The 128,503-nt window shown below is 41.9% G+C and overlaps 10 protein-coding genes and 1 long non-coding RNA gene across 25 annotated transcripts; 7 read left to right on the forward strand and 4 right to left on the reverse strand.

The window, feature by feature from the left end:
- The first annotated feature begins 29,521 nt into the window (after nucleotides 1-29,521).
- Nucleotides 29,522-39,065, forward strand: pecam1a (platelet and endothelial cell adhesion molecule 1a). Of its 7 annotated transcripts, none has more exons than XM_067477199.1 (15): nucleotides 29,529-29,824; nucleotides 29,921-29,944; nucleotides 31,450-31,743; nucleotides 33,111-33,407; nucleotides 33,498-33,764; nucleotides 33,854-34,135; nucleotides 34,313-34,618; nucleotides 34,696-34,977; nucleotides 35,125-35,257; nucleotides 35,366-35,433; nucleotides 35,957-36,010; nucleotides 37,170-37,250; nucleotides 37,349-37,408; nucleotides 38,028-38,050; nucleotides 38,665-39,065. In XM_067477199.1, exons 1-15 carry the CDS (start codon nucleotides 29,770-29,772, stop codon nucleotides 38,866-38,868), a joined length of 2,430 nt encoding a protein of 809 aa, XP_067333300.1. In that variant the 5' UTR covers nucleotides 29,529-29,769; the 3' UTR covers nucleotides 38,869-39,065. The 7 variants fall into 7 exon arrangements, 6 of the variants coding, with proteins under 6 accessions (XP_067333305.1, XP_067333304.1, XP_067333300.1 ...); XM_067477201.1 differs by having other exon boundaries at nucleotides 29,531-29,824; nucleotides 37,352-37,408; XM_067477200.1 differs by having other exon boundaries at nucleotides 29,532-29,824; nucleotides 38,668-39,065.
- A 9,760-nt stretch (nucleotides 39,066-48,825) lies between these two features.
- Nucleotides 48,826-51,040, forward strand: ppp1r27a (protein phosphatase 1, regulatory subunit 27a). Its single transcript, XM_067476914.1, has 3 exons — nucleotides 48,826-49,644; nucleotides 49,798-49,948; nucleotides 50,195-51,040. The coding sequence occupies exons 1-3, from the start codon at nucleotides 49,233-49,235 to the stop codon at nucleotides 50,313-50,315; spliced, it is 684 nt and encodes a 227-aa protein (XP_067333015.1). The 5' UTR covers nucleotides 48,826-49,232; the 3' UTR covers nucleotides 50,316-51,040.
- Nucleotides 51,041-51,679: 639 nt separating this feature from the next.
- mcrip1 (MAPK regulated corepressor interacting protein 1) lies at nucleotides 51,680-56,441 on the forward strand. 2 transcript variants are annotated; one of them, XM_067476915.1, is made up of 5 exons: nucleotides 51,680-51,784; nucleotides 53,269-53,357; nucleotides 54,040-54,158; nucleotides 55,491-55,595; nucleotides 55,698-56,441. In XM_067476915.1, the coding sequence occupies exons 2-5, from the start codon at nucleotides 53,350-53,352 to the stop codon at nucleotides 55,760-55,762; spliced, it is 297 nt and encodes a 98-aa protein (XP_067333016.1). In that variant the 5' UTR covers nucleotides 51,680-51,784; nucleotides 53,269-53,349; the 3' UTR covers nucleotides 55,763-56,441. The 2 variants fall into 2 exon arrangements, with proteins under 2 accessions (XP_067333016.1, XP_067333017.1); XM_067476916.1 differs by lacking the exon at nucleotides 51,680-51,784 and adding an exon at nucleotides 51,898-51,920.
- Nucleotides 56,442-57,392: 951 nt separating this feature from the next.
- Nucleotides 57,393-60,444, forward strand: alyref (Aly/REF export factor). Its single transcript, XM_067476913.1, has 6 exons — nucleotides 57,393-57,751; nucleotides 59,154-59,312; nucleotides 59,425-59,572; nucleotides 59,726-59,789; nucleotides 59,869-60,064; nucleotides 60,145-60,444. The coding sequence occupies exons 1-6, from the start codon at nucleotides 57,512-57,514 to the stop codon at nucleotides 60,157-60,159; spliced, it is 822 nt and encodes a 273-aa protein (XP_067333014.1). The 5' UTR covers nucleotides 57,393-57,511; the 3' UTR covers nucleotides 60,160-60,444.
- Nucleotides 60,445-62,062: 1,618 nt separating this feature from the next.
- arhgdia (Rho GDP dissociation inhibitor (GDI) alpha) lies at nucleotides 62,063-72,564 on the forward strand. The gene is made up of 6 exons (XM_067478393.1): nucleotides 62,063-62,197; nucleotides 68,479-68,687; nucleotides 69,357-69,440; nucleotides 69,740-69,816; nucleotides 69,919-69,982; nucleotides 70,649-72,564. The coding sequence occupies exons 2-6, from the start codon at nucleotides 68,495-68,497 to the stop codon at nucleotides 70,849-70,851; spliced, it is 621 nt and encodes a 206-aa protein (XP_067334494.1). The 5' UTR covers nucleotides 62,063-62,197; nucleotides 68,479-68,494; the 3' UTR covers nucleotides 70,852-72,564.
- On the reverse strand, nucleotides 70,937-78,316 carry cdr2l (cerebellar degeneration-related protein 2-like). Of its 2 annotated transcripts, none has more exons than XM_067478391.1 (5): nucleotides 77,828-78,316; nucleotides 75,815-75,927; nucleotides 75,305-75,453; nucleotides 74,882-75,046; nucleotides 70,937-74,288 (listed from the first exon to the last, which is right to left on the reverse strand). In XM_067478391.1, the coding sequence occupies exons 1-5, from the start codon at nucleotides 77,904-77,906 to the stop codon at nucleotides 73,352-73,354; spliced, it is 1,443 nt and encodes a 480-aa protein (XP_067334492.1). In that variant the 5' UTR covers nucleotides 77,907-78,316; the 3' UTR covers nucleotides 70,937-73,351. The 2 variants fall into 2 exon arrangements, with proteins under 2 accessions (XP_067334492.1, XP_067334490.1); XM_067478389.1 differs by having other exon boundaries at nucleotides 75,815-76,008.
- A 637-nt stretch (nucleotides 78,317-78,953) lies between these two features.
- recql5 (RecQ helicase-like 5) lies at nucleotides 78,954-91,989 on the reverse strand. Of its 2 annotated transcripts, XM_067478388.1 has the most exons (19): nucleotides 91,758-91,988; nucleotides 91,466-91,587; nucleotides 90,843-91,364; nucleotides 90,214-90,310; nucleotides 89,993-90,104; nucleotides 89,725-89,887; nucleotides 89,549-89,631; nucleotides 84,145-84,363; nucleotides 83,961-84,057; nucleotides 83,248-83,284; nucleotides 83,109-83,167; nucleotides 82,608-82,678; nucleotides 82,409-82,502; nucleotides 82,174-82,341; nucleotides 81,386-82,059; nucleotides 81,264-81,309; nucleotides 80,628-80,834; nucleotides 80,450-80,522; nucleotides 78,954-80,371 (listed from the first exon to the last, which is right to left on the reverse strand). In XM_067478388.1, exons 1-19 carry the CDS (start codon nucleotides 91,921-91,923, stop codon nucleotides 80,247-80,249), a joined length of 3,135 nt encoding a protein of 1,044 aa, XP_067334489.1. In that variant the 5' UTR covers nucleotides 91,924-91,988; the 3' UTR covers nucleotides 78,954-80,246. The 2 variants fall into 2 exon arrangements, with proteins under 2 accessions (XP_067334489.1, XP_067334488.1); XM_067478387.1 differs by having other exon boundaries at nucleotides 80,450-80,834; nucleotides 91,758-91,989.
- On the forward strand, nucleotides 86,099-89,633 carry LOC137100524 (uncharacterized). Of its 2 annotated transcripts, XR_010910924.1 has the most exons (4): nucleotides 86,228-86,782; nucleotides 88,461-88,579; nucleotides 88,667-89,432; nucleotides 89,619-89,633. It is a non-coding gene; the product is annotated as an uncharacterized lncRNA (long non-coding RNA). The 2 variants fall into 2 exon arrangements; XR_010910923.1 differs by lacking the exon at nucleotides 89,619-89,633 and having other exon boundaries at nucleotides 86,099-86,782; nucleotides 88,667-89,528.
- A 1,525-nt stretch (nucleotides 91,990-93,514) lies between the features above and the next one.
- Nucleotides 93,515-97,953, reverse strand: si:ch211-120g10.1 (butyrophilin subfamily 3 member A3). Its single transcript, XM_067478392.1, has 10 exons — nucleotides 97,794-97,953; nucleotides 96,479-96,555; nucleotides 96,004-96,102; nucleotides 95,778-95,879; nucleotides 95,562-95,696; nucleotides 95,330-95,467; nucleotides 95,187-95,238; nucleotides 95,073-95,099; nucleotides 94,485-94,511; nucleotides 93,515-94,396 (listed from the first exon to the last, which is right to left on the reverse strand). Exons 2-10 carry the CDS (start codon nucleotides 96,536-96,538, stop codon nucleotides 93,837-93,839), a joined length of 1,200 nt encoding a protein of 399 aa, XP_067334493.1. The 5' UTR covers nucleotides 96,539-96,555; nucleotides 97,794-97,953; the 3' UTR covers nucleotides 93,515-93,836.
- A 1,984-nt stretch (nucleotides 97,954-99,937) lies between these two features.
- LOC137100482 (uncharacterized) lies at nucleotides 99,938-106,981 on the reverse strand. Of its 3 annotated transcripts, none has more exons than XM_067478330.1 (5): nucleotides 106,644-106,972; nucleotides 106,205-106,314; nucleotides 103,946-104,056; nucleotides 103,543-103,716; nucleotides 99,940-101,497 (listed from the first exon to the last, which is right to left on the reverse strand). In XM_067478330.1, the coding sequence occupies exons 1-5, from the start codon at nucleotides 106,843-106,845 to the stop codon at nucleotides 101,318-101,320; spliced, it is 777 nt and encodes a 258-aa protein (XP_067334431.1). In that variant the 5' UTR covers nucleotides 106,846-106,972; the 3' UTR covers nucleotides 99,940-101,317. The 3 variants fall into 3 exon arrangements, with proteins under 3 accessions (XP_067334430.1, XP_067334431.1, XP_067334429.1); XM_067478328.1 differs by having other exon boundaries at nucleotides 99,942-101,497; nucleotides 103,543-103,713; nucleotides 106,644-106,973; XM_067478329.1 differs by lacking the exon at nucleotides 103,946-104,056 and having other exon boundaries at nucleotides 99,938-101,497; nucleotides 106,644-106,981.
- Nucleotides 106,982-108,931: 1,950 nt separating this feature from the next.
- On the forward strand, nucleotides 108,932-121,501 carry xylt2 (xylosyltransferase II). Of its 3 annotated transcripts, none has more exons than XM_067478526.1 (11): nucleotides 108,932-109,089; nucleotides 112,921-113,416; nucleotides 114,307-114,482; nucleotides 115,753-115,955; nucleotides 116,560-116,640; nucleotides 117,458-117,674; nucleotides 118,048-118,224; nucleotides 118,327-118,583; nucleotides 118,686-118,881; nucleotides 119,171-119,504; nucleotides 119,716-121,501. In XM_067478526.1, the coding sequence occupies exons 1-11, from the start codon at nucleotides 108,958-108,960 to the stop codon at nucleotides 120,036-120,038; spliced, it is 2,592 nt and encodes an 863-aa protein (XP_067334627.1). In that variant the 5' UTR covers nucleotides 108,932-108,957; the 3' UTR covers nucleotides 120,039-121,501. The 3 variants fall into 3 exon arrangements, with proteins under 3 accessions (XP_067334627.1, XP_067334628.1, XP_067334629.1); XM_067478527.1 differs by having other exon boundaries at nucleotides 119,719-121,501; XM_067478528.1 differs by lacking the exon at nucleotides 108,932-109,089 and adding an exon at nucleotides 112,233-112,823.
- Nucleotides 121,502-128,503: the final 7,002 nt, after the last annotated feature.

Raw genomic sequence — 128,503 nt, forward strand, 5'->3', positions numbered from 1 at the left:
ACACTTTCACCACTTTTCTGTCAGCGGGGTTGGACGACTGGTTCAAATGATGTACTGTAAATATTCCCGCCTTTCTCCTTCAGATCTGGAGTGTTTCTTGATTCAGTTCTCTTGTCAGGCTTGTTCCAGTCCTCACTCAGCAGGTGGCTGTTTCAGGTGCAAATTTTCTGATAATCTCACTTCAGATTATTAAACTAACATCCTAAAGTTGGATTATGCATCTTTAAGTTCAACCAGATCTTAAATTTAGTAAAATTTTAAATCTATAGCATTCAGAGCCACGTCGCACCTTTATTGGCCCTATTTGCAGAGATAAGAATGAGGTTGTGGATAGTAATTCTCCCTCTAGCTGCCTTTTTGTTATTGCAAAGCTAAACACAGAGTGAATTTCAGCCTTAGAATTGTTTAATGGCCACAAAAACAACTCCAGCCTCGTGATAATGTTGCTCCATGTTTGCTTTGTGTCTCATCAAGCACCTGTTTGCTCGCACACCCACCATGTTGTGTTGTTGCTGTGCCGCCTCTAAGTAACCAAGAACTATAACCACATGTGTTGACAGGTACAGGTACATTGTTTTTAAGGTGGTTTTTGACCTTCTTGCATTATACCACATTTTCCAGCGGATGAAACAGGATAACAGCGATTCACTCTTTTGTCATTGTATAATTAGATTTGATTTGGATTTTATCTCTTTTTACATCTTTTAAGTCAAAATAAAAAAAAGGCAAATAGACTTAAATTTTAAATAAAAACCAAGAATAAAGAACTGTACTTGTAAGTCTTATGTATTTCTGGCAGATATAATAGAAGAACATCCCTCTTGTGAATTCCATTCACACTTTGACCAATGTTACTTGATGCAATGTCTAAACCCCGGTCCTCCCATGTCAAAAGGAGTCATCTCATTTTTAGCGGTAACCTTTATCCAGCTGGTTACTGTGTTCGTTCATAACATAGTCATAAATCACACATGACGCCTGTCACACAGGGCAGAGATGCTGCTTCGGCTCTGCTAATAACGCTGTGTGGATTTCCGCCCCAGCAGATCCAGGTCTCATCAAATATCATTCAAGATGACAATCCCAGTGGTGGTGGTGGAGCGGAGTCTGTGCAAATGTGGGAGCTTTGCCGTGTATCTCCTCTCGTCTGGGTCGTGTATGTGTGTGTGGGCGCTCGGGGCTTTGGCCCAGAAGAGCAAAGTTCACTTTAACACCCATTTTTTGGATTTGGTTGTGTTTGTCATAATTCCTGTTTCATTAGTTAAATTACAGTTAAATCAGGCAGAATTGTAATATACAATGACATTTATTCTGGTTTGGATTGAATTGATGTGTGTTTAATTAAAGTAATAAATAACCAGTTATTTATAGGTCATTATCAGCACAGGCACTAAGAGAAACTGTAAAGTGTTGCCAAGATAAAACTTTCCAGGCCGTAAAAACGGTTTAGTCTTATTTGTGTAAAGGACTCCCACGCAGGCATTCTAAGTTCTTTATTAAAATATATTTTGAATATGCTGCCATACAAATACTGTATTTATTGTATTTATGAACAAACTCATGATTGCCCCAGAATTTGCTTGTCATTCCGCATTCTTATTTTTTTCCTGTGATCTCTCTCTATTGTTTTCTGCTTAATAAAAGCAGAAAAGAAAATAGAAATCAATTTTTCAATGTATTTATTCTGCTAAAATATGGCAAAATACATTTCCATGAGTCATTGACTATAATTTGGAAGTGGTCACTCTGTGTCAGGCTGGCAAAATTAGTTTAGTTCATATCTTATCACGCTACCATGGACTTGGTTATATTTATCTTTTTTATTTTTTTTTACTCCCATTCTCAGCTTTATCTGATTGGAAAAAAAAAATGTGTTTGGATATTCCCGTCAGGATTCTCATTAAATAAACTCAAAGCAGATAAGCTCTCTCAGAACAGTGAATCCACTTTCCAGAAGTGTCTGCAGCTCAGTGACGAATAAAACTCCGAGGGATTAAGAGCTCGTCAGAGCAGCACGTGAGCAAGAGGTAGATGATCTATAATCCGTGGAGAGTCAACAATTAAAAAAAAAAAAAGAACAAAATGGGGGTGGGAATGAAGGAGGAGGAGGTGATATTTGCATCATGCAACTGTGACTTTCCATCCTGACATCTGGAAAAAGGGAAAGGCAGGTGGATGTACTAATCCTTTCTCCCCAGCTGCTACCACCCAAGGCTCTCTGTTCTCTGTGAATTGGTGTGCACTACATCAGCCCCAACATATGGCCACAAGTGCCACTGCACTCTGCACAGTGAATACACATCATCATGAAATGTGGCTGTTTCCACTGTGTGGCACCGATTAGAGCTCAGCAAAGAAAATAATTCTTCCACCTATTGGTTTCTGCACATGCAAAAGAAAGAAATTAGCTCTGACAAACACTGATGGCCAGTTGTGGAGCAGCAGCAGCAGCTGTGATTTCATGTGCAGCTTCTTGACTAAGTGCAGTTTGTGTTTACCACTTGCTGCTGTCTTGTCAGCTGTTTTAGGCCAGAAGACGTGGTTTTTATACTAATCAGTGAACACTCTTGGGTTGCACTGGGTTTCCTGCCAGTAAATCAAACATTGCTTCTTTTATGGAGCGACCATTCTCAAACTCGCTGTGATGTGGGTCACTATACTATACTCATAAAACCTGAGGTTATAATATGTAACCAACATTTTCACGTGCACACACCAAAAATAGATATAAAGCGTAAAAGTACATTTTCAGCCACACTTACATCAGTGCATTTGAAGCGACACGCAGGCCTTTTTGTGTGGACACAGCATCATTGTAGCATCATCACTGTGACCACACTGATGGGGAAACTGGATACATGTCACTTTTAAGCATGAACGCGAACCCCTACCATATTGCTTCTGTGATCTGGCGTAATAAACATATTTACACATATTCAATGGTCCAAATCTTGATGCGAATGTCGGTTTTCGTGCTCGTTGTGAGTGAAAAGCTCAGATTTCAGTTTTCCCTACTGGCTTAGGCACAAAAGGCATAGACCACAAGCTAAATTGTTTTGATCCCTGAAGAAGAAGTTACTCTAAGGTGGGAGTAATCAGCCCTGCTTGTCACTGCCTTGTCGGAGCTTGCTGTAATTTTGGGATTTATTGTGAAAAGCTGGTTAAATGTTTGATAAATTTATGGCCTTTACTGCAACAAAACCATCTTAGCAAATCATAGTGTCATATTCAAATTCGGGGCTATAGGTCTAAAAGATCTTGGTCCTCATTTCATTTAAAGGAGTCAAGTAGTGTAGTGTCAAGTAGCCGAGACGTTTCGGTACAATTACTTTAACTGCTTAGCAGTTTTTTGATGACAGATTAAATGTTTGAGGCCCTGAGAAACACCGTAGCCATGTCCAGGTCGTACCCCACTATTCGGAAGAGACTGTCCTTCAATAAAACACGAACAGCAATTCAGTTCAGCGAAATGTGCTTATTTGATTTCATGCTGAGAATTAAATGAGAAGGCAACTTACGGTTTTATTATTTCTTGGCCATGTGAAGGAAAGAGAGTCGAGAGTCTCCACTGGCTGCTTTTCAACTCCCAGCACAGAAACCCAACCCCGACACAAAGCAATAGTATCAAATTTACAAATTGTTATATGGATGAAACAAATGTCATGTGTTGATTTTGCAGACATTAAATGGGATCAGCGGTAACTAGGAAACAGGCACCAACTGACACATATGTTTCAGAGATCTCTTCTGTTAGTAACCTCTAAAGTTGTCCCTGCAGCAGAGAGAATGGGACAAAGTCCTCTCTAAGATGCCTCCGTCCCTTGGCACCTTACAGGATTGACTATTGAAGACAATGCAATGCGCTCCAGAGTACATCAGGTGCCTCTTTATATATTTCTGGCCCTGCCTCTCAGATAGCCTCACTCCACCACTGCTAATGCATGTCATGGTGGTTCATTTATGTATTAAGTGTGATCAGATTGGCCCTGCACCTTTGACCTTCCAAAGGCTGAGGCTGAGCAACCGGAGGTGGAGAGGGAAAAGAGAAATCCCCAGGAAGGTGTAAAGATCAAAGATAACTCTGCAGGATTCTCAGAATACTGCTAAATTCACGTAGAAGCAGAATGTTGCCAGGTTCTTATTAACCTCATGCAACAGCATATTATATCAGTATGTGTCCATCATAGATACCAGCACGGAATAAGTCGTGACTGACACTGCTTTTCCACCACTGTATTCAAATGCCTTCACATGCAACTGTAGGTATGTGAATGTTCTTCTGCATATAGCTAGAGACTATGAGAGGCTAGAGATGCCGAAGAGTTTCTTGTCAAATGGCTTTCAAGCACACATCCATCATCTCCCCAGAGAGTGTCAAATTAGCAGCAAGCTAAACAGGTGGCTCGCAGCAGATGCCAAAGAGCTAGCGGGAGAGAGATTGAGGTCATGTTTGTTTAATTGCCTCAGGGGTCAAATACCAGATGGATTTGACTTCTTATTCGTGTGATGCAAGAGGGAGAGATTTGTGTAACAGTGATATGTGTTGTAGTCTTAATGGGCAATTAGAGCAAAGTATAAAAATGGGGTTGTGTTAAAATTGGATGTTACTGCTCACACTCGCACCTTTAGGCATGTTGACTTTCTGTTAGGGAGTTTGGATAATGTTAGTATGCTGTAGCTCTGTGTAGTGAGCACAGCTGGTGAAGATCTGAAGCTCTATGCGATTGCAAGTAATTGAATTATCCACTAAAGAAAACGTTTACATTAGAAGAAGTAAAAGAGCATGTGCAAGGCGGGTTTCTAGTTTAGTAAATCTAGTGTAGCTAGTGTAAGAGGCCACAGCCATCAGGGAATACGGTGCATGGTGTCAGACGATGCTCAGGCAGGTGGTCCAAGTCAAAACAACATCCACATCCATAGTGCATCCTGGTGCCATGTGTTTCCCGGCTGAGCAATGCACACGCACAAGCCTGGGCACCCTCACTGGTCTGCAGCTATGCTGCCCCATACGCAACAAACCGGCGATGCACCGTGTGTTCTGACAGCTGTCTGTCAGAACCAGCATTAACGTCTTCAGCAATTTGAGATACGGTAGCTCGTCTGTTGGATCGGACCACATGGGCCAGCTTTCGCTCCCCACATCCATCAGTTGCATTTACTGTGCGTTCCCTCAGAAACGTACTGGTCTGTGCAGTTGCGTTGTGTAAAAATGTGATTTCTAGGAAACAGGGATGTGATGACTCAGTTGCCATTGCTTCAATAATTATGTGTCAGATGTCAAAAATTCTCCTAAAGACCTTGTGTGTGGCAGTTAATCGGTTTGTTTTTCCATTGGTTTTTGCATAAGGCTCGCTATATGATGTATTTCAATTATCACGTGTTAGACAAAATAAAGATTTTCATGTTAGAATATGATGGCACACACTTCAAAGTTGTCTTTCGTTTCCTCCATTTAATGTTGTGTTGGATGCAAACATAATGTCCAGAGGTTACAGCACAACGGCGTTCTGAGTCTCATCGCTCCTGTTTTTTCACAGCGTGTAAATTAGATCCAGTGATGGCCTCAGCCGGCAAATGAAATGATTTAGATAGTAATTTGCGAAAGACAATTTTCAGGTCAATGGAGTCCACTCATTCATTTGCATCTATTTGTGTTGTGCCAAACAAGGGTTGTTTTTTTTTCTCACAGTCAGATCCTATTAAAGAGAGTGTTAGAAGGAGCTGCTTCACAGCCTTTAACAGTGACTTCACTGCTGATGGCAGAAACCGCGTTCATTTTATCTTCCTTTTTTTGGAACCCGATTCAGCTGCAGGACGTCATTACGAGCCTTTGCCTAATTTAAATTCTAAAGTCCCACATTTCGGGAAATGTGCCAAATAAAACCGATTCTGAACAGGTGAGGGTAGCTGCGGATGGCTCGTCAGTATTATCTTAGTAAGAGGTGAATTTATGGATTTAAATGTGTGGACAAAGGTATTTCTGAAAACATGAAGTGATGATTTTAATATGAGCGAGTCAGCCACAGTGTGGAGACCTCGCTACTGAGCGAACTGTTACATTAGACCATTCTACTTGTGTTTCTTACCTTTATCCATAACGGTTGTTAGTTAATGTGTAGTTTGATGCCGCAGTGTTTTGTTTGGCTTCGTTTAATCGATTGCCCTTGCTAATGACTCTCTAAAGGGTTTTTCCCCTTCAATCACTAAGCCAGTGAACCAAGTCCAGGCCTGTGGCCTTAACATCACAGAGTGTGTTTCCACCACGACTCCCTGCAGCCTCCTGTTCACAGTCACCATTAATGACTCTGTTAAATCACCGGGCAGCTCCGTAGTTGTAGTGTCAGACCCTGCTTCATCTGCAGGACAGGGCAGCTCTGCAGCTGCTGTCAGTTGTGTGTTAAAAGACGACTCGACAAACAGCAGAGTAAATAAACTGATCTGTGCCAACAACGACTGCGCGGATGAACTTTCTTAATGTGTATATGATGGACTTGAACAACATCTTGTACATGACTTTCTCGGTGGGTTGATCGTTCTGATTTCGACTGGTTTCGGGCCTGTTGCCAAGCTCCTAGCATAACTCTGAGTAACATTTACTGCCCTGTTTCATAAACTAAAGAGATGACAGCATACAGGCAGCGCTGATAAGAGGCCTCTAATTAGTGATAATGATAGTGATAAAGGATCCGAGTGGCTCTCTACTCTCGCAACCTTAATATGAGCCTTGCCGTCTGTATTTATGTCCAACGCAGCCCACAGTGCACAGGTGAGAGGAACAACCAGACGATGTTTATCCAGATCACACCGTTTTCCTGAGCTGCATCACTCTGCTGGGACTTTGGTGATTTTATCAACATGTGCAAACTAAGTTCTAAATGAAACAAACAATGGTTAATGAATTAAGATTATATCATGAATTATTTTGACAGCAGAAATTTGATGTGTGTGGGATTGAAAATATACCACAAATCATGCAAAGAAATATCATAATTCCAGATTTTATAATGATTAAATTCCAATCTGTGTTTATATTGAGCCATGCAGGGTCAAATTCTTTACTGTAATGTTTTGTCTGGATGCCCATTTAGCGGTAATGCTTCTTGTGACTCGCGCAAATATTTTATAGTTGGGTTAAACTGAGTGCATTTTTAGTTTGAAGCAGCTTTTTGTAATTGTTGTGAATCTTTTGAAGCCCCTGCTTTGAGCTCCAGGCAGCTCCCTTTTATCCATCCAGCAGGACGTGCCATTTCTGGAGAAAGGCTCCAAGAAAATCTGAGCACAAACACTGCAGTTTATTTCATTCATCAGACTTTAGATTATTATTATTATTATTCAGCTCTGTCTGCATCTTAATGCTATGATAAAAACATCTTCAAAAAGTTACTGTCACATTTAGTTTTGTGTTTAATCCCTAATGCAGGATAGCTTCCTCTAAACACAATCTAACTGTAATATATTCATTTTGATTAAGAGATAAATAGTTTGCAGGTTTTATTTTGTTCTTAATAGAATTCAGCCCCACACATATAAACTGAGAATCCCTGATTGGGCTCATTGAGCCGTTAGAGGTTTCTCTGCAATTTGTTTGTGGAAAAGAGCAGTGGTTTGTGCTGGCACAGCATTAGTGGATATGAAGAGTCATGATGTACTCAGAGTAATCTCCTATCCTAAAGACATGCTGGTGTTTTTCCGCAGGCTCATGTACTGTACTCCGAATCCATTTTGCCCACACTTTTGTTTTTAAGGTGCTGTGGTAATTGTTTCCATGGGTTTGAGTTGGTGTAAATCTGGCATCTTCTGGATGCAAGTGCAAGGAAGAAGTAAAAGGGCAGCCTGTGTGTTTATCCTTCATCGATCTGACTCTGCGGGAAACACACTGTTATGTAACTACAATATTCACTGAGGAATCCCGAAGATGCCAACATCTATAAGTTGCAGACACCTGAAACTCAAAACTTGGGCTAGCTCAACCCCGCCTGCGGTGTTGGATGATATGGAGCCATAGCAGTAGACTGAGTCTGTCCCCTGAGCACTGAAGAGAGTTTAGGTATTGTCCAAAAGACTAGCAGCCTAGAAAAAAAGCATGTGCCCAGAAAAGTGCCCCCACAGTAGAACAAATGCAATGAGGCATCATCTAAGGAGCCCCCATAATAGAGCCAACACAATAAAATGTAAGCAGCCTCAACATGCATGGTTCTCTGCTGATATCTTCTTCCCTTTGGATTCTTTCACCCCTGCCCCTTTAGATACCAGTCTGCCACTGACCATTAACCACATTCCACAATAAATGTAGCAACCATCCACAATTTCCTGGATCAGTAAAGTAAAATATTTATTAATAAGACAACTGGACTCGTCTGTCTTTGGAAAAGTTGTGGGTTCACATCCCCGTGCTTTGCAGGGGTTTCTCTGTGTTGGACCCAAGAGAGACTGGTGACCTATCCAGGTTGTAACCAGCCTCTTGCCCAGTGACAGTACCAGCCCTCCACGCAACACAACATGTGGCAAGACTGTTTCTTGGCTAAAGGCACCATCGAGAAATTATTTTATAAATAACACCAAGATAATTAGTCATATTTAAAGGTGCCAGGGGCTGCTGGCTATATCTTCATACAGAGGCAGACTAGCGTGTAATGTCAAACCGCTCTTTAGGAGAGAAAGATAATACATTTTTGTTATTGCAGTACTGACTGTGTCACAACGCTGTCCTTGTGTTTAGTTTGTCCCAGTTTTTCCCAGCGTTATTTCCTGTCCTTAGCTTTTATTTTGTTGCTCCTCCTGTGTCACTTCCTGTTACTCTGTTTGCTGTCTTAACCTACCTCGTTCGTCCTGAATGGTTTCACCTGTTCCCTTGTCCTTTTAAACCTGTCTTTCCCCTCAGTCTATTGCCAGTTCGTCTTGTCCTGCTTTTCTGTTCCCTGTTGGTTTGGACACCAGGTTCCTGTTTTTTGGTTATTCTTTTGTCACACTTTTTTCTTTAGTTTGTCCTCCATTTTTGGTGTTTGTGTTTGGATTTATGTTGTTGGTTTACACTGTTTGCAATACTTGTTTCTCCTTATGGAGAGATTTTTAGTCGTGGTCCCCTTCACTCTCTTATTTAAAATAAATACACCTTTACGTTGAACCTTGCAGTCTCCTCTCTTGGGTCCTAAAACCGAAACACCTGTTCTTTTACAGACTGTCAGCCTGCTAATCACCACATATTAACAGATGTGTAGATTAGGATGCGGACTATTAAATTGAATTGAGTTGAATCTGCTTTAGGTTCCATTTACCTGTTTAGCTCTTAACACATCACTGCAGCAAGGAAGCACACTTGGAAAACAGTGGACATCTTTTTTTTACTGTAATAAAAGAAATAACAAAAGCCAAGATAGATGTTACTTTTGTTACCTTCATTGTGTGACAACTTTTGAGTTCTTTTAAGAGGATTTGTTTCATTTTCCTTTCCCTTACCGGTCTTTTCTTACCCATCCTCAGCTCACACTAAAGCTCTGCAGACCTTGAAACAACAACGCCTGACTGTTTTCCTGATCAGACATTGTAGTGTGTGTGCATCCACATATACCTATTCTTAGTCACAGCACATGCCATGTTCCCGTACCATGATGAGTGGGCTGATGATGAGCTCCAAAGCTTTCAAGATTCAACAAGATTTAAGAGCTCGTTTTTCCCCTTGATGATTGTGTGTCATCCTGTTGTGTACTCACCGATATTTGTTACGTGTATCTGCAGCATCCCACGGAAACGGAAATCTTTTTATGCACCAATATCCCTTATCAGCTCCAACCATTTTACTAACAATCTTCCTCCTGCTTCTTCATTCCCATGACTCCAGTGCTACAGGGAGTGAAAGATGAGCAGAGGGAGGAGAAGATTGAATCTTTCCCCAGGGTTTGGACTCTGAAGACTCCACACAAAAATCCCATAATGTATCATACAGATGGGGATGCCTGTGCTGCTTTCAAGTTGACATGGCAAAAGAAAAAGGAAATAGTGCTGTTTAACAGCAGATTCATGCAATGGCAGCTTAAACTATTCACTATATCGTACGCTAAAGCCAGTAGATGTGATTTTGTCACCTGGGCTGAGTTGAATGTCTAATCTGCCATTGACTCACACTCTGCTTCGTGTCAGCTTCAGAGCAGGACCACAGGGATTTTTGGATCTGTTGATTTGTCCTTATGTGCCTTAGCAAAACGCTATTTTGCATTTCCTGCGTGGAAAAATGTTCACGAATTATCCAACAATTATCATTTCATCTCACAACAACACACCGATTAGGGAAGGTTCATGAAGCTGAGAATTTAACAGGGTCCTGACAAAAAGCAGTGAAGGAACCATGCAGACAAAATTATGGCTTCATTTACTAATAAGTCTCTCTACGAATTTGTGATTTTTGCAGAACAATTAACGGAAACAAATAAAGACATGAATTATGTGTGACCTGGCAATTTTATCCAATCACCTCAACCTTTCCGCAAATTTGACCTACACTCTTTACTGACCCTGAACGCCTCACACATACAACGCAAAAGAGATATTGATGACAGCTTCCTAATGCTACAGGGTGGATGCATGTCACTCAGGCTGCACATGCATAAACACAACTCTGAGTGTTTTGTTCTTTTTACTCTTCAAGTCGATTTAAATTGTAAGAATATTGCAAATTAAGGGCAGATTCATTCTAAAAGAAAGACTATGAAATCGTAGAAGAACTGACTAATCATCAAAGCATAGTGCTGATGCTTTTATAAACGGTAAAGTGTTTTGATCTAAACAGGCTAAGACGGGAAACTCTCCTTTCTCCTCAAAAAGTAGTGCTGTTTTAAGACTTTGAGATTGAAAGGAAAAAGAGAACAAAAGCTTGAAAGGCAGAACAAAGTTTTGAAACTCAACATCTCACTTGATGGGAGTCCTGTCAGGGTGTGTCCCAGAGGAAGGTGCATGTCAGGACAAGGCAGATTGTTGCCACTCTTCGTCACGTTGCTCCATGCCTCTCTGCACTGGGCCGACCGAGGCAGGGCCCGCTCCTTTCTCAAAGCGTGCTGGAACACTCTTTTTCTTTTGGAAATCACTCTTGAGCTGGAGCCAGCAGGTGCTCGCCTGCTGTGGTATGTAGAACACGCTTCTCAGTTCAGTTCCTGGCTGGAGCCGTGCCACTCCAGGTGAGGTGGGGGAATAAGCGTCCACCTCCATCCTTGTTTCACATTGACTCACATAACAACATGCATTTTAAGTTTTGAATCAGAGACGGGGGAGGGAAAAACACCAGGCTGTTTACAGAATTCTCTCACATACTTAAGTAAATCCTCCACTTCAAAGTCAAGAGGAATTCTCACCGACAGCTCACACCACCACATAAATCTTGAGTCTGTGAGCAGCACAGAGGGGGACTGAGAAGTAATGTCAGTGCAGCTGCCAAAGGGCTTCAGAGTTTGGAAGATTTTCCAAAGGGATGATGATATTATTCCTGTTATTACATTTTCATGACCTTTCAACACTTTCAACGCAACTCTCTGTAGATTATGAAAGAAACAAATACACCATATCTATGTCAAAAAACAATAATTCTCATCTCGAGTTCTTTCTGTTTACCCGAGATCTTGAGAATACCCACTGAAAAAGACTCGCTTGGTTGTATTAAACTCTATATTACGCTTGATAGCTAAAATATGAGATAGATAGATCACCAAGAGACTGAATGCATGTGTCACAGCTAACACAGAAAGTGCACTTTCTTATTTCACTGGGGATTGTGGGACCGTTTTAATGTTGTTACACTCATGCTCAGACTTCAGCAGAAATCCTAAATACACATTTTAATCCACGCCCAAAAATATTCCATCGTGTTACAAAAAGGTTAGGTCTAATGTAAGAATTTCATGACCACAATGCAAAAACTGAAGAGTAAACACATCCACAAGTCGTTAATTATGTTCAGTACTAAAAGGTAAATGTTAAAGTGGGAAGTAGCGTATCCTTTAGGGAGGTGGAGAAAAATGGCAGCATTAAACTAGAAAATAACTTTTCTTCTTCTCTATCTGAAGAAAAATCCGAAGGCACTTAAATAATGATTGGTATCGAAAGCCAAACAGGTCATGATTCATCTGACCCTTGGTGTTTATTGCTTATTTTAATCAGGTTTTATATCATCAGTCCATGATTATAAATGCTGTTGCAAACAGCACTCAGCATTATTGCTGGCGGATGATATAAAACTTAATTAAAACAGGTATTAAACACCAAGCGGCAGGGAAAAGAGAAATCGTGACCTGGTTGGCACATGCCCATTTTCCTCCAAGCCAGTCCAGGGCTGGTTCAGAGCCCAAGCCGCCATTAGAATCAGTTCTTGACTAAGAAGTTGAAAGTTGTTAGGTAGCATTCATTACACAACCACAAAGAGCAGTGCGAATGCATTTAGGTTCACAAAGCCCAGAGCAACTTGTGGCAAGTGATGGTGTAGTGATGTGCTTGTTGAGGTGCCAGGTTCCTGTTCACGAGGCGTCAAAACGCTCCACTTTGTCCAGACCCTTTTGTGTTACATGCAGAAGTTTGTGTCGGTGATCGATTCTCCAAGCTTTCACTTTAGTACCATGGACACCCTAACACATGATGTAGTAAATAAAGTCCAAAAGTTTAATCAACAGGTGGTAGATTGGTACAACTAGACACGGGGTTCGACTCTAGTGCGAGACGCTGTGCGGTTTAATGATTTAATGATGGTCGTAACACAACGTGGCGCAGGTGGTTACTATAGTGAGGAAGGACGTGTGTGACGATGTCACTCTTTGTAGCGGGTTGATTTTATGTCATTTATCTTGGTGCTTAGGCTTAGCTTTGGTATGAAAAGTCACATAAATTGTTGGACACAGACCCCTTGGTTGCATCATTGGAAGGTGAATGGGAGGGGGGGTTTGGGGTTCTACTCAGCAGTTTGGGCAAAGTATAAAACCAGCTTAACATGATAGAAATTTTGGTGGATAGTTCTCGAATGTTCTCGTGGATTAAAACTGTCACGGTGCTTTACAGTGTGATACATCAGAATTACAGCTAAACAAAGGGGTACTGTTTTTAGGGTCCTGGCAACACAGCAGACCCCCTATTGGGCCCTGATCCCTGATCTTTGGAAGAAACGTCCTTTTTATTAATAATTCAGCAAGGAGACGCTTCAATATCAGAGGGTTTGTCTCCTGAGTGAGTGAGCGCCTCTACTTAAACCCTCAATCTTTGTTCTAGAGCATAAATATCAAATCAGGGACAGAGAATGGGAGATGTCAGCCTGGTATGCATATGATTTATAGTTATGTCTGCGTGAAGATTTGTGAGCTTTTTTTCTATAGATCCAGTTTTTTTTATTGAATTTGTTTGTGTTTTGTGTGATGATGCTACTAAAACAAAAGAGAAAAGCTCTTTCCTGCAGAGTTAATGATTTTCTAAAATGCAGGAGCTGATATTATTTTACACAAGAATATAACTCAATTTAGCCTGATTTCACAGAGTGTTTTAATGCCACGTGCCTCAGCACAATCAACACGATCCTACACAGCCCCCACTTAAATTATACCTCACAACACTTCTGATTTTCTCCTCTGTTCAACACTGTTTTGACTTGTGATCACTAGGGTGGAATTGGCTGCATATCATGAATTATTCTCGCAATAAATTCCGCTAAATGAAAGTGTGATCAAAAGACACCAAAATCCACAGCGCCAAGTGATGCATTGGTCTGTCAGACTGAGTAGGGTTTGGAAAATGTTGCTGTAGCCCAATCAGACTACTGACGGTGCCCTTTTCTTTAGCAGAACAACCTTGGGAGATTACTAGATGCAAAAATATGACATGAAAAGACAACAGACGCCTAAAGCATGAAGGAACACAATGCCACCACCTTCACCGCGTGTTGTACATGTGCATACGTGTTCAGTATATACAGTAGAATGTCTGAAGGAAAAGAGGTTTATTTTTCCCTTGAGTCATTTTGTATACATGAATTTGGCTTGATACCAAACAGCAGACACGAATAACGTGTTTTTAGCTGCCGCTATAATTAAATTCCACAATTTAAACCTTGAAGGGTTTTATGTTTCTTCGTTCTGTGCTCCAATCACCACCCGCTCATTTACCCCAGTGACTGTGACTGTCATACTCTTTTCAGTGTGCAGACTGTTAAGATGTGCCTTGCTCAGTCCCCAGCCCCTCTAAGTGTGTGTGTGTGTGTGTGTGTGTGTGTGTGTGTGTGTGTGTGTGTGTGTGTGTGCGTGTGTGCGGGGGGGTTAAGCCATGCACACTTTGCACAGTATCTCACACAGTAATTACAAGCTGCACAGCCAGAGGTTTGTGCTCCTTGAACATCACAGAAGTATATGTGTCAGCTTGTTTCCCCTCGGCTGAATGAAATTTTTTTCAATATTTTCAACACAATTTCATCTTTCTTTTTTTTTTTTTTGGAGGGGGGGGGGCTCCATAAAGCACCGCGGTATCACAAATAATAAGGCTTTGTGGCAACGGCCGTAACTACGCCTGTAAAGTCCAGCTGAAATATTGAGTGTGGATGAGTGCACATCAGCTTTTTATCCATGTCATTATGTTCACGCATCAGTCTGCAGGTTGAGAGCACACTCACACACACACACACACACACACACACAGCCTTTTCAGCCTGCCATCATCAAAGATGTTTTCAGATATGCCGCTGTCTGTGCATTCTTATCACACATCCACACACCTACATGCAGCTGTTTATTGTACCTCTTAGGTCAGGTAGAGGGCAGGTAAATAAAAGGAAGCCAGAGCTGTGTGTTCCTCTGCCTCATGTGCATGATCTGCATAACAACTAGCCACCAAAACTTACAAACATAATTTGATGAACAACCACAGCCATTGACCCCACGTGCTTCCTCCCCCCCCTTAACAAAAACCTTCTTTATTGCCTCCAAGATCATATTCATTATTTTTTTGCATATCCTTTCTCTAGGAAAGCTGGGGTACATGTTGTATGTTTGTGCATGCTGAACAGTAAGTTTAGTTTTTAATTAGAAGCAGGGAGTGTTGTAATATTTGCTAAAGTTCATGTTTTCTGCTACTAGAAGGATGATTTATGTTGAACAGAGGAGGTTGGCTCAAAGCAGGTGCAGCAAGTCCACTCCCCAAAGCCCCAAACCTTTAAAAGAACTGCCTCAATCCCTCACACACACACACACACACACACACACACACACACACACACACACACACACACACAACTGTTGCAGCCCTGGATTAGACCAAAGTGGACAAGGATGGGAGAAGATGAGTTTGAAGGAGTTTGTAAAGCCCTTACACTTAAGTGGAAATGTTTGTTTTGCCTTATAGTTGATGATTAGCATGAATGATGGGGGGGTAGGGAGGGGGCTATGCAAAACTGGAATCTATTTGCTTCCAGACGAAAAAGCTTTGCTCCACCCTGCTTTTTTGTGTGTCTACAGCTAAAATTAGATCCATCATGAATATCAGTTCTACCTATTTTTCCACTCACCGTAGCTTCCTGCAATGTGTTGTTTACATGCCCGAATCGAAAAGAGATAAAAGTAAAAGCACGAGTATCACGTCGTCCCTGTTTTGACTCGATGTCGGGTTTGTTAGAGGTCATTTTTAAGATCATACTTACACATTTGCACTGCTTGGCCTGGTGTTATCTCCCTTTTCCAACGGTCATTCAGAATATTAAGGTTCAGAGCATCTAGGTCCCCTGTAAACTGTAACTGTCCTCCTGTAAAATCCAGTCCAGTGTCAAACAATTGTTAATTAAAATGTGGGTGACTGTGGCTCAGTTGGTAAGGCAGTCGTCCACAGAGCACAGAGTCAGTGGTTTGATTCCCGGTGCCTTCTGGCTTCGTGTCGATGTGACCTTGGGTGAGACCCTGAACACCAAGTTGCTCACAGTGGGTCAGGTGAGCATCTTGCATGGCAGCCGTCGCCATCGGTGTGTGTGTGTGTGTGTATGGGTGAATAAGAAGCAGAGCATTTCCCATTTGTAATTTACCACATGATTCTACACACCTGAGACTACACAGGTTGCACGTGAATATAGCATTGCTTTTAAGCCCAAACCACCAACATTTTTACTAAATCTTACCAGATTTATTTAGTTTCTAAACCCAAACGTACGTATGTGTCGGTCTGACTAAACCCAACCAAAAGACCCTTATGTTTGCACTGTTGTAATTCACAATTTGTCGCTGTCTAGGGCAAAAAATGTTTCCTGCAGATGAGTGTGGCCAGAGTGTGTGTCCTCACATGTTGTATGTACATACTGCACAGTAGCAATCATACACACAGATTTATGTGAAGGAGGTTTGAATGGGTGATTAAAATTCATATTAAAACTCTCAACCAACTGTCAATCATCTATGAACACATTCATAGATGAGTAGCATGTGCAAAATGACTTCATGTAAAACAAAATCTTTACTTTCTGACATTTTTATCATCTATGTTCAGCAGATTCGATAACAAAAACAGCCTGAAACTTCTCCTTTTGTTAATTATTTGTAGGTAGCAGTTCCCCATTCAGGTTCCCTGGAAACTATTTCATGTTGCTTTCTAAAAAATGTACAGAGTTAATGGACAATGCAGGAAAAAGAGCAACAAGATGATGTTTAACTTTGAAATTCATCAGCCATGGTTGCTGCGAGCCACAAATCATGATTTAATGGTAATTTAAAAATGCCAAAAAGCATCTTCATGTAATTATATTACCACACTGTATGTGTGTGTGTGGCGATGACTCAAGAGAGAATTATGCCTGTGTGATACAGTCTCTCAGACACACACACACAGACACCAGCTATAAAAAGAATAAGATGAAACCATAATGTGTGTTGGGGGTGGGGGGTGGGGGGTGGGGGGTTGCTTTAGGATGGCATAGAGGGAAGTGTCAGTGATTTAAAACAATGAGATTTTTTAAGTTAATTGGAAGCCGACGCAGCGTGTCCCTGCTTTGTTCTGCCTCCCTCCCACATGGTCTCCGGTGCCACCAGGCCTCTTTGTGAGGACCAAATGTGAGCAGCATGCTGGAGTTGAAAGACCCCGAGTGAAGCTCTTCCCCGGGCCCCCTTAGGGAAGTCAGCATGGGTTTTCATATGGTGTATGTGAGAAATTATTATTTTTTTGTTTTACATTTGCTCAAATTTCGGGTAAGTTCCTCCTCCAGGGCCAGATACATCAAAATACATGAATATACTAAAATGGCACATAAGTGTAGTTATAACTGCACTGTGTAAATCATTGTGATGCAGAATCATTATGGCCACAGACATTATTACATTCATATTTGTTTCTGGAAAAGCTAAAGTAGATTTCAGTTTAATGCAGAATTACTTTAGATCACTGTTACCAGACCCAAACATACAGTTGTGTGTATGATAAAACCCTTTTCCTTCATTCTTTCTGCTTCTCATAGTGTTAATATTAGCAGCTAGAAGGTTGAGGGTTCGCGCCCCAGCCAGCCGTGGCCTTTCTGTGTGGGTTTCTTCCGGGAACTCCGTGTTCCTCCCGCAGTCCAAAAACATGAATGTTGGGTTAATTGGTAGGTGTGAATGGCTGTCAGTCTGTGTACGTCTCTCTGTGGCCCCTGCAATAGACTGGCGATCTGTCCAGGGTGTACCCCGCCTCCCGCCCGATAACAGTTGGGGTAGCCTCCAGTCCCCCGTGACCCACATAGGATAAGCAGTGAGATAATGGCTGGATGGATAGTGTGAATATTATCGTGTTTATTGTGCACCTGAAAATGTTTGTGTAAAACCTAGATAAAAACTGAATGCAATGATTTCCAAATCTCATCAACCCGTATTTTATTCGCAATAGAACGTAAACAACATATCAGATGGTGAAACTGATACATTTTACCATTTCCTGGAAAATATTATCTCATTTTGAATTTGATGGCAGCAACACATCTCAAAAAAGGAATGTTGTCCCATTCTTGTCTGATGGAGGATTCTTCTGTTTTAAGATGTACTAAATGTTTTCTATTGGTGAACGGTCTGGAGTGTAGGGAGGCCAGTTCAGCACCTGGACTCTTCTCCTGTGAAGCCCTGCTGTTGTGATGGATGCAGTATGTGGTTAGCATTGTTTTGTTGAAATATGCAAGACCTTGTCTGAAAGATACATTGTCTGGATGGGAGCATAGTCCTTTGTGTATTTTTCAGCATTGTTGGTGTCTTTACAGATGTGAAAGCTGCCCACACCATAGGCACTAATGTCCCCCTAACACCATCAGAGATGCAGGCTTTTGAACTGTCTCCTAATGACAAGCTGGATGGTCCCTCTCCTCTTTGGTCCAGAGGAAACGACATCTATCTTTTACAAAAAGAATTTCCAATTTTGATTCATCTGACCACACAACAGTTTGCCATTTTGCCTCAGACCATCTTAAATGAGCTTTGGCCAAGAAACATTCTGTTTCTCCTTCAAATCTGGCTCAAGTGTTACGGGCTAATATGCTGCCTTCAGGCTTGAATAATTGAATTGGATGGAATTGGAGCAATTCTCATCCAGCTAAAGGGATTCTTTGAACACAGATAGAGGAAAGAAAATCTTACTTTAATTTTGCAATAAAAGTAACCTGAGCTGAGAGTTAAAGGCCTGGTTTGCATCAACTCTGTGAAACATCATACAGGCCGCTCTAAAAGTAACAGTGAGTAATTCGTTTTTGCTGTAAACGGAAGAAATTTGGGATATGAGATGAAAGTTTAGAACTTGAGCTTTTATTTCCTGGTATTTACATCATGATATATTAAACAACATGGATCAGATTGTAGCACCTTCTTTATCACATCACCCAGTATCCAAACTTATGTTGCCTCATCGTTTAGAACGAGTTAACTCAGTTGGACCATACTAATAAAAACTGACATACACAGAACTTTTATGTGTGTTTTAAGTGCAAATCTGAGTGCAAAGGTCAGTTACATATGTTAAAAAGGCTCATGGCATCGCTGTAACATAATTTAAGGACCACTCTGACTCCCTGTTGTTTTCCTGTCAGGCAGCCAGCTTCCACAGAATGAATGATTATACAGATAAGAACATTACATTTACTTGCAACACACTGATTTATGTTATATTTATATCTTCGAAGTTAGACATCTCATATAACCAAGTTCAGTCATACAGGGGACTGTAAGGTGATTGAGAGTGGTTTCTTCTGTTTAAGTCAGTGCAAACCTTCCTCCTCACTCACTAACAGGAGTGATGTTCAGCCTCCCTGTGCTCACTGCTAGGAAGAAGATGTATGTCTTGAGCAGTAATAATGTCGTTTACGTCAGCTTCTGGCCTCCAGGGGTGAACAATTCTTCCTCAAAACACCAGCTTTTATCAAAGACAATGCAAACGGATGTGACATAGTGAGGCATGATGTTGCCCGTTGCACTTGCATCAGAGCAGGATTGCAACCAAAAGTTGCAGCTACTAACCAGCAACTGATCAGCGGATGTTATGTTTCACATTGCCAAGTTGTATCCAACTTGGATAGGAATGTTAAGGCGCCATATCTTGATCCAGTATTCACTTCTGAGAGGAAGAGCTGGGTGGAGCAGAGTGGGGTCTTCTTTAGTCCCATGCTTTGTATTATTAGTCCAACTCTTATGCCACAGCAGTTCTGTCTGTTTGGAGAAATGACTCTTTATTGTGTCAGCAGAAGCTCCAAAAGCCTGGAGTACCCATGTCAGTCAACACCCACACAGCCGACATTAAAGGCTTCTGTAAGCCCTAAGATCTTATTAACGAAGGAATAACATCCAGAATTACAGTAGACTTATTTAAGGACCCAAATTAAGCTTTTGGGACTATAAAGTCTCCAAGAAATTAGTATTAATTGAGACGCTCTCACTTTCCGCCTTCAGCTCTAATATTTGGTGCAACTTGTTCTACAACTTTTCTTTTCTTTTTCTTTATTTAATTCCTTCACGTTGGCATGAAGGTTGAAGCTCTAGTGGGTTTCCAGGCTAATGAGGCAGATTGGTTGATAATGCTATTTTTTGATCCGAACACTACGCTGACATGCAAACTTTGCCGATCACGAACCAACCAATACGCTGTGTCTGCGTTTGCTGAAGAGTCTGAGGGTGTAATGCACCCTCGTGCACCTGCAGCAACCCCTAACCCACCCCCCACCCCCCAACTGTCAGCTTTTCCTTTGGACTCCATGTGACGTAATGCCTCCTTTTCCTCTGGTTCGTCCTCTGAAATCAAAGGAATTCGTTCCCGTCATTTCATCCTGCTGTCATTCACAAACAAAGGCAGGCAGGCCTTCTGACAGCTTCCTCGTTATTAGTAGAGTCGTCACCAGGGTTACAGTTTCATTATATTCTCGCCAAAATGTTTCCCCCAGTCATTCTTCAACAGAAATCCCTGGCATTTTCCAAATAGTTCTTGCCTGGGTGCACCATAAAGCAACACCAAGGTCACTTTGCACACATTGCACTGTCTGGGTTTCGTTACTGTGAAGGTTCCTGGCAGAGAGATAAACACACAGAATGCACCATGTCTCACTGAAGACTCATCTGAATGGCTGGAATAATGCTGCAAAAGTAAGAGGTTACATAACACGTTTTATGCTTGAACACTGACACTGCACAAGCCTGGAGGATTCCTGTTGTACGGAATGACACGGAGACTTGTTTGTGGTGTCTGCGCTCACGTCTGTTTGTTTCCTCTGATCCGTAATTATTTTGTCCGATGAAAAAGGTCAGTGTCAGGAACAGAAATGCCATCATCATTGAGCCATTTCTTTTTCACACACTCTTCATCTTTCTCCAGCATCAATTTTTTCCCCATCTGTCCAATCCGTCTACATCCTCTGTTGTGTCTCATTTCCATGTAAGAGCTGAGAGACGTTCGCCTCCACTTAGCACCACAATCAATCTCCTCAGACTGAACAGTCAAGGGCTGCAGTCCATGTGTTTTCTCTCTACCTCTCACCTATCTTATTTGTTCTCCTCCTTCCATTTAGTTCTTCCTCCCAGTGAGTCCTTTCTGTATTGACAATAGAATAAGGCTTTGCAGTCACATTAGTTGGATTCTAAAATTATTTTTTTTCCTTTATCTACGTCTTATATCTTAATTATATATGATTAAGACATTATTTTGTAAGTGTGTGTTGTGTCCTGATGAGCTTTTATGTCTTTTATCTGAGCAGGAATTTCAGTTCAGCGCATTCACTCTAGCTTTTTACACACAGGTGATGAAATAAGAAGTAAAACATGATGAAAATGAAACACATATTCTTAACAAAGGTATCCAGTGAGATATATAACTGTTAAATCAAGTCTAATCCTATTCATGCATGGTCTCTTGTGGACAATTGCAACACTGCTGCAGGGGCTTCACCAAGAAAAAATCCACATAAAGAGATAGAGATCAAGTGTCTCCTGGCTCAGATAACCTGATCATTTTCTACCAACTTAAAAACTAAATGGTCTGCTCCTCTATACCATTAATTAAGGATCATTAGTTAATCTGACGTGTGAAAATTATGTGTTGAATGTGACAAGTTACTGCATAACGTAACATTATTATAATTGGATTTAATATTACCGTGGTACTCTGGACAGAAAGTTATTGGATGCATTTAGTAAGTCAGTAAGTTGTAAGATGATATCAAATGTCCCTTTGAATTGAATTGCCTGCTATTTGGAGCAAAGCGAGCCTCACATTAGTGTAAACGCCAGCATGGCCAGTGTCAGAGCCAAACCATCACCATCATATTAAAACGTAGTCACTAAGGAGCACAAGCAGGAAGTTACCAGCAGTAACTTTATGTTCGTTTAATGCGCTCGGTATCCAGTGGATCAGGATGCAAGCGTTCTAACAGGCACACATCAGTAAATGCAATAGGCATGCAATTAAATTTAGAAGCAAACATAATATACACATCATGATTATGTTCTGATGCAACTTTGTTTTTATGAAGTTCTACCATAGATAATACCACAAACTGAGTCACATGTGAGTAGTTGGTCTGGATGGGGGGCAAACAAAAAAATGTGTCTCATCCCACAGTCCCAAGTTTGACTCCACAGTCAACTGAAGCACTTTGGTTAAAGTTAGAGTCAGAATATATTTGTAATTTGAATTAAGTATTTTTTTTTTTTTTTTTGGAAAGGACATTTTCCTCATTACAATACAATATTGTCAAAGCTATAATTATTTTAATTTGCCTAAATACAATTTGTAAATGTTTTAGAATACAAAGACAAGTGCGGGATGGGTTTCATCAGGACCAATAATTTCTTTTCCGTGGATCGTGAGTCCATTACACCATTGCTGTGTCCAAAATCATCCTCTGCTCACTGTGTAGTGTGTTCGCCATTTTCTAATAGTGTCCGAATTGTTAGTGTGCAAATATAACCAATATATAATGCACTCAAAGTATCCCACAATGCCTTCTTTCTCACAGCTATCCCACAATGCAATGCTTTTCATTTCAGAGATGAGGCCCTCGAGCCACAGCTGTTAGTGATGACGCACCATGACAACGGTTACTAAGTGTGGAAAATGTCGATTGTCTGCACACTAATTAGTGAGCTACTTATTGTACATTATAAAAAAAGGGGGGCATGAGTGAATTCTGATAGGACATTAATAACTTGTAGTGATGCAAGGACTGACTATTTAAGTGGCCTCCTCACTTTTGGGTACATTTGTAGGATTAAATGATAAACTTCAATTGATGTTTTTGTGAGAAAACCCACTGAAAAACAATATATACATATATATTTAAATACATTTTCAGCACACTGTTAGCAAATAGGTGCCAGAGAGCAACTTGGTGCCTAAAACATTGATTTTAATTTAATTTTGTCACAATTGTTTTCAGTTAATTAGTGAGTTTCCCTAATGAGACTCATTGTTATGCTATAAAGGCCAATGCCAGCAAATGCTGGGAGTTGTGTAATGTTAACTCACTGTAACAAATGGCCTGCTCCCCACTTCCCTTTTTACTTTTAAGGCACTTCTCTCCCACTGCTGCTCTCTTGTGAGCTGGTATTTTCCTTTTTAAAAGAATTGGCTGGTTATTGACATTTACTCAGAAAATAAGCAGAAATGTCAAGCCTCATGCTTCTAACTGTATTTCTGTCTGTATTTGCAGAGCAGTGTCACGTTTCGACGGTGGAACATGGCTTGAAAGTTTCCGAATTTTCACATGTCTCACAGCCTGGAGCATTTCTGTATTCTTGGTGCCAGTCACGGCAGACAGACAGCACCGCTTTGGAAAGCCCTGTGTCACTTTGAGACATTTAGTGGTTGGCAGGTGTGGAGGAACAGATCGCTCTTTATGCTGTCACATACACAATTACAGTTTCTATAACACTAAATGAGTCTTGGGCAGAGCTGCAGGAGTCGCGTCTGCACAGAGGAGCTGGTCTTTTGTCATTATTCCGTGAATGAACCTAACGCTCGTATTGATTGTGAGTGGATTCTCTCAGATGCCTTTCCACTGTGAGAAGTGGTTTTAACTGAGCTAAGCATTAGGGTTGAATGCATGCTTTAATCAGAGCCATCGCGATTAACTTAGGCAGCCCTGCTCCCTGAGGGGTCGATAACTTTTTTCACTGGCTGACAAGGCATCTGATGGTGGGAGTAGCACTTCAGGTCAAACAGTGTGTGGGCACCCCTCTCAAACCGGCGACTGAAAGTTCATTCGCGATGTTAAAAACGATGAACATCTAACCACTGTGGGTAAATTTGGATGTGGATGCTTTCTTGTGGCAGCCTGTGAGGTTAGAACACTGACAACAGGCCTGTGACAGATCACAAGTGCTCTCCTCCGCCTTTTCTCAGCAGACTCTTCTTGACATTATTGTGTCAGCACTTTACTCTGAAGATGAACCAGAACCGTCCTCCTGCTGTACGAGAACCCAGAGTCATTCCTCTCTGGAAAGCCTCAGTTGTGAGGAGGTTATTAAGAGCTTCCTCAGACTGTTACCGCCCGAGGCTTCTTGTCTGCACTCTTGCCGTTTGATTCTACAAGGTTTTCCAAACAAAACTCTCCAAGTTTTGGTTTGGATTGTGGCACTTTTAGTAGTTGTGAGTGGACTGACAGGCGGATTTGTGCTTTCAAAACAGTCGTCCAGTCATAGTGTACTAGCATGTTGTGGTGAAATATGAGTTGACAACCTTTCACTTTGTCATTTAGTCCCAACTATGGTCACTATGGTGAGAACACAAACAGAAAATTCAGTTTCTTCTGTCATGGGCCAGACGGATATGGACTCCTTCACGTTGAAAGGTAGAATTGGCTTGTTTGCTTGAATGCAGATGTGATTATCCTCGTACTGCACTTGTTATGCTAACACCAGTGTGAACACACAGCATTTTCCTTCATCTGCTCTTGTGCATTTTCAATTGTTGAATTACATTTTGAATTAAAATAATAGAACGTAATATAAAAGTATTGAAAGTCTATTTAAAAAAAAGTCTATAAAAGTGTATAATATTAAAAAAGTGTTGTATGCTTGGTGGTGGTGGACATCACCAGCTTTTCCACCTCCCCCTATAAATGCAGGAGACAAAAACATTAGACTGGAACTGCTGTCAGGTCAGTGCAGTGATCACATTTTTCACAGTTTTACCTTTGACTTCTCTGGCACCTGACTGCAGAATCAATGTCATCTACTGTTTGCTACACTAAACTTGTTTCCATCCAAATGGACATTAATTCAAATAAATGTAATGTATTGTAAATTAAATTTTGTGCTACATTTGGATGGAAACATGACCATTACGTTAAAGAACCTTTTCTTTTTGTGATCAGATTTTCCAGAGAAAAACAAGCTGTTTCTGAAGAACCCATTGAGTTACAGGGCTGTTGCCTGCATAACAGATTTTGAGAGTCACACAGATGTGATCCTCCGTCTTTCTCCCTGTGCTTGTCTCTGTCTCACCGGAATCTGCACCCAAACTAAGACACTAGAGTGTCTTGCTCAAGGACACTTCAGCATGGTGAAAAAACCGGGAGCCAACTCCAAAAAAGAGGGAGAGAGAAAATGATTTAGGCTCATGTTCAAACCAGCATGTGAACTGTAGGAGGCGTTGGGTCCAGGTTTTTGTGGGGCGTGAGCACACAGTGGGCATCTTGCAGCAACAGCCCCCCCTGTGGTGTTTCAAATGGAGCTGTCCACATACTACACAACATAGAGACATGTGCTGTGTACAGGAGCAGACATGTGGAGGTTTGAAGACTGGCTGTGGGGTGACGCTCACATCCGTGAAAGCTCGCTGTAAATGTACTTCAGCCCAAAACAGTGGCCGCGGCTTTTCTCCACATCACCTCTGCTTCAGTGTCATTGCAAACCGGCAGCTGTACCAGGATCTGGGACTCTTGTATTATTCTCCACCCCAAGTACTCCTGAGACATGGATGAAGACAGCTTGTCACAGTTAAGCCTCTCGAATTATTTATCACTGATTTTGAGGTGGGTGGAGCTAGGTAGGTCATTTGTGATTCCCCAAAAATAAAACAAAAACGTGCACGAGAAAGGATTTGCACATAAGAGAGATGAAAATTGGGAATCTAACGTGATTAAGCTGGTGAAACGGAAGTGTCTTGCCTCTTCAACCACACGGTTGGTAAATTAAGGATGGAGCTGAGTCCCCTCGAAGCTTTCTCCTTGTAGCAACACAGTCCCTGCCTCCTGCTGGCTGTTGTGCCCAAGGCAAAAACATCTCAACGTCACCCCCCTCCCATCAACAGTGTCCCCAGTCCTGGGTCACCTGGATCCCATGTGGGATCCAACTGGCTGCAAAGACACATCATGCCAGGAAGGAGAAGGTAGGTGGCACAGTCAGTCTCATTGACCTGCATAATGTTACACTTTTCTTCTTCTTCATTGTATTAAACCATCTTTCCCTCAGTTTGTGTCCCGCGGAGCCATGATAGCATGAGTGTACTGTACATGCTATTTCCGTCAAGGTTCCAGTTGATTGCCTTTAATTAGACCATGAAGAGTGTTTTTCTTCCAAGTGGAACTTTATTTCCCACCCCATGTCTTTCAAATAAGGTGTTTCATTATCCTGCAACATTTCTTATAGGCCCAAATAAAGCAGATGACATCATGTCTTCATTTTGTTGCCTTCCTCGGACTAACATGTCAGGCTAATGCAGAGAAACAATTTATTATGTTAAATTTGAAATTCCTGAAGAACATTTTTTACACACATAAAATCCTAATGTGATTCATGAACCCCCGTAACTTACCACCTCTGGCAGAGGCAATTTCCTCTGTGTTTGACACGAGCTGGAAAAAAAATGGTATCATGCGTTTGCAGTACATGTACTTAATCACAATAAATGCACAATAAATTGAGCGAGGCTGCTCTGAAACCTGTGTGCTGTTAATGTTTGAGGAATGTGTGCTGATTTTCTCTCTGAAAATGAGCATTTTACGCATGAGATGCATCACTGCAGTGGTTCAATCTTAACTCACTAGGATCCATATTACAGCAGATCCAGGAGCTGCTTGTCCGCCTAAGAGAAGTGCTGGCAGTATGGAGCCCAGGGCGAAGACATAAATCACAATCCAGTCCTGGACCCACCGAGAACCGATAGTGTCAATGGTACTACAGTGGCCGCCATCAATCACGCGCTTTAATGCAACACACACCTCACAGTCATGACTGTACAGTAAATGCATGCAAGCACTTTTGTACACTGCAACAGAACAACTCTGTTTTTAGAGGTGAGTGGCATTTAAAGGGAAACAAAACTGAAATGTCAAGTTGACAAAATGATTGCAGGTTGAAATGTCAAGTTATCATGTCAAACCTTTGGTACACAGCCCAACAGATTTGATGCAACCGGTGAGAGGATGGTAGAAAGAGGTACATGTGTGCAACAATGGAAAGCAATGGAACAATAGTGTGTGTGTGTGTGTGTGTGTGTGTGTGTGTGTGTGTGTGTGTGTGTGTCCACAACACTTAAACAAATGCTAATTTAGTGGTTACAGGAAGGTGCCTTAGCAGAGCTGCTCAGATTTTACCTGGAGCAGCAAAGGTTAGGCCATTTCTACAGTGGGCTATTTGTAGACGCTTTCCACGGACACACTGGTGGAGGATGAGACGCTCCTTACGAGCTCCCGGGTGTGTCTGCATGGTCTGCACCTCGACGTGATCGTTCGGTTTTCCAAGTTGGTTTTGCGCTCGGGTACATTAGCTTCACATCTTCATACAGCAAAACAAATCTCCATAGGTCATCCATCCAAAAACATAAAGGTCACATGTAAGAGCGGATAACGGTAAGTAACATGGTAATAAATGTGTAAATAAGAAAACACGGGCCACAGTGCTTGTTTCAATGTGCAGCATTTAGCTTGGTCCATATGGAAAAGTCATTAGAGCCCAGAGCTCTGGGGGGTTGTGGGGGGGCTGGTGTGTGTGATATGTGGACATGGTGACACACAAAAACTGTGTGTGTGTGTTTGTGTTTAAATGAACTGGGAAATAATGACTTTTAATTTGGAAGAGCCGGCTTTAGGTCTTCAGGGTTTCAATGCTCTAATCTTAAAAATAACACTGTTTGTGCCTCAACAGCAGACTGTGCTCCTACTTAAAAAAAATGCTTTCTGTGAAACAGCAGGGTTAACAAGTCGTTGGCACTTCTTTTGTGGAGCAACACAAATATTGCAAGGCTGGACCGTATTCTAAGGCTGAATTTATCCGCCCTTTTTTCATGCAAACCATAATTAATTCTTTAAGACTTTTTACTGATGGTGACTGCTGCCACTGGGGTTTGCAGCATTGAAGCACGAGTCAAATCGGACAGTTTGGGCAGAAATGGCACATCTCCTCAGCAGCTCTGTGGCAGATAAACTGCGCCTCTGCACGGCCGAAAAAACATTTGTTGTTTTTTTTAAGATGTGGCACAAAATGAAAGTGGGAGCTCTATGCAGATAAAGCTGCAAGGCAGTGTGAGGTTTCAAAGCTCCGTTTTTTGTTTTTTGTTTTTTGTTCTGTTAATCTTCAGCACCTCTTAGTGGTCATTGGTAAGCATTGCAAGGTGCCGCACAGCTTTACATGCTACATGGAATTTAAATAGAAGTACAGCCGCATTCCCTCTGCTGAGCCGTTTGCATAATTTTACATCAGTGGCATCTTACATGTCGTCAGAGATACTGTGGGAAATGCGCAGCGTCCACTGGAGTGACCGGTCCACCGAGGAATCCCACAGCCCAAGGCTTTTTATTTGACAAGAGAACAGATTTATGTCAACTAGCATATTTGTTATGAGATTCATCTCCACACATCCAGCAAGAACCTCCACACACTAAAGTCTAATTTCTCAATAACTGGATGGTAGACTGACTGCAGAATTCAATCTGACAAGCCTTGATGATGTTTATTTCTCGCCAAATCTTTTTTTTTAATTCTTTTGTCCATCATATATAAATCATGACTACACCCTGTGCGGTTAAAGCTTGGCAGCCGCTAAGATCTTAGTTTGTAGCTTATAAATGATTTAGTGGCTCCCCCACAGTTTCATCTCTTACAGGAGGGCACACACCAAGCACTGGAGAGAGGATTGAGCACGGAGTATATACAGAATTTCTGTTGTTGTGTTGTATTCATTTATGCAATACATTATGTGGCTCTGGTTTCCAGCGGAACATTGCTTACTAAGCAGCACTGTGATAGTGGTAAAGATGCTTTTGCTGACTGGAGTTTTGCATTGTTTTTATTAATCTGTCCCTGTGATGATATCTCGCAAACTGGAACAAAGCTTGATGTAGTATTGATCTTCTGATGGTGGGGTCACTTTTGGTGCTTGATCGCACAAAGTGCTTTTATCCAAAGCCTAAAAGACCTTCAGTCCCACATGATTTGATGCTGAAAATATTTTTTTTACTTCCATCCATTATCTGTAGCCGCTTATCCTGTTTAGGGTCGCAGGGGTGCTGGAGATTATCGCAGCCGTCTGACTCAGGGCCAACGCAGAGACACAACCGTTCACACTCACAATTCAGAGTCCCCAGTTGACCTAACACCCATGTCTTTGGATCGTGGATGGAAACCCACAGAAGCACGAGGAGAACGTGCAAACTCCACACCGAAAGGCCGCGGTCGGTTGTGACCCTGCAACCTTCTAGCTGTGAGGCAGCAGTGCTGCCCACTCCAACACGTGCTGGATGTGGATTGCAACGCATTTGCTTAAATGTGTGCTGATTCAGCAATTGTGCAGAACCTTCCTAAGTTTAATTAAAGGCCGGGTACTGAATCTTTTTCTTATCTTCCTGGTAGTTTGTGTCTCTCTGCAACACTCCAAAAACAATCATGGTTGGGTGTTTTTGTTTGCCTGTTATTTTAGGTCTCTTTCTGCTCATTTTCTTCTCCGGGCTTCCTACTTAAGTCAGCATGAGAGTCCTTTATAATTAGGTGTTAACTTATAAAACTGATCACGCAGATCAACGAAGACAAAAAAACTAAGGAGGCTTTGTTTTGTCGATTGCTGCTGAAATTTCTCCTTTTTTGCAAGCCACTATTAAGGACGTCATTCCAAGGAAGTGGCGGCCATTTCCTGCTCAGTTGAGCAGCACAAGGAGCAGGCATGATAAGACAAGGAACACCCCCAGCACCACTACTGCCTGAAACAAGCACCCGGTATTTCCACACACTCCACCTCTCCCTTCCTCAAGCCCTCCCCTGTTCTTCTTACTGCCCTTCGTGGCCCTTGGCTCGTCGGCCCTTCGCAGCAGCATTCTGACCTTACAGCAGCAAACCACCGTCGCTGAGGATGGACCCCAGACCCCCCAACCTGCTGCTGCTTCTCAGCAGCCTCCTGCACTTGGGTAAGGACCCTCTAAGGTTAAATGATGTTGATTATTGAGTTAAATCTTATTTCCTCATTCTCACTAACGGTTTTTCTTCCTTCATCGCAAAAACAGCGCAGTGTGACGGAACGCAGCCATGTAAGTTGAACTGCATTATACTGTTTTCTATATACTGACTCTTTTGTAATTATTCCTCCAGCTTTTCTTCAGTGTCAGAACACTGTGAGTTTATCCAACACAGCTATTTATACCTCGTACAGCTACTTTCTGCAGGAAATGGACATTGTGTCTTGCACTCCTTTGTGGCCTCCTTGACATTTTCAAGTCTTTAGTCAGATTTATCAAAGCTACTTTTAGTTGTCACAGGGGGTGAAGGTTTCTATTCACATCGGCATGAGTTTAAATCATCGTCGCCTTGGTTTAAATATACAAAGACCCTAAATTCACTAAAGATCTATAAAATAAATAGGCTGTAAAAACGCACTGGAAGTTGCTTAATTGGATTGTTGCTTAAGTTTAGTGTAATTAAAGGTTTGCAGTGTGCAGGACAGAGGTGGTGTCCAGGATGTGGATCATTAGAAAGGGAAGTGTGGGACATCGGCCTTGTTGAGGAACCTTCAAAATGTTTAGAATCTTTGAAATTTTTTGCTTTCAACAACTCTGGTAGATAGTTTAACTCGCAACTCTGGGTGTGATCATCAGAATTTAGTCTTGCATGTCTTCCTGTTCTGCCAAAGTTTTTCTGCTGTTCAATGCTGTTCAGTCAATCTAATTCGACAGCAAGCAGCTGGTTAGCTCAGCTCAGCATAAAATCTGGAAACAAAAGGGGGGAATAGCATGTATCAAGGCCCAAAGGTAACAAAAGTGTTTTATTGCACAAAAATAGCAGAATTTAAGGCGTCCAGTCAAGAAGCACCTCTCAAAACGGCAACTTATCCTGTTTACATTTATTTTGTACAGATTACTCTAAATCTGATGCGTTAACTTCTGATCTTTATGTGGGGGGGGGGGCTCCACATTTCCAGTGTTTGTGCTAAGCTAAAAAGCTTCTGGATAATGAGCTTCTTCGTTCACTTTATGTGGTATCAATCGGTATCAATCTTCAAATTTTCAGCAAGAAAGTGAATATTTGTATTTTCAAAATGTTGAACCGTTTGAAAGCTTGTGGACCTTGAGTTGGGATTATTTTATATAGTCAGACTACTATTTGCAAGAATGCACTCTCTCATTCTACACGGCTACTATTTCTGCAGCCGCTGCAAAAGCACAGTTACTCCACATCACTGAGCCCGGTGCTCATACTAACAGGAGTACTTACTGAGGATGTGGACTAAGTGTTACACTGTGTTGGTGCTGAGGGAGAACAGAAGCTGGGATAAATCAACCCAGCTGTCCCAGGGGGAGGAGAAGGTCAGATGCTGTTTGTTAAAGCTTTTTCCTTCCTTCAGCAGCTGCTGCTTGCTGTGAAGTAGATTAAGGGCCGAGGATCGCCTTCCTCCAGACTTCACCTTTATTGTGGATAGAATAATAGAGCCAGACTGTATTGTATTGTTCCCTCATGTTACTTCTACATGCTGGTCAGATTTCGTTATTACTTTGTAAATGGTGTGCATGTTTGTGTGTGTGTAACTTGGGACCTACAGCATACATTATAGACAGCATTGGCCTCACAATCCTACCCGGCAACACAGTTCTGAGCGGGACAGCGGTGACCCTACGCTGCCAGGTCAGCATCAGCCATGACAACATCCCGAACCTGACGCATACATTCGAGCTCACATGGGACAACAATCCCATCCATTCTGCTAACACCGCAGAAGACTCAATCGAATACCACCTCAACCCGGCCAGGGCCGCAGACTCTGGAAGTTACCAATGTCGGGTCAAGGTCAAGGAAAAGAGCAAAACCAGCTACGAGCAATATCTAAATGTCGCAGGTAAAGCTGGACATGACAGTTGGGTACAATGAATGAACTGTGGGGTTGCTTTCTTTGGTAACTTAATATAAAGTGCATGCAGAAATGATTCACAGTGCTTAACTTTTTTCACATTTTACAGCCTTATTTCAAAATGGATCAAATGGATTATTTTCCTCAAAATTCTACAAACAATACCCCATAATGACAATGTGAAAGAACTTTTTTTGAAATCTTTGCAAATTTATGGAGTATGAAAAATAAAACAAAGTCACATGTAAAAGTATTCATGGCTTTTACTTATTACTTTGTTGAAGCACCTTTAGCACCAATTACAGTCTTTTTGTCCCACAGCCACTCCTTTGTTATCTCAGTTGTGTGCTTACAGTTGTTGTCCTGTTGAAAGATGAACCGAGTCAAATATGTCTCTGCACATTGCTGTATTCGTCTTTCCCTCGATCGGGCTTGTCTCCCAGTTCCTGCCGCTGAAAAACATCCCCGCAGCATGATGGTGCCACCACCATGCTTTACTGTAGAGATGGTATTGGCCAGGTGGTGATCGGGGCCCGTTTTCCTCCAGACATGACACTTGGCATTCAGGCCAAAGAGTTCAATCTTTGTTTCATCAAACCAGAGAATTTTGTTTCTGAGAGTCCTTCAGGCGGGCTGTATCGTGCTTTTTATTGAGGAGGGGTTTCCCGTCTGGCCACTCTAACCTCCAGGCCTGACTGGTGGAGTGCTGCAGAGATGGTTGTTCTTCTGGAAGAAGTGTCACGTCCCTGACTGAGGCCCTTTCTCTTGATTGCCTAGGAAGGGTTCTGGTGGTTCTAATCTTCTTCCATTTACGGATGATGGAGGCCACTGTGCTCAATGGGACCTTCAATGCTGCAGAAATGTTCCTGTACACTTCCCCGGATGTGAGCCCCGAACTGTGGGACCTTATATAGACAGATGTATGCTTTTCCAAATCATGTCCAATCAACTGAATTTCCCACAGGTTTCAAAATAAAATAATGAAATAATGAAGATCCATTTCGAAATATCGCTGTAACATAACAAAATGTGGAAAATGAGTGGTGAATTAGTGGAACTTTATAGTACTATAGTTATTGATAAATAACATTATTGCCATCTTGCCATCTGAAGATTATGTCCTAATGACCTGCATATAAGAATTTCCAGGCACCTTCAGCTTTCTTGAGTTTAAAATCTAACGCACTGAACATTTTAGCTGAGTTATGTCTCATTGAAACTTATGTTATTGTCAACGTGTTTGTGTAGCTGTGAGTGGAAACATTTTTTCTTTTTTTAAATGCTGTTTTGTGTTTGAGCTGATATTTGTTTCCTGCATTCCTTCCCACTGTCCTACTGGGTTTTCCTGTCTTCAGGCCTGCAGACACCCATTCTGCATTTGAATTCAACCACACACTATGAGAGTGACGAGTTCTTAGCCACCTGCAGTGCTCCAGAAGAAAAGGGATCCTTCGTATTTAGGTTTTACCAGAGATTTAGGACACGACCGCCTCAGAAGCTAAAGCAGCTACCATCCAAATGGAACTCAGCAGAAATTACGCTGGTCCTGAGGGACGTTGGAGACAGCATTCTCTACTGTGAATATGAGATCTATTTGACTTCTGGGGCTAAACACTCCAACAGCAGCAACGAGATTCCTGTGTTAGTCAAAGGTGACTGTACTGGAAGCTGATGTGCAACCAAAATGTGACTTTGCCCAAAGAAAGGTGTGTGATTCACTGACTTTGATCTGTGTCTTGCAGCCCTCTTCATTGCTCCAATCATGAATGTGCTGCCCTCAGATGAAATCTTTGAAGGTGATATAGTGGATGTAGTCTGTAAAGTGGTGGATCCACCTAAAAATGTTGAAGTGGAAGTGTTCCTGATAAAGGACAGGACGATCCTCAAGAAAGGCAATGTCGCCCTCAGTCATCGATTCAGAGTACAAGAAGGCGACTCTGGGGAGCTTGTGTGTAAGGCAGAGCGGGGCAGCGCGCAGAAAGAAACCTATAAAAATATCATTGTTAAAGGCAAGTACTTATAAAGAAGTGTCTAAAATTCAAATATAGACTGTAAAGATGTTATTATGCCTGATGTCTTCGTTATCTGACTCCAACAGAGCTGTTTTCAAAGCCACGCCTGATTGTGACGCCCACAGTGATATTTGAGGGAGATGTCTTCACACTGACCTGCTCCAGCTCCATTTATTATCCTGACAGGATCAACAATAACAGCATGCAGTTCACCATCTCCAAAGATAACAGCACCTCCATCGAGTCAGACACATACGAGGCTGTGGCAGCCGCTGATAAAAACGGCAACTACACGTGTGAAGTCCGCATTACTTCTTCTGCACGCGTTTTTGTCAAAGAAAGCCCAAAACTTACTGTTACAGCCAAAGGTAAGAAATTCTTTTAGCTACCAAAAGTATTATATTATCACAGATAAGATGCTTTTAAACCATGTATCCTATATTAGAGCAGTGACTGTAAATTATACAAATATTTATTATAAAGACTTGAAATACAGATTCATTAAAAGCATCAAAATTAAATGTAATCTGTATCTTTACGTCCAGTTCCTGTTTCAAAACCCAAGCTGAGTGTGGTGGGGGGTACACTGGTGTTAGGAAAGCCCTTCCAGCTGCTGTGCCACAGTGACAGGGGCACTCTGCCCATCACATACACCTTATACAAACCAAACAAACAAACGTCGCCTGAGGTCAGGGTTGTGAGCCAGCCGGGAGAACAGGCCGTCTTCAGCTGCTCGGCCATCCACACGAGGTCAGACTTAAACAGCTTTCTTTGCCATGCGAAAAACGGTCAAAACAAGGGTCCTGAGACAGAATCTGGGCAGCAGCTGCAGCGCTCAACTAATATCATAGGTGTGTTGGATGCTGTACCAATAATGACACGTCAATGCTGAAACATGCAGGTTTAAAACACATCTCACTGTCTGCAGAGCCTGTGTCAAAACCGGCGTTGACCGTACAGCCCAACACGAGGGAGATCTCAGAAGGACAGCCCATGGTTCTTGTGTGTTCTCTTCAGCGAGGCTCTCCACCCTTCAGCTTCAGCTGGCACCACAGTGGGAGAGAGGAAGCGCTCTATTCCAACACCTCCAAGAAGATGGAAGAGTCCTACACAATAAACGATGTCCAAAGGGAGGACGGAGGGGAATACTACTGTGTGAGCACCAACTCGGCCAACGAAACCAAACACAGTCACAGGGTTCGCATCAGAGGTGAGTTTTACCTCAGCTTAAAATTTGATGATGGTGGTGATCATGTCGATATTTGTCAAGATCAAAACACATAGTTTTTTACTCACAGTTAGTAAATGAATCACAATGCAGACCCATTAATATATTGACTTAAATTTTGTTCTACAGTGACATTGGCTGGCTGGAAGAAGGGTCTAATTGCATTCTTCTGCATTGTTCTCATAATAATCCTGATACTTGCTTTCATCTTCAAAAAATGTCTCCGTCAATTTAAGAGACGAAGAACCTGTGAGCTGTCGGTGTGAGTAACGTCCAGTTTCGATTTTAAATGTGAAGCAATGTGTCTTAAAAAGCTAAATAAAGTATAGTAGAGTAATGCTGATTCTGCTTTGTGTCCTATTTGTCTCAGGAAGTCAGCCAGCACCAAAGTAGAGCGTCTGAGCCTCACCCAGGCTGAGGTCATTGAGGTTGCAAATGGTAAATCAAAAATGCCTGACGGCAAAATGACTTTCCAGGCGTTATCTCAATTTAAGATTCTTAAACGGAGTTCGACAAATGTTGGCACCTTATTTTAACATAGACTTGGAAATTTATGGACATGTCCTTTAACCCTGTGGAGTCTGGCTTCTTATTGGTAGAGTTTTGCAGATTTGTTTTTGACGTTTTTGTCCCGAAATGGTTTTGTTTTGATCATGCAAATTGTGATTTGATCAGAAGCATAAGGTTTTAAAACTAAATAGTTTCATTGTTTATTCACCGAAAAATAGGAGAAAAACGTTTTTTTATTTTTACTTTTCATGATAATTTGAATCCATCGAAAGTTTGTGCTCAAAGTTGCTCATCAGCATTCTCAACTTCTCAATTATTTATTGTTGTATTGTTGTGTTATTGTAATATTTAAACATGCTCAGTGTGACTCCAGGTGGCTGCTAACCACATATACGGTACCTCAATAAGTACATTTGTGAAGCTTGTGCTGTTTTTCTCCTTTTTTGTGCAGCCACTCCCGGCATGATGGGAAAGAGCATTTGGAGTGAACCTGTATCAGGCTCTGGTGAGTAAAGTGTATTGATACAGAGCAAAAGGCTTAAATTATTCAGCGATTTTCCTGCTGTTGTTTTTGTTTGTTAATTAACCTGCATTGGTCATGTTGGTTTGGTTTATTTGGAAAGTGTCCAATATGGCACATGAAGCTGACTGCTATAAGAAATAACCGGTGGTTCTACTGATGGAAAACAAAAAAAACACAATTAATTAGTTTGTCTCTCAGTAGATCTTCAGCTGGTCAAAGTGTATTGCTGGTATTTTTTAAAGCCTCAGTTATTTCTTAAAACAGCTGGGCACTGCTGTTTTCAAATAGTCGGGGATCAAACCAAATCCCTGGGACTGGTGGACGATTGCTGCACCTCCCGAGCCACAGTTGCCCTGTTTTTGGGAAACGCTCGTAAAGGCACACTTCTCTATTAGCGGCACTATAACCAGTGAGCTGACGAGGAAGATGGAAGCGCCTACATTCAGCGGCTGGAACACTTTGGAAAAGTTACATAAAAAGTAATGTAACTAGTTACTTTTGAAAGGGAGTGAAAGTAAACTAATGAAACTCATTTGGAACACAGTAATAAGTAATTTATAACATTTTGTGAGTAATGAGCTCAACACCGGTGCTTACGACTGTCACTCACCACAGACGGTTTAAGTTTTTAAAAAAATGACACTGGTCTGCTTTGAATGCACTGATTGGCTGTTCAGACCAGAGATCACTCTAAGCTAAGCGGCAAATAAGTGGTCTCTGGCCCTGATTCAACAGGGGTTTGGGCACACTGCAAAAACCAGGTTGTAAAGTGACAACTCAATGCTGGCCGAGGGCCAAGCGGCAGCTTGGTGCGTCATGGGTCACAAACATCTGTTGTGCATGAGCAGGTTCTTCCCATTCACTCCCATTTACAGCTCACTATAATATGTATTATTCATTAGGCTGCATTCCTATTGAACAGGGGGGCCACACCTCCGGCCTATGAGCCAATGCAAACTTTATGCTACTAGCTTTCAAACAAACCGGCTAAATCCAGGCTCTTTGTAAAGATGGATTCAGAGACACAACTTTAAGTGTCCTATATATAGATATATATGTTTAAAATGCACACATTATATATAAAAGCTCTATGCTAATGCAAATGCTATAACTTTGAAGTTAATGTTGTTTCGTGCTGCAGATTCTGATGACCTGAATAGTGTGACTGCTGCAGAACCACAGTACGCTGACGTGCAGACCAGACAGGCAGATCCTAACAGAGGTGAAGCTGATGCTAAGTTTTCCTATTTTATATAGTGGCGAAACTGACACTTAATATCAAAACAATGTCCAACAGAAGAATATTTTTTTTCTTCATAGCAGAACCGGTAAAAGAGGGTACCAACACGGTCTACAGTGAAGTGAGGAACTCCACTCAAGGTACAACCTACATCCTGCTGTTAGTTCAAATGCCTCTTTTTTTGCATGGCGAGTGAAGTCAGGCCTCCCTCTCTGACATTTGAAAAAAAGCAATAGGAAACAGGATCACTCCAAGTCTAAACATGTGCATTGTTAGTGAAATGTCCTGTTAAACAGAGCGTGCAGTCACCAGGTGTCCACTTCCTGCTTTCGTCAAAGAGAACTTCCTGTTCCAACAATAGGAGCAAAACAGCATGTACATCCGTTAAGGCTGAGTGAGCAACTCTCTCCATTGTTTCACACTCATGGGGGAAACTAAGGGCTATTTTTCATCCACTGGCTCCTGATAACTCCTCACGGTTAACATGCCACCATGTGTCACAGGGTGATGCAGCAGAAGTGAACATGATTTCTGTTTTTTTTTGTTGTTGTTGTTGTGTGTGTGTGTGTGTGTTTGTCCTAAGCTGAGACGTGATTGTTGGAAAAAGAATGTATTGGGATACTCATAAGACTGTGTGACGTGATAATCACCCAGTTTCCTGGGAGCAACAAGCTCTTCAATGGCACCACTGCAGGCCCTCGTTTAATCCTTACACCCCTTTTGTCTCCTGAGCGTGTCCTCTTGTCTTTGTTTTCACAGGTGTTCCAGTCCAGGCTGAGGCTGTGAGTAGCACACATCCTATGCACAAAGTTCAGCGCATGCACACAAACACACCCTGACAACAACAAGGGAAACCGCTCAAACTCACACAGAAGCCTAAACAGAAAAACAGCAATTTAAAGGAATGTTTCATTTGTTTATTTGGGTTTGCTTGGTCTCTTTTTACAACCTGCTTGAAAGTCTGATCAGGTTTTCATCATATTTATGCAAAAGCATAAAAAACAACGTTTCACAAACTTTTAGGCACAATTTTAGCGACAGATGTTTTATACAATGTATAGTGGAATATTATTTCAGTCTGAGATGTGGTGGAAATGTAGTACATTAAATAGATACTCAAACATTGTATCTTATAATTGCCAAGTACAGCACATAAGTAAATGTCAGGTGTTACTTTCCACCTGGTTTTATACTGGAATTGTACAAGTTACTTCTAATCTCTATATTCTCGTTATCATGTTAATTTCAGTTGACCATGAGTTGATTTTATTAATCACAGCTCATTATTAGCAGTCATGCTGATTAAAATAAGTCCATGCATTAATCTTCCAGAATCAGTTTCTAAAGCTGTTTTCATCGTGATATGAGCTTCAAATATGGGTTTGTCTTTTCTCAGCAGGGATCAATGGAGTGCCCACAGGCGAATAATGATAGCAGTCCCCACGGTGATGCTGGTCACCACGGCGATGACGTTGGCCACGGCGATGACGTTGGCCACGGTGATGACGTTGGCCATGGTGGTGACGCCAACCAGTGCGACCCCTCTGTCATAGATGAACACATAGTTGAAATTAACAACGGTACTGACATCGGGGAATGAAGTCAGTCTGGACACGGTGTCCAGTGAAGAATATTTATTCCCGTATTTATCGAGCTCCTTTATGCCGTGTTTTGTGCTGAAAAACATCCCAAAGCAATTATGAAATTTTGGTAATGAGTCGCAAAGAACATTCCACACTGTAGATTCATTGTTTTTTATTTGAAGAGCAAATAAAATGTTTGGGTTTTTTTAATATATATATATTTTTTAGTGTTTCTTTCATTCACTGGTAGTTCTATTGCCAAGACTTAGGGAGGATGTTAAGGAATTTATATATCAAACAAGCCTGTTTAAAATGTTTACAATTTTCAAAAATCAGTAATTGGTACTTCTCAGTGATGAAACAATGACAAAATGAATAAGGTTTTTTTTAGCAAACACCTTGATGGCTTTGTTTCTAACGTTGTTCTAAAGGTTTTGATACAGTGAGATCAGCAAATGACCAGGTTATAAAGCAGTATACAGTATGAGACAGGATCATATGATGGAGGTCAGATTTGGCAGCGTCAGCTGAAATAAAGGGCCTAATTTGTTTAAAATTGCATATTGAATTTTTAAATATTTTATTCTATGTTTTTTAAAAGTAAGTTTGGAGTCCAACCAGTTTAGTAAATGTCATACAAACTGTTTTTTTCTTTTTTTGGTGGGAAGCATAAGGCGGTGGGCTCTGTTAGCAGTTATTCATTGTGATCTGTTTGTTCCCTTGTAAAGCATCATCAGAAACGTTTAAATATGTGACTTTTGGTTTAAGAACTTTGTGGGTAACGGTATCAAATGCCTTAAAATCCAGGAACACAGCTTCTACGCAGGGATGTCTATCCAACAGGGTCTAAACCTTTTCAGTGAACATATAATTTGCTGTGCCAGTAGAATGATGTGTCCGAAACTCAAACTGCATTGGATGTAATGTCCAGATGTTTTATCAGTGGATTTGCCACCTGGGATATAATAGATAAAATACTGATCTGTCTGTAGTTGGCCACCAGAGTTTTAGAGCCAGATTTAAAGATGGGAGTCACCATGGCTGCCTTCCAGGCTGAAGCAACAGTTCAGTAATGGGTTGTATTAATGCACCACAATGTGTTTTTTACAAAGTTTGTATCGACACCATGGACGTCCTAAATCCACAACCAGTGAGTCTTGGTGAAACCAGTAAAGGACAGACTTCAGGCAGCACTGCATGGAAACATGGCGCCATCTGGTTGTGATCTCCTCTAATGTGAGAAGGGATTTCACTGTTTCGTCATTGCATCAGGAGCTAGTGGTTTCATTTTACGTTATGTAAAGTTTAATTAAATGATATAACAGCAGGTGGCTGGTACACAAAGCCAGACACATGACATCAGAGGAGGATACTGTGTCTTCAATTACTGATTTAATCCTTTAAATGATGAAGATTTAAATTTAAATGCAGAAATCTCAGAACTGCAAATATTTCCACTAAATTAAGTAGCTTAAGCTTTTATTCTATGAAATGTTGAAAAAAATTTTTGCGTGTAATAAGTCAAAACCATAGAATATCTGGTTGTTGTTGTTTTGTTTTGTTTTTAGGATTTTGTATATTGTATGATATACAACCACAAACACACCAAAAATGACCAAAAAGAGTTGAAAATGTAAAAAAATTTTGATGGAATGGCCCCATTGGTGATAGTTTTGTGTTGCTTTCAGTCTGGGGATCCTAGCGAGGACGGGTCAGGGGCTTTTTACCTGTGTTTGCCCAGGGTACTATACGCCTCATAATTCTGTCTGAATGAGTTTAATGCATTAAAACCTTTCTAGAATTAATTAAGATCATTTTGAGAGCTGTCATTACTTAATAAAACCTTTAACACTCAGTACTGCACTATGAATACTGAATGTATCAATAAGGTTTGTCCAGACAATACACGAAATATGCAATATCACGGCCCAATCTTCACATTAAGAGTTTAATCAACAGGGTTCCTGAATACCTCCAAAGTGACTCCTGCAAAGTATAAAATGATGTGACAGGCTGGGAGATGCTAGAATTTTCAGGAGTTGCTTCACTCCATTTGCCTGCCTGCCTGTGTGCCAACCACACACTTGTGACATTACCACCTGACACCAGAGGTAACACCAACACACACATTTTCACCTCCATTCTTAGCGCAGCCTTATGTAAAGCCAGGTCTGTTCATCCTCACTATGCATCTCTCTCCTCCTTCAACTCTGACCTTCGTAGCTGCAGTTGCGCTAAGTCTTCAGCAGCAGTACAGTGTTTCAGGGTTTGTCCTTGGCCTCAGTGGGGAGAGGTATCTGTTAATGGGTATATGTGTTCTGCTCTGTTGTGCCAAAATGAAAACTCACTCCTGCTCTGAGGATAGAAGCGCGTCTCACTCAACTCGTGGTTTATTTATTAATCATATTACTTAACCTGCGGAGAGCCTTGACACGGGGGGAACAGTGTATTCTGAGCAGCAGGCACACGGGAACTGATATTGTGTTACGTTAATATCGGGAATTTAAATTAGACAGTATTGCTGGAAATGGGCTGTTGGTGTGTAACTAAGCAGTGGACAGTGAAAAAGTGTATCCTTGAAATTTTTTCGACATATTACCAAGAGGCACAAATCAGATTACACGCACTTAAACCGAGTGCTTGCAACAAAGCTCGGCGTGTGCTCACAGCGGACACTTTACACTCAGGATCGTGCTGTTCTGCTTTCAGCTCGTAACTGTCTATTACAGGAAAGATGGTGGATTTATTAACATTAGAGGTCACATACTATGCCGGACCTCGCGCCGCAGGCCCCTGAGAGGAGTGCTTTCACACCAATTGGCTCAGGGAATGTGACAGAGAGGAGTCCATGCCGGTTTAACGTTAAATAAATCAAAATTTTTAAAGCTAAACCAACTCACCACAAAGTAAACTACAAAGCCAAGTGGCTGCCAGATGTAGGAAAGGACAGAACGAATGACCACATTGGTTGAGTTTTTTATATGTTTATGATTTGTTTCACCCTCACAAAAAAGTAAAACGCATGTCCGGGACAGAACAGCTTCTCCTGAGCTGAGGTAGCCAAATATGTTCAACTCAAGATGAGCATTAACGCTCAACACCAGCCTCCACCACCAGGCAGCATGAAGCTGGACGACAAACCCCAAAAAACATGGATTTTTATACGACTGGGGAGGACGTGCAAACTCCACACAGGGAGGCTGCAGCTGGTGAACCCATGACTGATGCTTCCAAAAGCAACACAGAACGACCACAGCAAATACCAGACATGAAGATTTAACCAAATGAGTTTTCATCATCCTGGACATCATTTGTCTCAAGCCCAAAAGGAAGATTCATAGTCAGGAGGAGATGAGAGCATGACCAATGCAAAAGAAATCAACATTTGAACTTTAATATAGTCCTGACATTTTTCTGTTAAAAGCTGAATTCAAAAATGCTACAGATGGGTCTTGCAGGCCCTGGTGTCCGCCCTGTCTTTATTACTGCACGTAGATCTTTTTGTGTCTCCGCCACGTAACCTGATCCCGCCCTCCTATATCTGGAGCACAACACCTAAACTGCCATGGGCAGCGCTGCTAAAATTAGCAGATTGACCCGTGTGAAATGCATTCTGGGAATATTCTCTCTTTGACCTGGCCTTATGGGGCCACTGCTGTTTGTGGTCCTCGGGATGCAGCAATGAGGTCATCGTGTCGACCCCATCTTTCCTGTTCCTTCAAAGGAGTGTCTACGTTGTGGAGATGTTCTCAGCCGCCATGCAATCATTGAAAAAATGCATGTTGTTTTATGATTGTCGCTATAATCTTTTTTCTCGTGCTCGCACTAAATATTTTCAAATGGTTCAGAGTGCGACAGCCGGAATTTATCTAAATGTCAAAAATCTGACCATATTGAACCAGTCAGTTTGTGTCCATGTCAGATGAGACTTTAAGGTGCCTCTGACAAACAAAATCGTTTAACTGAAAAGGTCCCCCACCCTCTTAAACATTCTAACTTTAAATCATAACTTAAAACTCATTTATAAAAACTATGCAACTTGACTAAGAAACAGGTTTCTGCAATGTATCCTCAGCCGGACATGTTGATCTCCTGCCTCTTTACAGTAAAATCAAAAAGAAAATTGCATATAGAAATGTGTACATAATAGTAAAATATTAAATATTTATTTCAGAATATTTTAAACTTTGAATGGCAATAAAACAATAGTATTTCATGACAAAATGAGAACCGCAAGTACCTTCAAAATAGCACACAATTGAAAAATAACTCAAGGTACATGATATACTGAGGTGATAGCCTGGTAATAATAATGGAATAATAAATAATAAATAATAAATAATGGAAGTAAAGATCAATGTTTAATTATCGTTTTAGACATAGTACATATACATCATATTTTTAAACATGCAACCACATGGCATTGTGCTGTCAAAGACTGCTGGCTAGCAGCATTCCAGGCCTGCTATTGTATGAAAGCGGGCGACTGTGGTGCAGGAGGTAGAGTGGTCGTCCATCAATCCCCCACCCGGCTTCTCCGGTCACAAGGGTCCTTAAGCAAGACACTGAACCCCAACTTAGTTGCTCCCTTTGAGTGTTGGCCAGCTGCATAGCAGCTGCCCCATCGGTGTATGCGATGGTGAATGTGAATGGGTGAATGAGAAGCGGTGTAAAGGGCTTCGAGTGCCAATAGGTAGAAAAGCGCTATATTTACGTCATTGTCCTTCATATGCTAATTGAAGGTTAGATTTAGTGATTCCACCTGTTTGGTGTCCTTTATTTTTAATTGCTCAAGCTCTTGCAGATCCAGAGATAATCATAACCTTGTTCACCCCGGTCTGAGTGCACAGCAGAGCTAGAAGAGGTTCAATGTATGATCCAAACCTAAACACATGCCCCCATTGTGCAAAATGAGCAAATTATGAGCAAATGACCTCCTTTTCCACAGATGTGGGCTTCGGCTAAGGTAAACCTATCCTCACACAAACAGTCAGCCCGCCCTGCTGCTAGTCCCACACTCCCCTGTGCTAAGTCTGTGCTCGCTTGCATTCACTGCGTCCCAGACAGCGGCCTGGACACCTGTTAACTGCCTTTACCTCTATGCAGGGGAGCAGTCATTTCGCTTGGCCAATGTCATCAACAGCAGCAGCTTCTTCCTCTTGTGTAGAAAAATGTAAGTATTTATGAGTAATCAAGAGGTGCCCAGCTTCAAGTGCTCTGCCCTTATGCTAATATTTAGACCACCCAGCAGGCAGCCTGCATAGATCATTCACCTCAACCAGTCTGCACCTGTTACTGTTCAGGTCTATGGGACATGACATTGATTAATAATTTAAAACTATGTTAATACCTGGAAACGAAACATGTTAATAAATGGAAAAATCTATTAAACTGATTTAAAAAGAAAAAAAAATGAAGCAATAGAAACATCCTGACACATCCTGTTTGCTTTATTTTTTTTGAAAGGTTTAACATAGATTTTTAAAAAAAAAATAGAAACTTGCCATTATGAGGGCACATGTGGTTAAAATGCAATTTGCAAATATAGTTGAAACGACAAAAAAACAAAAACAAAGTTTCAACGGAGGTGGATTCAGCCTTTTTCACTCAACTGTAGATGTAAGTTACACTCCCTTTCATTTACAGTAATAAAATACTGACCATTCAACCACAGTATCATAACTATGGCCAAGAATTTGGTTCTGCTCTCCACTAAGCACAAACAGGATAGAGATGGTGTCTTATTAAATGATTGTCTTAACTTCAATTAAATTCAACTTTATTTATATAGCGCCAATTCACAACAAAGTCATCTCAAGGCACTTTACAGAATAAAGTCTACACTATAAAGATGTATCTAGGCAACAGTGGAGAGGAAAAAACTCCCTTTAATGGAAGAACCACAGCCTATTATAATTTTATTAAAAATTAAATAAAACCAGATCCACTAACTATTGTAACAGAGTCTAAACAAATAGAATTCAGATATATTGTAAATGTATGTATTTATTTGATCAGTGGTAGTAAAATTGAGCCAATTGCCAATGAAACTATATGCTCATTCCTGGAAGGATTCAGGAACCTTAGAGTCCACAGGCACGGGAACCACGAGGGGCCGTGCCATGTGTGTTCAGGGCCAGATGGCAGTTTGGCTCTTTTTCAACAGCAAGATTTAGTGTTGGGTGGCTGAGCTCCGTGCAGAGACTCTTCCATCTGTAAATTCACCACACGCCGCTTGATCCTGTAGCTAGTGCTCATGAGGATTTGCTTGGAGCAAAACCATTTACTGGGTTAGCTGCTCTTTGACTTAAAAACCGAAAAAGACATTCAGCAAAGAACTGGTATTAAATTAAATGGAAGGTCTTTGTTTAACTGGCACTTGTTTGTGCTTACAACTCGCGCACATTCTTAATACTGGCAGTTGAATTGTATCTACATCTGAATGTCACTCAGCACAATTATCAGCTACCATGGATAGAAGATGTAACTCTAGTACTGCGAGGCCGGATGCCCTTCCTGACGCAACGCTCCCCAATTTCTGCCAGGCTTGGACCTTGCACTGGGGATGAGAATTGGCTGTTAAGGGTTCAGTGTCTTGCCCAGAGACACTTCGACATATAGCCGGGCCCAGGGATCAAACCACTGACCCTGTGGTCCGTGGAAGACTGCCTTACCAACTGAGCTACAGCCACCCCTCCGTTTGGCCTACAGTTTAAACATCCTGCTAAGAGTCGTAACAAAACAGTGAACTTCATATTCACATTCATATGAATTTCGAAGACACATATGACCTATAAGTCTCTTTTAGACCACAGTGTTTATGAGGACAGCAGCATGCATTCATACCATGTTTTGAGCAGACAGGATGCTTCGCGGGTCTTATTTTTAGAAGACAGTGTCACCCACCTGCCTCTTACCTACATCACACAGGTCATTTGAGTGTTAAGAAATGCTCGGCTGGCTTCTTTGTGTCACGTGAAGCGCACTGATAAGCCTGCGTGACAGTCTGCTACTAAAATTGTCATTCTTTTGGCTTGAGCTCCACGACTGTTGGTCACTGAGCGCTGAGGCTCTGTAGAAAAGTCCAACAAATGGAGCAGCAACTGACCGACAGTCGACTTTATTTTGTTCACACTAAATGTCAAAAAGATCTGAACATTTTAATTTAAATTCAGAAGACTTATTAGATCGTATTGGGTCGCTCCAGTCCGACGACGTTCCACTGAAAAGCTGTGACAGCAGAAGAAGAAACACTAGCCTGTTCTACAAATTGCTAGATTTGATGAACTCCTGGGACTCCCAACAACTGTCAATCATCTTTCTGCACGCCAGCCAATATGTTTGAAGTCTTTGGAGAAAAAAAAAAATTTCTCTTAAAGGATGTTATTGATAGAGTTGTTTAGATGAGTCCAGCTACATCATCAGGTTGTGTGCTGTTCTCTTCCACAAACAGACATTTATTCCTGAGCTCCTCTTTTATAAATCAAATAATAGTTTGTGCCTGGCCAAAGTATTTTAGCTGGAGAGGACTTGTGACCTCAGTGACCTCTGCAATAGTGACTACAGTGTCAACCCTGCTACCTTCAGCTTTTAGATACTTTAAATACCAATTACCTTCCCATAAGATCTAAACACCTAAAAGTTTTTAACTCTGACTTCTTGGTAATTTGACAGATAATAACATGCACCTTTAAGGTGAGAAGCATGTGAGCCGTCTCTCTGGCATGTGTCCAAACTAACACCAGGAAGTAACTAACAAACATTTTCTATAAAGTAGTGAGGAATATGCTGTGGAGAGGAGGGAGGGACACTGGAAGCAGCTGCTCAGGGATCCCCCCCCCCCCCCCCCCCCCCCCCCGGTACCATGTGAAACCTGATAGATGCTGTCCCTCAGGTCTCCTACTCAAGTGGTGACACATTCATGGACTCTCACTTCAGTTTGTCTAGACATCCACTCTGAGACTAGAAGGGGGATGATGATTAAGGATTTGTGGTGGCATTTTGAGGCGGGGTCAACGCTTGAAATAACAGAAATTAATTAATAATTTCTACCTGGCATTAAATGAGTCATAAAATCCATTGATGGATTAAGAAACAAACAGCTCCTGATCCAAGTTTAGATTTTTGTGTGTGTGTGTTTTTAACTGTTTGTGGTCATTTTGGACAAGAAACATCAACACTTGCTCAGTTCAAAGACCCCTGACCTCCTGGATCCCTGGGCCTGAGCTAAGTAGTCCTGTATGTAATCCATCCAAGATAAATGTTCTCATCATTTGAAGATGATGGAAATACTGTGTTGAAGGGTGACTTCACCAATTTTCAGCTTGCTTTGTGTGGCTTTTTTGTGTAAATGTGCATTAATGCTTTTAAGCGTCCCTCTGACCTCCCTACATTTAAATATTTCTCCAATAATAGCTGAGAAAACCCCTCCAGATGACATCACCCGGAGGAGTTTTTCTTATTTAGGAGTTCAGATGATATCATCTAGGTGAGCTGTGGAAAAGCAGGTTGACCATGATTCCAAAGTTCTTAGCGTGAGCAACAAGATGACATAATCTGAAATAAAGGTTCCTCCATGTGGTGTCATCTGGAGACATTTTTCAGTTAGAAATAGAGATATATTTTTATATTTCCGCCCTTAAAGTGAGCAAACTTGGAAAAAAAAGTTGACTCAAAGTAAACGGACGTTAACAGCCATGCATCAGCATAGCTGCAAGTTAGAGCAGAGCAGATCGAGTTTGGAGAGAGGTGGGCCTCAAGTGGCGGAAGCTGTGCTGAGAGACAAAAACCTGAGGATGGCGGCTTTGCTACTTCCTCAGTTCCATTAGCAGCAGTGTAACAGAGATTTTGTGAGCCGGTTACAAGCAGCTCTTCTCATCTCAGAGGTCTGTCCGAGGACAGCTGGTGCCACTACTACGACGTTACAGCACCATTCACACGTACTGCATTTAATGTCACACAGTGATACGTTTCATTTGATTTATTTTGTCACCTATACCTGCAGTGAGATATCAACAGGATTATTGTTTGTGAAAAATTCAACATATATATTTAACCTATTTATTTGCTGTACATAAACTACACTAATTTGGGAGTTAGAGAGTTCTTAAATTAACTGTATGATCATTTTGGAGGCTGCAGATTGTTGAACTACTGCATCATATAAGAAAGGCGTCACTATTCGTAGCCTTATCCCAGTTTTCTTAATGAATGGGACAAAATAATTAACACCTGTCAGTATAATGCAACGCAATACTACCGAACCACTTCCAGATCTTCCAAAAATTTTTACAGTAGAATCAACACCACTCTGGAACCCTTCCACCAAAAACGGAACATTATGTTGTACACGAAGGAGGATTATTGTAAAACTGTTGCATGCGATGCCCTGCATTTGCTTTAGCTAGATGTAGCTAGTAAACTGCCAGCTGTGTCTACTTTGTCAATGTATGTCAAAAGGTCACTAATGAAAATAGCTGCATTTGTGGGAACCATGTGACTTTTTTCAGTGGCATTGGAGGGGAAAGGTTACATGAAGTGGATGTGAAAACCTCCTCAGTGGGAGAGTTTTAATGGTGTATCTTGTTGTGATGCAAAGGGCAAGCAAAAGAAAAAAAAAGTCTCACGTGGAAGACCAGCAGTTCAGTGGGAAACATAGAGAAACCGAGCAAAAACGCCCAAAAAACCCACTAAACCACCTTTGGAAAACAATCAATTTACAATACAAAAATATAGTTTTCTTCTAAAACTAGAATCGCGCTTAAAGTAATTTTAAGAAACAAGCACCAACCTCTTTCGTATGAGATATTTGTGTCAGGATGTGCAAAGATCTCTCAAGCAATACTCAGAAAGAACATTGTGGTTGTCAACAATTTTTATGATCTAGGGAGGTCTGCAGTGTCAGTGGACATGTGACTGTACACTGGGAGGACTTGAACGAGGGCCACTCATTTCTAAGCTGAAGTCACTGGATATTAGTCCCCAAAATAGCCCCACGGAGGGTATAAACGGGTCCTCTCCAACTGGACTCATCAGACGACCGTTCTGTGCACCAGCAAAAACACAGGACTGTACTGTGCAACAAACCCCATCGGTTTGAGTTGTGAGATATTCACAGTAGACCAAAAAAAAAAACAAAAAAACACTAAAACACTAGAACAGAACTGGGACTCGGTGAAGAAAAAGGATTTGTGAAGTGCCTCTGCTATGCAGTAACAGCAAGTGCTATTCCAGCTGGGGACTAAAAAGAGCAAGGACAGGCTAAAAAAGGACACAGAGCCAAGGATACTAATCTTTTCTTGGATTCGTGCATTCTCGTGGATTTCTCTCCTCCCTCCTCCTGGACTGAAAGCATAAGGGGGAGGCCGAGCCACTTGCAGGGATGAAGTACAACTACTATGTGCCAACATCAGCGTACACACGCAGCTCACAGTACACACCAGCACACCACACAGCTACTTATTACACCCCCTCACACTACACACCAGCACATACCTCTACAACAAAGTACACCCCGACACAGTACAGTGCAACACAGTACACCCCATCACATTACACATCCACTTACAAAGCAGCATCGACTTACGTCCCTTCCTATAGCAAAGGGTCACGATCGAGTTCAACACGACGCACGCAAGCAAAGGAAAATCCTGCACCTGTCGCACCTGCAAAGAGAGTTGTGCACTTCCCCAATGACATCGTCTTTCAGGATATCGTAAGACGAGGAGATTTGGAGCAAATTGGTCGGTTCATGAGAGCGAGGAAGGTTCGTGTGGACACAGTCTTCCACTCAGGTGAGCAAAGTCTCCACAGCTTCTACTTTTCCATAATGTTGTCTATCTATATTACTCCCATGCATTTAAAATCCTAAATTATTCGGATTCACTCGCATCAATCAATGATAAACGGTGGCTGACTGCAGAGGATTGATTGGGTTTTGTGTGCAGGTATGGCAGCACTACATGAGGCTGTGCTCACAGGGAACCTGGAGGTGGTGAAGCTGCTGGTCAAATATGGCGCTGATGTTCATCAGAGAGATGAAGATGGTTGGACTCCTCTTCACATGGCCTGCAGTGACGGCTACCCAGAAATTGCCCGGTAACGTGTGACTTTTTAACCTTTTCGTCTTAACTGATCCCACTTGCTTTGTTATAACTAAATGATTGTCGTTCTTTACATTCAGAACAATTTGGGGCATTTGAAATCACACATGTCAGATTAAAGTTCCTTGATGTCTGAAACATCCCCCAGTGGCAATAGGAGCTCATGTACCGTAACTGGAATGACCTCATTAAACAAGGTAATTTGGATTTGTTAAACATTGATCTGCTTTATTCTCCACAGTTATCTGCTGTCAATGGGAGCCAGCACAGAGGCAGAAAATGAAAGTGGAGAGAAACCTGCAGACCTCATCGACCCGGACTGCAAGGAGCTGTCCAAACTTTTTGAGACGGGCTGTGTGTGACTGTGTACCACATGGACTCGAGAGAGAGGACTGAAAACCGATCAATCTATTGGAAAAGAAAGGATAAAAACTAATTTAACAGTATACAAACAAACCCAATGTTTTCCCCCATATTTGTTTCCAGTGTGTTTTATTTTATGGTATTTTATGGATTTGTGTATTTGTCACGCTACCGGTGTCTATGCTGCAAATTTCTATCTCCAAATATTTCTCTCTCCTTGCAAATGTGGCATTGAATCATGACATCGTCTTGGCCCACCATTTGTAGTGTAGGTCTGAAATTCTTTTTACTGTTGTGTTTAGATTCATTTATATCATATGAGCATTTCAGGTTTTTTGTTTTCAGTGTTTTATCAGCTGTGTTAGTATGAAGCTGTCACTTTTTAAAATAATGTCCTGCATTCTGCAGAGTTAAACTTTCCAGATATTGAATTAACAGCTTAAACTTTGGGATGTTTTTGTCTTACAGAAAGAAATGCTCGGCCGATGTAATCTTACTGCTGGGCAGAAAACAGGACCATCTAGTTTGATAGTTTATATTATGTTGATATGTCGGGAATTAAAAAAACGTATAAACATTTCTAGTGCCCCTTTACATCTCCTCAAATATATTGCTGTTGTTTTTCAGTAGAAAAATGAAGCTCAGTAATGAAAGACTTATTTTTCTTCAGTTATTTTTTTACATTTTCATAAATAAAAAAAAAGACTTTTACACGTGGCACTGAGTCACTGTTGCGTAGTTTGTTTAGGAGAAAATATTTTTTGTTCTTATTTTATTGGCATTGTGATTTCATGAAGTGCCTGCTGCAATCATCACTTATTGTATAGATGCAGCCTTTTGACCTGGCAAACCACTTGAGGTTTAGCTGGGCAAGCTAACTTTAGTCAGCTATAGTTAGCACAATAATGCCCAGAAGACCCCCGCTCCCTGACAGACCTCTGAAGGTGATGGTATCCTGACATGAATGGAAAAAATAAATAAAATAAATAGATAGAGTCAAGCAACCTGCAACATGTAGTGTATAAATAGATTGGACATATTACCAAATTACCAAAGAAGTACTCTGATACTCATTTACTTAAATATATTATTACTATAATGTAGAAATACTCTGTTATAAGTAAAAGTCCTACATTAAAAATGTTACTTAAGAACAAGTATAAAGTTATTAGCTAAAATACTTCAACTACCAAAAGTAAAAGAACCCTTTATATCTATCTATAATAATAATAATAATAATAATAATAATAATAATAATAATAATAATAATAATAATAATAATAATAATAATAATAATAATAATAATAATAATGTTGCTGTTGCTGTTGATGCTGATGCTGTTGCTTTGAATCATTTCACTTCCGTGTCCTTTCCCGGAAATGATTGGTTGGCATTGGCAACGTTTTAGCCAGGTTAACGGCGTACACAGTCTCTGAATAAAGAATTCGAAAGAAAAGATTTTAAAGAGGTTGGTTTGCTATCTTAGCCCCGTGTTCTCTACTTGGCAAATTGTGAAATGTCATGATTGTGCGAGGCATCCTTCCAATGCCCGTACTGCACTGGTAACGCTGATTAAACGTAGCCTGCTTTGGGCTAACGTTACGGTAAGACAATGTAAATACAAGCTAGCTGGCGAGCTAAGGTTAGCTGAAATGAATGTGTCAGCAAATCTATCGTTAGCTGTGTCTGATGATACACGTTTCCGTCGGACACAAAAAAAGCAGTGACTTGTTTAGAGACAGCATAGCGTATTGTGTCTTTTTTATTCTGTGGTTTAATGTATGGGGGTTGGTTCTTTAGCCTGCAGCTAAAGCTACTGAAGTGAAAACGTAAACAAAAGCCTCTCGGTTAGCTAACGTCAGGGTTTGTAGATTCATAGTCTACCGCAGCAAAATAGAAATAACGTCACACTTTCGGGCCATTACTTTACAATACTGATATTTCACAGCTCGATTGGGATTATACTTAGTTGTTTTATTAGTAGCTAGCGGATTTAACTCTGTGAGCTAACCAGAAGAGAAATAATTTGTACTGGTTCCTGTTAGCTTGCCTTTAATTTTACACATGTGTTGTGTTATTCAGTGATCCATCACTGGAGTCACAGTATGAATATTAGTGTATCAATAATCCATTAAAAAACCTTGGAAAATTAAAATGAATGTGAGATACACATTAAATAACGAGTATAAGCCGATTCAGAAAATGTACTCGAACTATAACTCCTAGACTATAACTACTCCTCGTATTACTAAAGGCAAACTTTGCAAAAATCTGACTAAAACTGTCAGACGTATTTATATTTTTGATGAAATGATAATCCATACAGGGGTCACCAACCTTTTTGAAACTGACAGCTACTTCTTGGGTACCGTTTAATGCGAAGGCCCACCAGTTTGATACACACTTTTGAACTAACAAATTACCTGAATTTACCTTTAAATATATGTTATTATTAATAATCAGTTAAATTAATGATATACACGTATATTTTAATGATATAAAATTGTCAATTGCTTATGTCATCTTCTAAGATTAAAGTTGCATTTTAGTGGCAAAAAAGTTCCTCGCATTTGAAAGCAAGTGACAGGTTTTTCGTTATAAATCAAAATGACGTGTTAATCGAAATAGTTGCCGATTATTTTTTCTCTTAATCAGCTGATTGCATCAGCCCTATACGCTAATATATATATTGATTGTGATCAGTATTTGTACTTTTTTGTCCTTTAATTATAAAAAAACTATATTTTATAAACTTTCAGACGGTAGTGCAATAGTCTTACGGTACACGTAGAAGTTTGAGATGGTATAAAAAGGAAATATTCTGGGACAATAAATAAACAGAAATCTAACTGTAGTTCTTGAGCAAAGGTACTATATTACAATATACCAATATTCAAATCTAACTTCATGCCTGATACGGAAATGTAAAAGTTGTCCCTTTTTTATTGTTAGCATCCAGCTGAGGACTTCTGAACCTCTGAATCCTTCCACTCACCATCGAGGAGCGAGGAGCAAGTACGAACTGCAAACAGAATGACCAGGTCTGACAAAAAAGTTACTCCACTTAATGTACAAATAGAAACTTCGTTTCCAGAAAAGTTGGGATTTTTTCGAAAGTGCAATAAAAACGAACATCTGATATGTTGATTTGCTTGAGCCTTTATTTGGTTATCAAAAAAGTCTGCAACACACTCCAAAAAAGTGTGGGACAAAATCAGTTACAATCTTATAATTACACTTTTTAATTTAGGTTATGAAATGTTAACATTTTGCAAGCGGAATATTTACACCTTGGTACCATAACACAAGGTGCAAACGTCTGGTTGGTATTTTTATCTTTGGCATTGATAAACTGATATTTGTTTTTCCCCAGAACAAGCTGAAACACGTGCCAACTTTTTATGACTGTGTCCCAGGCATCTAACTCTACATATGCTTATGTTTACAAAATACAAGCTGGAAATCATTGAAAATCATTTTCATTAAACTGACAAATTATAGATTTTCATTTTTTATTGAATTTTCGAACATTGTGGAAATGTGATTTTCAAAAACAGACTATTTAATGGGTCATTAAAACTTTATCAAATGCAATATTAGGTTTGTAGTATTTTGGCCTGTAGGCACAGAGGAATATTATGCAAAGATTAGTTTAAAGTAAAGCATGATTAAAAATGAATGTCTGTATATGCAGCTAATTTGGTTATTTTCATGTTTGTGAAGCTCATCTGCTCCCAGGATGGTGAACAGTTACAAGCAGACTTCAAGCCCCCGATCCCCTACTAACAGTGGGGAGCTCTTCACGCCAGCACATGAGGAAAATGTGCGCTTTATACATGATAGTAGGTATTTTCTGTGGTACTTGCATGACCAGAGCTTTCAGAATGCTCCAATATTTGATTTATAATCAGAATAATATTTGGCCCACATTTTCTTCCTTCAGGCTATTGACATCAACTAAAACTACAACATTCAGATCTTTCATTTCTGAAACTCTGATGTCGCCTTATGTGTGTCTGCACATGACTACGTGCTTTAGTTACCAAGTGACACACCTTCTTCTCTTCCATAACTTCAAAAGAAGTTTATGGTAAAAAAAATAAAATAAAAATATGCAAAACATTTGTTTTTACTTGAAACTCAAGATTTAAACAATCAGTGATTAAGGGAGGATCATTTAAACAAGTTTTCTATACTGTATAAGTCAAACCTCTTCATTCTGATCACTTAATTTGCACTATGTAAATGTGATCCTTAACACTTGCATGGGAACTGTCAGTTGAACTGGTTTCATCTAGAATGAGAAATATGCGTGTGTAAGGCAGGAAAACAGGTTATGTGGCCATTTGAATGTGAAACTGTGTCTTAGCAGCATTTTTGCCTGACAGTCAGTTTTCCCTCACTACAGTGCAACATTAAATAGTCTCTGGGCGTTAACAATCCTATGGAGTGATGATCTGTTTCATTGTTGGCAAAGGTCCTGTGTGCAGTTCTCTAGTAAACAAAACTGTTTGAGTGTTTTTTTTTATCAAAATGCATTGATGAATAATGTCCCGAAGTTCTAACAAATGTGTCAAATTTATTTCCATTCTTAAAAATCAATTGTGTCTTAGTATCTTACAACTATCTGTAGTGGAATAATATGCATCCTTTGGCAAGACCTGCATCTGTGTCCTGTATTACACACTAGCATGTGTGCATCTTTGTATTTGCAGAAGATAAACAAATTGATATCCCAGTCATAGGAACACACTCCACAGTGGATCGCAAAGTATAGGTACAGTACAGTTACAGTATCTGAGACATTTTTCCCACTCTGATTACAAGCAGGGGCATTTGAAACACAATACAAGTGAGTTTTCAATTTCTAGAAACGTATTTACCTTTGATCGCTCTCATTGTTCGAAGACATCCTCGAGTTGGGGGTCTAAACAGATAGATGTTCAGAATGTAAAGCCCACTCAGGGAAACTGGTGATTAATTGGATTTGATGATTATTTGGTGAATGAGGTCCATTGATATTCTCCTACATTTGTACTATGTTTATGTAATTTGTTCTGTGACAAGAAAGTTGTCAATGTAATTTCTTAACTTACTCATTTCTAAGAATTCTGCATGGTAGAATAAGATTTCCCAAATGCAACCAAAACATTGTCATGTTTAATCTTCCATAGCCTGGCAGTGTGTGCTCAGAGACATCAGATCAACACAAAATAGTGAACGTAATGACCGTGGACCACAGGAGTATGTGGAGAAGAATCCAAATCCCAACCTGCATTGTAAGTTACAGTGCCACTTAGGGGTGAACAGATTTATTTGAAAGGTTATGTAAATCAAGCACAGACCAGCGAAAAACAACTTTTTTTTGTATTCTCTTGCAGCTTTCACACCAGTGGATCTGAGTGACCTCAAGAAACGCAACACACAGGACTCAAAAAAATCCTAGTCTTTGTCGTGATAATCCAGTTGCTTTTTTACTCCCATTATCTTCGAGAACTTTTCCTACTTCAGCTCACTGTCAGCCGGAAAAGTCAACCTTGTTGGCCAGTCTAGCACAGAATGCCAATCTCATTTATAAACTTTGGACCATAGCAGCCCACTTTTTTTTTTTTAATTCTCGACAACTGACTAAGAAGAAAAGAATTGAGATTTCAGGGAGCACACATTTCCCCTTTGTTCATCTTTTTTCAGGTCACCAAAACCTCATAAGTATATGTGTGGACGGGACTGATTCAAACTTTCATCACCATGTGCTGACATCTGATGCTGGGATACAAACTGTTGACACTCTCCACAGGACACAAAAGACTGCAGTCTTAAATAAAAACCCTGTTTTCTTTACTAGTACTTATATGACTTTGGAAGAAAATGTGAAAGGGCTGACTTGTTTGTTTTGGAAGATAGTTTGACAAATTGTAGAAACAATGGTATGATTGCATTGGATTCACACTTTAAGGGCAAGTTTGGAAGCCAAATGCATAGTGGATGGCCAAAATTTTTATTATAAATGTTCTTGCCCTCAAATAGACTATATTAAGTAGAAACCTCCCCAAGTTTGCTGCCCGTGGTTAACACTCCTCCCCTAAGCCTTGAAACAAAATATTGAATAAAAGACTTTTACAGTACTACTATTTGTATTGCGTCTACATAAATACCCTACCTTGATTTTTACTACAGATGGAGCATTTTAGACATCATTAAATGAAGATACAACATTTTTGTCTTGGTGTGTGGTGTAGTAAAAGAAGGATGCCTTCTGTACTGAAAGCAATTGACTTGGAAAGGTGAAAAGAGATCATTTAAAACTTCCCAAGAATCATTCAAAGGCAATTTTATAGGGCCACAATATTAGGAGAAACAATATATCCTGGTTTTAAAATTGCAATTAATGATTATTATTAGATTTTTTCAAATAATCAACTAATCATTTGGTTTATAACTTATGAGAAAAACAAATGAATTCCTAAAGCCTACACATTTCACACGCACACATATATATTCATATTAAATTGGAATCAGTCAACAATGGGTCCTTTATTTATTAGAATTATTTGCATTGTTTGACTACCTATAGAAAATAGTTGCAGATTAAATTTCTGTCCACTGCTTGTTCCAGTGTTAACTGATTTGAATATTTAAGACAAAACTGAAATTATAACCAGAAAAAGCATTTCTAAAAAGAACATTTACTGTGAATGCTCCGGGCACGGAAAGGATTTTTCAAACAAAGCCGAAGTACCTGAAACGAAAAAAATCTTCAAAAGTATAAAAGATATTTAAAAAAGCTGTATTCAAGCAATAATGTGCTTTATGAACTGAAAGTTTTGAAGTCTGAACGGTGTTTGTAGCTGAAAGTATGCCAGAGTAGTTAGGTGCCAAAAAACGTACGGAAGACGTCTGTCATAATAATAATAATAATAATAATAATAATAATAATAATAATAATAATAATAAGGACACATATCATTCACGATATAATAATGTTTTCTTTGTTGTTCCCGCCTAGTACGTCGTGACGTCATGTCTACGTGTAGTACGTAAGTGAACCGGTTTATTTATATCCAGCTGACGTTGTATCATTGTGTGTTGTTCGTCGGTGCGGAGAGTTTTGAAAGGGCAGGGAGAGGGACCAATCGAGTGCAGGGTGTATTTTTTTTATATTTTGTTGAGAGTTTAGCATTATCGAAACAGCAAAATGACAGATAAAATGGATATGTCATTAGACGACATTATCAAGCAGAACAGGCAGCAGAGAGGTGGAGGTCGGGGTGGAAGAGGCCGAGGCCGCGGAGCTACAGGCGGCGGCCGAGGAGGAGGTGCTGGGCGTCTTGGTGCCAGCGGCGGAGGATTTGGAGGCCGAGGCGGAGGATCCGGCCCCGTGAGGATCCGCCAGAACCTGAACCGCGCTAGAGGCAGACCAACACCTTACAGCAGGGTATGAAAAAGTTAGCGGAATGGGCAGAAAATGGAAAACCTTCGGCAAACCTGAAAATGCCTGTGTAACCTCTTCTATTCTCCAGTAGGCTTGCTAGCTAACCCTCTAGCCAGCTAGCTAGTCAAGCGAATAAAATAATTGCTAACCGCCGAGTTTCCCTCGGAGGAGAGCTCTGTAGTTTGCGGTTAAGCATTAATTGAAGTTGTATTCATAGTTTGTCCCTTCTCCCACAAACCATATTTGTTGCATCATTTTTCAAGAAGAGGCCTTTTGAAGGGAGCGAGTGTGTTAGCCATGTTGGCTAACTAGCTAAAGTTGGAACGCGCAGGCCTTGGCGGCGCCATTTTGAATCCAGCACCCTAAATTTTGCATGTAGTCGTCCACGAGCACTAACGATACTTTCCACCCCAAGTGTCAGTGTGATGGTGAGAGGAAACCACTTCATCAGGAAAATTCGCCCGCAGATTTTTTTTCCCCTCCCTCTTGGAGCATAGCTTTTGTCCATGTCCCTGTTCGGCGACCAGGCGTTCTTTGGTACGGAAGTCGCTGGCTGGTTTCACTGCGAGGCCTGTTTGGTGGCTTTTCAACCAGTGTGGCTGTTACTTGTGGATGGATCAGTGGACTTTAACCCCCCCCCCTGATAGTGTTCATGTGAGGCAAATCTTCACCCCTTAAGTGTGAAAGAGTCTCTAGACAAAGCCTCAGTCAAAATGGCGTGGTCTCAAAATGGACGCTCAGATAATCCACGCTCGCATAGAGGGGTAGTTGGCCCTTATCTAGTTTGTTTTTGATCCATCCCCCCCTCTTATGGACAATCCCATTGCTTGGTAAAGAACTCTTGGGCTGGCCCGGAAAGTTGGTGCAACGCTGGAGGCAACGCTGCTTCAGATGGCGACTCCCCCGTGTACCCGAGGATCATAACTGGAGAGCCTTTGGTGGAGGCACAGATGGCAAGACAACAATGGGCATTATTGGTAGTTAGCCAGGATGGGAACGTTGTTCAGGAATTAATGTAGAAATTGTGGGGGGTGGTGGGGTTGTAATAACCATCTGTGATCAGTTCTGACTTAGCCACTAGATACATTTTCATCAACTTACTCTACAGTTGATAATTTCTGTAATTAAATGTGTGACTATAAAGAAGTGGTTGTACAGCACATCCCCTTGCTATTACGCTTAGGTTGGCTGTCCTGTGTATGTTCTTCTGTCTGAGCTGATTCACTTGCTTGTAGTGATGGGGTGGGCAGGGAACCTTGGGGACCCTCTTGGGGGAGCTGAGCACCCTGGCCCTGTTGGAAGTGGAGCCCCTGCTTGCCCCAACACCCAGCCGTGTGGAGTCTGTGATTGACAGAGGCAAGGGGATCCTGAAGTCAGCAGGTGCGTTCTCTTTCATCTGTTGCAGCCTAAACAGCTTCCAGATAAGTGGCAGCATGACATGTTCGACAATGGCTTCAGTGGCTTCAATGGTGCTGCTGGGGGAGGAGGAGGGGCCGGTGTGGAAACTGGAGGAAAGCTTCTTGTCTCCAATCTCGACTTTGGCGTCTCAGATGCTGACATTCAGGTAATTCTTTTATAACCATACTTTTCCTCCACAGACAGTTTGCTTTGTGTTCGTGTGCTGATGGTGTTGGGGCAAAGAAACATCTATTCATAGTTTTGCTTTTTATTTTCAGGAACTTTTTGCTGAATTTGGAATACTGAAAAAAGCTGCAGTTCATTACGACAGGTCAGGAAGAAGCCTGGGAACTGCAGATGTCCATTTTGAAAGGAGGGCAGATGCCCTAAAAGCCATGAAGCAATACAATGGCATACCACTTGATGGTGAGCCCCTAATTTAAGTGAAAACATTTTTGTTTTCACTCTCCTTTGCAACAAATGTGGTGGTGTTTTTTTTTTTTTCTGTTAACTTTGTTTGAAGCACATTTAAGCACCGCTGATCTGTTCTAATCGTGACGTTCATGTTTGTCTCTGTAGGTCGGCCTATGAACATTCAGCTCGTCACATCTCAGATTGACATACAGAGGCGGCCTATGCAGGGGTGAGTGTCCCAGTCTTTAGTTAAGGAAAGTTGACCAGCTAAAATTGTGAACATGGTGTGTAATGGACACTCCTGTCAGTTTGAACAGGGGCGGTGGCGGTATGAACAGAAATCGTGGAGGCAACTTTGGAGGCATGCAGAGAGGACGCGGAGGACGTGGTGCCGGTGGTCCCAGAGGAAAGGGCCGTGGTGGCGGTCGCGGTGGTGGCAGTGGCAGCAAGCAACAGCTATCGGCAGAGGAGCTCGATGCACAGTTAGATGAATACAATGCCAGGGTGGGTTTTCTTGTCATTCAGTGCCATCAGTTGGACGTGTTTGTTTTAGCCATGTTCTAATTTATCTTTTCTTTTCTCAGATGGACACCAGCTAAGAAACCAAGCTCCTCTGGGTTGTCGTCCTTTCCTGTCTGCGCAGAACTGTAGTCATTACAAATGTGCAGAATATTTTACACTCTGTGTCTTTGATGTGATTTGAAATTGTTCCAACTTCCTCTTTTAAATGCTCTCAAGTGTTTTTTACCAGTATTTTTTTCCTTATTTTTCTGATGAAAATTGGTTTTGGCTGTAGGTAAATGTAAACTGGGTTATCCCAGTTTTCCCCTCTACGCTGTAGTTAATGGAACTTGTAATAAAACCTGCAGTGCATATTAACCAAATGCTGTGTTTTAGTGTGTATTTGTCCAGCATGTCTCCACTATGTAATATGTGTTTACTTTAGTAAGGAAATCCGAAGTTATTGTGTCACTTTGAACTGAGGTGGCTTTACTTTTTCTTTACCCAACTTATGTTTCCTTGTACTGTAGTTGACACCCAGCAATTATATATGTTGTCAAGCTTTCAGTTGCGAAATGATACATTTCAGTGGGATTTGCAATGACAAACGTTAAAACTGAACCAAAAGAAGTGACTGTAAACCGATTCAGCGGTCTTCTTCAGCAACCACTGAAATCCAATGATGCTGCTAGAATGTAACTGCCATAAAATATCCACGTCTATTTTAAGTGGCCAAGCGCACGTGATCTGAAATGTGTCAGCGCCGTTGAGTTGCGCCACCGCACCATCACCAGTAGATGTCCTGGCCTGTATCTGCCATATATGGCGTATTCAGGCCAGTATGGAGTTTTCGAAATGTGCCGTGTGTGTTTGCCGTACGCGTTTGCCACGCCTCGTAAGAGCCGCACCGATCATTGAGCACCATCCCGGTGGTTTAAATAAAAGAAAAAAAAGTTGTTCATCAGCTCAGGATGTCCGCGCGCACAAGCCACAAGTAAGGTGGAGGCGAAAAAATATTTAAAATGCGTGAACATGTAAAGGCAGCGACCTGTGAGCTTGCAATGCAGATGTGCATGCCCGTGCGTGTCATTAGCGAATTTTCCCGGAAGCGTGTACATGCACTAAACTTCAAATTGATGCAAAAGAATGCTGTTTCCGGTTGGTTTTTCATAATTAAAGCAAAGAGCTTGTTTTTCTCTGTTGGTCTTGGAAAAAAATCTATTTTATTTTAAGTGACAATGTAATAGATAATTTTCAGTAAAGAAAATAACTGGAGTAACTAAAAACATGGTGTAAGCCAACACACCCCTGTAACGGATGCTTAATTGCACATGGTATAAAAAGTACTAATATGTACTATAGGACTATGCACAACATTAATGAAATAATGTGTAGTATATTTGGACTCATCTGTAAATAAACTAATATATATAAATAGAGTGATAAATATCTCGTCTAAATTAGTTTACAAAAAATGTCTCAATGTTGTTCCACAATTGTCTTGCAATAGGTTTAAGAAAATAAACTGAAGAAACTCATTCAAGTGCAAATGTACATGCTTATCAAATTCCCTCACTTTACCATTATCTTAGAGAAGTGTCTGCACATTTGAATGACATTAACCTGAGCTGGAAACTCATCATTCAATGTACATCCACAGAAGTTACCCTCAGCCATCCTTTTCTCATCACCAAAGACCCGAATTTCAGGCATATTCTCTTTCAGTATCAAAGCGAATAATAAAAGCTCTCAAATATTCAAGAAGTTGATCCACTGAACAATTCACAACACTTCCATTTCAAAAATAACTGTAAAATGGGCTCAATTACAGACGAGCAAAAACCAGATAAACTAATTCATATGTCCACTGTTTATAATCCACCTAACGCATTAGCAGATTGGAATGATATTAAAATCCATATAACTGCAGACTGAATTCATCTTTTGATCTGCTTCGGGGAAATTTCTGGAAGGTGCACGCTTGGCCTTACTTTTATTTTGAAGGCAGCCGACCGGACGCGGCGGCCTGTGTTAACCGCGGCTAGCTCAGATTTTCTTCTGCAGCCTAACTTCACTCTCTCTCTCTCTCTCGCCACCATTCACAGGAGACTGTCCCAGTCTACCAGCAGACTAACGGTAAGAGTTGATCCAACACTTGCTAAAGTCCTATAACAACGCGTTTTAACCGGTTAGGGTACATTTGCAAGCCGCCGGGGCGAAGTTAGTAAGTTTTCCGGCACTTGTTACGGGCGTACGGGCTAACTTCCACCGTGAAGGCGAATTTGTGAAAGGAGCAAGTTGTTTAGCCAAGAGCGACTTCCTGTAGTGAAAAATCGCCATTTTCTTTACCTTTTCTTTGTAATGTTATCACAGTAGCATGGTTTTAAACTCTGAATGTGTTTTTTTTTGTTTGTTTGTTTGTTTTTTTGACAAGTCGATACAAAGTTATCTGGCTGCCCTGAAAAGTATAGGAGCAATTATTAGTTGCTCATTTCCGGGTGTTGAGCCTGAGCTGAGCTGCCTGTTAGGTAACGATCGTGTCAGCCATGGCATCAAACTCTGCACTATTACTTTAAGTAAGTTAGTAATTGATGGGCTGACGAGTGAATCCAAACGTCAATCTTATATATACGTAGTGTGCCTTAAATGTGTCCGTCATGTGGTTGATGAGGAAGATTTTCTGCCACTTCCTGGAACTCTTAATTTGAATTGGCCCGAAGCGCTCACACCTTAAATCGAGCTCCATTTTCGCTCTTGATTTCATGGTCAAGTGCACTTTACTCACATCTGCAGAAAATGCTTCGGTCGACAGTGACTTTTGTCTCAAATACAAACTGTGCGCCTGGCTGAATGGAAGTTAAGGGATTTCTCAAAGAGATCAACCCCCTCCCTTTCCTTCCTTTTTGTGTGATTATGCAGCCTTGTGGAACCTTGCTTGCTTTTTTTCCCTTTTTTTAAAAAAAACAAAAACAAAACAAAAACAATAAACATTTTCTTGTTGTAGGGATTTAAAAATCTTCAGCTAACACATCTCGGACATGCCTGATGCAATTGCTGCATCTCTACCTTGGTATTTGCAGCGGGTGCCGGATGTGTCCTTTTGCAGCCTCTCCTTCTTTGGTTTGAGCGGATTGATCTTGAGTAGGCTGTACAGAGATTGAATTAAACGCTAATAGATCAGCGTGTAACCTTTTCCTTTTTGTGCATTTCCAACCAGCAGTATTTTAAGCTTTGAGCATGTTCAAGTGGAGTAAAGAGTGCAAAGGTCAGAACAACAGCAATCCTGCACAAATCAGCTTGTACTATAGTGGTGAAGTGAATTAGCGCAAAGCATTTTTGTATTTTTATAATAGTTTCAGTTTCACAAATGCCACTTCTTGTTCTCTTGTCTGTTTCACAACATAAAATGTTATTCTGTGAGAGCCAGCCCTTTCTGTCTGTGCATGAAACTTGTTAGTGCCCTCTCCAAGTCTACCGTGATGAATAATGTGGCCTCTTCTGCTCCGTCTCAAAGGGAAACCGGTGCAGGGATTCTGGCCAGCTCTGCCACACACAGACCAGTGAGACCTAATAATGATTAGTCTTTTTTTTTTTTTTCTCACATTGTGTGGTCCTCTTCAGACTTGAGCATAGCCTTCCCTAAGCATCTACAGCTACTTTCCGAAGCACCTCCTCTCAGAATGTATGCCCTCAGTGCTGTGAAAAGGAGTGGGTTTCCTTTTTACCTCTGAATTTAGCTTTTAAAACTCTTGTTTATTTAAATTTATGTGTGACGTTTTCATATTACATGCTGTATAATATTAAATCGATGCTATCCTTGAAAAAAAATCATAGAGTTGCAATCCTGCATTGTGTAGCGTTTGTCACGTCCAAAGAGGCTGTTGCCCAGGGAGGCAGACTGAATCTGGGCATGTCACTAAAATCCCGTAGAGCAGGGGAATAAGCCCTGACCTTTCCGCTGGCACCTTAGCTGTTCCATTCACTTGCAGCTTCCTGCTACTGCAGGCAGGGATTTCTCACTAGCTTTATTTAAAGCTTCCTATTTGTTCTGGTTCTTCCTAGGATAGAATCGTGTTTTGTCTCCCTGAAAGCCAAATGTCTTTATTGCTAATTTGGGGAAAACATAATAATGTTATGGGCATCGAACAGATGGAATCATGGTGATTAAATTATATTCACTTCATCGGTTATCACAAGATCCCATGACACTTCCCATCACATTAACCTGTTCCTTTTAATGATTTTCGGTATCCTCCCCTTACTGTCCTCTCTACTTCTGTTGAGGTCTGGTTCCTCTGTATTGCATCAGATCCACCAAGAGCTCTTGGTGCAACACTTCCTCAAAGCTTTGGTATGTGTAGCACTAAATCCTGAATATAGCAGGGGCCAGCGTGATTTTATTTTCTGACATAACCTCAAGTCAGTGGTAATGTCATATTGCATATTCAACATTACAGCATCTTTTAAAAAAATGTTTCTTGTGTTAGCTCGGCAGGTAAAGCGTCAAGAAGGTGACTTGTGCTTCAGTTTCACAGCGAGTTTGTGGTTTAGCGCTCTAAAGGATATGAATCATTCAGCTCTTGCCCGAAAAAGGAAGTTTGCAGTAATTTCTTTACGAACCTAGGCCTGGTGGCAACCTGACATGCAAGGCGGTCTTGCCTTGTAAGTGTATTGTCATAGGTGCACTCAGAGAAGCTGCCATTTCATTTTTAAGTTACAAAGTGGAGGAAAAAAAGGAAATTAAAAGGGTTAGCTGCACATAAGTTTGGTTGCACTGCATTCAGTTCATATGCATCAATTTCTATTTCATTATATGCATTTACTAAAGCAAAGATGTGGAAGATTCTGTGCACAACGGTATTTGTGAGTTGTATCGGCACGAGGAAGTAGTGCAATTTCAACCGGTAATGTTGCGTTACAGCGGTTGCAGAATCGCTTATTCAGGAAGAGTCTCAGGAGGCTCACGTTGTTAAAAATTGATGATGATAAATGATGTTAGATACAGTAGTGCTACACTTTCACTTGTGAAGCTTCAACTGAAGCAGTAGGACAAATACATGGTGAGGTGTAGTAAATTCAAAGGTCTCCAGTCAGCTAAGGGTTGAATGAGAGAGACCAGAGATGTGTGTGTGTGTGTGTGTGTGTGACAGAAAGGTGAGAGGTGAAGCCAAAATGATAAATGTTACTTCATAAAGGTTTCCAATGCTCCCTTTTAGGGAAGTCATGCTTACGTCCTGTAAGTATATTTGTCCTGAGTTCCAAGGGAGCCGTAATTCACTCTGTTAACAGTCAGCTGCAATGGTTCACTTCTCCTTTTTATCAGCAAAAGTGGCTCTGAAGTGCAAGATTGCAACAGCTGTGGTTGAACAACAAAAAAAGCTCTTGGTAGAGTTCATGGTTCAATTTAAATGTTTCCATAGCTTTACATGTTGTTTGTTGTTAATCCTCTTATGTTTGTCACCTTTGTTTAAAGGGCCTGACCTGTGGCACCCAGTGCATCCTTAGCACTAGCTGCATGGGACGTCGTGACCGGTGTATTTAATGTATAAAGCTATAAAACATTATTTCTCAAATTATTATCCCTTAATGAATGTAGCATGCGGATGAGCTGCCTTAGTAATCAGTCAAAACAACACTGCACATCACATTTTTAAGACAATGAAGGCTGCTGATTGGTTGAAAAGGACCATTTAGTCAGCTGACTGGGAGGCTGCAGGGTTTGTTTGATGCTCAGTACTTCATGCCAGTTAACTGGGGTTGGAATTTTGCATCAGTATAGTGCATTCAGTGCTGAGTAGATAGGGTTCCCAGATCTTAACTAATGCTGATAAATGGAAAAAGCAAGTACCTGTACAGAACAGTGACACTCATAAACACACACACACACCTGCATTTCATAAAATCCCTGGTCCTCTCAGAGCTCTCAAATCAATTATCTTCAAGAACACTCAGTGACTCCTGTCAAGAGAATCCTTTAGATGTGTCACAAGTGACACTTCCAAACGCTTTCCTGTCCACAAACGCCTCATTAGCTGTAATCCCATTTTATATAACCTTACTTCTCAGCTCTGTTGCTTAGGAACAGAGTCTAATCTGAAACCCTAGCTGCTGCCAAGCCTGATGTGTTTGTTAAAAAAAAAAAAGTGCAGTGCTGCTTAGTCCTGTAAAGTCAGCAGAATATATGGACATAAAAGAGAGCTGCGTGCAGGTGAAGGCCAATGACATGGAGAGATTCAGCCCCCTCTGTTAACACCCAGCAGGCTCTGGGACTGAACAATGACTGAACCTCTGTCCCCGACATGAAGGGTTATCGTTTGAATATGTTTCTAGAATCGTGCAAAGATGATGCTTTGATAGCCTTACAAAACTCAGTGTAATCCTCAAAAATCTAAAATGTGCTAAATGTAGATATTTAGGAATAATTTGTATTACAGATAGTGTTTAGAGAAAAGTTAACCCTCAGCAAAATCTTAAAGAATAGAAGCATTTTCCTTTGAGTCACTGAATTTTAATACACTCGTGCTGAAGTCCTCATATCAGTGTAACTAATCTGCTTAGAGTGATAAATGTTTAATTCCAGCTTCCAAGAGCTCATGGAGATGTTATCAAATGTGTCTCTTTTTTGTTTGTTTTTAGGTTGTTGGGTTTTTTTTCAACCAACAGTCCAAAAGAAAAGGATATTTAGAAACTGAGCATTTATTCACATTCTGGAGGTTTTTGCCTCATGACTTAAACACACACATTTCCTATTTACTCAGCGTCTTGGCTCTAAAGATGCTCTGTGCCAAAGTCGTTACCTGACGATTTGTGGCGCTGTGTTCTACAAATGCATTGCAGTCACAGACATTGTGATGAGATGCTGCACTCCTCAAGCCCCAAGGTTTTAGCGGCAGTGCCCCGTGTCTTTATAGGCTCTGTAAAGAAACCTTGCTAGCATCAGAGAAACAGATCAGTCTTATCTGAACCAGCACTTCCTCTAAGTGTTCGTGTGCTCGATCACAGTGCAGCTTATACTGGTAATATAAAGGACGCAAGAGAAACGGTCTGCTCCTTGATGCTCGGAGAATAAGACTACGCATGGCTTTATCTGGGTTGATCTTCCTGTGTGAGTGTGTCTCTTTCACTCTCACTCTCTTCTCTGCACAACGAGGAGCCTCTCACTCAGAAACTCGCATACTGCTGACAAGTTGAAGCAAAACCATCTTCAGAAAAGGAATTTGTGCTTCTGCTGGCACTCGGAGGCCCCGGTTGTAAAAACATTGCTGCATTCTCACTTCCTGCTTGGCCAGTAGCCGACCGTAGTTCATGTGGTGGACACAATAGAACAAAGGGTTAGACAGACAGGCAAGGTGACAAACCAGTTTTTGTGTTGTCGCATCGCACTTTTGTGCTGCTCGTTTGTGATTCAATGTCAGAGTGTAAAGTTTAACTTTATTGTCCACCTGCTTTCTGCAGGTGGGGACAGTGATGTGTCAGGAAGTAGAGTTCTTTCAACATTCATGTGTCAGACCTTCGGGATAAGTCATTTGAGCACACAGTTGTCTGCTAACTAAGAGCCGCTGATGCCGCTGTATTTAAATAACGGATAAACTACACGTAACTGACTACTCTGCTGGCTGCTTGACATTCTTAAGTTCTCCTTTTTCTCTCTGCATGAGCAAAGTGCATCACAATGAAAACAGACGGCCTAGAGCTACTGTCATGAGCATCCCATTGTTCATTTGCTTCTTGGCTTGTGCTGGTGTTGATCAGATCTGTGTAGACTTCACTCAGCACATGTGCACCAGATGTGATCATTAGCATGTTGTGAACAGCAGTCGAGTGTTGCAGAGGACCCCGAGCCACCCACATGTTTGCACAGAGGATGATCTCCGAATGTGCCCTTTGCTGCTTAGTATCAGCGTCCCTACTTCTAATCACTCTTGACAGGTGTGACACCGCAGCTGGTTGTAGATAGCACTGCTGTTTTTCAGCTGTCCCGAGGCTGAAGCCTGACAGGAGTTTGGAGGAGCAGAGAGAGCTCAGATAATCATCAGCTTTTAGAGTGCTGCCTGTAGCCCCAAGGAAATGGGCTCCACAGCTGAGTACACTGTGATGGCTAGAGTGTCACATGTGTGTGTCTGTGTGATAAAGTGCTTGGATATGGGCAAGACATGTAATAACATGTAAGAAGACATATGTCTAGGAAAACACCTGAGGAAATGAAATTAAGAAGAAACTGTTCACCGCAAAGTCTGTGCATTCACATGTTGGTCAAATTTCAATCTACTCTCTTTTCTCTGTGCATCATCTAAAAATACACAGCAGAATCAGGTGCTTGTCGTATCAAAGACAGAGATTGTAACAAGAGCAAAAGGTGGTCTTGTGTGGACCCTGCCATACGTCTCTAACAATTCCTCTCTGCTGTCACTCTCCAGCTGTGATTAGCACACCATGGCAGAGCAGGAGCCTACCCCCGAGCAGCTGGCAGCAATTGCAGCAGCAGCCCAAGACGAGATCGACAACCCTGTCAACTACAAACCACCTGCTCAGAAGACCTTGCAGGAGATCCAGGAGCTGGACAAAGAGGACGAGAGCCTGCGCAAGTACAAGGAGGCCCTGCTGGGTAACGCTGTCCCGCCTGCAGGTTAGTGAATATCTCACAGTCTTCTACAATATCTGTAAAGCCATTTATTAAACATAGTGATAGTGTGTTCACACATTTTTGTATTACTTTTTTCATTTTGATTGACTAGAACAACTACAAAACAAACAGATTTACTTCCAGTGGAAGTGCTTTGGTCTTAAAGTGAGGGGTGAATGTTTGTGTCCTCATAACAAGGTGTCCAAAGGCTGGTTAAGTTGCTACTCCATAGAGGATTTCAGCAGACTAAAATGTAACTAAAGTGTTGGAAAGAATTTTCAATGTAACTACCATGGAAGCTGAGAAAGGAGATTAATAACCACATCGGTCTGCAAATGAACCACAGATCTGTAGATCGTATTTGCATATATTGGGTGGTTTCAGAGGAGTAGGTGTAAACCTCTGCAAGGTTTGTTTGAATGTGTTTTATTCACACAGGGAAAGGGGAGGGAAGGACTCAAGTGTGTATTAAAAATACCTCTTGCTATCACGTTAGCTACTTTAAAATTGAATCTGTGAGCTCTGGGACTGACGAGCGCTGCCAAGAAGAACACGGTACTGATTGAAAACATTCATAGAGAAGCCAGGCTTGATGAGATTGGGTTCATCGGTCTCTCACTGATTATCTTATGCTCATAATATTGGAAACCCTGATTGTTTTCTCTGTCATAGATCCCAAGCTCCCAAACGTCCAGGTGACAAAAATGGTTCTGGTCTGTGAGACAGCGCCACTACCTCTGGTCCTTGACCTGCAGGGTGAGTACGACTGGACTACAAATGCCACACTGGAAGAATTGGTTCATAGTAATGTTAATAACTATAAGTTAATAACTACTAGTAATCCCAACCTTGTATGGTGAAATAATTCACTGAGTAATGATGTTATTCCTGTGTAAGTGGGTTAATGAGCCATTTCCCGATGAGCCCCCCTTATGGTGATTAAACCAAGCCACAGCAAAACCGGGGAGCTGGGCTCACTTGACCCACTTTGCCACCTGGTGGCCAGTGTCCCTACTACAGGATGCTGAAGATCAAACCTTTGCTTTCTCTGCCAGGAGACCTGGAGGGCTTCAAGAAGAACCCGATGACGATGAAGGAGGCGGCCGAGTACAGAGTTAAGATCTGCTTCAAGGTGAGACCCTCAGCAAGCAGGATTCCTTTATTTGGTGTCTCGGACAGACATGGATGTGTGTGTGACTTAGCAGCGGAGCATAATACATGTTGCTTTTTGCAGGTCAACCACGAGATTGTGTCTGGACTGAAGTACATCCATCAATTATTCAGGAAAGGAATTAAAAGTAAGGCTGTGGTTTTCATTTCTGCAAATCATTATGTGGTTTTTGAAAACAAAAAAGAAACATGAAATACTTTGCTTATTGATGTGTACTGTCTTACTGAGACTTGGAGATAAGGATGTAATGCTCGCCTGTCTGCATGCTACATGTGCAGGCTAAAATCAGGAGAAACCAGTAACCTCCCTGCTCTGTCCAAAGTCACTACCAACACCTCTAAAGCTCAGTAATGTAGAAATGCATGTAAGTCAGTGTAAAATTATTTTTAAAAAAGCTGTGGCTTTGGTAGTTAGACGCAGAGCTGTTTTGTTATGTTAGGACGTCCCGGTAACTTCCTGTGGTCTCAGCTGGATACCTACCAATGGCTGCTGTAATATCACCTTAACTTCTGTTTGTTTGTTTTTTCTAAGGATCAAACATATGAGAGAAAGTCTCTGTTCTGAGTTTGTGACACATGACATATAAATGAATCCGATTAGTGTTTTCCCCAAAATGTTTAGAAGATTAAGAAATGATTTAAATATATCTGCGATTCTGGTAAATGGTCAAACTACTCGACTTCCCCTTGAAACAGCATTTCTGTTTGCAAACTTGATTTTATTGGCTCATATACTTGCTTTTGTGCTGAGATGATATTCTTATAACCCTTCTTGCTCGTTCCTCAACACCCAGTGGACAAGACACAGTACATGGTCGGCAGCTACGGGCCCAGACCAAACGAGGAATACGAGTACCTCACCCCATGGGAGGAGGCGCCCAAAGGGATGTTGGTCCGTGGCACCTACACCATCAAGTCCCAGTTCACGGATGACGACAACCACGATCATCTCTCCTGGGAGTGGAGCCTCAATATCAAGAAAGACTGGAAAGACTGATTCTCTCCTCGTTGTCCCCCGTCAGCGTCTTCCTCAGCTTTGCCCCTCCTCTCTTCTGTCTATTGCTGTCATTCCATCATTAATATTTTATTTTTTTTCCCCCCCATCTGAATGCATTTCTGGATTATGTGTTGATCTAAGCCTTTGCTCTCTCCGTCCACCATCAACTGCTGCCAATCTTAGTTTTTTCCCCCGTTTTCCAGTCATTCCATTATTCCTCCCTTACACTTTGTGAAATATTACGTTTAAAAAAAAAAATGGAGAAAGCAAACGATCGGCACCATCCACATTTGGGTTCTGGTTTGTTTATAAAAGAAAAAAGTTAAAAAAAAAACAATCTGTTAGCTTCTCTTTGAAAAAAATGCTTTTTTCCTTCACCTTTTTCATACTTTCTTCTGCTTGTTTTGTATGATTACCGGGATCTGCCTTGGAAAACATTGTACAGGAAGCAGTACTGCTGTACGTACGTGGCCACTGTGCGGTCATTGAGCAATCTTTGCTGGACACAGCCCTCCTAAAGCCTTTGAGCAGATCATTAATACCCCGGGTATTACAGGTATCCTTTATTTCACAACCTAAAGTCTGCTCAGAGAACAAAGGAAAGAAAATTACCTCGAACGCTTTGCTGAACCCTTTGCTTTAGGCGCGGCTGTTCCACTCCTCATCAGGGTATTTTGGCAGTTATTTTAGCAGACACGTGGCCTTAATTGTAACCATTAGAAATAAATCAAAAACCTAGTTGAGCCATTTGCCTTCTGATTATATTTGCCAGAGCATCATGTCAGCATGTTTTTAACAATTCTTGTAGTAGTTGGATTAGGAATCAGGATGACGGACTTTTTAACGTCTTTATTTCAGGCTGATGAGCTGTAAAAGCACTTCCATACAGCAGTCGATCATGTTAGCTCTATTCACAAACACAGTACAAAACAGTTTTCTAAATGAATGAACTTGTTCATGTAATGTGGAGTCTTTACGTTGTACTAACATCATCCTGAGGCGCTGTTTCTATGGGGATGTGGTGCAACTTTAGTTCCTTCCTGAATCGAACACAAACGGTTCAACTGGTCCCCTTGTTAGTCAAGTCCAACGCCAGCAGTGCTGAATGTGTCTGAATTCAGACTCAGCATCAGGAGAGCTCTGAATCACTGGCTCCTGAACTGCTATGTAGACAACAGTCCCTAACTGATGAACACATCCAGCCCAGTGTTTTGGGTTTTTTTATTTTTTCCAACCATAACATTACAACAACACATGCACTTAAGTGCAATGCAATACAGAGTCTCTGGCATAAATTCTGCTGTTACAGTGTTGGAATTTAAGTTGATACAGTCAGAAAGGAGAATTTTACTGTGTTTATTATTCAAAATGACTAACATGTCAAATAGTCTAAAGGACTGTCCCTCCTCTTATAGTGGACTCCAGTACGACTCCACTACCCACTTCCTCAATAATAAACACATAGTGGAATTTTCACTTTACAGCTTGTAAACGCAGAGCCACTGTACTGGAATGAATTATTCCCACAGATGGTTATAATGTTATGCCTGATCTGTGTTTATGAATGACATCTGCAACTTAATTCTGCTCTCATGTATCATGGACTGACTTGTTTTTTTTCTTTCTGTGAGTTGGGATTGACTTAATGAGTGCTACATGTGTTACCTACAGTTTACTGATCTCCTGTGTTCACATTAAAGTGTTCAGACTGGGCTTGTGTGTGCGTGTGTGTGTCTGTCGGAATCTGAATGAAACAAAGCTGTGGAAGATCCCCTGCACCCCCTCCCAATTCATGGTTCAAAATCTTGCCTCCTTGAGTGACTATGGCAGCAGTAACATAGTAAATACATTTAGAGGGACAACTACAAGGTTGAGTTTACCAGTGATTAATGTGCAATGTGTGAAATGATCACTTCCATGAAAAACCCCTGCAGCTCATAACACATGCTGTAAAAACAGTCCACAAAACCACACACACACACGCTTTAGCAGCTGTCTGAAAACATTTTTGCCTTCCAGTTATTGCTACGCAGTCTATAGATCACTGTGGCACTGCCTAAGTTGGGGCTAATGCTTAAGTGAGTTTTTTTTCCCGGCTTTAAAAGCCAAATGTAGCAGTATAGTAAACGCCTGCTTTAAAGGCAATAAGTGTCAAAGCCAATGGTAGTTTCATATTATTTGGTTTAATTAGTGTTTTCCATTAATGACTTACTGGCGATTGTTAAAGATGGACTTGTTACCTGACAAACTAGATTGTCCTAAGACACAAACAAAACCTTACGACAGTTATTCCAACACAGCTGTTCAGTGATTTCTATGTACCTGTAGTAAAATGTAACATCTGACAGCTTTGAATTATCAGCCCAGCTTCTTTCGCAAGACAGCAAACAGAAGCATCCACCCCCTAAATTCGTGAGCTGGGTCCAATTCCCTCAGAACAGTGAGCCAAACTAAAGGGAAATCAGTCTTGTATTAACAGCTTTGGAGAGTGAGCTCCAGCTTATTTGTTAGTCTTTCTGCTCTTGCTGGAGTTGAGTTCACTCTTGGTCTTCTGTAGGCGGGAGAAGATCTCTTTGAACAATGCCTTGTACTCTGGCGTGTTCTGGCTGAGCCTCTTGTCCACCTGCTCCACCTGCCGGCTGATCCCCTCAAGAGCCTCTGGGGTGGAGGGGGTCTGAGGCGGCGTGGGAGGGGCGACCGCGGCCCCGGATGTCGAAGGCCCCGCGGACACCATGCTGTACTCCTTCATGGAGGGGTCCCTGGAGACGGGCCGGGACGTCTGAACCCCGGCGTGGCAAAGGCTCTCCTCGTGGTGCCGACACTTTCCCAGCAGCTCCTCGTACTTCTCCAGCAGGGCGTGGTACTGCTCGTCCACCTCCCGGAGGATGGACATGCCCCGTTTGCGCACGCCGTTAGCGTGGAGGGCGTAACTGCCCTGACGCCTGCCTGACGCATCACGAGCTGAGATGGCGTTCAGCGCTGTGTCGCTGCAGCTCTTCCTCACCGGGCCTCCCTGCTGCCCTGTGCCACCCGCCTCCCCAGCGCCGCGATCACCTCCATCTTCCAGCCCCTTGGCCTCTTCTAGGGCGTCAGTCTCTGGGTCATTGTGGAACAGTGTCTCCAGGCCGTCCTCCATTCCCCCGATCAGGCACATTCTGGCTTTCCTCAGCTGCTGCATCTCTTGGAGCTCAGCCTCGAGCTCCTGAACCCGCAGCTGGCAGCCCTCTGCGCCCAAGAGACGCTGTTCCAGACACTCAAACTCTTGCAGCACGGCGGCACACTCCTGCTCAGCACTCTCCCGTTTGGACCTCTCCGTGGCCATGGCTGAGCGCAGCGATGAGACAATGTCCCTCAGGCGCTCGTTCTCTTCGTCCACAGGCCGTCTCTCAGCCAGGTCCACGCTGCCTGGGTTGGCCAACAGAAAACCGTCCTCATACCTGACAAAACAAAGAGAAGCATCACTGCGTGCGCTGCCTGCACAACTGTGCAATCAGTGCTTGGACCGTCTGTCAGAGCCTAAACAAACATTTAGATACTAATGTAACGCTCAGGGTTTGGAGCATTTAGAGCAGGTGGAACCGTCAGGATGAAGTTAGCATCTGTCTAAGCAAAGTACTTTGCTTTATTCGGTTTCTTGTCCGATACTGAGGGACTTCAGAGAGTCAATCAAAGTAGCTTATCCACAACAAATCAATGTAGCTCCACAGGGACTGCAGAGATTTCTGTTAACTGCTAGATCAGCAGTAACGAACTCAACTACTCTTACGTTGAAGTTTTAATTCATTTTTTAAATCCTGGAAATGGAAATTAGTTTCAGCAAAGGCTGTTTTGTTTTTTACCCCCTTTTTTTTTTAGTTTTCAGAAATTTCCTGTGTTGATGGTCTACGGTGAGGTAAGACCTCATGTTTCGAGTCAGTTACTGTGTCTTGGCAATCTAGACATCGGCTAGAATATGATCCTGCAGAAAAATTCAGGTGAAAGTCAAATGTCTGTTTAAACGTTAGGAACGAAACTATGGAGAGTTCGATACCTCGGTGCAGTGCAGAGCTCCTTGAGGCAGGGGAAGGAGTGGACAGTCTTGCGTCGTTCCTTCTTGTCTCTGCGGACCCTCAGCTCCTCCAGAGTCCGCAGCTCCTCAACTCGAGCTGTCAGACTGTCCACCTGACTCTGCAAGGTCTCCATGGTGCCGGTCAACCTACACACACACACACACACACACACACACACACACACACACACACACACACACACACACACACACACACACACACACACACACACACACACACACACACACACACACACACACACACACACACACACACACACCAATTTAAAAGAGCTCCTGACTCCTGTAATGTGATCTGTGAAGAACTTAAAACTAAAACTGCTTCTCAGGTTGATCTTTCCTGTCATAGTTACAGTCTCAGGGCTCACAGTGACTGTGGATCACCTGTCTATTTTCTGCTGCGAGGCCTTGCTTTCCAGCACCAGCTTCTCGTTGGTGATCTCCAGCTCTCTGGCGGTCACATCCAGCTGCTCGTACACCTTTGCGTGCTGCTCGTTCATATCCCGCAACATTTCCAGCTGCTTGGACAAGTACTGCAAGGGAAGCAGGTTTAAAAGAAGCCAACTGCTGGAAGACTCGTCTACACCCACGACTTCGTCGAACAATTAGATGAATACGTCATCTAAAAACAGTAGCTTGCAGTAATGGATGAATGGTCTCGCCTTTGTAAATATACTGTAATATTCACACATATTAAATAACATCTAGTTTAAAGGAGCTTCAGTTCCTCTGACAAGACTGAGGCAGAACATCAGGCAAAAAATTTTAATTTTTTTTTAATATAAACAGGATGCATGTTAAGTCATTTTGGACATCAGAGTCTGCTAAATCACTGTACTGTGGTGTGGGTGTGAGTTTCGTTTGCGTCCTTTAGAGCAGTGAGACCGAACATACCTCTATTTCTTGCACTTGCTCCTCGTTGTTGATGTACATCTGTTGCAGGGAATCCTCCAGCTCTTTGTTGCGTTCCAGCAGAGTTTTGCCGAGCTCCGCTGCCAAGTGCAGGTCTGACAGGAGCCCAGAACGTAGGACGGACATAAAGAGCAGAGAGTGGTGACTAAAGAGGTTCGTGAGCTCAGTGTTCTTTACTTGACAAGAAAAGATTTAGACGAGGGTTAAATTCACGTTTAATTGGGTTCATTTCAAGAACCAAAAAAAATTACAAATTGTGGATGTTGTAGGGAATAGGACCACCCACAGCTGGGGCACTGGCCTCCCCTGGTCACCCCCTAGAACCCCCCCACCCACCAGCTTTAAGGTGCAACTAAAACAACTTCCCCCACCACCGTTTTAACTCGGATGGAGCACAGATCACATGGACACAAACTTATAGCCATCTGCACACTGGGGGCCTGAGCTGTAATACCACCACAGAAGCCAGAAGCTTTACAGTTACTGATATTTTACAACACAGCTTGAATCATGCATTATTCATCTGAGGAGTGAGGACTGAGGAGGAGGAGGAGGAGGAGGAGGAGGAGGAGAATTCTGCTGGCTCAGAACAACACAGCACTGGAAGAGCAGAAAAACAGGAAGGAACTAAGAGCCACTGACATCCATTAGTGGACCTGAATCTCCACAATGTAACGAGAGGAACAAAAAGCACAGATTTACAGTTGGTGCTTCTGTGCAGAATGTTCACAATCCTTGGTCCCTGAACGCAGCAGGAATCCGTCTTGTTTTATCTAATATATTGAACAAGCTCCAATATCTCACGCTGTGCACGCCCGTGTTGCTACATGCGCCTCCAGTGCTGCCGAGGGAAGAAGCACTTCCCGTCTCAACGATGCAGAACTGGTAACACAACGCAGGCCTGAGCTGAGGCGCCGAGTGATGAGTGTGTGAGGAGACTCTCTCTGTGTCAGCTTGTCGGAGTCGGAGCTCTGTCATTTTAGATTCAGGCTCCAGCACTTGAGAGGCAGCAAAAGCTGCTCCAAACAGAATGAGCTCTTTCCACACGTGCACAAACACGCTCATCAGCTTTCTGCATATATGGGCATGCACCGTCACCGTCAGGACCCCCTCAGACCACCACCAGGCCAGGACATCTGCAAGCACGCACGTCATGTGTCACGGGCCAGATCATAGGGAACACGGGGGTCACTGAATCTCAGCGCTGGGCAGTGAAGAAGTTGCATAACAGCATCATTTCTTGGGCAAACTCAGGCCACAACCCGACGCAGGAGGCCGTTTGTTTGGACTGGTGAGAGGCTTCAGATCCGATCCCCAAGCCTGGAAACAAGGGAGGTCTGGTGTGGGGTCCCTAATCAGATCAAACGCAGGCTTTAATGCTGTAAAAGCAGAGATGAGATACACACACACACACACACACACCTGCATGTCTCCTCTCTGATGATGAGGCATAAAGCTGCTTTTGCTCTCTGGGTCAACGGGTAATCGGGACATGAGGTGATGCTGAGGCCGGTGCTACACGAGGACACATACCCGTCCTATGATCTCACACACACACACACACACAGCGTCACATTTTACGTCAATTCTGATGGACTTCCTGCCTGTGTCTTCAATGTTTATTTAACTTGACTGGCTTGTTTCGGGGTGTGTTTTCCTGTGCTCCAAGCTTTTTGTGATGTACATCTGCTCCCACTGTTTTGGCCCTTGTTGAATCCTCTCTTTATTTAAAAACGTCCACATCTGCAAAACCAACGAGGTGTTTTGCATTTTTCCTGCCGCAACAGCTTGTTTTGACCTTTTCATGGGCGCGCGCACACCCTCGGTGGGCCCCTACCTCCCCCATACATCATCAGCGCCTTCACATCCTTGCATGTCACCCTGCGACTTGTACATGTAGATGTGATGCAGCGTCAGAAGATCACAGTGATTGGCAGAAGGACAGAAATCCAATAACACAAAACCCTGTTAGAGACAGGACAACTGGTGTCTCACCTTGCTCCAGGTCTCGCTGGTCGTACCACGGCTCCTCTTCCTCCGTGACAAACTCCTCCATCCTGCCCGCACGAAGCATCGATGCTGACGAGCTTCTTCACCGGGGGTGCGATCTGCCAATTCACCGGCTCTCGCCCGGAAGTGACAACAAACAACAGCGGAGCCGCAGCCTCTGAGACAAACGGCTTTCCCAGGAAATCCAGGCAGCGCACCTGCAGAAACGAACGGAACCGGGTCCGAGCGGTCACGCACGCAGACCCGCAGCAGGCAGAGGCGGGCGCAGCGTTTCCTCTGCGTGGCTCCCCGGTCTTTAATGTGGTGGTCGACCTCCTCACAGACTCCTCACCGCTCAGTGCCCAGCTCCGCCGCCGCCGCTGACGCGTTCAAATGCAGTCGGATAATAAATGTCCACAATGTATTAAAACAATAAAAATATGCTTACTTAAGCATTCAAACAGGTTTGTTTCCTGTAATCGTTCCTCCTGTTTATTTATTACCATTTAAAGATCCTTTCCCGAAGCACTTTTAAGAGAAACAACATGCTTTCTTCATCACAGCAGAAAGTATTGCTAATGCCTCATTAACTTCAAGCTGTTGAAAACATTTTGCAAAAAACAGGCTGTGGAATTTGCCCCCACCACTTTTATTAAAGGTGCAATAAAAATACATCTTTTACAGGTCAGTAATAATAAAATGAATGATTACAGCAAGCTAAAACAGTTTCCGTGGTCACCTGACATATCATTTATTTCTTTATATTGCTGCTACAGAACAAACTTTTCCCCATTATATGCTGCCGAAAACATTTAAATATTCATTTGATTCCATTATCACGAGTTGGTGATAGAATAGACTAATATGTCTGTTGGCAAACCACAAACTGAAACAAACATTTATCTCTAATGTTTTCTGTACCTGAAGGGAAATAGATGTCAGAAATTACTGGGCGCACCTGAAAGCAGCACCACTGGAGGTGACGTCACCGGCTATTTGCCAGCGTCCCCGGTACCGACGTCTCCTCCTTCCCTCCCCCTCCGGCCTCTGAAGCGCCAACAAGTCTAATTGTCCAATTGAAGACAACAATCAGTCATTAATTAAGACACAATCAGGGACGTCTGACACCGGCCGCGTTAGTTCTTATTGCACACAGACTTTATTGTAAACATTTAGAGCAAAGACTAGACAAACTCTGGCTGATCACACTCTGCACAGTCCGGTCTCTGTGGCTGCAGTTTTACTGTGGAGACAGTAACTAAGAAACATGTCCTTCATTGGAAACAGTGTTGATGTAAAAGAAAAACAGGCTTCAGCAAAACAAAAAAAAACAAAAAAACAAAACACAATGCACAATTTCTGAAGCCTTAACTCACCTTAACATAAAACAGAGTTTGGTTTGAATAAAATGTATACATATACACATCATACAGTATCTTTGATTTATTTTAGTTTTCTTTTGTCTCTGTTCTGCAGTTCAGCAGTCAAGACGAAATATGTAGCAGCTGTTAAAAAAAAAACAAAAAACGGCCACCAGGCCTCTACATGTTTTTCTACACTTTAAGCCAGTTTTCTGCAAATGATGCATACTTGACATTACTGCCAGAGTATTTCTGTCCATGAGTCATCGCTCTACAGATGGAAATGTCAGTTGAAGCATCTCAACCATTACTTTATACACTGTCATCAACCTTTTTTCTGACATTCATGGTCCCAAGAGGTTGAATAGTAAGGATTTCCCCTCCAGTGCCATCATCAGGTCAAAATGTTTCTGACACCACTATGACTAAATACCAACAAAAATAATGATATTCCCATCACCTTCAGCTGCACTTTGTGGCTAATATGATTGTTAGGGAAAATATTAGCGTGCTAACATGCTAAACTAATATGGTAAAGATGATGAACATTTTACCCATTCGTTAAATATCACTCTATGAGCTTACTTGCATTAGCGTGTAGCTTAAAGTATAACCTCACCGAGAAGCTTAATTTCAGCTCAGTATGAAAAGCGGCTTGCAGCCACTTGATACATGTTCAAATGCAGGTGTAAAAAATAGAAAAAGTAGAGTGCAGTACCGCAAATGTGTCATATTGCGGCAAAATGTTGGTTAGGAAATCACTGTATGAGTCTGGTGTAGATATTTTTGTAGTAATTAGGCTGAAACGTAAAAAAAATCAAAAACAGGCCATGTTTTTATGCCCAGAGTGCTACCTCTGATCTCTCAGGCTGTTCACAGTCCATTATTTTATTGCTGGACCATAAAAGTAGTGTAGCAGCCGCCAGCCTGAAAGAAAAGCAGAGCTCGAGCAGCCTGGTCAGCAGGAGTCTGTAATCAAGCCCGAGATCGGAGGGAAAAGAGAAGTTTAGGCACTGAGAATGAGGAAGACTGGGACTCTAAAAATAGCTACGTTTCCCCTCCCATCACTTCTTGTTCTCTGTGCTTTTACAGCTGTGTGGTCGTTTAAGGTGCTTCCAGTCCCCCTCGCTCTCGCAACGCGGCACTCTGCTGAAGAACTTCTTGATGAGAACTTTGGCTTCTGCTTTGACTGTGCACACGGAAACAACGGTTACAAAAGAGCCAATGTTAAAGGCTGGGCATTTTAATGGATTCCTCCTCCGCTTACCTTGGCCTTTTCCGTGACATGTTCCCTCTGTGAGAAGGTGAGACAGGTAGCGAGCAAAGGACTTGAACAGCTCCTGCAACCCAAGAAAACTACAGCTGAGAGAATTCATCAGCACATAAATAAAACATGACGGATGCCTTTTTCTGCAAGCACGACGTGATCGTCGTCTCACTGTCACCTTGGTCGCAAACTTTCCCTGAGAATAAAAAGGGTCCAGGTAGCGGACCACGATATCGGCCGCCTCCTTAAGCGTCACACTCTTCGGCCGCTCGATCACCGGATGCAGGGGCCTCTCCTGGACGTTGGGGTTGAACGTTACTCTTCTGCTGTTTCCATCTGCAGCGCGGCTTCGCTTGGCAGGAGGAGATGACTGTTTGTCTGTGACCTGCACATATATGTATCATCAGTCACTGTCAGGGGTGAAAAGTAACTTAAGTACAATTTTGAGGAACATGTACTTGAGTCTTCCACCGAATAGTGGACTTTCCGATCCACTAACCCATTAATCGGAAAGCTTTAGTTACCTTCTACCTTTCAGGATATGCTTGAAGCGCCTGTCACATTTCAGATCTTTAGAGGCCACAGCAGTTCCACCAAGCTGACACCTTATCTTTTAACGTCTAAGATGGTTTTACATAAACCATTTTAGTCTTTTTTCTCTGTTCTCTGATTTTTTTACAAAAAGCAAAAGTCAGTAAAAATAAATTCCCGCACCAATTCCCCACCTGACTCCCCTTCTTCGTCTGGTGACCCGTTGGAGGGACTTGAACCCGTGAAACTCTAAAATAAATAAAACTACTCATCAATCGCTTACCATTTGTTTTTGAGGGGGTGTAGCTTCTTCCTCTGGTGTGTTTTGTCTGTGCGGAGGTAAAGATAACGTTGAGAAAACTTTAAACTTTTTCCATAAACCTTTTCATAAAATGATGCTCTTACTCTGTGGTTGACTTCACATCCTCTTTAGATGCTTCTTGGTCACACACTACCTCCAATGTCTTCTTGTCATCATAAACATTATCATCCTCATCATCATCATCATCAGGTATAACTATCACATTTGATTTATTTTCCACTTGGATCACATCTGGATTGTCCGACTCCACGCAGCCGGACTCTACGACCTCTACACTGCCTGGTGACTGCTGTGGGCTGATGGCTTCTTGGGGTATCGCAGAGTTAGTATGAGATGTTTCATCGAGTTCTGTCATCGTCTCCACCTCATCCTGGATTTTCTCAGTTGCTTGTTTCTTCACAAAGTACTGAGAAATGTTGTGGGAACTCTTTGCAGCTTCCGCCAGCTTCTGCTGCTTTTTGCTCATGGCTCTGCCTCCTTTCGTCGGGCTGTTCAGAGAGGCGGCAACTGCTTGTGCTCTGGCTCTGATTGATGATGTTACAGCTAGAAGTGCATCTGTATCCGTCTCTTCTCTTGTTTCCTTGTTCGGCCCCATCAGTGACTCTCCACAGCCCCTTGCGCTGTCATTATAAAACCCACCACTGTCTGTCCCCTTGTCAGAAGCAGAGTCCAAAATGGTGGGTTTCAGCAGCTCCTTGGCAGTAAGGAATGGGTTGGAGGACCCCCTCTGGCCTGCTCCTACTCTCTTACGCTTTAGCTGGAAGAATAAGGGAGGGAAATGAATACAGGTTTAAATCTGAAGTCAAAAGTTACAAAAGTTCAGAGCTACCTGCAAACTGACTCAAGCAGATAAAAACAGAAGTGATCTTACCGAGTAGACTTCAGATGCAGATGTGAACCCCTGCAGCTCCTCAGTGAAGGAGGAGGAGGCAGCTGCTGCTTCCTCTGTGAGTTTTGACTCATTGTCTCCCATGTCACTGCTGCTATGAGTCCTATCACATTCTCTTCCAGCGGGTGCCATTTTCTTCATCTCTGCTACCTTAAGAACAACAAATGTGTCAGACGTTCGACTCACTCGCATCGACAGCACAACAATCAGTAGTTACCTTTCTGAGGACGGCAGCCTTGTACAGGTTGGGCGACTTGCTGTTCTTGAAAACCTCGTGCTCCATATCCACCGCCAGGGACAGACTTTCGTAGCTGAGAGTTGGAGACAAAGTAGGATGACTGTGAGAAAGGTTTGTCCATTTTCTTAGGGTTAAATTAAGCAAGTATAAGGTTTTAAGAGAATGTCTCTGCTATTACTTCAGTGCATCTTCTGCCCCCTGGTGACCATGTAATGCCTCTTGCAAAAGGTATAGGCAGTGCTCTCTGGCCTGAAATATAGGTTAAAACATTTAAAAAGGCAATAACAAGCTCACATTTTTATTTATTCATTTATTTATTTGGCATTTCGGCTTATCCCATGAGGTCAGGGTCGCCACAGCGGATCATTGTCCGCATGTTGATTTGGCATTTCTACCGGGCTTGGACCGGCACTGCACAGCCTGGGAGGGGGCATGATGTCCTCACATGTAGTACACAAATTAACCACTGCGGCAGTATTTTAGTTTCATTTACTACTGGCTCCTTTCTTTTCGTTCCTCGTGCTGTTTTTCCATCATGTTTTGGTTTGTCTCGGTTGGAGCTCTGGCCTCCGCAGCCTCTTTTTTTTTGTGCGTCTCATAACACATGAGTCACTGAATTCCTGGAGATGTGCTAATGATAGCAGCAGGTCTGAGGAATGTGTTTGCAGCTGTGCTGTACCTTCACGGTGAGCCGGGGGATCCTCTGGCTGCTGGCTTCTCTCAGCGGGCAGTGAGCATCTACCCAGCGAAACATATCAGTTATATGACACCAACCAGGATATTCATTCATTACGATTTATTTCTCCTATTGAACTTACCTGGAGGAACAAACTCTTCTCTCTGAATGCCAGTTCCCTACAGTAACAGGAGCACAGACAGAAGTTAGTAGTACTAATCAAACCGCATATGTTGGATATGGTGATACAATATTGGTGTTTTACTTATGAGAAGTGACAATCGGCTACAATTCCTCTATATTTATGACTCTGAACACGTACAATGCCAAATGAGCATAACATGACAAACATATGTCATTTAAGCTGCAGTTTAAAAATTGTTTGTAGCACCAGTCCATCCATGGGCTCAGTTTCTACACACAGCCATCTTTCTGGTCTATAAAGGATTGTTTTTTTAGCATATTTAATATGTAGCATCGCTTTACCTTGTAGCAAAATTACAATAACAATCATTATTCCAGAAATTGTAAATGAAGTTCTGTTTGAGTGACAACAGACAAGTTTAATCCCATCGCTCTCATCACATCACTGTTGTTTATGTCCTACTATGTTCCAGTTGTGGGATTCCTGATTTTATTGATGCTGTGTTGTAAACTGTTTAAACAACCTTAACTTGGACTTTTCTGAGAAAATCTTTTTTTGTCTCTGGTACACATGTGGCAGTGATTTACTACAAGGCCAATCAGCCCTGCTTTTCCCTGCCCACCGCTGGCAAACAGATGTACAGCCACACAACATGTGTGTGGAGTTGTTTTTCCTGCTCAGAGAAACTTTGTGCTGTTATTATTCCTCACCTTCCGTAGGTTCATCTGTTTCTTGTAAAGGTCAGAAAACTCCTTTTTCCTCTTAGTGCCATCATCTTCACTACTACAACCCTCTGCTTCATCATACCTACAAGGGCATATGGTATTTTTAATCTATATATTCATCGTAACAAATGATCAAATCAACATTTAAATGTAACTAAAGCTGCTGTGCCTTTCAAAGCCGTAGCCCTTCTTCCCGCCTCCATAAAGATCCGCCTGGAAACCAAACGGCCCCTTGGGTTCCCTGCTCTGAGCTTCAGTCTTGGTGCTGAGGGTAGCCGCTCGCTCCAGCTGGGCTCGCACGGCTTTAGGGTTACAGCAGTAGTCGCAGGCACCGGCACAGTTTGGCTTCTTGTCCCCAAAGAACGTGGAGATAGTGGCATGACGACAGCTGGAAGATAAGAGACACTGCTTATTAAAATCTAATGTATGCAAGAATAAGGAGGTGCTGCAGCTCCTGAAAAGTTAGAATGGAAGTGAAACCCCATTTAAAAAAAAAACAAAACAAAAAAAAAAACTTGTGTAAAAATGATTTGGAAAAGGGGCAACAAAAGGCTGCAAAAGAAAAATGTTCCTCAATGTAAAATTACAAAGATTTTAAAGATCCCACTATCTACATTATATAATATAATATAATAAAAAGTCAGAGATTCAGGAGGATTCTCTGTGCGCAAGGGACAAGGCCAAAGGTCAAACCTGGATGGCCCTCAGACAGCACTGCATTAAAAACAGGCCCGATTCTCAACCGGACATAACTGCATGGGCTCAGGAACACTTCCAGAAATCACCGTGTGTGAACACAGTTCACTTTGAAATCCACAAATGTTAGTTAAAGCTGTGTCATGCAAAGAAGAAGCCAGATGTGAACACGGTCCAGAAATGCCACTGTGTTCTCTGAGCCATAGTTCATTTAATGATCTGAGGCAAAATGGCAAACTGTTGTGTGATGAATTCAAATTTGAAATCATTTTTGGACACCATGGACATTGTGTCCCGTGGACCATCCAGCTTGTTATCAATGGACAGCCTGCTTCTCTCATGGTGTTAGGGGGGGCATTAGTGCCTATGGTGTGGGCAGCTTACACATCTGGAAAGACACCATCAATGCTAAAAAGTACATAAAGGTTTATGCTGCCATCCAGACATTGTCTCTATCAGGGAGGACTTTGCATATTTCAGCAAGACAATGCGAACCACATACTGCATCCATCATAACAGCAGGGCTTCACAGGAGAAGAGTCTGTGCTGAACTGGCCTCCCTGCAGTCCAGACTTTTCACCAACAGAAAACATTTGGCGCATCATAAAATGGAAAATCTGGGCCCAGGATTGTTGAGCAGCTGGAATCCTGCATCAGACAAGAATGAGCCATTCTTCTCTTAAACTCCAGCAACTGGTCTCCTCACTTCCCAGACATTTACAGTCAGTGGTTAAAAGACGAGGAGATGCTGCACCATGGTAAACATCCCCCTATTCCAGAGTTGTTGCCGCCATCAAAGTCAAAATGAGCTAAACTAATAGTTTATCATATGATACGTTGTTTATCTTCTATTGAGAGTAAAATATGGGTTGATGAGATTTGCAAATCATTGCATTCTGTTTTGATTTAGGTTTTAATAGTAGTAGTAGTCAATCAGCAGTGGGTAATGCAGGGATAAAGCAGAACAGCAACTCTCAAAGACATCGAATGAGTATCAGTGAGCATCAGGGATCTACTAGCTATTGTGTAACCATCACACCCACACTAAAAAAAAAAAAAAAAATCAATATTTCTGTTATGAAATACATCAAGCAGGATTTTTCTGTTACATGAAATCAAAAGTAGATTTGTCTGACAATGACAATATTGTGACCTAGCACCCTTGGTATTGATTTCAGCGCTTCTTTGATGATCTCAAAGACCATTGGAACAAATGAAGCCTTGATTTGGGAAGTGATTTCCAGGTCATTTTAGACACAAAACCCCTATTAACTTCTAGCAGGAACCCACACATGCTACGTTTCTTCTTAAAATCCCTGGTTTCCATGTGATTGTTTCCATTGTTATAAAAAGGCCTCACACTCCTGTGTCAGATCCAGTGTTATGTAACAGCCAATATTCACACAACCACACACACACACACACACACAAAGTGACGGTTTTGGAACCAGCCCATTACTTCGAGAACATACTAACTACATTGCTGGAAATGGAAACGCTGCCTCCACAGCCATAAAAGACAGAGGCAGTGTCATCAAAAGAGGTGGGGAGAGGCAGAAAGACTCTGGGAGGCAGCAGTCCCTCCCAGGCAGGACTGTCAAAGAGGAAAACCACCTCAGGGGGAAGACTAAAGTAAGGCGCGCAGTTGAAAAGCACAGCGGATATCTAGTCTGTTTACGTCACGACCAAAAGCCACAAGAAGGGAGAGAACAAGCCTGAGGACCACACTGAGGAAAGAGCAGCAGAGATGAGAAGGCTCAAACACAAACAACAGTAAAAGAAGCATGAAGGCCAACAAAAAAGCAGGAAGAATAGGATTCGTTTTCGTGTCATCTCACTTTTGCTCCACTCCACGTGGAGTCCATCAGAACCTGAGGAATTATCCACGCCAACCCTGATCGGGATCTGGCTGCTAATGTCAGGCAGCGGCCCCAACACTTCCCTGGATGACGTCCCAACAACAAACTAACACACTGACGAATGAGGCACTCAGCTACCAACTCCTTCATGGCAGAAATGCCATGTTTCTAACAGTCTCCTCACTTTGTTTTGTCATCTCTGCATATTAGCCCGGACTCGGCTGAGGGTGCAGCAAACAAAGATTCTCACAGGTAAGTGCCTTCCACGCGTGTGAGAGGAGACAAATCACCTGAGAAATACTGCAGGCAGTAAAGAAACTGTTCACAATGCGAACTTATCTGCCAACAGACTGTGGAAACTTGACTTCATCTTTTAAAATGAGGGGTGGGGTAACACTGTGGTTACACTGATAGCATTCGTGCCATCTGAATACTTGAAGGGTCTCTCAGTGTTTTTTTTTTTACACCATTTGTAAGTGGTGCTGTTCATCTTTAAATCTAACACAGAGTCAAACACTTAATGGGGAACTGCCTGAATTCCACAATATCAAAAACTAATTTATCAACTAAATGGAATTCGGGTTTCTCTCTGCTGATTAAAATAAACAATACATTTAATTTTAAATAGATATATTACAAATGTAAATATAATAGACTGATTATATGTACATATTATATGTAAATTATTTTGTGAAAAATTTTGTTTTTCAGTCAATTCCCAGTGTATTTGGTAAGTTACAATTATACAATAATTTCTTAAACATTAAAACAATACATTTGTGTTTAAATTGTTTTATTCAGATGCTGTATTGTCATTTTGTTTACCAGTCCTTTGCTAGGAGCTAACTGGCAGATGTTATTAGATAATACTGGGAACATTACATTAAAAGTAGCCAAAATAACATAAATACTACAATTCTCTCTCTCTCTCTCTCTCTCTCTCTCTCTCTCTCTCTCTCTCTCTCTCTCTCTCTCTCTCTCTCTCTCTCCTCTCTCTCTCTCTCTCTCTCTCTCTCTCTCTCTCTCTCTCTCTCTCTCTCTCTCTCTCTCTCTCTCTCTCTCTCTCTCTCTCTCTCTCTCTCTCTCTCTCTCTCTCTCTCTCTCTCTCTCTCTCTCTCGTACTCTTTTCATTTCGGGATGCAAACTTTTGCACCCAGCTCCAGCTAGTCGTCAACAATAACCACGACAAAGGCATCAAACCTCTCATCTAGCTCGCAATAGTAAATAATTAAGCCAATTTCCATCAACATCTGTTTTAAAAATGGAGACTGTGTTCTATCATTTAGTTTACGTGTTTGTTTTTTTGTCGCAATACTACATCTCCAACTGAGGCTCCCAAAACCAACAAATAGCTGAACACACACCAAACATTTGCACCCATGCCAATGTAGAGTGCAATAACACTGTCAAACATTAACTCATGTATGGCTCAACACCACCCCTTAAGATTATTGCATAAGAGTCTATGCAAATAAAACACAATGACACATGTATAAAGACTTCTGTTTACCACCTGAACTCAATGGCCGTGTTTTCCCTCTAATTCCTATCATTACCCAGACAAATAGTCTCACTCTCGCCACACACTTGGCTAAATTAAACACAGGTTGACATCTGCTCTCCAAGGAAATAAAACATATTTCTTGTCTCCCACTGTGATCCTCCCTCCGTCTTTAAAAAAAAAAAAAAAAGAAAAATCCCAAAGCTGACTGCTGACTGGAACTGTTAAGCTGCACTTTGTCACATTCACGAATAACAGAAAATGCCATGTCAAGTTACATCAACAAACCAAGTTTGTCATCTTAGCCACTGAGGGAGTCAATAACAAGCAGAAGGAGACACTGAATGCAGGCAAATAGATTTGAACACCAAATCAAAGTTTGACCTCTTAACTGTAAATGTATCCATGTCATTTCTGCCTTGTCAACAGGATGGATCCCAGAGAGGAGGTGCTGAACCTCCTGAACAAGATATGGGTCAAGCTGCAGGGTTTGCCCAATGCCAACCCTATAGATCTGGGCGCCTTCTTCGTCATCCTGACCTTTATCTGTAAGTGTCATTTGTTTTTTCCCCTAATCAATTTTAACTCTTAAAAGACTGAGCTGCTCAGTGAAGTGATTATTTTCTCTCTTACAGTGGTGTTTCTGCTCATGACACTGCTAACTTGTGTTTGGTGTTGTTGCTGTCGCAAGACCAAGATGAAGGGGTCCAACATTTGAGCATTATTTACACAGGCAGTTCCTCCAAGTTTCTCTCTCGCACTGGGCATCTAAGCACAGGAGATGGTAAAAAGTGTCTTTGCAAACACAAAGAAAACTCTCTCAAGTGCCATTATTCTTCAAGACTGAACTTGTGCTGAGAGTCATGATCATGTACTTAATAGACAGAATTCAAGATCCATGCAAGCAAAGCCTCATACAGGGTGTGTTTAGCAGTAGGGAAGAAGCCCAACCTTCAAACAACAAAAGCAGAAAAGGACGCACTGACTGGCTGCCAAACACACTTTCCAGGCTTTCAGGAGGAGCTACATTCGTTGGAGCATCCCTGTGTTTTGAAGGCCACCGCCTCTGACCCGAGGAAAAGTCAGGGCCAACTCTGGGTTTAATATTGAAGTAAGACTATGTCGGATAAAAGAGATTAAATGTGTAGAACAATACAAATACTGCAGGCCATCAAAGACTTGTGCAATGAGATACGATGAGAAAAGTTAAATGGATTCATTAATGCTTGTCTAAACAGGACTGTGCGTCTAATTCTTGGGGAATGAGAACTGTCCGTCAGACCCAAGTTAGGGAACATCCACCAAAGAGAAGCAAACATGAAAATATTCTTGACATAGTGTACAGCAAAGCACAAACAGGGATTAAGTCTGCCCTCTACTGTACACAGGGAGAATTAGCTTGTGAGTAATGAAAGTGGCAATTTGCATGTTGGGTGAAAACATTACCTACACACATTGTACTTTTGACTTGTATGCAGTAAACAACATTTGCATGCATGTGTGATTTCCTGACTTACGATTCTTGCACACAGAAAGACACCATGGCTTCAAAGTCTGTAATGGCGGTTTTGTCCGTCTCCTTTGCAGAGCCACGTTTTTCCTGGACAAGTGCACAAGCGGTTTGAGAGATGCTCACAATTCCTGAAATCAATAAGACTCCTCACATTTTCTAGCACGCTGTGGTGATCCAGACCTGTTTGCGGGTGACCTCCTGGCGGATGAGGAAGCTCATTTGCTCCTTGTCTCTCGGGGAGTAGTACGTACGACAGGTGGAAGGCAGTCCGTCTCTCCCAGCTCGTCCAGATTCTTGGTAGTAGCTGGCCAGGGACTTGGCAAGATTCCAATGAGCTACAAACCTGAATATTTTATAGGTACAATCCTAAACAAAATTTCTAGCAGCTATATAAAAAAATAAATAAAAATACTATAACACAACAAACACTTCACGGCTACTGCTTTACCTGACATTAGCTTTGTCTACTCCCATACCGAAGCTGATGGTGGCCACTATAACCAGCACCTTTCCCTGCATCCATTCTTTCTGAACCTCTGTGCGATCACCTGCCTTCAGGCCTGTAGGAATAAGGATCCAACATCAAAGCCCAAAACCTGGTGTTTTCAAGCACTTCTACACTTAGTTGCTTCTACAGACCCTGAGAAAAAAAAAAAAAAACGATGTTACCTGCATGATAAGGCTTGGCCAAGACACCAAGTTTGGTCAGCTGGTAAGCCACTGTTTCACAGCCTTCCCTGGTCCGACAGTACACAATCCCACAGCCCTGTGGAGAAATATTACATCCAGTAGGTTAAAGAAACCAGAACTTTTACATTTAAGTTCCTAGTTTTCCGTTTACATGTAAAAAAGCTCTGCCTCAAAGAAACACTCTTTTTTCTATTTGAGATACATTTTGGGAACTTTAGGGATCAAAACTTGGGCAAAGAAAGAACAAAACATAACTGCACTGAAATTTGACATGAGGATTACTTCTTCATAGTGTCAAGCTCAAATTTGGATATGTGGATCGTTAAAGCCAGGTTCTGGCTTTATGTTATTTTAGTTTGCTCAAAATCCACCAACTTTGATGAATTCTCCTGTCATAAAGGACAACCACACTGACACACTGTAAAATGAAAACCTTACTATAATCAATTATTCTACTGAGCTGTTTCTGTTTCACTTCTTGCAAAATGGGCTGTTCTTTCGTTACAGATCTAACATATTTGTGAAAATGTTAAGAAGTAAACAGACAAAAATAACGCTAACCAGCTTGTGTTCAATCACTTACGCCTTACAGAATGTAGTCTACCGACCTGTTCATTAGACCTGCTGTCCAGGGCCAGTGCCTTCTTAATAAATGCATGGAGGTGGGCGTATGGGTCTGGGAGCAACTCCCTGAAGATCACATCGTAGTGCAAGTTACTGCGGAAAACAGGTGTTACAAAACTCAGAGGCAAACGCAGCCTCAGGGACCTAACAATATCCTCTTGTACATTCTTTGGGGCTGTTGCTGTCAGGGCCAAACAGGGAACCCCGGGCAAGCGAGCACGCAGATCCCCCAGTTTGAGGTAGTCCGGCCTAAAATCATGTCCCCACTGGGAGACGCAGTGGGCCTCGTCCACAGCCAGATAGGACAGCAGACCACGAGAGCACAGGCCAGTCAGGCAGGGCTGGAACGAGGGAGAGGCAACCATCTCTGGAGTGATGTAGAGCAGCTTCAGCTTTGGGCTGCTGCTCTCCAGGTCAGCCAGGATCAGACGACGCTCACCTGCCGGAAGCTTGGAGTTGATGGAGCAGGCGGGGATGTTCAGATCCTGCAGGTGGTCTACCTGGTCCTTGGGGGTGTGGGGGGAGTACAGGAAGGGGGCAACACATCTTTGAGAAGACACACAAACCTTTACAGGTATTTGATGGTGTGGCATTGCATCAGACTGACCTGAATAAGAGCAATTAGCGGGGATATAACCAGAGTGATCCCCTCAGCCACGACTGCAGGCAGCTGGTAACAGAGGGACTTTCCTGCTCCAGTGGGCATGCACACAAACACATCCCTGTCACCTACCGAAAAACAAAACACCAGTCACGTATTTGCTATCTGCGATGGCATAACGTTAGTTAAGAAACATGTCGGTTAAATGGACCTGTTGCTATTAGCAGCTAACGTCTGCTGATTCGCACAGATTATAGGACCTAAACAGGGAGGATTAAAATGCTTTTCGCTGCTTTACCTCTGGTAACTGCTTTGACAACATCTTCCTGTAGCTTAGACCTGAAGCTGTCGAACCCGAAGTGGGTTTTTAAAGCCTCTTTTAAACTTGTTGTCATCGTCTTCCTATTTGTGAAGAACCCACATAAACCTGCTCTGGCGTCGTCGCGCACCGATGACATCATCATGCTCGTTGAAAACCGAAACGAAAAAGAAAAGTTAAAGAAATTATGTTTTCAGGAATCATTTTTAGTTTATTTTACAAGCTGTAATTTATTTATTTATTTATTTATTATTTATTTTTGTACTTATTTTTTAGTTTTTTTATATTTTGCGCCGTGTGTTCCAGCTCTCTGATTGGTCCAGCTGTTGCGAATCAAAGCTGATGCACTGTGGCCAAAAGTGTGTGGACCATCCCTGCACAAAATGCTCAGCAAAGGAGGGCAGTTGTATTGCAAACTCAATTCTCATGTGTAAAACAATAAATAAAAATAAATGAAGTACTCAACAACAAGTAAAAGTACCACTTCATTATTTTTTACTCAAGTTGAATTACTATGAACACAGTCAAAAAGGTTGATTTCAAATAGGATGCAATGTTTTTCTGCACACGTGTTTAAAAACCCGAAAGTGCATCTTTAGATTAGAATAGACAACCTTTCAACAACCACTGTTAAAAAAAAGGTCACACAATCATACAATCACATATTCATATTGTATGAGCCAACCAAGGGTTTCCTCAGTTTTAGTTTTATGTAGTATGTATTGTGTTTTGTGAACTGTACTGTCTTGTGTGTTATGTTTCTGTATACTGGTGACGTCACCAGTGACGTCATTTAGTTTCGATAGTTGCCCTTGAATGGTTGTAATGGTGGTAGTTTACCTTTTAATTTTGTTGTCCAGTTGTCAAGGAAACAGTCCTGTTTGATGAAGCTGTTCGTGAACATGCTTGTGAATTTACTGTACTTAAACTTGTATGTATAATTAATCCGTCATCGGCTAAGTTGAGAAGCAAGTACAATAAATGTTTAATGTTCGTCATACAACGATCTCCGGAGTGAAGTATTTGATGGAGCGTCAGATTCGAGTAAGATCGCCTCTACACATATATAACATATTTTATTAATCTGCCACCTAACATAATAATAAGAATAATATATAGATCATAGATCAGATCATTTCTGTAAGGAGAAGATAAATATTTTATCTGAAGAGCACTGTTATTTTGTGTCCTGGATAAACAATGATGCCGAGAAAAGAAATATGTATTTAGAAAATATGTTTTATTGTTTAATAGTACTCATCACTTTACTATCATGGCCACATTCACTTCTGATGTACCAATTTCTACTTTGTTCTGTTTTTTTGTTTTTTTTTAGAAACACATTTCAAAACATTTGGCACAAATTAGTCTACATACTAAAACTTTGGAGGCTGCTGAGCTGCGAAAGATTCAAGTTTTGGATTTGTTTTTGTTTAATCCTCAAAATTTGATGTAAAGCATTAACAGATAACAAAGAATATGTGTATATATATAATAGGTAACTTTGCATCTGTCTGTGGTAGTTCATTGTGTTTTTGCATGACTATATATGCAGTGTCCCTGCCCTTACTTTTAACATTTATTATCTGTCACCCTGTCTCGTAAGGCTGTGTCTCGCAATCCAGCAGCATACATGACAACGCTAACAGGAAAACTAATTTTAAGATTTGTCTGCTTTGTATGGTTCCCTTGTAAGGGATATGGTACAGTGTTGCATGAATAAACAGACTAAAACATAAGTTATTAAATGATTTATTATTCACAGAGTGCGTTCTCACTGCCGGATTACATACATTAATACTATAGGTTTTGTTTTAAATCTACGAAAATACATACATGTATGTGAGCAAAGGGTTACAATAAAGCTCTATAGTGAGAAAGTGGTAGCAACAATCACATTGAAGCTGCAGCAGCACAGACCGTAGTCACATAGTCGATGATGGTCTTTTACATCAGGATCTCTGATTCTGAAGTATTTTATAATCAGGTTTATTATACTTTACTATGATGTCTACTGTGTTTGAAAGAAGGAGGGTGATGGTGGTAACTGAAGGACACTCAACCCCACAGGCAGGATGTTGAACACAGACAATGAGTCTTAGCTGCTGGGGACCTGATCACCAGATCCCTGATGATCTCCACCGTACCAAACAAGGGGAACAGCTTCTCAGTGAAGGTCTCGTTGTAGGTGTAAATGTGGAAGTGTTTGTCCAAGTCATAAAAGGACAGCTGGCCGTTGTCGTAGTCGAGGTAGATGCCCACCTTGCGGGGGATGAGGCCTGGTGGCAGGGCAGTGAAAGGCACAGTCAGCGCCTTCAGCTCAGTGCCCCTCTCCAGCCGCAGGGTCAGGTAACCTGTATTGGTGTTGAGCGACTTAAAGCCTTTCCTCAGGGCCGACTCTTTAGCCACCCCCAGCCGCCAGTCCTGCTCACCCACCTCCACCTCCCAGTAGTGGCGGCCAGAGCTAAAGCCCTCCAACGCAACAGCACACCACCAGCCGTCAAAGCGTTGGTGGTAGTTGGGAACATCTTTCCTTTCGAAGCCACAGCGCATTCTCTTCTCGTCATTGGAGATAAGTAGATCAGGGTTGGCTGTGTCCAAGTCCAAAGTCACCTCAACTACAGGGAAAAGCAACAGGATATAAGTTTTCAGACGAGTTCAGATAAGATCAAATGGACTAAAACTTTAATAAAACCAATGCTGTACCTGCAGCATCTGAGATCCAGTCCCAGACTGATAATAAAATAAAAAACAAAAACAGACTTTAGGCATAGGAGATGACAGACGGATGCTAAGCTGGTTTTACAGAGTCAAAGAACTGTGCTTTCAGATCACTAATATTTATGAACCAAATGCTTAAAAGTCGAATAAATCCAACATTATGAAAAATTGGCTAAATCCACACACACAAAAATGATACTGATCATAGATAATGTCCTAAACGAAGGCAATGTTTTATCATTGCAAAAAAAAAAAAAAAAAGATTAAACAAAAACATGTACAAATACATTTTGTACAGCATATAATCAGCTCTTCAGGATGTTACTTGTTTGCACAGCAAAACATTTGGGTATGGATATAGATTTTTGTCTGTTTTTTTTTTAGACTAGACAAAATATCCAAACTCTTCACTTCAGACCTAATACTGAACATTATTTCTGTTCATGCATTTGTACTGTGTTAAACTACAACTGACGGATTTGTACATAACTGTAAAAGAGCATGCTATCACTACAGCAAACAGTCAGAATGCAAATTAATGGACAGTATATCAGTGGACAGTATATCTCTCACCTGGTTGAGGGATATAAGATATGGCACCTGGAAATAGATGATACATAACCCATGAAGACACGAACAATTTTAGAATTATATAATATCAACGGAATTCAATATTAATACACGAACCAATCTTCTGAGTCCTCTGCTTCCACCTCAGCCACTGCTGAGGTATATTATCCTGCAAGAAACACACGAGAATAAAAACGATGAACTACTGATGATATGCAAGGTCTTGCTCATGCTGTGTCTACTATGAAATGGACTCCTACCTTGTCTGGACGCTGCAACATTAAAGTCCACATGACCAGCTCCATAGCATTCAGCAGATTTGGCGCGCGTCCCCAACGCCAGGCTGACTGCATGTCCTCCAGAACCTTTGCCACAGGCTCCCCTGGCCACACGCTTTGCTGCAAGATGATTAATGTTTTTCCACAGTCTGACCTTGAAGTAACAGTCAGGTGAACAGGAAATGAGAAATGTTACTGTACACGAACTTCCCACCTCAGGCTGAGCTCTCACATCCTTGACCCAGTTGAGAATCACAGCCTTGGCCTGCAGCAGGTCCTGCTCAGTGATCAGATCAGGCAGTTTGCCATCATCCATCTCTGGCCAGCCATCAGTCTGCATAGGCCTCTTCTGCAGACAGAAAAATACACAAGTGTAGGTCTATTCTGCAGCAATACCTTCTGGTAGTCGATGATTTTCTCAGATAAGCACCTTGCTTTCAAGCATGGAGGCCCACTGTGTGATGAAGGCCCTGCAGAGAGAGGTTGGCCAGATGTCATCCAGGTTCCAGATGTTCTCGAGAACTGTTGAACGCTGCAGTGGCAAAACAGATGGAAACACATAGGATCACTAATACTAATGGAGGGGGGTGTAGATTTGTAGTGTTTCCTTTCTGAGCCCCAGTTGTACATAGCTTGCAATAGTATGGACATTTGACCTGGCACACTCGGTTGAGATCTTTAGCCAGATCCACAACAAACAGCTGATCCTCATCAAGAGGCTGCGTGTTCTCCTGTTTCCCTCTCTTGTGTGATTCCTGTGGGGAATAAAGGGGTTTTAATGAAAGGTGTTTGGGTAAGGGATTTTAAAATGCATTTTAAAAAAAGTGCTGGCTCACAAATACTTCAGAAAGTAACAAGGTTAAAGTAGAAGGGAGGTGCTCACTCAGCCTCATCGAAATGCAGCAGATCATGGCTGCATTTCAAGTGCAACAAAAAAAAAAAAAACCCTGCTGCCACACTCCCTGCTTTGACTCATCTCACCAACCACTCTGCTACTGCAGATTTCTGTTAAACTGAACGAGGACTGGAGTCACATCTAACTACAACATGTCGTGTAATCAAAGTATCAAAATTAAACCAGGTCTGCGCATGAACACACATTTTGAATCGAGTGGAACGAAAGCGGGATACCTTTATCTTTGCCGTGAAGTTTTTGGCCGGTTCCACAATGAAGTGAAAACACTGCATCATCTTGACTCGTTTGGCTCCTACAAAAATAAGACCATGTGTTATTTTCCTGCAAAATGTACTCGTTCTGTGTCAAAAGCAGGATGCATTATTATTACAAGTTTTGTCTCCAGTCCTTGAGAGGCCTATCTTTGGAGGCTGTGTCCTTTGGTGACCTCTGACTTGTTTCATCACTAGTGTTTACTGCCAAAACACCAGCAGCCCATAATGGAAAGTTCACATGCTCATTCAGAACAACACAAGATAGGAGTGTGATCAAAACAGCTTATTAGAAGATGAAGGGTGCTGTGTCCTTGGCACTGGCAGGCCTTGCCAAATCCATAAATGATCCATTAACCAGGTTAATAAAGTCGTATTATCTCTTGTGAGACATAGGAGAAAAGAGACAGAGTCAGGGACCAGAAGTGATCATTAACCGGGGCAGAATCCAGCACTAACAAGCAGGCAGTCGGAAACGTGACCGACCCCGCATGCCTGCAGTCGACAGCCTCAACTGCCAGTCTGTGTCCTTGGATGGTCTCCCTCGCTCATGTCCATATCCCTCAATCATTTGTCCCTTTTTTTAAAATCACTCTCTCACTTTCAATCATTATCTGCAGAAAAACACACAACCTCAGACTGTGTGTGGTTAGCCAGGATAAACAGGCTCTGGTGCCCGACTCAGGTGGAGGATGATGTGGATGGATGCACTGGCACTGACAAAGCCATCTGCACAGTTATGCCATTTGTATCCCATTTAATTCTACTTGTGTTTGTGTACAATTTCACAACTGAACAGCCCTGCTCTGACTATAAATAGTGACATTAATCGGGTTCATTTAAAAGAAAATGACGAGATCATGCCCCACAGCACTGCAACAATCAGGAAGATTAACACTCAGCTAAAAAGAAATGGAATCCTAATTTGCGCGTACATTTTATAAAGACCCTGCAATTGCAGTGACTAATAACAAACAAGAAAAAGGAAATGCTCCGAATTATTTATTTATTTATGTCGTGGGAAAACATGACTATGCAGCTTTGGCTGATGTCTGCGCATGAGGTAAACACACACCTGCCGTGTGATGTTGCGGCAAATCTGCATTCTGAGAGCAGTTGGGCTACTTATGCACGCTGCCAGGCGACTTATTTAGAGCTATGTTACAGATATAACATATGTCGAACATAAATGTTGGACATCTCGTCGTGTGCGCGCTCTCTACAGCATTAAAATAACACACATCCCACACGGCTGATCGTAACATGACGCACAGCTTACCCGTGTCCTGAGAAGGCTGGTGAAGAGAGTCTGGTCGTCCTCTGGTCTTTGCAGCGAGCGTGTTCGAACTGTAACGTTATGCTGCAGTGTCTGACCTTGTTTACATACTACGCAGCTCGGGGAGCTTCGGCTTTCTCCGGCAGTGACGAAAGCGAGGCAACCTTATTTGTATGGTAATAATGATGACGTGGTTGCCACAAACTTAAAGGGCGGGTTCAGTTATTTTCCACTTCCTGTAGTTTTAGTTTTTTTGGTCAAGCTTTTTCCGATCCTTATAAGTTTTGAGAGAAAAAGCAAAACAACAACCTCCATAGCCACAGCAACCAGGTGACATCTTTGAACTGGAAAACTACTGATGACATCATCTGGAGGAGTTTTTAGGACACGTCACACACAGAGAGAACCACTCACACCTGCAGACAATTTAGAGTCAATAATGTACCCAACATGTGGGAGGAATCCAGAGTACTGGAGCTGACCAGTGGATTTGAACTAGGGTCATTTTATCTGTGTGGCAGCAGTGCTAACCTCTCCACCACTATGCTGCCCAGAAAAACGTTTTAGATTTGTATGATTAAAAATAGATATTTTAAGCTAGTACTGGATTTAAGTACGGCTGTGATGCATTTATACTGTTGCATTTTCCCTGGCCTGCTGGGATTTATTTCCAATTGCATCAACTTGCTTCACTAAAATGTACCGAGAAAACAATTTACAGTTATATATGGAAAACTCACCTGGACAATGCGGGTTCTTTCAATAAATTATTTACCAATAATGATTTAATGAATGAATTTTTTTTAAAAACCTGAATGGATGTTGACGTACAGCACTAAGGCCTTTAAATACCATTGCAATATTTATGATATATCACAATACACAATTTCTATTTCAATATTATAAAATGTCCCCTAAAGCACTCAAAAATACTGCATTTACATCTATGAAGTACACTATGATGATTCTAGTAATGCCTGTGACATAAGTCTGCATTAAAACATTATATTCATTAATGGTTTCTAGTCGAACAGTGTTATGCTCGAAAAAACATCTGTCAATTAGTTTACGGCAGGTTCATATCTTGAGTTGGAATCATCCAAACATCCATTATCTGCCACTGATAATCCTATTTGGGTCACGTGGGGGGCTGGAGCCTATCCCAGCTGTCATCGGGTGAGAGGCGGGCTACTCCCTGGACAGGTCATCAGTCAATCTCAGGGACAACACAGAGAGACATACACAGACAGACATTCACATTCACACCTACGGGCTGTTTTTGATTCACCAATTAACCAAATATGAACGTTTTTGCACTGTGAGAGGAATCAGTTGGAATCATAATTTTTAACAAATTTGTCATTTCAAACACTTGTTTCTGTTCACCTTCATTAGGCTACTTTCGTCATGTTTATATAGCACAGGAGTTTTTAACTAACTGTGGCAGACTCCAAAGCACCTCTGAAGCAAGTCTCAGCTGGCAGCCTTAAAACAATTAGGTTACAGTTTATAGTTGCGATACAGCCATTTATTGCATCCCACAGAAAACAAGTCGTAGTACATAGGCTATATTAGAGATATCGCCCACCCCAAAGGTCAAAGGAAGCAGGATGTTTGGCTCGTTGGTGGGACGCATCAGGAGGAAATGTTCAGCTAATTTTAATGTCTTGTTTTTTCACACACAATGAAATGGGTTACAAACTTATCCCAAAGACCTCTGGGTCTTAAGCCTGGTGGGTTTCAGGCCTGAACCAGGGAGAGGCTGAGGTTTCTCATCAGTGTTGGAAATACACAAACAAAATACTCAAGTTAAAGTAAGTTATGCCAAGTTCTTGCCTAAAAAGTACTTAATTACAAGTAGAAGTACCATTACAGATACTTTACTTGTAACTTTACACAGGCACTAAGTACATGTAGTAAAGTGACTTGAAGAATTAATCTATTTATTTATTTAAATCACGGCTATTTATTTATTTAAATCATGGTAGCTTAATAGGAAGAGCATCAGGCTGGGATGCGGAAGCCTGCAGAGCCAAATCCAAGCCCACGTGCCAGGTGTTCTCAGCTCCAGGTCCCCTGGGCATCTGTTGTGGCCCACTGCTCCCCCCCCCCCCCCCCCCTCCCAGGTTACATGCAGAGATTCAACTTCAGTGTAACATGTATGTGAAAAGGTAGATTGATATTGACCAGGTGAACTTCTAAGAGAGTGACACCTGTAACTCAGTCTCTCAAAAGTAGAAGTTCTAGTTTTCCCAGCCAGACCTTCAGTACCTAAAAGACATGAGCATCAACATAGGGTCCTCAGTGTTTGTGCCCTCTATGTCCGCCCAAAATAACTGACGACTAACTAAGCTTCACCAACCACATCTCCTCTGTCTCCATTGTAGTGAAGTAAAACCAACATACAATTGAAATACTCCAGTACAAGTACCTACATTCTAGTTAAGTTCATACCTTGAGTAAAAACACTACAACTAACTAATCCAACAGTTCTGCGATAAATCCTCATTCCTGAATGTGATCATGTAAAGTATTTGTTCAAAATGGTTTATAGAGAGACTATTACAGTTGAAGGTGGGCTGCATTACGGTGGACAAAATAATACAAATCTCAAAATGATCCTACAGTTGAATCAACACTGCTGTGAAAAGAACATGAACAGTGTCATGAGGGAAGGCATTTAGCATGATTTAGCATCGTGTGCCTAATAAAGGGACAACTTGATTGTTTACATGCTGCACTATACTTTAAAGTTTCTTTAATAGTAATAATCAGAACTGTTGTAACAAAACAATAAAAGTATTTATTACATTTGTTTTCAGGGAGAAGAAAGGATTTTCCAGCAATAAATACAGATTTTTCTGTCCTGACATGAGGAAAAAAGACAAAAAACAAACAAAAAAACAAGTCATAAAATCACAGCAAACAAACTTTTGGTGAAACCTTTACATAGGTTCTGATACATGTCTTATCATAACTTCAGAAAAGGCACTGTCCTTAGCACCATTTTTTTAAACTGTCCCTCTCATGGCCCGAACCACATGCTGGAGCAGTAAGTCACAGCCTCAGCAGCGTATAGACACATGCTTTACATTGAGTACTAATGAAACCGGGGTTTGTTAAACTTACGGCAACACTGAGGTTGAAATTGTCTCAGGAGCAGCGGAATAAGAGAGGAGAGCAAACAGAGAAAACAAATGTCCTCTGACGGTAAAAAGTGGTTCCCTTTTTGGTATGTTTCAGTCTTAATTAAAGATGTACCAGCCACCTCAGTAAAAGTGAATATCCAGTGTTTCTCTTTTGAAATCCATCAGTACAATGAAGTACAGTAACTGTGTTTTAACATTCAAATGTGCCATGGTGTGCAGCTCCTCCAGCATAAGTCTTGAGGTCTTGAGGTTTGTGAATCAGCTTGTGTGAAGGGTCCAGTCGGTCTTCAGGCCTCGCAGTATTTTGGTGACTTCGCCCGCACGGAAGCTCTCGAACTTCTTTCACACCGATCCAACAAACTAAAACCTCGATCAGCATCACACGGGTAGCACAGGACTGCAGATACCCGAGGTGAAAGAATGACGCGTGTCTGCCTGAATGTCAAGCCCTGTGTCGGGGTGGATACTCTGAGGAGGAGAGATGTCCAAACTAGGTGAGAGGATGTTGTATGGCAGCACCACAGACTGGCGGATACTCTCTTCGTATGTTGGAGGTGGCTGCAGAAAAAGTGACAACAATGATTTTCAAACTGATTTTAAAAAAATATACAGTATGTTCTATGTACTATACTAAGCTTTGGCCTGAACGGTGCCAGATTTATATACCACAGCAAAAAACACACTTTAAAGTTGTATTCATCCATTTTTTAACAGTAGATCAGCAAGAACGGGAAAATGTTGCTAGTGGTGACCCCAAAGAAAATTATCCCCTAACTAAGAACTTTCCCTCTTTTCTATTGACTTTTTTGTAACTTTGAGCTCATTGTTTTGGTTTTCACATCCGTGGTTACAGTCTCACCCCTCTCAAATCGTTAACATCGAGCAACTCAAACAGCTCTTAGTGATGGTGACAGTGAACTAGTTAGTGTGCATTATATAGGGAATAAGGAAAGAGTGAGTAGGGGGCGATTTCCAACACAGCCCTGGAGAAATATGGCTAATGGCTGATTTAAAATCTGCTACCAATGATGGTGGTTGGTGTTGTGCCTCTTTATGCTGACACAGAGCGACATTAGCATCCATTTGGAGTCTGTCTGTCCACCTGATGAATTTGACACCAATTTTCACTCCCTTTTAGCTTTTATTGAACCCCACTAACTACTACTAACTACCAGACTCGTTAGCTGCTCAGTGATCCATCCACTATGCTCCCCAGCTAGTCTTTACTGAAAAACGCTGCTTGCAGTAGCAGGTAATAGGTAGGTTTCCACCACAGGAACTTACTGGGCCAGAACTGAACCGTACCCCTTCGGTTCAGGTTCTAATTTAAAGTTCAGTTCTAAAGCTCAGGTTGTTGGAAGCTCCAGGTTAAAGTTCAGAGAAGTTCCCACGGTGGAAACCCACCCCATGAGAGGGTTAGGAGTTTGAAAGTGAGCCAAAACAAAAAAGTTAAGAACCAGCAGCTAAACAGTGAGTTGAAAATCCCTAAATGAAACGAAGCGCTCGGTTGCAAATTTGAGCTATGCTTCTCTGTATTTAAATCATCCTCCGTGACCTCTTTAACAACGTTGCATTGTTTTCACTTTGTGCTTTGAAACACGGTTGGAAAAATATTGACTTTTGCTGCCATAAGGAAGACCGCTTCAACCTATATTTACATTACAAATTAATCTCCACATCAGCTGCCAAACATATTTATTCCAGTGCATTATCTGTAGATCACACCCCCATATTGAATTATCTTTTAATTGCTTGGGGAACCTCTGGTGACAATCCCACAACCTTTCTTGCTATCTGATACACACCTTACACCCCCCCGCTCACACACACACACACACACACACACACACACACACACGCACACACTGCAAAGTTTTACAGCCATTCTGCCTTGGGCCTGAGGACAGACAGGTCATCAGTTATACTCCACTGACTGGGGGTAGGCAGAATTTTCAATAACTAGTGATGGGAAGACTGGAAAGTGTGCGTGCGTGTGTGTGTATGTGTGTGTGAGAGAGAGAGAGGAAGACAGAAAGAGAGAGAGAGGAGGGCAGTCATGCTCGGGACTGTTTAATTAAGAAAAATGAGGGCAGGTCAAAGAAAAAAAACAGTAGAAGACAAGATCACAAAGCAGCATTCTCGAGCACTGTTTGCACTCAGGATGCAGGCTTTAATTATGTTTGATGTGCCTTTTTCTCATTACCTTGTTTGCTCAAGCGTTGTGTGAGTCAAAAGCTCAGCAAAAGATCAACACAGTAAAACCTTGAAACGCGGCCGCCAGCACAATTCCGTAGCGACCATCTGATGCGCATCCTGTTTACTGCACTCTGAACACAGTCTAATCTCTGAACAAGCTCTTGTTACAATAATAAAGATCCTGTGGTCATAACAGAATGACTCTTAATATCTCCATATATTGTGAAACTATAGATGAAAGGCTGCCATTATAAGCTAAGTTTACGTGAGCGTTCTCTGAATTATTAATAGGAGTTAAATATCTACTCTGCCCAAGATTAACTACGGCATCTGAAATACTCCATTGTCAAAGCATCTGTGACTGTATCATTTGCTGTGACACAGTGCTAATCTCCAATTTAGCCCACCTCAGTCACAGTGGGTCCATTGAGGCCAAAGCGGTCTGCGATCATCATGTGGATCTGCCTCTGGCGGTCCTTCTTTCGCACGCTCTCATAGGAGGGGAGTCTCGGCAGGGGGGGCTCCAGTGTGGGCAGGTCGTAGCTGGAGGGCAGGCCGACGAAGAACAGCTGACCTCCCTGCTGAGACGCAAACAGGCCCAAAAGACAGTGAGACAGTCATAAGGGGACAGGAAGCACAAGCTCTCATGTGATGCTGATTTATAGATAATGGGCCACTGACCCCCACTTTAGCGCCAAAGCTGCAGTCAGTGAAACCCCTTTAGTGGTGGAAACTGTCTAATTGTGCTGTGTGTGTCTGAGAGTGTGTCTTTGTCTTCTGGACTTGTGTCTTACTAGCAGATGGTCTCACCTGAGGGTTGTTGTCAGACATGTCATTTGATACAAGGTTGGTCTGAGTCTGCTCTAGACAAGGAGACCCCACCAGTGTCTGTCTGCTGCTGTAGTACTGAGGAGGTGCATCCTGGAAAAAAAAGCAGTAATGAAAGCGTCTCAGAGAGCTGAACCTATTACTTTTTATTTTTGCTTGGTGGTCTGCAGCAGGGTCCTTGGTGTTGTGTGTGCAATTTGTCAGAAATCCACTAATTTCAGCCCAATTGACCAATTTTTCATGCCTTGTTTAATCACTGTAGACACTGACTGGTTAAGCAATACCATAAATTATCTAATCAATAAGACGAAAACCCTCTGATTTCTGTTCCTCCCTCCAGACCCACCCACCCCCTTTAAGAGCTGTCAGCGTCTCACTGTATGAGGTGCAGGAATCCTTCAAAAAGGGCCACCAGCAACACTACGTAATTGCCCTGGGTCTAAACGAGTCTCCTTTGTGTAGAGAACAAATGCAATGTCCTACTGTGTCATCAAGGTCCCTAGGCAACAAACTACACAGTGTGGTCTTTTGGGCGTCTCTGTAGCCTCTTGTAACTGCAGCAGGTAGCTCTTAACGAGCACACTTCAATACACACTATGGCCTTGTGTGTCATTCGGGCTGGCATTACAACAAAGTCAATTTGTTGCTTGACTGAGATTTAAATCCACCATGAGGATAAGAGATGCTAGTGCTGCTAATACTGAGGAGAGTTCATGACTTTCATACTGCACAAACGTGTGAGTTCTGCATGTGAAGACAGTTTGTCGTATCAGATTTATCATTTTCTCAGACCAGTTTGAAGGATGACATCACTCCAACTTAGTCATGCAACTAACGACCTTTGCTTTAACCCTCACATCATTTGAGAGAGACGACACCAAAAAGGTGATGTCAAAGGTCACGTTCCCTCTTTGGTTTGTACTTTTAAGAATCTAAAAAGAAAAAGTCCTCAGGAAAGAGGGGGATAAAAAGAGAGAGCCGTCCTTTTGTCTTCCGCCAGTGTGAAAAAGCACAACCGTGTAAAATCAGTGTTGAAGTCGGGGGAGGACCCGAGCGGCAGTGTGCCCTTTTTCACCGCTGCATCCTAAAGGAGGTCCATTGTCCCTCTTGTGTCCCCAACACCCACAGTGGGGTCTGTCCACTATTCATGGTGCAAAGTGAAGCAGGGAAAGGTATGTGACTATGAAGTTTAAGACATGAAATGTCCCTCAAGAGCCCAAACAAAGAGTGTTTTGTGTGCGTTTCCCTCACGGACAGACTAACCTTCAGTTTCTGTCCCGCGAATAAAAGCGTTTTCTTACTACCTACAGAAATGAACAGTAAGAAGCGGCTTCAGGTGACAGCTCTTAAGTGTATTAAACATCACATGACAAATGAAAATAAACCCTGAAGCCACAGTACGGGTGAAGATTGTGGCACCCTGCATTGTTTGCGATCTGTCATGTGCACTTTACTCAAGTGACACTAACTTTTGTCTTATCAGCGACACCATGTGTAGATCCAACTGAAACTAAGAGTCAGCACGGTCAGTCTGCAGCACTGAAACGCTCTGTTAGGTACTTAAATGGGTCAGCAGAGCATCTCAGTTAACCCCACAGCCAAACAGAGCTTCCTGTCTATTGAAGGCGGGAGGCATGGGTTGTGTCTCTGCAATCCAAAGATAACAACTTCACCCCTGGGACTTGCAGAGGTGAGAAACAAGTCAGTAACAGGAAGCATTTCCTTTTCACCTTATCCTGCATCGTCGCCTGCTGCTTTATAGATACACAAGCAGTTATTTTTAGTAGGTGGAAGGATGTGTGCTGTTAGATTAAAAAAAAAAAAGTAATTAATAATGATTTAAAACGTTGCAGACTCACTTGAAACTTCACATTATTTGGTTTCACCTGCTATTCCAGTGCAAGAAAAGGAATTTGATTAACTGATAATTATATTGGAGTTGAACTAGCATCAATATGCGTGGTAAGTGCTAATTCTGTCCAATTCCATTAGAGTGACTGTGACACTCAGATATTTCTGGAGGGCAGCTAATTCAACTGAAGCAAATCCATTGCCTGACAATGATCATATCAGGTTTATTCTAGTCCCTGTCCCCCAGCCATGCAAATTACCTGACACTTATTAATCATGCTACACTGGTTGCACACAGCGCCTTTGAGGTTGGATCAGGAAACTGAGCGGGCAGGTGATTTTAAGAAAAGAGCGCAAAAAGCACTTTCTGCAGTTTTTGTTATTTCTTACCATGTCTGCATGAGGCCCCTGATGGGAGCGGAGTTTGCAGCACTGAGGATCCTTTCGGTAGATAATGGACAGCACAACCACAAAACCAACAAAGAACACAACAGAAGAAACTGAGAAAGCAAGGGAGAGAAGCAAAAATGGTTTTCAGACAATAACTTTTAGCAAAACTTGTCAAAAATGTCAGTATAGCCTTAAACTGCACCTATGTAGTATATATTTCCTCCGTTTTAACAGTTTTTTTTTTTTTTTTGCAGACTGTCTCTACAGTTTGAACACTTACAGGTGTAGTTTTCTATTTAACACTAAGCCAATGACAACTTGAACAAACAAACCCTGCTGCCATATGGCAAACACTACTCAGCAAGCTGACAAGTGAAACATCAGATAGGTTATCAAATGATGGGATGAAAGAGTGTGGTTCTTTTTGATATTTACTCACCAGAAACCGCTATCACCGTTATTTGATACGATGTGAAGAACGAGGTGGACAGGTTTGAAATTTCGGACATGTCTTCTTGTGTAAAACTGCTCCCTTCAGAAATCCTCATGAAAAGGTTGTTTTTTATATCAGAAATGAGAAAGCACCTCTGCTGCTCCGCTCCTTCATTGTCTGTGCAGTCCCGGGCAGGGTGACGGTCCATAGACACGCTCTCTCCACTCCGATCTCCAACTCTCTCCCCTCGGTAAACACGCCACAGACTATATGAGCCCGGGAAGGCGCACTGACGCCCTCTGCACACCGCGTGACGCAAGCTGGACGCTAGCGGGGTTTGGTTTATGGATTGGCGCCTGCAGAGAGCAGCAAGCACTCTTACATTTGTTTTATTATTGTTATTATTAATTTTTTGGGGGGGCTCAGAACAAACATGACATAAAGGCTTTCAAAACTGCAGTGCGTGGTTTATGTATCCATGCATGATTTCAACAGCTATATCCGCTGTTCTGGATTATACTGAGATAACAAACTGATTTATGCTAAGAAAGTTTACAACTGCTGCTGCTCCTCCGCTGTCTAATTAATGGCATCCAGACCAGTAGGTTAACACAGTGGATGCCTGAGCTGGAGTCCCGTTACCCTGGAGACTGTGGGGGTCCCACCCTGAGATGATTTCTATACAAAGAGCCGAAATGTGGCATTTATATTCATGATTCCTGAGAAATGATCCTTGAAAAATATAGGATTTGGCTTAATCTGGTTATAGATCTGCCCTGAAGAGTTTACTTTACAGATGCAACTGGTAAAAGAGGAGCTGGGATGGGAACTGTGCTTAAGATGTGTTTAAGCCAGAAGGGGATCCACATATGTGCAAGATGTCAAGGATATTTCAAGAGTCTGATATTATTTTTCCATGTTTTGTAGTTTAAAAAAAGATAATTGCAAGAATCCATAGCGACCTCACCATCAGATTTGAATACAGAACTCAATATAAATATTTCGCATGAACATGAGCAGGCACATACATAGCAAGTACACTTATAATGTACCATAGGTCATAATTTCACCATTTGGGCGTCGACCTTGGCGAGCTTAATTTGGCCACGCTCTGGTCTGGTGAGTTCTTCCAGTAATATGAAATTTGATGTAATATAACATCTCTTAGGTTAAGCCACCCACGATTTGCATCCACCTGTTGGACTCTTCAGTTGCTTTTCCACTACATAGTACCAGCTCAACTGGGCTCAGCTTAACTCGCCTTTGGTGCCATGCAGTGGCTTCGTTTTCATACCAGTGATGCATTAAGCTGTGGTGACATCCCAGTCAACACGGCACATTTTTCGGATGCATTTGATGGAGCCTTTGACACGGGAAGGACTTTATCGCGTCCATTTGTGGTGCTGCTCACGATGTCGGAACTTCTCCGTAGGTAGAAAAATCTAAATCCCTCAGAAGGAAATAGTCTGCTCTGTAGTGTCACGGAGGCTTTGACAGCACCTCTTCACGTGTAAAGGTAAACGGTCTGCAATTATAAAGCACCTTTCTACCTTATCAGGACCTTAATGGTACATTTGCAATGACAATCACACACACACACACACACACACACACACACCAATGGAATAGCTGCTATGTAGCTGGTCTGCATTCACCATGAGCAACCTTGTGGGGTTCAGTGTCTTCCTCAAGGACACTTTGACGCGTGACCAGAGGAGCCAGGAATAGACCCAGCAACTCAGGAACTGGGGGTCGACTGCTCTATCTACAGACCCACAGCTGCCTCAAGATAAATAATGGAGGATATCATTACTAAATAAACTTTAAAAAGTTATATACTGTAGCTTTAAGATGTGATTTGTAGCATATTTCTACAAAAAAAAGTCTGATTACATACTAAAGCATTGAATAAATTAAAATAAGAAGTAATACAAATTTTATATTTCTGTTTTATATTACAACATTACGCAATTATTATATTAATTCTAAACATCTTAATTGTAAGCAACTATTCTTTACAATTAAAATGTTTAGAATTAATACAATAATATTTTTTATCATATTTGATTACTAGTAAAATGATTAGAATTAATTACAAGAAGTAGAAACAGAAGACGTCTGACCCAGCGCTGAAATTAACAGTTCCAGCCCTGGTGACTATTAGTTCAGGAACAATGTAATGTACAGAAAAATACACCCTGTATAATAACTAAATACGTGTGAATAATTATTGGAGATGAATATGAGAAACCTGAGGAAGCGTTCGCGCGCGGCTCAGTATGCGCCGAGCACGCGCGGCACGTCAGCCGGAGTCGGAAAAATGGTGGCCAGCGCTCGAGTCCAGAAGCTGCTCCGGCGATACAAACTAGCTATCGCCGCCGCGTTAACTATCCTCCTGATCCAAGGGCTTGTGGTATGGAGTCTGAGAAGTCTGGAAGAGGGCGAGGCGGAGGTGAGAAACAGTCGCTGCGGTGATTTCTGGCGTGACAATGATTCTGTAGGGTTTAATGTGGGGGTTAGCCGTTAGCGCTTAGCTCGGCTCGCTGTGTGTTGTGATACAATAACGTTGGGTAATGCTAAGCTAAGTTAGCAGTTGTGTGAACAGCTCTGCTTCTTGAGCATTTCAACCCGGACCAGCCCAGTCCTGTCTGTCCCGGACCGCAGTAACGCTACCAGAGAGTACACGTGTTCATTACTGTGACATGACTGTCCCTGACCGGGGTGATTCATTAATGCTGGTAAACTTCTTTTAAGTAGTAGTAGTAGTAGTAGTCGTCTTAACACTGTTGGTTATCAGTACATGGGATATGGGATCAGGTTGGCTTGAAGAATGTGTGAGGATGGGCAGACAGAAGGGACAGACAAAATCACTACACAGCCAAGAGGAGGAGGACTGATGTAACTTTGTGTCCATGTGAAAACACCCTGTTGTTGGAACGACTCACACAGCTGTCCTGCGATAGCCAGCGTCTGTTCTGCTTTATTTCTTTCAGTTCTCCAACTGGCATCACCCAGTGGCATTTTAGGTTGGGCTGTGACCTTCAGTGAGATTTCATTCCTACCAAAACATTAGCTTTTCTCTGTGATTAATGTTAATCAGAGGGTTTCCCCCGCTGCACATCACTGAAACAGCTTGTTTAACATTAGCTGGGTTCTCTTTGGGAATCTTATCTGTGTGCCTCCCTCACACACCTGGTGCACGCTACCCCGAGGCCGTGCCTGGTGAGTTGTTAACAGATGTGACCTGTGGAGGACTGTGCATGCACAGGAATCCTTTTGGTGGTGCACCTACCGATACTGATGGAGACAGAGGAATGCAAACTGAAACGTGAAGTTGGAACGTTGCACTATAATGACAGTTGTGGAGAGTGTGTGCAATTTCTCTCAGCGTGCATACATTGTAGGTCTGTGGGTGAAAAGTTTGAAGTAGGCATTAGATGCAGCAATGGCTTCAGTGGGGGAAGTTTGACCCTTTGCTCAGAAACGGCTAAAGAAGGATCTTGATTCTGCCATCATTTCCCGCCTCACCATGTCGACCGAGAAGATTATTTACCAAAGAGCATTCAGTTTAGACCATAAACTAATCTATAAACTGAAAGATTAAGTCTTACATGCCTGGCTTGTTGCCAGTCAAGTAATGTAAGTTAGCTAAGCCTAGCTTAGCCTAGCCTAGCTAAGTAATGATTTTCCTCTGTGTGCACTTTAACGGTTGTGAGAAGTGGGAAATGTGACGTGATTTGTCACATTGCAGAAACTTGCATTCTTTTTGACTCCTCTCACCTGTTTGCTCTATACCCTCCTGGAATTTGGTACTTATCAGGTGCATTCAGGCTTAAACATGCTTCAACAAAGACACAGACTTTTTTACAAGGGTTTGGCATTAACTGTAGTTCAGCTAGGGCTGTAAAGGAGCAGATATACACGCTATTTTCAACACATTTGTTTTCCATGAAAGGGTCACACATTAGCACATTATTTAAATTTAACCTGGAACAAAAAACAAACTATGAACCGATTTAGTAATTAGTTCATTCATTTACTATAAATGATGATTTGCGAAACATGATACTGCTCCTCAGTTCACATATCAGCCCTACATGCAGCTATGTTGGGCGACATCTATGCAAATGTCAGCGTGCAGAATCAAATTTCAGTACTAAGAATGCAGAATAATCATCGCTTCTCCTCTCAACAGTGCATGTTCAGTCAAGGAGGCTCACCGTAGCGGGCCAGATGAGCGAGAGTGGCTGGATTCCTCCGTGCTCTGTGGTCTCTGCGTTAACTCGCATCTGCTCCAATCAATGGCTTGCTGTGCATGCACGAACATAGCCACATGCATCACATTACAGCAAGCGAGAGAGAGGTTTTGAGGACATGAGAAGCAGACTCTGTCATCTTTGTGTCACCCTCTGCTTGCACAAGCTTTCCTAAGGAGCGGAGTGCTCGCTGCTGTTTCCCGCTTCAGCAGATGGCAGCGTTGATATGGTTTCACTCTACTTAATTGGAAAGTAAAGAGGCTGCCCAGCTTGCCTTTGAATCAATACATTTTTGACATAATGGTGTTAATTAAAAGCTGTGAAAATGGGTGATAAGGCAAATTGAAATGTTAGCCCTTCTGCATGCTTGTCTTCTGGATGAGAGCAGTCTGAAAATAATCAGCGTTGGCTGACAAAAAGCTTAGATGATAACGTTTTTCTTCTTTGCATCTACTGTATGAGCGACTATAGGAAGAAAGTGCACCACCCCTATGGGAAAAAGAAAATGTGTGAAATAGTTTTGTAGGGCTTTGATGTCGAGAACAAAAGTTTATAATCACAACCACTTCCCAAAAGAAATTGACAGTTAAATGCCGGTTTGTTTCTGAACCAAAACTAAGAGCGAAAGCAGAACAGACGTGGCACAGTGAAAGTGAAAATTCTGGACAGAATTAGAGCTATAAAAAAGGTTGGCTTATCCCCAAAGCTGTCTCCAGCTTTGCTTTTAAGGTTTTCCAAGCAAAAACTGGTTACACGCAAAGAAAAACAGGGTAAATTGTGAGACAAAGGCAGAAACTACACAATTTACCATTCAAGATTTACAAATTTCTAGCTTCACATTTTATTATTTGACATAGAAGCTTGGAACGTTGTGCCTCTGGTTGCTTATTTAGAGGATGTTTAGGATATATGGTTTCTGTAGGAAGCTGACACCAGCCAGGTTACTTAAGTGCATGGATGATCCACAAGGCCTAGTGTGGGCTCCACAATGCCTCTCACTGTAATGGGTTTGAGTGCAGTTGCCAATCTCTGCCCCACTCTGCTGTATTGTTTGGCAGTGTATAATCTGGCTCCTTGTCGTTCTGCACAACTCCAGTGCTTCTCCTGTTCCCATCATCTGTGGGCTGTTCAGCAGGAGAGGAGTGAGCCTGCATACTGCCACATCGTCTGACAGAGGCAGAAAGCCCTCAGCCCACTTGCTGTTCTTCTTCCTCATCTCCTAGTGCGTATTTTGAAGGGGCCTTTTGTGTGATCCAGTAATCTAGTGTGCCAAAGCTATGATGCTGTTTGGCTTGAAGATTTAAAAATGGTTTAAGTCCTGTTTTTTTTTTTTTTTTTTTTTTAAAGCCTGTCTTCCATTTTTGGAGTTGTGATATTTTTTGAATGTGTGTCTGTGTGTTACCCTCCATATTCTTGCTTTGAAATTTACTTTGAACACTGAAACATGATGGTGGATAAGACCAACTTTAAAAATGTTCATATACATTTGAGATAAGATGTTTTATATCATGTTGAGGAAACGCAAAGCTCAACCCTCTGAGCCAACCTTCCCTTATATAATACCTTTTTTTTTTTCAGTAAACCACCGCTATGTGACACACTGTTTCCCACAATTTCAACAGGGAAACAAATTTATTTCTTTAAAAAGAAATACAAGAGATTCATGTCTTGACATTTAGGGAGTGTATAAACTCCCAGAGAGTGATTTCAAAGCCCAAATGTCACGTTAATTAATTTGTTTTTAATATTACAGGATCCTTATACACAGCTGGGAAAGCTGCTCAGATAAATGAATAAAAACAAGGCCAAGTGAACACATTCTTCCCTCCTGGGCTTATGTCTTAGTGGACGTCTGTGTTTAGTTTATGGCGTTCTTGCATTGTGAATCAGTGCCTCCTCCCAGTAGTGTTTTGTCCAAGATGTTGTTATGGTATGAATGGCAACAGCTCTGCATTTCATACAAATATGTTACATCTTTGCTGTGTCTCCATCTCTTTTGTTTTCTTCCCCTTTGCTTTTCCCATCAGAGAAAAACACGACGGTCTAAGCTGCCTGACCACAACAGCCAAAACCCCAAGAGAGACGCCACACTTTGGGATACACAAAAGTCTTTGTCAGGGAGGAAAGGGGGCAGATGGAGCGGAGGAACTGGCCGCCGAGGAGGGAAGCCCAGCATCAGGTTGAAGACTCCTCAGGAACGAGGGAAGTCAGGGGCTGCTTTAGGCTTTGCAGCAGTCCCTCATGACTTGTCCAGCAGCCGTAACTTCACCGAAAGTCGTGGTGGCACAGATGGAGTAGTTAAGTTACCTGCTACCGCGATACCAGGCGAGCCGGGTAGCGTGGACCACCAGGCACCCGGCAGTGACTTTGTGCCTAAATGTGAAATCATAGGCAAGGATGCTCTCTCTGCCCTCCATCGCGCCAGGTCACAGCATTGCCAGCAGGAGATTACCAACATTGTTTGTCAGCATCAGGCTGGGCAGCTAATGCCAGACGCACTTCCTCAGTTCTGCCCCCAGCTCGGTGAGAACCTGTTAAAATGGTCACTAAATGTCAAGGTCAACATAATAAGATTTGTGTTTATTCATTAGGCTAATTATAGGTCAAGGATCAGTAGATTGCTCACCACAAAATTTTCTTGAAAATGACATATAAAGCTAACTGATTAATCAGTTAGTATTAGTCAATTTTTTTTTAAAAACTAATTTTCTTTTGCTTTTGACAAGACAAAAACATCAGATAAAACCTGAATACATTACCGTGGGCTGTTGGAATTTTCCACTATTTTCTGAAACGTTATATACCAGCCCGTTAATTGATATTTGTTTACCTCATCACTTCCACTTGTTTGTTTCTGTGTTGTTGTTTTTTTTTACACAAGAAAACTTGGCTCCTGGATATGGTGGTTTTCAGATGTTTATTTACTCAAATCGGTCACAGAATGAGATCATAAGTTTACATTTTTAAGGAGGATTTATTCCAGTAAAACACTAAAAATAAATGTGTACTAAATATTTATCTGTAAAAACAGCCTTCCCTTCTCTTGTGTGTCAAGCAGAAGAACAGACAACTCAAATCACACATAACTGATTTTATATCCTGTGAACTTGTTTATAGTTGCAGTACAAAAAAACTGTGGTATAGTGTAGGTGGGCACGGGGGCAAAACACTCAGCTCCTGCTCCTGGCTTGATTCTGTGTTCCAATGAAAACAGTGGGCAGCATTTGTGTGTTAGTTAGAGATAAATTTTAAGAATAATTGAAAATGGTAGCTCCTGATTTAGTATTTTACTCTTCAGACAGTTATATTACTACTGAAATTAATTTTATATCAATCTATTGCTTTTCCAAGATTGTAATCTTATAAAGGCACGCTTATACTGGATCTTTTATCTCTATGCTTTTGGTTTACAGGTCTATCCAATCTGGTCCCAGCCGGTGGTCAGCTTGACAACAGCCTGACCAAAATGGAGAACCCTATCAAGGTGGCTTTTGTTCTGATGGTCCATGGTCGTGCTGTACGGCAGCTCAAGCGCCTCATCAAAGCCATATACCACCGTGACCACTACTACTACATCCATGTGGACAAGGTGATCACAGTATTATCGGTTAGGTCTTTCTGAATTATGATGGTTAGATTTATCCCCCAGGTCTGCCAGTGTGATTAAACAGGATTAGCCTGGATAGAATTAAATGTGACTATTCTTAGGCCCGGGTTTAGAAGAGCTAAAGTACGCTGTCCTGTGCAGCTGGAAGGCAAAAGACAAATGTATGCCCGGTCATGCCTCAGGTGTGTTGAGTACAGACGGCAGAGAAATGGGTACCTGTCGTCAGTGCACCTGTGCCGCCGGAAAGGTTGTCGAGTCCTACGGAGCCGCTCTGTTCTTCTGCCAAGGGTCTGAGGAGAGGCTTGCTGGAGGCAGTGATGAATAGGAAGTTAGTGGGACAGCCACACCACAGAAACAAACCTACACACTGTGCCAGCCCAACTTCATCCATCTTTTAGGTAAAAGCCTGTTTGAGAGAGGAGGTTACAAACTGGGTCAGGTTGCACTTGAATCGGTCCTGTGCACTCCACCAAACCTCCTTTTTGTGAGCAGTGCGAGTTAAGGATTTCTGCTCTTTTTCCATTCTGTTTTTTTCTGCGGTTGCTTTCCTTTTGGGAACACAATCAGGAGACCCACAGATTCTTGCCAGATCTTTATTTAATACAGGACAGAGTCGGTGGCACAGTATTTGTGCTTCAATTAACACAATTGGCTTCATGTCCCTTAACAATTAATTTCCAAATGTTCTTTTCTCTTAAACTGCCCGTTTATCGGTTCAGGTCCTGCTGCTTGTTAATTAGATGGTAATTCATCTAATTTAGTTCTAATGTGACATTGATAAAAAAGACTCCTACAGGTTTTGGCTTGATGCAGTCTTCAGCCACTGGAAATGGTCACATGTGTCCAGTATTTCCTTTGTTTCTCACCACTTGTAATATCTCTGCATAAAGCTTGACAGATTTTTGGCTCTACTCATATTCAGTTTCCTTCCTAATGTTTAATCCCTGCTCTGTGATTTTTCTTTAGACTCTCATTTAGTTGTCACCTATAGCCAAAGAAATACAGTCAGTTTACTACAAGGCAAAAATAACTCACTTGGTTTTTCTTTTTCTATTATCACAATGACCCACGGCACAAAGCACCATGTGGCTGCGGTTCTTCTCAGATGAAATTCTCTTTTAACAGGAGCCAACTTTTTGTGCTTGTCTTGGCACAGTGGCAGACTGTAGCAAAGCTAAAATAGACGTTTGGGATGCAGAAACACAGGCTTGACTCATTTATGTGTGTGATCTTTTGGTTTGAAATCCTCCAGAGGTCTGGCTACATGCATCGAGAGGTCCTGCAGATAGCCCAGCAGTTCCCAAACATACAGGCCACGCCCTGGCGAATGGTCACCATCTGGGGTGGTGCTAGCCTACTGAAGGCCTACCTACGCAGCATGCAGGACCTGCTCTCCATGCTGGACTGGAAGTGGGATTTTTTCATCAATCTCAGTGCCACAGACTTTCCAACCAGGTTGGTCCCCTATGTGAGAATAGGATAAGATCTATAATGAACTGCAGAACCGGTAAATCCAAAAACAAACCGAATATCTTTGAGAACCTTTCCACTTTTGCCTTTATTGTGTAACACTATTCGAAACACTTGAACTTTTTACATTTTCTGTGGTGTGCTGCCTCTAAGTGCAGAATAGATAATCAATATTGTTCTTGATGGCCTCTTTTACATTTGTGCTTCCGTCTTATGTCCTTATTTCTCTTTCTGACCTATAATTGAGAAGTAGCAGCCGTAGCATTTGACAGATAAATAGAGAGGCACGCTAGCAGCATTAAATGGTTTGGTTTGGTTGTAGAATCATAGAGCTTGGCAATAAAAAGCTCTCGCTGTTCATTTTTTGGCTGGTTTTCTGGGGCAGTATGAAAGCAGTTGCTCAGTCTCCTGAAAAGTCCCAAGGGATAATGAGCTTGGATTGCTTGGATACACAACAACAGGCCTGTGCTTTCCAAATCCTGTACAAAGTATCTAATTTTATTTGACGATATTATCAGCAAGACCACGCTCAATCCATCCTTTTTGTTTCCAGCTCTTTTCTTTTCTAACTCTCTGTTTCTCACTGCAGAACCAACGATGAACTGGTCGCGTTCCTGTCCCAGAACAGAGACAAGAACTTCCTCAAGTCACATGGCAGGGAGAATTCCCGGTGAGGATGCCAGCGATCATATGCACAGCCTGCTGAAAAGCACAGTTCTGGTTGGCATCGAGTCGAATTAAGCCTGAAAAATACTAACGTGTATTCCAAAGATTTGAAGGTTTTTCGCCAACAAATTACAAGGATATTTCAGATTTAGATCAAACACTAGCATTGGACTTACTCTATAAGCACTGGAGAGAAATTTTAGCGTTGATGCAGCAGCTAATGGAACCATTCGTGAAAACCCTAAACTCCATGCTTTTGATAGTGTAAATAGATTGGAGGCAAAAAGCATCTTGATGAACTAGATAGAGCTGGGTGAAAGAAATGGGTGATGAAATAATTCTCATTTACCACTGACTACCTTCTTGTGGATAGCTGCTGTTTACACGAAGTTGAGCACTAAACAGCACTGGCAGCAGCGCATTGGCATAAGCTACTACGTGTTTTTAAATGAGGCTTCTTCTAAAAAGTTTCAACAATTACTGCTTGATAAATAAAACTGATTTATGAAGGATGCAATACTTTATACACCTTTAGATTTGAAAAACAAAGCCCCTCTGTCTCTGTTCTTGTGGTACTCTTCATTACAAGTAGTGTATTTCTCACCAGGTCTCACAAGTGGCATTATTTTTATATTTTGCTAATAATCACCATGGATCTTATCGACCAGCCCAACTGAGCTATTTTTCTTTCAGTTATTAAACTGTGCGTAGGAGCTCAGGGGGAAATGGCCTCTTTAATGTTTAATTTAATTTAATTTAATGTATTATGCACATTGTTTCTTTCACCGCTCATTTTTTTAAAAACCTGGTTTGTTTTCAAGGTTTATTAAGAAGCAGGGTCTTGACCGTCTGTTCCACGAATGTGACAACCACATGTGGCGTCTCGGTGAAAGGAGCATCCCTGAAGGCCTGGAGGTCTCTGGTGGCTCTGACTGGTTCGCTCTCACCCGCCGCTTTGTGGAGTACGTCATCACTTCCCAAGATGACCTGGTGTCGGGGCTAAAGCAGTTCTATTCCTACTCTTTGCTCCCCGCTGAGGTAAGTAAGCCTTAGGTGGTCTGTTTATCTCCCGTAGCCGGAACAGACACTTTGATGTACAAGTCTGCGTCAGGCTCGTCCTCCCCTGCCAAGTCAGAAGAACCTAGCAGCAGAGATAATATAATACTTTAAGCTTCCAGGCGCAGTTTGCAGCAGAGGTGCCAGACGAAAGGAGGGTTCACAAGAGTTTATCTGTCTGTGTGGTTTGCTTGCTGTTGTTTGTCGCTATAGAGGCATGACCTTTTTTGCAATTTGCTTCTGTTTATACATGTCTTTCTCAGTTTACAGTAACTTGATTCTCACACAATGCATCCTTTGTTTTATTGCACAGTGCTGCATATGTATTATCTTTACTTCTGCACTTTGTTCCCAGTCCTTCTTCCACACAGTGCTGGGCAACAGTCATATGTGTGACACCCTGGTGGACAATAACCTGCGTGTAACAAACTGGAATCGAAAGCTGGGCTGTAAATGCCAGTACAAGCACATTGTCGACTGGTGTGGCTGCTCACCCAATGATTTCAAACCACAAGACCTCATCCGGATTCAGGTTAGTGATTTGGAGGGGGGCCGTGTAGAACCACAACTCGTCCAGAAAGGTTTCTAAATTATGTACTGTCTTATTTTGCTTACTTTTTTTTCTCATCCACAGCAATTGACCCGCCCGACGTTTTTTGCTCGCAAGTTCGAGTCAACAGTGAACCAGGAGGCCATAGACATCCTTGACACTCACCTGTATGGCCAGTATGCTCCTGGCACTGTTGCTGTCAAAGCTTACTGGGAGAGCCTGTTTGAACATTTGGATGGCATTGACTCACTCAGTGACGTGGCTCTCACTGCTTACACTTCTTTTTTTCGCCTGGGCCTAAAGAGTCTGGCTACTACTCAGAGTAATGTGGAGGGCTGCAGGTAAACACTCTCCTAACAGTGGTTTTGATGCAGTTCGAAGTCAAATTGTTACCTGTTAGATTTTATTTTATTTTTTTTCCCATAATGGTTTTCTCTCTGCAGGTTTGAACCAGTGGGCTACACTCGGTCAGTACACTTGTACTTTTATGATGACCGTTTCCAAGGGTACTTGGTGCGTCAAGAAGCCCAGCCTGTGGGGTCAAAGGTTAAGGAGACAATAGAGGTTTGGGCCATGCCTCAGGCCACCCTTGTCCTTGACACAAAACTAAAGGAGTTTGAAAGACTCAAGAACCTTGAAGTAAGTTTTACTTTACACTTATCACTGATCCAGCTGTGTGGCTCAACCTTAAAGATGAATGTACTCCAAAAAACTGCTGTGTAGAAAGATGCTCTTCCTGATACTCACAGTATCAGAGCTCAATCTGACCAAAATTTCACTTTAATTACTTTAATAATAAAATGTTAATATTGGGAGGAAGAGTAGTGCAATAAGTGCTGACAAATTCTCTCACTTGTGCCTGAAAGTCAAACATGTAGGAGACATTGTTTCACGGTGTTGTCTCTGATGTGATCTTTTTTCCTTACAGATTGGCACAGAGTGGGATCCTAAGGAAAGAATCTTCCGTAACTTCGGTGGAGTGATTGGGCCTTTGGATGAACCTCTGGCAGTCCAGAAATGGGCACGTGGTCCTAACCTCACAGCCACTATTGTCTGGATTGACCCAGCATTAGTGGTAGCAGCATCCTATGACATTACAGTAGATGTGGATGCAGAGTACACTCAATACAAGCCACCTCTACAGCGCCCCCTGCGCCCCGGGATCTGGACAGTACGGGTACTGAAGCAGTGGCAGCGTGTGGCAGAAGTTCGCTTTCTGGTCATGCCATTAACTTTCAAAGATAAGGAGCCACTACGCAAAGGTGAGTTGCAGAATCCGAGCATTTGATTTATCAGTCATTTGAAAGAATGATGTTGATGACACTAAAGAAAATGACCAAAACCAACCAATGTGAAAATACCTGTTATTAAGATGGACTAATGGACAAAGTTAAAAATGTGTCTTTTGGCTCTTTTACATGTTAATTTCCCATTTTTACTATCTTTGTCTGAAAATGTCAACATGAACTCCAGAAGAGGCCAGTTCGATCCATGCTGGACCTTCAGGGAACCTGTACCTGGAGCAGAGCTTTCAGCAGTTGAGTGGGGTCCTGAAGATGCCTCCCCCGGAGTTGGCCATGCAGGAAGCCCAGCGAAATGCCCAACTTGTGGGTAAGGCCCTTGAAGCATGGGTGGACAGCAGTGTAGGGACCTTTTGGGTTACAGGTGACCTGTGTGCCAAACAGACTTCCTCATGCCCCACATTGGGACGCTGCTCCAAAACGTCCTGGAGCTCTTTGTCTCCAGACCCCAAATCTGAACTGGGCCCAATCAAAAGTGATGGACGGATCAGGTAGCCCCAATAGAGGAGAGACTGTGGATGAAAAACCATACTGAGGAAGACTGAGGGGGCGCTGGACCTACACTGGAGAGCTCCAAGAGAACCCGTGTGAAGCAGATATAGTCTCAGAGGTCAGCTCCAAGCTCAGGGGCACATAAACATCAAAGGCATCTTCCTGCACTGAGGAGTCGAGATATTCTCAGTGAACTGGTAAAGCAGACTTAAAGAAGGAGGATACAACTGCTGGAAATTTGCACATAGGTGCTAGGAAGCACAAGACCCGTGCCATTGTTTGCTACAAGGTTACATGGAACCCAGATGCATTTTGTTATTTTGCTGGAATGCAGGTTTTCAGTCAGGGTCTGCCTAGGTCAGAGTCCGAGAATCAGAAAGCAGACGTCACACACCAACAAGCTCCTCTTTGTGATTTGTCTTCATTTGAAAGGAGAGAGGAACCTCTGAATCTTTTTATTGTGCTTATTTTGAAGCATTATTATGTAAGCTTAAGGAGCAGACAGACGAAGTGCACTTTACTGTAAGATTACAATGTTACACAGAGGTCACTCAGCTGCAGTGTGAGAGCTAGAAGTCAAAAAGCCGTTGACGCTGTCACAACACTTGTTTTCTTTTCATCATACATTTTAGACAAAGTACTGTGTGGTCACTCCCTGTTGCATATCAGCAAATACTTGGACTGTGACCTGGGTCGGGAAAAATAAGGAAAATGTGTTTGGCTCTGAGGTTTTAAGTTGTCTTTACTTGTCTTTGCTGCAACATATCACTTTTTAAACATGACATGATTTTTATGTATTTGTTTTTGGTAGTTTCCTGAACTGGCTGTTAAGTTTTCTTTGAACTCCATTGTTCTGAGTTGGAAGGAAGTGCCTCAACAGCTGCAGCCACAAAGCTGCCGATGGTGTGTTTGTATTCAGAATTTGTCTCAACTCTAAACAAGCAGTTACACGATAACTGATATAATATTTACCTCTGAATGAGGATGTGTGGTACAGTCGAAGGTGGACCTTTTACTTGAGCTCATTAAATGACGTCAAAAGTGAAATCTCCTGAAATACTATACAGCTTTAATGATTACTCAGTTATTTGATCAAGAAAGGATAAATATATCCTGGTTTGAGGCTTTGAATATGAGCATTTATTTCTCTAAATAGTTTTTGGGATTTTTTTATTTTTTTAATGCACCTGGCTGCAGACAAACATCGCAGACTGCTGACAAGATGGCAAATGGTTAAGCGCAACCATTTTGGAATATTTCAGAGGCTCATTGGCTCGATGAATGGTTTTCCCTAAGTCTAAACACTTAACCATATTGTCTGATTCTCACCATCTTAGTCTTAAGGCCACAACAGTGTCTGGCTAATATCTTCTACTTCCTGTAAAGTTCAGTTGTTTGTCTTTATTTCAGCCAGGGCCGATTGCAAAAGAGGAAGTTTCTAAACCTTAGCAGTAGTGATTCTAGACCATTGTGACAGGAGCTTTTAATTTTACATTTCATAAGTCTATTCAGTTTTTATACTAGTTTTTGGAAAGAATGCAGGTATAGATTTAATGACAATATAAAAAAAAATGGATTAGTTAATTTAAATATCAGGAGTTACTGCAGCTCTTAGCTGTCAGCTAGCAAAAATGTCCAACCTAAAGAGAGGGAGACCAAACATTATTTTAGAGGGGGTGGTGTCCCCCTTTCTTGCCACCCTCTAGATCTGACCCCTGCACCTTGGACTTAGGACATGAAAATAATCAGCTGATTGATCAATGGGAAACAGAATTGCTCGTCTCTTTGGCTGCAAATGTTGCTACACCAGAGCCAATTAAACAAGGTAATGAAAGTTGGAATTCAGCTTTAAAGGAAAAGTTTGACACTTTGGGAAATGCTTATTCGCTCAAATGAGAAGCCTGATACCCTGTGTGCTCCTCTGTGACTGTAGGTTAAATATAAAGCTATCCTCAGCAGCAGGCTAACTTGGCTGGGCCCAATTACTGGAAACCGTTTTCAGGCGAAGGTATTAAATCTGCCTCTCAGCTCCAACGATGCTCTGTTGTTTTTTTTTTTTTTTGTTGTTGTTTTTTTTAAATCTGCGTGAAAATGAGAACACTGAGTGTATATGAGTAGCTGCAGTATGTACCAAACTACTTGTTTCTTGGTTTTAACCAGTTATAATGGTTTCTCATTTGTATGTTTCCGAAAGTGTTCAACTTTCCCTTTTTATATATCAGACCTTGAAGCTTGGCTATACGTCATGTTATACCTCCTGTGTGTCCGTTTAAATGCAGTATTGTGTGTATGTGTTTGCCTCACAGTGTTAGCTATTACTCACACTTCATTATCTAAGGTGCGTTGTCGACAAAAAGTGGTAAACGGTACACTGTTTTAAGTTTTAGTATAATCCTAAAAGTCTAAGCTGCCTTTACTTAGTCGAAAAGATGAATTGTTTACTACTAGCGTCCAGAGATGTGCAATTAATAACTTTTGAGATGGTTAGAAAACATTTTTGCTTTTGTTTTTTTTTTTTTTAGTTTTTTTTCTGTCACCTTTGTTTGTTTGTTTTTATACTAGTTGGCCACTACGACTTTTCAAGTGACCTTGTTTACCTTGCACAGTTTTGTTGAGATAAGAGCGGAGTAATCGGCGCAAAAGATGTTATTTTTCTACACGGTTTTAGAGGAAGTGTCGTTCACTCATCTCCAATGTTCTGTTAAACTCTAAAAAACTGCTGTCGAATCATGCTGTGTTAGATGCTCCACCTGCTCAGTGTCATTTGAAGTAGAACTTTTTTTTGTTTTTTGTTTTTTTTGGTTGGTTGTTTTTGGAGCAGTGGGATGTGGAGGTTTCTATCCGTGTGGCCGTGGTTACCAGCAGCGGTCCAGCTGGTGACTCATCCTGGGCCCCACAGCTCTTATGTGAGTAGGGAACTTTAGCCTCCTAGGATAGACATCCTAACTGATGACTCAATTAAAGAAACACTTTAACGAAAGTCTTTGACATATTGTTGTGTTTTCTTTTTGTCACTCATCTCTTTCTGGTGTTATTTAACGTCTGTGGATTTAAGACTTTTGGCTCTGTCTTTAAAATAAACATTCGTCCGTTGATAAGGAAGAGACGAGCTCTCCCGGGTGCTGAACGCTTCACTTTGTTGCACAAACGCACAACATAATTTTGCTTCATAAATACTGTAAACCTCACCTTCATGTTGGTCTCTAACGGAACCATTTCCTTTTAAATATTTAGACAGGTTTGTGCGTACTTATCCACATGACTCGGACTAATTTTAACATCTTTGCAGATTTCAGGCAAAGCAATGCTCAAAAGGCTGTGGCAACAAAGAGCCGGAGGAAAAAGTTTAAACCTATTATTTCCAGGGACTCTCCTCTCCAGAAACTACAGACTAGTGACAGGATAGAGGAATGGAGTTGCAGGCAAAGATGAAGATGGTTTCCTCAGAAGTGGACGCGGACACACACGATGGACAGACCTTCCCCTATAATGAAGAATTAACTCACAAGGTGATTACCTTTTACTTTCCCTCCTTGCTAACCTAATACAATACCTAATGGAGAGTTTAACTGCTTCCGTAATATTGGTGTGATGTGTCAATTATTCAAAATGTCACACAGAACAACATGATGTAATAAATATCACTGAAATTTGAGACAGGATTACGCACCACACACTACTGTGATGCTATGTAAAATTAGTGGCGTTAAAATATTTCCCATCCGGTTGGAAAACGGCTTTTTCAAATGTAAATGCAGGTTTCAAATGTATTGGATTTGAGAAGTGGTAAAAATACAAATATACCATGTTCTTAAAAGAATATTGATTTGAGTCCTCTTTTTCTTGTGATTTTTGGTCTTGTAGCTGTTAATATTATGTATAATAACATAAATGTAATATTCAAACAGGCCATGTTGTACTGAGAACCCTCTGAAAGAAATTGGTTCCTTGTACCTTGCTGTTCTGAATTGTACAAATAAGCTGAGGCAATAGGGGGGAAAGTAAGTAAAAACTAAGACACCAGAGGGTTTATTCACTTTTCCTAGGTACTAGGATCCTTTTGAGTTAGTTGCTCATCCTTTGTCTACACCCGGGAATCCAGGGTCTAAATGTATTTATGGGGGCCTGCAGGGCGGAGTGTTGAATGGTCAAATAGCACACAGCTTTTTACACACACGATAAAATGGTTTCATACCCCACGGCACTGCTGCTGTGTATGTACTGATGTAAAAGGAAACCAACTCTCACACTTTTGATACGTCTGTGGGATAATTTGCTGCGGCTGTGGCCTTGCTGTGGAAATGCACTAAAGGGGACATGTACTCCAGGGACGGTTCCTGGGCTCCGGTGCCTGGAATAGAAAAGTAGCGGGGGGCTTGAGCCAGGCATTAGCCACCCGAATCCCTCTCCTTAGTGCATGTTTGCAAAAAATATACAAATGTTGTTGTATAAATCAGTAGTCCACAGTAGGAATATACCAAATAATTTTGCAAACTGAATTTTACAGCTTCAACATGCAGCTTTTCTGACGGTTTAATCCCTTTTTATAAGACCCTCAATACCAAGTGTTCAATATTTGTTAAATTACTATTGTATTGAGTCTGTGTGTGGGTTGGGAACAAGCTCCAGCTTCTCAGAAATTAAATTTGTTGTTTTGCAGAGTCACAGCCAGCCACAAACTAAGGAGCATTCAAAATACAGACTTTCTTCGGGGGGATTAAAAAGGTCCAAGTGATCTACAAAAACATCCAATCTACTATCACGCACTCTTGGAAAATGTTTAAAGATTTTGAAGGTGCAAAATCGTTTCAAGCTTTGCAAAACTGCTCATTATTTAGCAAGATGTCTCTTGATACACATGAAAGTGTGTGTTTTTCTACACTGTGGTGCTTTTAGGTTTAATAACTACTATTATTGTGAAGCATTTAAAACATCTGCTCCATAATTAAATTGTCCCCTTCACTGGGACAGACGAGATCAGAGACACTTCCTCCTCTTTTCTTTGCGTTGTCTCTTAAGAGACTCCACTGCTCATATTGTGCCATTCAGTACTTGATTCTTATTAAATGATGAGCTGCTTCAAATAAATGTACAGCTCTGAAGAAAATCAGTGGATTAGTCAACGTCTGTGCGTCCTGACTTCCGGATTGAATACATCAACTCAGAAGCAGTCGAGCACAAAAGCACAAAAAGTTAAATGTAAGCAAACACTTGATTGTGATGAGTTATCTCCCACACTCTATCATGATGTCGCTACGAATGGACAGACAGGTGCAGATTATACCGTATGCAACGGCAGACGCTGCTGTTTATTTTTTTTATTTTTATTTTTTTTTAAACACACCACTTTCAACTAATTGCCCAATTGCACAGCTTCACCAGTGTGGATATCATAAATGCTGGGTCTTGTTTGTTTTCTGAGAATCTGCTGCACCTACTGGTGACTTGTTTGCCACGTAGCAATAAAAAAATACACTAAAAAGCTGGATTATTCTGGTTCGACACATTGTGCTGCTATTATTTTGAACAATACTGTACGTGTACTTGGTTTTCTTTTTAGCAGTTTCCTTTCAGTTAACTGTCTCATTCATTGGGGATATTTAATCCCCACACGGCCCTACGGTTCTAGGTCTCCCTGACCTCTCGAGCCCTTAGGCCCGAACCTCTATTTGTAGTGATCGTTAATATTTCTTGTTTTAGTGTCGCGGAGCTCGGATAAAAGACTGCAAATTAGATGCAGCCTTCATTCATTCAAACCATCATCAGCCCCCTCGTTTTTACAACCATCCTGAGAACATTTACAACATCAAAATTTGATGAAGGAAGCATGAAATGGTAATATGTTGATTACACACAGAGCAGCTATTACACAGCACAGTGACTCATCCACATCACAGCTCACCATAGTCTGGAGCATTTGTGTCTGAGGGCTAATGTGTGCTTGTTTTCACTGTGGAGGACGCCAACTTCTGCAAACATGTCTCCTAATGTCTGTTATTAAAACGATGTTTCATTTTGTGGTATTTGAAAAGGTCAAAGTCTATTTGCTGAGTTTCTGTATTTGCAGTAATAAGATTGTTGCTCGACTCAGCATTTTTGACATCTTCTTAAAAAAAAAAAACTGTGCAAACATATCCACTTGGAAGAAGCAGGTAGTTTGTGATTTCCACCCTGGATATTCGCTCCAACTGTCACAAAGTTATGTTTTTAATGGAAGAGCAAAGTCAAATGTGCGGAACTTGTGGATTTCAGCGATTTTTAAAGTAAACATGTTCCAAGTTGCAGAGGTTTGAGTGCTGTAATGCTGCACCGTATGTGGGTTCTTTGAGGCTGCAGATAAGAGTCGAGCAGCAGGGCCAGGCCTGCCCGCCTGCAGGAGGAGAAGGGGGTTGATAAACGTCAATGTCAAAGAGGCAAGCATCCGCTGCCAGGGGGCTCCAGACTGGACCCAGCAGCTCCCAAGAGAGACAACAGTGGCAAGGCTGAATGACGCCCCAACCAGTGCTGGGGTGTCAAAGCAGCACATCCATGAGTGTCACAGCAGCCTCCACTGTGGGGTTTGTGTGCATGAGGCCTGGTTGGTGGCTGGTGAAGCATGTGGGGGGAAAAGTGCTCCCACAGAAGCTTTTAGTGAAGTAACAGTGGCAATAAAACATCGGGAAAAATACTCAAGCTATGGGCAAACGTACTGCACAGGATGCACGTTTCAGCTACCTGCACTAAAAATAAATCTGAGTGAGATTGATTGATGTTCAGTATTATATCTTTAGATCCTTCAGCAGCCAATTACTGTTACAGCTACTGGAGGTGGAGCTACAGTAATTCTAACTGCTTTATAGTCATGGATGCATTAGGAGAAAATGGGCTTCCACCCCAGACTTCAACAGGCATCAGGCCAACTAGCAATTCAGCTGTTCAGTTGGTCCGTTCTTGATCGTCTCTTAAGCTTTATTGGGTCATTTTGTGTCTCTGTGTAGTCGTTTGATGTGTGATTATTTGGGATAATTTTTTAGTTGCTCTGGTTGTATTATGTCAAGTGTGGCTTTTTAATGGCCAACTGTTTATTGTTTAATGGCCTTTTTTGCTTACAGTTTAAATACAGTTTTGTATATTTGGTAGAATTTTGTGTCTTTACAGTAATAAGTACATACTCTAAAATATAAGTACAAAAGTACAAGTACTCCTCTAGGAAAATGATGCAAATGGATATATTGAACTACTGTTGATAACATAAATGTAAAAGTCTCAGATCTGTTCTACAAACAAAGGTTAAAAAAAAAAGTCATTTATAAAAATACAGAAAAAACATCAATGTTACTATAGAAACCTGTAGAACAAAAACAGCAGCTGGTAAAGGTGGAGCGGATTTAAGGTGGATCTGATTGTGTGCAAGTGTTTCATAACGTATTAGTTGATTGCCCTGATAAAAATGGGAGGGTTGCGACAGGAAGGGCTAAACTTTCTCTAGGAATCTGCATCTGCAAAGTAACAAAAGTTGTCAGATAAACGCAGTTGAGTAAAAAGTACAGTGTTTCCCACTGAATTGTTCGGGGAAAAGTAATGTGTGTGTTGTTAAAGAACCACAAGCACAAACAATAATGAACCACCAGTGTCACATTAACAACACATTGTGTTATTTAGCTCAAGTTTAAAAATTAAAATCTTAATCTTGATCTGAAAAATCAATTGTGAATGTGCAATATTTCCATCTGAAATGTTGTGTAGAGGGAAAAGGAACTGGCGAGGGTGTGATGGGAGCCTATGTTACCTTGAAACAATTCAGGCCAAAACGCCGACATCCCCTGCTTTCTCTTGAGTGAAGACATTAAGCCGACCTCCAGCTGCCACATCACATTATGGAGCACAGAGCAGCACATGTACAGTAGCCGACCCTGGAGGCCCCCACACAGTGTTCTGGCCTTGGGGCTGCAGTGGGGGCCTGGACACAGCGTGTCGTCTTCTCTGTCTGCAGACGATCCTCGTGGGAGACAGTGGCGTGGGCAAGACCTCTCTGCTGGTTCAGTACGACCAGGGCAAGTTCATCCCCGGCTCCTTCACCTCCACCGTCGGCATTGGCTTCACTGTGAGTCCAGGCCTTTGGTCCCCCCCCCACACAAGCGCACACACACACACACACACTCCACTGTGAATCTGTTTTGCACTCCCTTGCACTTTGTCCCCCCCCCCCCCTTGTTGTGCTGTAGACTTGATGACAAGGACATGTCACGGCGATGGGGCTGTTTGTACTAACGTCGTGACATAACAGCCAAGCAAATCTCCTCTTTTTCTGTGCTGCCGAGTGTTTGACTCCCTCTGTGTGTTAGCGGAGTGTTGCGTGAATCAGTGGTGTTCTCCAGTGTGAGATGGTGCATCTTCTCACTGCATTCATTACAGTCTTTATTATGGTCGATGGTGCCACTGCTATGATGAAATCGGTGTGAAGAGAGCAACCACTAATGAGCGGCGTG

This window comes from Channa argus, chromosome 15 (genome assembly GCF_033026475.1).
Source record: "Channa argus isolate prfri chromosome 15, Channa argus male v1.0, whole genome shotgun sequence".
Classification (NCBI taxonomy): Eukaryota; Metazoa; Chordata; class Actinopteri; order Anabantiformes; family Channidae; genus Channa; species Channa argus.

What these genes read in the sequence shown, in the direction of transcription:
- arhgdia (XM_067478393.1), top strand. Translation starts at nt 68,495, where the DNA reads ATGGCAGAGCAGGAGCCTACCCCCGAGCAGCTGGCAGCAATTGCAGCA. An exon ending in TAACGCTGTCCCGCCTGCAG is followed by an intron (nt 68,688 to 69,356) that starts GTTAGTGAATAT and finishes TCTCTGTCATAG; the next exon opens with ATCCCAAGCTCCCAAACGTC. An exon ending in TCTGGTCCTTGACCTGCAGG is followed by an intron (nt 69,441 to 69,739) that starts GTGAGTACGACT and finishes TTTCTCTGCCAG; the next exon opens with GAGACCTGGAGGGCTTCAAG.
- cdr2l (XM_067478389.1), bottom strand. Translation starts at nt 77,906, where the DNA reads ATGCTTCGTGCGGGCAGGATGGAGGAGTTTGTCACGGAGGAAGAGGAG. An exon ending in CCAGCGAGACCTGGAGCAAG is followed by an intron (nt 76,009 to 77,827) that starts GTGAGACACCAG and finishes TTTCTTGTCAAG; the next exon opens with TAAAGAACACTGAGCTCACG. An exon ending in AGCAAGTGCAAGAAATAGAG is followed by an intron (nt 75,454 to 75,814) that starts GTATGTTCGGTC and finishes CTTCCCTTGCAG; the next exon opens with TACTTGTCCAAGCAGCTGGA.
- si:ch211-120g10.1 (XM_067478392.1), bottom strand. Translation starts at nt 96,538, where the DNA reads ATGATGCAGTGTTTTCACTTCATTGTGGAACCGGCCAAAAACTTCACG. An exon ending in ATCTCAACCGAGTGTGCCAG is followed by an intron (nt 95,880 to 96,003) that starts GTCAAATGTCCA and finishes TTGCCACTGCAG; the next exon opens with CGTTCAACAGTTCTCGAGAA. An exon ending in CCTCCATGCTTGAAAGCAAG is followed by an intron (nt 95,697 to 95,777) that starts GTGCTTATCTGA and finishes TTCTGTCTGCAG; the next exon opens with AAGAGGCCTATGCAGACTGA.
- pecam1a (XM_067477199.1), top strand. Translation starts at nt 29,770, where the DNA reads ATGGACCCCAGACCCCCCAACCTGCTGCTGCTTCTCAGCAGCCTCCTG. An exon ending in GCGCTCAACTAATATCATAG is followed by an intron (nt 34,619 to 34,695) that starts GTGTGTTGGATG and finishes CACTGTCTGCAG; the next exon opens with AGCCTGTGTCAAAACCGGCG. An exon ending in ACAGGCAGATCCTAACAGAG is followed by an intron (nt 37,251 to 37,348) that starts GTGAAGCTGATG and finishes TTTTCTTCATAG; the next exon opens with CAGAACCGGTAAAAGAGGGT.
- xylt2 (XM_067478526.1), top strand. Translation starts at nt 108,958, where the DNA reads ATGGTGGCCAGCGCTCGAGTCCAGAAGCTGCTCCGGCGATACAAACTA. An exon ending in CATGGCAGGGAGAATTCCCG is followed by an intron (nt 116,641 to 117,457) that starts GTGAGGATGCCA and finishes TTTGTTTTCAAG; the next exon opens with GTTTATTAAGAAGCAGGGTC. An exon ending in AGTAATGTGGAGGGCTGCAG is followed by an intron (nt 118,584 to 118,685) that starts GTAAACACTCTC and finishes TTCTCTCTGCAG; the next exon opens with GTTTGAACCAGTGGGCTACA.
- mcrip1 (XM_067476915.1), top strand. An exon ending in TGTGCGCTTTATACATGATA is followed by an intron (nt 54,159 to 55,490) that starts GTAGGTATTTTC and finishes AATCTTCCATAG; the next exon opens with CCTGGCAGTGTGTGCTCAGA. An exon ending in TCCAAATCCCAACCTGCATT is followed by an intron (nt 55,596 to 55,697) that starts GTAAGTTACAGT and finishes ATTCTCTTGCAG; the next exon opens with CTTTCACACCAGTGGATCTG.
- LOC137100482 (XM_067478330.1), bottom strand. Translation starts at nt 106,845, where the DNA reads ATGGACCGTCACCCTGCCCGGGACTGCACAGACAATGAAGGAGCGGAG. An exon ending in AACGGTGATAGCGGTTTCTG is followed by an intron (nt 106,315 to 106,643) that starts GTGAGTAAATAT and finishes TTGCTTTCTCAG; the next exon opens with TTTCTTCTGTTGTGTTCTTT. An exon ending in TGTCTGACAACAACCCTCAG is followed by an intron (nt 103,717 to 103,945) that starts GTGAGACCATCT and finishes TTTGCGTCTCAG; the next exon opens with CAGGGAGGTCAGCTGTTCTT.
- recql5 (XM_067478387.1), bottom strand. Translation starts at nt 91,923, where the DNA reads ATGATGATGTCATCGGTGCGCGACGACGCCAGAGCAGGTTTATGTGGG. An exon ending in TCTTTCTGTGTGCAAGAATC is followed by an intron (nt 84,364 to 89,548) that starts GTAAGTCAGGAA and finishes CTTATCTTCCAG; the next exon opens with CTGTCGTCATGCCACTATCT. An exon ending in CTGCATCTGAAGTCTACTCG is followed by an intron (nt 82,060 to 82,173) that starts GTAAGATCACTT and finishes TTATTCTTCCAG; the next exon opens with CTAAAGCGTAAGAGAGTAGG.
- alyref (XM_067476913.1), top strand. Translation starts at nt 57,512, where the DNA reads ATGACAGATAAAATGGATATGTCATTAGACGACATTATCAAGCAGAAC. An exon ending in GACCAACACCTTACAGCAGG is followed by an intron (nt 57,752 to 59,153) that starts GTATGAAAAAGT and finishes CATCTGTTGCAG; the next exon opens with CCTAAACAGCTTCCAGATAA. An exon ending in TCTCAGATGCTGACATTCAG is followed by an intron (nt 59,313 to 59,424) that starts GTAATTCTTTTA and finishes TTTTATTTTCAG; the next exon opens with GAACTTTTTGCTGAATTTGG.
- ppp1r27a (XM_067476914.1), top strand. Translation starts at nt 49,233, where the DNA reads ATGAAGTACAACTACTATGTGCCAACATCAGCGTACACACGCAGCTCA. An exon ending in GGACACAGTCTTCCACTCAG is followed by an intron (nt 49,645 to 49,797) that starts GTGAGCAAAGTC and finishes TTTTGTGTGCAG; the next exon opens with GTATGGCAGCACTACATGAG. An exon ending in GGCTACCCAGAAATTGCCCG is followed by an intron (nt 49,949 to 50,194) that starts GTAACGTGTGAC and finishes TATTCTCCACAG; the next exon opens with TTATCTGCTGTCAATGGGAG.